The sequence below is a fragment of the Diorhabda sublineata genome, chromosome 9 (genome assembly GCF_026230105.1).
Source record: "Diorhabda sublineata isolate icDioSubl1.1 chromosome 9, icDioSubl1.1, whole genome shotgun sequence".
Classification (NCBI taxonomy): Eukaryota; Metazoa; Arthropoda; class Insecta; order Coleoptera; family Chrysomelidae; genus Diorhabda; species Diorhabda sublineata.
The window spans coordinates 1,117,906-1,262,084 of NC_079482.1; the positions used below are offsets into that span (position 1 = coordinate 1,117,906).

The window sequence follows — 144,179 nt, forward strand, 5'->3', positions numbered from 1 at the left end:
GAAATATTTTTGACATTAATTAATTGAGAAAATGTGTGTCTAAGTGTCTGTATATATTGAATTCTATCAATTTTTTATTTGTCTCAAATATACAGGGCTAAAGTTAGAGAAAATTATTTTTTGCAATATAAAAGTTTATAAATTTATATTTATATAATGGCAACGTTGTAATACATGAAAATTTGAGAAGTGGCGTTGTTAAGGGTGTGCACTTCGAGGATAAAGAAAATTTTCTACTTCTTGTATTGAATTTTTCGTGTATTTTCAACTATTATGTTTAAAAATCCAGAAATATTAAAAAAAAATTGACATCCCTGTATAAAAATTTCTATATTTTCCAAACCTTTTGAGACATCGAAATATTTTTGACATTAATTAATTGAGAAAATGTGTGTCTAAGTGTCTGTATATATTGAATTTCATCAATTTTTTATTTGTCTCAAATATACAGGGCTAAATTTAGAGAAAATTATTTTTTGCAATATAAAAGTTTATAAATTCATATTTATATAATGGCAACGTTGTAATACATGAAAATTTGAGAAGTGGCGTTGTTAAGGGTGTGCACTTCGAGGATAAAGAAAATTTTTTACTTCTTGTATTGAATTTTTCGTGTATTTTTAACTATTATGTTTAAAAATCCAGAAATATTAAAAAAAAATTGACATCCCTGTATAAAAATTTCTATATTTTCCAAACCTTTTGAGACATCGAAATATTTTTGACATAAATTAATTGAGAAAATGTGTGTCTAAGTGACTGTATATATTGAATTCTATCAATTTTTTATTTGTCACAAATATACAGGGTTAAAGTTAAAGTAAATTATTTTTTGCAAAATAACAGTTTATAAATTTATAGTTATATAATGGCAACGTTGTAATACATGAAAATTTGAGAAGTACCGTTGATGAGGGTGTGCACTTCGAGGAAAAATAAATTTTTCTATTTCTTGTATTGAATTTTTCGTGTATTTTTAACTATTATGTCTAAAAATCCAGAAATATTGAAAAAAAATTGACATCCCTGTATAAAAATTTCCATATTTTCCAAACCATTTGAGACATCGAAATATTTTTGACATTAATTAATTGAGAAAATGTGTGTCTAAGTGTCTGTATATATTGAATTCTATCAATTTTTTATTTGTCTCAAATATACAGGGGTAAAGTTAGAGAAAATTATTTTTTGCAATATAAAAGTTTACAAATTTATATTTATATAATGGCAACGTTGTAATACATGAAAATTTGAGAAGTGGCGTTGTTAAGGGTGTGCACTTCGAGGATAAAGAAAATTTTTTACTTCTTGTATTGAATTTTTCGTGTATTTTTAACTATTATGTTTAAAAATCCAGAAATATTAAAAAAAAATTGACATCCCTGTATAAAAATTTCTATATTTTCCAAACCTTTTGAGACATCGAAATATTTTTGACATTAATTAATTGAGAAAATGTGTGTCTAAGTGACTGTATATATTGAATTTCATCAATTTTTTATTTGTCACAAATATACAGGGTTAAAGTTACAGTAAATTATTTTTTGCAAAATAAAAGTTTATAAATTTATATTTATATAATGGCAACGTTGTAATACATGAAAATTTGAGAAGTGGCGTTGTTAAGGGTGTGCACTTCGAGGATAAAGAAAATTTTCTACTTCTTGTATTGAATTTTTCGTGTATTTTCAACTATTATGTTTAAAAATCCAGAAATATTAAAAAAAATTGACATCCCTGTATAAAAATTTCTATATTTTCCAAACCTTTTGAGACATCGAAATATTTTTGACATAAATTAATTGAGAAAATGTGTGTCTAAGTGACTGTATATATTGAATTCTATCAATTTTTTATTTGTCACAAATATACAGGGTTAAAGTTAAAGTAAATTATTTTTTGCAAAATAACAGTTTATAAATTTATAGTTATATAATGGCAACGTTGTAATACATGAAAATTTGAGAAGTACCGTTGATGAGGGTGTGCACTTCGAGGAAAAATAAATTTTTCTATTTCTTGTATTGAATTTTTCGTGTATTTTTAACTATTATGTCTAAAAATTCAAAAATATTAAAAAAAATTGACATCCCTGTATAAAAATTTCCATATTTTCCAAACCATTTGAGACATCGAAATATTTTTGACATTAATTAATTGAGAAAATGTGTGTCTAAGTGTCTGTATATATTGAATTCTATCAATTTTTTATTTGTCTCAAATATACAGGGGTAAAGTTAGAGAAAATTATTTTTTGCAATATAAAAGTTTACAAATTTATAGTTATATAATGGCAACGTTGTAATACATGAAAATTTGAGAAGTGGCGTTGTTAAGGGTGTGCACTTCGAGGATAAAGAAAATTTTCTACTTCTTGTATTGAATTTTTCGTGTATTTTCAACTATTATGTTTAAAAATCCAGAAATATTAAAAAAAAATTGACATCCCTGTATAAAAATTTCTATATTTTCCAAACCTTTTGAGACATCGAAATATTTTTGACATAAATTAATTGAGAAAATGTGTGTCTAAGTGTCTGTATATATTGAATTTCATCAATTTTTTATTTGTCTCAAATATACAGGGCTAAAGTTAGAGAAAATTATTTTTTGCAATATAAAAGTTTATAAATTTATATTTATATAATGGCAACGTTGTAATACATGAAAATTTGAGAAGTGGCGTTGTTAAGGGTGTGCACTTCGAGGATAAAGAAAATTTTTTACTTCTTGTATTGAATTTTTCGTGTATTTTTAACTATTATGTTTAAAAATCCAGAAATATTAAAAAAAATTGACATCCCTGTATAAAAATTTCTATATTTTCCAAACCTTTTGAGACATCGAAATATTTTTGACATTAATTAATTGAGAAAATGTGTGTCTAAGTGACTGTATATATTGAATTTCATCAATTTTTTATTTGTCACAAATATACAGGGTTAAAGTTACAGTAAATTATTTTTTGCAAAATAAAAGTTTATAAATTTATATTTATATAATGGCAACGTTGTAATACATGAAAATTTGAGAAGTGGCGTTGTTAAGGGTGTGCACTTCGAGGATAAAGAAAATTTTCTACTTCTTGTATTGAATTTTTCGTGTATTTTCAACTATTATGTTTAAAAATCCAGAAATATTAAAAAAAATTGACATCCCTGTATAAAAATTTCTATATTTTCCAAACCTTTTGAGACATCGAAATATTTTTGACATAAATTGATTGAGAAAATGTGTGTCTAAGTGACTGTATATATTGAATTCTATCAATTTTTTATTTGTCACAAATATACAGGGTTAAAGTTAAAGTAAATTATTTTTTGCAAAATAACAGTTTATAAATTTATAGTTATATAATGGCAACGTTGTAATACATGAAAATTTGAGAAGTACCGTTGATGAGGGTGTGCACTTCGAGGAGAAATAAATTTTTCTATTTCTTGTATTGAATTTTTCGTGTATTTTTAACTATTATGTCTAAAAATTCAAAAATATTAAAAAAAATTGACATCCCTGTATAAAAATTTCCATATTTTCCAAACCATTTGAGACATCGAAATATTTTTGACATTAATTAATTGAGAAAATGTGTGTCTAAGTGTCTGTATATATTGAATTCTATCAATTTTTTATTTGTCTCAAATATACAGGGGTAAAGTTAGAGAAAATTATTTTTTGCAATATAAAAGTTTACAAATTTATAGTTATATAATGGCAACGTTGTAATACATGAAAATTTGAGAAGTGGCGTTGTTAAGGGTGTGCACTTCGAGGATAAAGAAAATTTTCTACTTCTTGTATTGAATTTTTCGTGTATTTTCAACTATTATGTTTAAAAATCCAGAAATATTAAAAAAAAATTGACATCCCTGTATAAAAATTTCTATATTTTCCAAACCTTTTGAGACATCGAAATATTTTTGACATTAATTAATTGAGAAAATGTGCGTCTAAGTGACTGTATATATTGAATTCTATCAATTTTTTATTTGTCACAAATATACAGGGTTAAAGTTATAGTAAATTATTTTTTGCAAAATAACAGTTTATAAATTTATAATTATATAATGGCAACGTTGTAATACATGAAAATTTGAGAAGTACCGTTGATGAGGGTGTGCACTTCGAGGAAAAATAAATTTTTCTATTTCTTGTATTGAATTTTTCGTGTATTTTTAACTATTATGTCTAAAAATTCAAAAATATTAAAACAAAATTGACATCCCTTTATAAAAAATTCCATATTTTCCAAACCATTTGAGACATCGAAATATTTTTGACATAAATTAATTGAGAAAATGTGTGTCTAAGTGTCTGTATATATTGAATTTCATCAATTTTTTATTTGTCACAAATATACAGGGTTAAAGTTACAGTAAATTATTTTTTGCAAAATAAAAGTTTATAAATTTATATTTATATAATGGCAACGTTGTAATACATGAAAATTTGAGAAGTGGCGTTGTTAAGGGTGTGCACTTCGAGGATAAAGGAAATTTTCTACTTCTTGTATTGAATTTTTCGTGTATTTTCAACTATTATGTTTAAAAATCCAGAAATATTAAAAAAAATTGACATCCCTGTATAAAAATTTCTATATTTTCCAAACCTTTTGAGACATCGAAATATTTTTGACATTAATTAATTGAGAAAATGTGTGTCTAAGTGACTGTATATATTGAATTCTATCAATTTTTTATTTGTCACAAATATACAAGGTTAAAGTTAAAGTAAATTATTTTTTGCAAAATAACAGTTTATAAATTTATAGTTATATAATGGCAACGTTGTAATACATGAAAATTTGAGAAGTACCGTTGATGAGGGTGTGCACTTCGAGGAAAAATAAATTTTTCTATTTCTTGTATTGAATTTTTCGTGTATTTTTAACTATTATGTCTAAAAATTCAAAAATATTAAAAAAAAATTGACATCCCTGTATAAAAATTTCTATATTTTCCAAACCTTTTGAGAAATCGAAATATTTTTGACATTAATTAATTGAGAAAATGTGTGTCTAAGTGACTGTATATATTGAATTTCATCAATTTTTTATTTGTCACAAATATACAGGGCTAAAGTTAGAGAAAATTATTTTTTGCAATATAAAAGTTTATAAATTTATAGTTATATAATGGCAACGTTGTAATACATGAAAATTTGAGAAGTGGCGTTGTTAAGGGTGTGCACTTCGAGGATAAAGAAAATTTTCTACTTCTTGTATTGAATTTTTCGTGTATTTTTAACTATTATGTTTAAAAATCCAGAAATATTAAAAAAAAATTGACATCCCTGTATAAAAATTTCTATATTTTCCAAACCTTTTGAGACATCGAAATATTTTTGACATAAATCAATTGAGAAAATGTGTGTCTAAGTGACTGTATATATTGAATTCTATCAATTTTTCATTTGTCACAAATATACAGGGTTAAAGTTAAAGTAAATTATTTTTTGCAAAATAACAGTTTATAAATTTATAATTATATAATGGCAACGTTGTAATACCTGAAAATTTAAGAAGTACCGTTGATGAGGGTGTGCACTTCGAGGAAAAATAAATTTTTCTATTTCTTGTATTGAATTTTTCGTGTATTTTCAACTATTATGTTTAAAAATCCAGAAATATTAAAAAAAAATTGACATCCCTGTATAAAAATTTCTATATTTTCCAAACCTTTTGAGACATCGAAATATTTTTGACATTAATTAATTGAGAAAATGTGTGTCTAAGTGACTGTATATATTGAATTCTATCAATTTTTTATTTGTCACAAATATACAGGGTTAAAGTTAAAGTAAATTATTTTTTGCAAAATAACAGTTTATAAATTTATAATTATATAATGGCAACGTTGTAATACATGAAAATTTGAGAAGTGGCGTTGTTAAGGGTGTGCACTACGAGGAAAAATAAATTTTTCTATTTCTTGTATTGAATTTTTCGTGTATTTTCAACTATTATGTCTAAAAATCCAGAAATTTGAAAAAAAAATTGACATCCTTGTATAAAAATTTCCATATTTTCCAAACCATTTGAGACATCGAAATATTTTTCACATGAATTAATAGAGAAAATGTGTTTCTAAGTGACTATATACATCGAATTTCATCAATTTTTCATTTGTCACAAATATACAGGGTTTTTCGTAATCATACAAAGCGAGTTATATAACTTGGAGTTAAAAGTTACAGAACAAAGTTTTAGTTTTCTCCAATTCTACAAATTCTTTTTTTCTTGTAAACGTTTCATTTTTTTTGGCTATTTCATGGTTTTTAATGTAAAAACAAAATAAATACTATTATATATAGTACCTTATAATGATTATGACGCTTTTACGTGGGACAAACATCCCAGTATTTAGAAAATAGAATGAAAGATCATCAAAATAAAATAACATCTAATTTTCAATCGAAAGACACCTAAAATTAGGTCGATTCATCAAGTAAAATTGATATTTTATTATTAATATTTTGTACATGGTTTAACAATGAAAATAACGAAACTAACTTTTACGGAAGTCAATTGATCTACATGCTTTTGATTAAGAAATATTGCATCATGTCAAGCAACCTCTAAATTTTAAGAAATTCTTGGTAACTTCTACCTCGATGTATTTGGGTAACTTTTCTACTACATATACGATTCAATTGTGATTTTTTAGCATAGTTATCACAAAATTTTCCTTCGGGACGAGTTTTATGTACAAAAATATGCCAACAAGGTCCACTAAAGCATCATTTTGATGACCTGCAATTAGTGATTTAAGCTCGAGCTTGATTTTTTCTGTTTTAACTATACCATTCTCGAATGAAACACGTATGTAGCAGTCACAAAAAAAAACATCACAAAATTCGTACGGTAAAAACAGTGTAATTGTTTTTGCGGCTCTCGCACACATTCAAGCGTCAGTCGGCGTTGTGCTACAGCCACGTAAACATGTCCGCCATTATTGATATTCCCGCCAAGTTTGAATCGTTTTCTACAGGCTGAAGGCTGTAGAAATCCATCGGAGAAGGAGTCGTTTTGTCTATGGAATTTCCAGAAGTTGAAAGGTCTGTTTGGTACTAAACGGCAACTTTCTTTGAAAATCTGTCTTTTGGTAATGAAATTATCGTTTTATATGAACTAGTCTTTTATTTATAGTCTATCGGAGGTTGAAAAAGAAAAACGGCCCTCGTATAAGATTAAATATAAAACTGTTTAGCTTCAATTGAAAATTATGCACATTATCTTCTTTCTAATTGCAGTTTTCTTTCATAAATTCGATCCGGGTTGCGAAAAAGCCGTAAAACGTATATACACAAATAACGTAATTAAGTTCATCCTACTTTGATGTGATCAAAAGGTGCCGCGTCTGTCTTCTATGACCCCTCGTCCCACGGTAGTTTGATGAAACACAACTGTCAGCTTTAATAAACTTTTGAGGCATATGCAACGTATCAATCTTTGTTGGCGCTTTATTTTTCAACGTAATTTCTTCCATTTGTCAGACAACGTCACGTTATTCTTTTATTTTTTTCATCTATACAAATAAACTTTTATTTGTAGGTCATTAATTATGATTACACACATTTGGAAGTTAGTTTTAGGACGGCCAGTCATACAAAACGTACCAGGAAGTAAAAAAATTGTATATAAAGGAAATAACATCAATCGTATATTCTCCACTAAGATCAATAGAGTTTCGTTGAGCCTCAAGTACATCAAAAACGTCTCTCAATTTATTTTTGTTCTACGGTAATGATTCAGTGACAATTTCGATGTTTTGACTGTAGTTTTGGTAAGCAAACGCTGATGTACCAATTGCGAACAACTTTTCTTGGTTGTGGTTCGCTTCATCGCAGGATCTTTTGAAGCACGCGAATTTTTGTGGGCGATCTTTTTGACAGCTAAATTAACATGCAATATTGAATATATGCTAGTGGAATTAATGCCTTAAATCTCGTTGTATGTCATATGAGTAGTATCAGGATGTTTTCTGGCACAATAATCGATTTTAGAGGACCTTCACCAAATTTATCCTGTACTATAGAACTAATTTTGGGTACGTTTAACATTAAAAAGTCAAACTTTGAGGTAACTATGTCAAAATATCATAATGAAACATTTGCCAGACGTAGAATCAAGAATTATTCGATATTATTATGGAAATTCCTCAACTTGTTATTTCCTTTTGGTCCACATTTTTATATTCCTATAAAACAGAATGCGGGAAAGTATGATTCCGATTAGCAAGTGATTGTGCACTTTTTTTGGATTGTAACACATTGAGCCATTAACTAATTCCAAACGTCCAGTGTACTAGTAGGAGTCAGAATTTTTAATCTTTTAAAGAAATCCCTGCTGTTTAGTCCGAGTAAATAGCTAACAGTTCTTTTTTGTAGTTTGAAGATTCGATCAATTTGAGTCGTACTGTTGAGGAGGTGGATGAGCTCATGATCTCACAGCAAATCAATTTTTTAGACAAGGAATTGTCCACAACAAGATCTAAGAATTTTATTTAATAAAACTTTAGTTTTAGAAACGTTGAGACAAAGAATATGATTTAAGGGTCTAGTACTGATCCTTGTGGCACTCCACGTTCTATTGGCTTGCCAGAAGACATCAACTCTTACAAGCTAACTTGTAACCCAATTTTTTAATCAAAATATTATGATTAACACAATCGAAAGTTTTCTAAATCGATTTATGTCCATCAACTATATTTGACATCTAATTTCATGATTTTTTGCGTTAGGAATTATCCGAAATGACTCGTAGTTATACGTTTCGGTGATAAATTATACGAATCCGATTTGGCACATACTATTTAAATATAAAATATTAACAAATTGGTATGTTATTAAACGTTAAAGATAAATGGCGTGGCAGCTGTGTCGCTAAATTTATAACCTGTTACATTTTAGTGAACGTATTAATACGCTTCGTTATCAAGATCCAGTCTAGTACAATATAATTTTTACTATAAAAAAAATATACTCTAATCTCGAGTTTAGTTCGGTGGATATAAGCAGTTCATAAAACAAACAGAATATTAAATCAAATAAAAAAAAGATTTTTTCGTGTTTTTCTTGTCTATTTATAAGGTTTCAATTTCAACAGTCTGTTAATCAATTTGAAGCTTTCTAAAGTTAATTTTTGTTGCGCGAAACAGGGAAAGTCCAAGTTGATTTCGCAAACTTTCAACGACTAGCCTTGCGATCTATTTATGGTCATCGCAATGGCCAGACGTACCGGAAATTGTAAACGATTAAAATCGAATGGTGCAGTTCATTGAAAAAACTCTATAGTGGAAATAAATAAGAAGAAACTGGTCAATTATAGAGAGAAACAACTCTTTTTAAGGATTTTTATACTATACTAGCTTCGTACAGTCTCAAACTATAAGTAAAACACCTAAACTTTTGTAGAAAATAAACTTAAAACAAACAGAATATTGAATCAATTTAAAAAAAATTATTTTCTTGAAATACTAGTTATTTATAAGGTTTCAATTTGATGTCGACAGACACACACAGTTATAAAACAGTCTGTTAATGAATTTAACGCTTTCTAAAGTTAATTTTTGTTGCGCGAAACAGGGAAAGTCCAAGTTGATTTCGCAAACTTTCAACGACTAGCCTTGCGATCTATTTATGGTCATCGCAATGGCCAGACGTACCGGAAATTGTAAACGATTAAAATCGAATGGTGCAGTTCATTGAAAAAACTCTATAGTGGAAATAAATAAGAAGAAACTGGTCAATTATAGAGAGAAACAACTCTTTTTAAGGATTTTTATACTATACTAGCTTCGTACAGTCTCAAACTATAAGTAAAACACCTAAACTTTTGTAGAAAATAAACTTAAAACAAACAGAATATTGAATCAATTTAAAAAAAATTATTTTCTTGAAATACTAGTTATTTATAAGGTTTCAATTTGATGTCGACAGACACACACAGTTATAAAACAGTCTGTTAATGAATTTAACGCTTTCTAAAGTTAATTTTTGTTGCGCGAAACAGGGAAAGTCCAAGTTGATTTCGCAAACTTTCAACGACTAGCCTTGCGATCTATTTATGGTCATCGCAATGGCCAGACGTACCGGAAATTGTAAACGATTAAAATCGAATGGTGCAGTTCATTGAAAAAACTCTATAGTGGAAATAAATAAGAAGAAACTGGTCAATTATAGAGAGAAACAGCTCTTTTTAAGGATTTTTATACTATACTAGCTTCGTACAGTCTCAAACTATAAGTAAAACACCTAAACATTTGTAGAAAATAAACTTAAAACAAACAGAATATTAAATCAATTTAAAAAAAATTATTTTCTTGAAATACTAGTTATTTATAAGGTTTCAATTTGATGTCGACAGACACACACAGTTATAAAACAGTCTGTTAATGAATTTAACGCTTTCTAAAGTTAATTTTTGTTGCGCGAAACAGGGAAAGTCCAAGTTGATTTCGCAAACTTTCAACGACTAGCCTTGCGATCTATTTATGGTCATCGCAATGGCCAGACGTACCGGAAATTGTAAACGATTAAAATCGAATGGTGCAGTTCATTGATAAAACTCTATAGTGGAAATAAATAAGAAGAAACTGGTCAATTATAGAGAGAAACAACTCTTTTTAAGGATTTTTATACTATACTAGCTTCGTACAGTCTCAAACTATAAGTAAAACACCTAAACTTTTGTAGAAAATAAACTTAAAACAAACAGAATATTGAATCAATTTAAAAAAAATTATTTTCTTGAAATACTAGTTATTTATAAGGTTTCAATTTGATGTCGACAGACACACACAGTTATAAAACAGTCTGTTAATGAATTTAACGCTTTCTAAAGTTAATTTTTGTTGCGCGAAACAGGGAAAGTCCAAGTTGATTTCGCAAACTTTCAACGACTAGCCTTGCGATCTATTTATGGTCATCGCAATGGCCAGACGTACCGGAAATTGTAAACGATTAAAATCGAATGGTGCAGTTCATTGATAAAACTCTATAGTGGAAATAAATAAGAAGAAACTGGTCAATTATAGAGAGAAACAACTCTTTTTAAGGATTTTTATACTAAACTAGCTTCGTACAGTCTCAAACTATAAGTAAAACACCTAAACTTTTGTAGAAAATAAACTTAAAACAAACAGAATATTGAATCAATTTAAAAAAAATTATTTTCTTGAAATACTAGTTATTTATAAGGTTTCAATTTGATGTCGACAGACACACACAGTTATAAAACAGTCTGTTAATGAATTTAACGCTTTCTAAAGTTAATTTTTGTTGCGCGAAACAGGGAAAGTCCAAGTTGATTTCGCAAACTTTCAACGACTAGCCTTGCGATCTATTTATGGTCATCGCAATGGCCAGACGTACCGGAAATTGTAAACGATTAAAATCGAATGGTGCAGTTCATTGATAAAACTCTATAGTGGAAATAAATAAGAAGAAACTGGTCAATTATAGAGAGAAACAACTCTTTTTAAGGATTTTTATACTATACTAGCTTCGTACAGTCTCAAACTATAAGTAAAACACCTAAACTTTTGTAGAAAATAAACTTAAAACAAACAGAATATTGAATCAATTTAAAAAAAATTATTTTCTTGAAATACTAGTTATTTATAAGGTTTCAATTTGATGTCGACAGACACACACAGTTATAAAACAGTCTGTTAATGAATTTAACGCTTTCTAAAGTTAATTTTTGTTGCGCGAAACAGGGAAAGTCCAAGTTGATTTCGCAAACTTTCAACGACTAGCCTTGCGATCTATTTATGGTCATCGCAATGGCCAGACGTACCGGAAATTGTAAACGATTAAAATCGAATGGTGCAGTTCATTGAAAAAACTCTATAGTGGAAATAAATAAGAAGAAACTGGTCAATTATAGAGAGAAACAGCTCTTTTTAAGGATTTTTATACTATACTAGCTTCGTACAGTCTCAAACTATAAGTAAAACACCTAAACTTTTGTAGAAAATAAACTTAAAACAAACAGAATATTAAACGACTAGCCTTGCGATTTATTTATGGTTACCGCAATGGCCACACGTACCGGAAATTGTAAACGATTAAAATCGAATGGTAAATCCGTTTGAATCATCGGTATTTCATTCAAAACTATTCGGTGATTAGGAACGAGTTTTATGTGCAATAGTAGCAAAAAAATATCCTTAAAGGTCCACAAAAGGATCAGTTTGATGACCTGCAGTTAGTGATTTAAGCTTGAGCTTGATTTTTTCAGTTTCAACTATCCGAAACACGTATGTAGTTGATACAAAAGAAAACGTGCGGAAAAAACAGTGTAATTGTTTTTTTTTTCAACCACCGATAGCTCCGTGCAGACGCTACACGGGCAAAAAAGCGGAAATGAGCTTTAGAAGAATGCGAAGCTCTCGCACTACACATTCCGCCATTGTCAAAATTGAATCGTCAGTCGGCGTTATGCTACAACCGCGTAAACATATCCGCTATTATTGATATTCCCGCCAAGTGTGAATTACGAGGCGTGATTCGTTTTCTACAGGCTGAAAGCTGCAGAAATACATCGAAGAATGAGGGAAAACTTCATGAGAATCGGAAGTTTATGTTGAAAGAGGTCAAGGAAGCAAATCTGTCGTTTTAGATGACCTGGTTAATTAAGAAGACAGATTTATATTGTCCATAGATACGACAAATGTCTCAATCTTGTATATTAACAGACACACGCAGTTATGAAACAGTCTGTTAATCAATTTAAAGTCCAAGTTGATTTCGCAAACTTTCAACGACTAGCCTTGCGATTTATTTATGGTCATCGCAATGGCCAGACGTACTGGAAATTTTAAACATCTGCATATAACTTGAAATGTCATCGAATATAGAAGGATGCATCCTTTGTTTGAGTTATCGATCGATATTGAGGATGTAACGACTAATTAATTGCTTGTCAAATGTCAAATATTATAATTGCGTTAAGAAATTTAATAAATGACAGAAAATAATTGTTGTTTTTAGTTAATACCGAGCATTTTATTACTCTACACCTTCTCTGGTGTTCCACAAATAATTCAACACCAAAATCAACCAAATCGGTCCAGCCGTTTTCTCTATAAATCGTGTAACGATCTTCCCGACTAATATTCTTTAATAACGATTAAAATCGATACAGTAAAAGTAGTCCAATGGACATATTGATATTTCATTTAAAAAGTGACAAGAAAATATCGTATGTAATTAGATGTACACACAAACGAAACGAATGTTATTTCATCTGGGAAGTGACGTTGACAGAGCAGTTTACAATGCGCACCTTAACAAATGTCTCATTTGCATATCCTCGGAGAAATCTTTTCGAAACAGCTACAGGCTTTTAATTTACACATCATTAATTACATTTACCGACCCACAACGTCCATGGGCGGAGATGGATTTTATTACCAGTATTCGCTCCGTAGGTTTCGTGTCGATCGGACCGAAAAAATTTCTATTTGTAACAATTTTTTTAATCCCGAACTAAAGATAAAGTTATTTGTTCATTATTCACTATAATATTGTATCCAGAGGTGACGCCCTTAAAGGATACGAGGATGGTTCAACAAATACCTGGTCCAACAAAGATTTTCTTTCAGCTCCATACAGTTTTCCCAGTGTACGATGCACTTTTTATGATCAAAATCGTCAGAGTCCCGAAAAAACCGACGCCATGGACCTGGAAAGGTCTTTGCTTTACAAAATATCGTACAAGTAACATGGAAAAACATAATAAGAACGAAACAACATAAAACTATGATTATTGCAGATTGAAGTTGAAGGAAACGGATTGGATTGAAAATATTACAATAGAAGGAGTTTATTGAAACATGTAATGATAAAATTATCCATTCCACTCACGATTTAGTGTCAGAGGCTTTTCTAACCACACAAGTAGTAAGAAAAATTGGTGGTTTGCTTTACCAATGCTCAACCAACTCAAAGAAATTGCTCGGATATAAAAACGATGTGTAAAAAACGTTTAAATACCTTGCGACTGAAGCCTTTGAAGACGTAGACGTTATCGAAAGAATTAAAAATGCCTTGAACAGCATAAACAACTGCCTGATTAATAAAGCGACAAAATATGAAGGTTGTGTCACTTATGGACTTCATTTACTATGTTTGTGGGTCTTTTACATAGAATGGAATGCTCGAAATCAGTGAAGAAAGTTACGAAGTACAATTTAAGAGTATTTGTCCTTCATTTGAGTCCACTGATGTCTATCGTTGGTTAATCGGATCCGAGTTGTTTTTATTAGCTCCATATACCATAGTCCCATGTTAAGCTAGGTTGGGTTGGGTTTTATGATGTTTCTTGGGTACCAAGTTGGAATTCATCTCGTGATCCAACGATTATTCAATTGCCGTTGCGTTGAGTTCGTTTATTTGCAGCTCTTCGGGGCTATTAACAATTAGAACGATGCTATCAAAGACTTTTAATGTATTTTTCATCTTTATCAGATCTTTGTTGCCTTTTTCCAATATTTCTTTCGATATTGTTGTGAAGAGCTTCGAAGATTTTGAGACTTCTTGCCTTACTCCTCTATTGGTCGCGAATTCAGGACAAGTTTTCCTTCAAACATCGTTTTATTCATCGATGTAATCTTCTTCAAGATCAATACAATCATACCAACGCTTTTATAACTTCAAAATACCGTGTTTGTAGAAGTATTTGTCTTTAATCTCAAAATAAGCATCAATTTCATCATTTGTTTCTTCATTTGGGTTGAATTTGTTATCAGCGATCAATTTTTTGAGATCAACGAATAACCAGTAGTCATTGGGGGTCAGATCTGGACTATACGGTGGATTAGGAAGCAATATCTTCAATTTAACCATCGATTTGTGAATCGGTGCATTATTTTGGGAAACTGTGGTTTTATCTTCGAAGTATGGGATCGTTTCTCATTAATTTTCGTATCCAATAACTTTATGTAGTATTCGTTATTGATTGTTTCTCTATTTTGGAGATAGTCGATGAAGAATATTCCCAAAACACTGAAGCCATGACCTTTCCAGATGACTATTGTGCCTTTGGACGCTTCGAACGTGATTCACTGACTGCAAATGATGATTGATTTGATTCCGAGGTGAATTGAAAGATCCATATTCCATCGATTGTCATAAATCATGGCCAAATACTGCTCTGAATCATCAAAACGTTGTTGTTCATGATCGACTGTGAGTAAACGCGGGATTCAATTAGAAAAAGCTTTTTAATGATTAAATCTTCGTCCATAATTGTAAACACACTGCGTTCTGATATCTTTAGAGCCTCAGTTATCTCACGCAATTTTAATATACGATCAGTAATAACCTCAGTTTAACGACCAGAACGTTCACCATCATCGGGGCGTGTACGACCTCGTTTAAATTCAGCAAACCAATGAAAAATCGTTCGTTCTGATCAGGACAACACTTTTGAAACTATTCCTGAGCTTGTACAGTATTTTTTTTTTTATCAAAAAACAATGATAAATTAACCGACGAAATTGGTTTGTTGTGAAGTAGCTTCGTTTAAATAGTTGTCATTATTTTCTGACATATCGAAATGTCATGACATTTGACATATAGTTGAAAGTTGGTACTTCGTAAACGTCAAATGGAGTTGACAGTGACAGCGCTTTCTGTGTATCAACATTTTTTTATAAAATAAATAGTAAATTTGTAGAAATATTCTCACCTATTTTAAATAATGGTAGGGAAAAAAAAAATTGAACACTTGTGGATGTTGGTATATACATCATCACCTAAAATCTCGCTTCGAGGATAACATCAACCATAAATGTTTTTAATATTTCTCGTGAGATGATCGTACTATTTCAAAATGTGTCGGTATCTTTGAAAAACCGTATAATTTATTACGGCGTTTTTAACTTTAAAATAGACATATTTATACATGCCAAGAATAATTTAGTGGAGTCAGTAGGGCCGTTCGAAATTAGAAACGATAAGCCACACACCATAAATTTAAATAAATGAGTTGCTTTAGAAAAACACGGAGCTAACATATTGAGAAGGCGTGTATTAATGTGTTCCAGAGGCGATGTGCGATGACAGCTGAGACATACATTAGGCCAGTCACAACTTGTACAAGTACAACCGAAGAATTTATTGTATTACTTTATTTTGAGGTTAGAAAACGGTATATTCAGTTGAACAATCGTCGAAAAGGATGCTAAAAACATCGAAAATGTAAAACAACAATCGGCACAGTTGTACTTAATATAACAAGCGAAGAAAATGTCAGTAAAATCAAATACAAACATGAATTGGTTGCTTTGCACTCTTATTTTTGTTTCTAAAAGAATTTATGGCGACTAAGCTAGTGCCCTAGCATATAAAAATACCAACTACAGATACATACGACCCAGAAAATTCCAAATTCTTTTTATAATCTCTTTCTTGTTCAATATACCTGGTAGACATTCACACGACTCCAAGCAAGACGAAAAGAAGCTCGGGGACAACGAAGCGATCAGATCAGATCAGATCTCGAACGTCTAAATCTCAACGGAGCTACGCAGCTCCCCAGAGATTCGGCACGCGCGACTTAGATTAGTTTTTAGTAACTTCTTTGTATAATCCTCTTCGAATTATAAATCTTGAGACAGTAGAAACTCTAAAGTGTTTGTTTTTGAATAATATTTAGTAGAAATTTTACGAAATTGTATGTTATCGAACACTGTTTGTAAGTACAGTGCTTGCACCAGGTTATCTTTGAAGCAAGCCTCAAATATCCCAAAAAGAGATATCTTCAACGCGTTTACCTCTGGAATGTGACGTTTTTTGGAAATTTTTGGAAAAGTCCGTTAAATACCGACAGAATGTTACAATTTCTGAGTGCTGTCCTTGCCAGCTGCGTCTCAAAGTCCAGCAGAGTTTATTAGAGATCGTGGATCGATTAGAGACATTATATTAGGGTCAAATATACGGGAAAGTTTGTGAAAACCTCGTATTTATATAATTCAACCTAGATGGGTGTAGAGTTTGCTCACAATGGAACAAAACCAGCGTCCTGGAGGTGTTTTCATCGAGTGTTTGGTAATAGATGAAACGTGGATCCATTACTTCACATTTAAGTGAAAAAAACAATCAAAACAATGGATCGAAAAGGGAGAACCGGCTCCAAAGAAGGCGAAGACCGTTCCATCAGCAGGCAAGGTCATGGTGTAGGTTTTTCAACAAGACAATGCACCAACTCATCCATAATTGCAATGACTAATGAATTAATTGCTACCTCATGCACCATATTCACCAGATTTAGCCACTTGGGACTATTTTCCGTTCTCAAACTTGAAGGAATAGCTCGGTGGTGAAAGATTTTCCAATAATGAAGAAGTGACGTCGACGGTTAATAAAAAAATACATTTTTTTTCGAAAATTTTTGTGTTTTGTTTGTTCATCCTCGTATTTTTTACCATAAACTTAACTTTGAGGCTGATCCGAATTATTGAAAAAATATTCGATACATAATTTTTATATATTTAAATCTCCTGGCCTATAAACATGCTCCCGAGTCAAAAGATATGTTTGATGACAGCTGAAACATAGATGTCACATCGTAAAAACGGAATTCTCTCTGAACTGTAAACAAATATTTCAAAAACTTGCATCCAAGGACTATTCAATAACAGGAAAGATAATTTAGACCCCAATAAAGTGCTCTAAGTAATGGCCTCTTTCAACTTTTGTACACCGTTAATTAGTTAAGACTGAATCACCATCTTACTAGCTCCAGTGGCGTAGACATTTTCTCAATCTATATTTAGACCGGGCGCTGGATCGGTTCGAGTGCGCAAAATATTTATGCGCCCAATTTTCTTGTTGTTTAGCCCACTGCAAACTCTTAATTTCATATTGACGATAACATTTTTTTTTGGCCAATTTGACTGGGCTATTAACCAACTATTGTGCCGCAAGATGGCGGTTTCACTCACGAACAAAAAGTATGAAACAGTAGGTATGACGTCACATCCAGCCGCCATATTGTTTTGAGATACAAATATTGCGTATTTACATTAAAATTAAGGTTATATAAGTTTTTTATTTACTTGTTTTTTCGACGAAAGATCAGAAAAGCTATCGAAGTCATCAATTTTCTATACAGGAATAAAATAAAATCTTTTTTACCACGACAATATGGCCGACGTTTCAAACACTCTACGTGAAATGACGTATACGAATAACGTTTGTTTTTATAAGACTCTTTAATAATATATTGTAGGACATACCGTATATTTCGAATATTTTTTATCCAATACAACATTTGTTATTATATTTCTTTTACATAAAACGTTTCATAATATATTTAAGGGCTGTATATACATCTAGACAAAGGCCAAGTTACGGAAGAAAGAATTACACATTATTATATATTAAGTGACAGTTTATTTAATATTTAATAAAATATTTTTTGTGTAAATCAATTGGAAAATCTGGTGGCGTTATTAAACAATGTTAAATTGACAACTACGAGACATTCATAATAATTTATTAACAAGTATTTCTGTACCCTGTGGAGTGAACCTATTAGTTACTGTTGAGTTGTTCACACCTGGACGCAACAACTTTTACAAAGGTGAATATATGAATTATTCTTTTTATTAGGCCAGAACGTTATACTTATTTTTTTATAAAAAATAATGACAAATAATAATATCAATAGTTTCGGTTGTTGAACCGTCGTCCGTTTGTATTTTTGTTGGTACTTAAGTTTTTAGGTATGGCAACACTGATATGAATGCGTCAAATCTGACATTTACCGTCATAGAGTTCGATGGTGAACGTATTCAGAAACGATCATTTTCGTTCAATGATTTTTAATGATTTCCGTTGATTAATCATAATGAAACAGCATTTAGGGTAAATTCCGAATGGTAAATCAGCATTTGTTTACCAAAAGTGTTCCGAAAAATCAGGGAAACCAATCGTCAAAGTCAAATCAATCTCCAAAGCGACAATACGTCAAAACATCGAACCCGAAGAAGCGTTCAAATAACGTGCTTTGGAGGTACCTCAATCGGAAGTGTATAGATGGTTAGCAATTAATGACAGTAGCGTCTACGGGGGTTAAACAAAAAGTAAAAAAGTGTGTTTATGTTCTATGACACTAAATAAGATTGACAGGTGGATAGTAGATGGGGGTGTTGTCGATAAAAAGAAGAAGTTTCCAGAGGGATTATTAAAATTAGATAACGAACGATTGTAGCGTTTACGGGGGTTATATAAAAACTAGATGAGTGTGTATGTTTTCACGTGTAGAAAGTATCTGTCTCTCTCTTTTTCTAGGGGGGTTTAGAAGAAGCGAAAACGTGTAATATTGAATATTATAATTAAAAATGACAAAGATAGAACGATACACTCTTAGTTTGACGTATCGATCGACATATTAGTCGGTTGTCAAATGTCAAATATTATAGTTGCGTTCACCTAAGTCGAAAATCAGTCAAATCGGTCCAGCCGTTTTCCAGATTGACGAACTAGCAGCTCGGTTGGTGCATAACAAATACTAAAACGCATTATTAATGTCATAATTTATTAATAGAGGAAAGTTGGTTCTAATTACCGGCCTATCGTGCATACGTAGAGGTTAGTTCGTTTCATTATTCCCAGTTATTCATTACATCGAAGGAAAATGAAGAGATACGCGTAGCCTCATAAATTTTTCATGTTGATATATAAAATATGTGGGTTATTCGTTTAACTACCACTAGTTTATACACACGTTAAATGGAAATATTTGCATTTTGATGAAATGATTTTATCTAGATTAATACGAGCTTAGTAGCTTCTTGAACGTTTAAATTACTAAAAAATGTTGATGAATAAGAATTATAGTCGCGCGGAAAGATTTATTATCAACTTAAACACGGTTATTAAACGTAATCGTTAACTATATACGGGCATGAGGAAATGTGTAGAATTGTTAGAAATTATTTTATTGTTAATGTTAATAATGAACTAGCAACTTTATTCGACGCATATGACTATAAATTTAGAGAAAAGTTTTTCAATCGCAAACTACATATGTTGCTCTAAGAACATTTTTATATTGAACTGACTACTGAGGTGGCTAAAACGTTGCGATTTCTTGGTTGAAGAAACCCACGAGAAATTTTCTGTTCTGCACGGTATACTAGAAACGATTCTTTGCATAAAACATCAAACATTAACAATTCTTGGACAATATTGATTCATATAAATGGATATTCATAGATTAAGCAACAAAGAAAAATAGTTTTCATAAAAACAAACTTTCTGATTACCCTGGTATAGAATGACGCTGCTTAATCGCGAAATACGATATCAATAAGGGCGACGGGTTATTACCATGACCAAGGTTTTATTTCATCACCATTTAGGTCAGGTACCAGCCCATTTCCTCGAGAATTTTCATAAGCAAGATTTTTTGAAAATTGGTATGACGATAGTATTTATAAACTTTTTCAAAATCTACCCTGTGTTATTGGGCTGGGGGTGAAAATCCCTTCTCGGAGATAAAACTTTTACTCTACAAAGTTTTTTGTGAAGTTGGTGCTTTTAGAATTATTAACGATTGAAATTGCTAATTTTTCGCATATTTTTTTATCGTTTCTCCTGAATTACTCAGAAATTTCTGATTTTATCACCAAAATGATTATAAACAAAATTGTAGCTAATAAAAAAACAAACAGTTTCGTTTTTTACAGACTTCCATAGATTCGATAATAACTGAGTTATTGCTCGTTGAAGGATTACTAACCCCCCCCCCATAAATTGGAAACATTTAACCCCAAATAACTTGAAATTGATGAAATTTTTGGAAAAAAGTCAAGAGAGCTTTCCCAAAGCACAAAGAAAAGCCTTTAAAACGAGCTTTGTCAAAAGTCTTTTGCATGAGATTTCACTAATTTATAACGAAAATAAAGTTTTTTCTTCTTTGAAAAAATTATATATAATTATACCCTCGCCACAACTACCCTAATTGAAATTATTGATCGTAATCCATTCGCAATTAACTTTATTTATGTTCTATTGATACGATCCATGTGATTTGGCCAATTTCGAATTTTTATTTTAGACAAAATAATTGATTGAATTGAACACACTACATTTTCGTAATTTCTTAAATAAACCAAAAACTATGGAAGTTATGAGAAAATGTTTCAAATACCAATTGTAGGGTTTTTCTTGCCAAAAATTTCGAGTTTTTATAAATTTGTATGTCATAAAAATTGAAGGAGATCCATTAGTTCAAAGTTTACATTCGCGTACCAAATATTGGTACCCCTTTTAGCTGCACCCTTTTCGAAATCGGCGGTTGAAAAAAATTTTGATCGATACGAAATTGAAATACTCGAAATCCCCTACAAAATGCTTTTTCAAAAAAGTTCCCAACTTGAAAATTGAGCGAGTTATTTTCGAAAAACCAAATGCTGTTTATTTTCAAAATTTCGGAGCACGAAATTTGGAGCATTGGTAAAAGAGAAACGATTTCAAAAATTTAACTACAATTTTGAAATATTCAGTCATTGAAGGGGGGGTTTCATAAGGGTTAAAATATTATTCGGAATTCAATATAAATACACTTTTGAATAATTTTGAATCAAAAAAGAATCGTTGATATTCTTTTTTAGCTTTTCATATTATTAGGGGATGATTTGGAGGGGTTGCATGTATCTGAGAATGTCAATAGATTTACGAATAACACATTTAACATGCATAAAATCTTAGTTTTTAATTTTTTTTGTAATAAGGGTTAGTTTACAGCCCGCAAAATATGAAAATCCCGATTCGGCACAGGGAAAATTCCGTAGAAAAGGGTAAGTAAAGATTTAAATATCACTACCCTCAAAGAATGGTTTTTGGAGGGGTTGCATGAGTCAAATTAATCATAAACTTTTTCGAAATAATTCATTTAAACTGTATTTCACTCAAAAAAATGCTGAAATCGAAGATTTTTGAATTTTTTATAATAAGTGGTAGTTCTCGTTCATAAAAACTGAAAAAGCATTTTTCGGTAAGGGTTTGATTAAGGGGTAAGTACATTTTAAATCCAAATTTTCATAAAAATCGATGTTGGTTAACGAAATTCCACGTTTTTAGCCGCTGTTTCCCGGACTAATCATTTAGCAACGTGTTTTGTCCACTGCCTCTCTCAACCTTGACCTTTGTGGTTCAATCCTTATTCAGAGCACATATTTCGCGATGCTTTGTATAGCAATAGAGGAAATAATTATAAACAACGTAACAGACGCAGTTAATATTGAAACATCAAGAAAACTAATTGCGATCGACGAAGACACCAACATGGTCCAAATATTTTGGTTGAACAATGACATAGACGTGCGATCGAGATGGTATTCTGCGAATGGAAACCAGCTCTCACTTATAGAAACCATCGCTGGTACGTATCGAGCAGCTAAATCCCTTGGATCCAGCATACCAATAATACTCAGACCTCCAGGACACCATAAAAACAAGAAAGACCAATTATTTCGGACATCCTTCGCCTGGTAATTCATTAAGAAGTTAAGGGCAGGAAATGGATGGGAAAACTTTAAGAATTTTGCTCGATATTGGGTATTTTGGATCTATTTGGAAGATACCAAAATACCTACGTATTCGTCGCTTGGGAATTAATTAATTAAGACTGATACATTCCGAGATTCAATATTCCAATTGACGTTTAATAGAAATATTGATTCTTAAACCGGATTCACTTAATACGAATAAAAAGACAGGAATACGTATTTCAAATTTCCCGCCAAAGAATTATTCACCTGATGGCAACACCGATTGGCTTGTCGTATGACAGGCTGGTAAATGTCAAAATTCCCACTGTCAACGTTCTTGATAAGTGACATTTGACAATAAGAATTATTAAATGAAACGTCGTCATTTTGAATTTCTCCATTAAACCAAATGTACACTTTTGTTGTTTGTTTTGTTTTGACAGATAATTCGATTATTATTTGAAATTCAGAAAGCTGTCATTATTGTCAAATTGCAAAATGGAGACTGTCGATTCGTCTAGATCTTAAAGCAAGTACCGTTAAACAAAGGCAAGTAAATTTACACAGTTAAAAATTTTTTAAAAATCTGTATGGTGACTTGTACATAAACAGAAGTGTTTATTTCGTATTTTCACATAAATTTACTTTTAAAAACACGATATATTAAATATTGATATGTGTAATATACCCCTAAATACAGGCAACACTTTATACAATTTCTCATGACACAAGTTTTTCGTACTTGATAAACTTTGTTAACTAACATTGTGCCTCATGTTTCTGGGATTTGTAATGTACTCAATCACATTGTCTATAAGTTGTGTGTCGAGATTAAATCTTATCCTTCTTCAATTTAGTCGTATAGAGTCATAATGTATTACCACTTCAATTGCAGTGTACTGTCTTGTAGACCTGAACAGCTGTACAATTCAAACACGATTAAATAAGATAAATCTAATGGTGAAACCTTGTTAAGAACGGCGTAAATGGCAGCCGGGATTTAACACCGACTCGTAACACAACTGACTTATTGGACAATTCCCGTAAATTACGTCATATTTTTCAGTCGAAATTCGTTTCGGTTTCTTTTCAGAACGATTCGCGCTCGTCTAAAACCCCGAAAGTTTTCCATGATATGGGTGGATATTTAGACTTATTTATACCATTAAAAACTTTGTATAACCCACAAATATAATTTAAAATCGAATCTGTCTGCAATAAACGTTCTATTTGGACATAAACGTAAGTTGAATCGCGTATCGGTTCCATTGATATTCAACGGTAAAATTTCGGCGACATATTTTCATTCAACACACCGACTGTTTTTTAGTACCGTCAAATAGTCCGGGCAACGATAAAACTATTAAAACATGAAAAATTCTGGAACTAGACGGTCCTAGAACTACCTGGTCTGTCGTATAGATGGCGGTAGTTGCTTGAAAACTACCGCTACAAATATTGGGTAGTAGTTTGACCGATCTGCGAAGACCAGCGTCGTAGTGGTCGACTAAATGAGGAGAAAAGTCCAGAAATCGAGTGGAAATTTGGATGGAAGGGTCCATCACTTCATATCCAAGTCAAAACAATGGACTGACGACGAAGAAACGACTCCAAATAAGGTAAAGACCGTTTCAAGGTGATGGCGTCGATTTTTTGAGATGCGCGTGGGATAAAAAAGCATTTGACTAAGTGTTGTTTCATGCACCAGCTCACAAATCTCGAACTCATGCCGATTTAGCCCCCTGGGATCATTTTCTGCTCCCAGTTGTGAAAAAATAACTCGGTGGTAAAAGATTTACCAACAATGATGTAGCCAGTAAATGGCTACTTTGAGGACCTAGCAGATGGAGCTGAAATAACCATCCAACAATTTTTTTATGGCTAATACATTCGCCAACACTTTCTATTATCTCAAGTTCAGATATTTCATTTTGTAAGCACCCGATAGTCTTGGAACTTAACAAAAAACGTTTACCAAGCTAACTAAAAATATATTTTTATTTTTCCTTGTCAAGTTTGCTGTTATAATGACGAGAAGATTCCTGTTTTGTTTTTTGTAACCCACACCACCGCGTCATTTTTTTGCTTATAAATTGTTGAATCTGATTTTCTTTGAGGATATGATGAAGATGAAGAATGTAACAACATCGGTGGCCTTTAGTCTCCGGATTTGAACTTCTAGAAGGTTGTAGAACTCGATTCAATCCTGGATCTGGGTTACTACGAATCCAGTTCGTGTAGCATCCTAGAACTGAAAATCTTCTCAACGAATTTTCCATTTATTGGGATCGTAAGAAGTTTTCAGAGATTAAAGATGCTATAGAATCGTCAGCATCTAAAAAAACATCACTACAACAACTTATTTTTTCAAAAATTTTGTTTTCAACTTTGGATTTACTATTAACGCTAGTTTAGTGTGGTCTATATGATTTTTTGAGTCCCACGCGTTGATATACTCAATATTGACGAGTTTTTTTAAAGATTTAATATCTTTATCGACTGTAATAATATACTTGGACATATTTTCATTCATCAGACCAACCGACAACGTTTGTTTGTAGCCGGACGCTGTTTTGCCGTATCACATAAAAACACATGCTATGAAAAGAAGTCACGTATCAACTCGACTCCATTGTATGTAAAGCAAACGCTGCTATAGCATACGCTAGTAATCCGCCGTTGACCCCCCAACTAGATTCCGATAATTATTCAATCTGCTTCAATGTCCGTGACACAATACGTGAATACTTGTTAATTACTAATAAAATATTTGTTTAATTCTTTGTAAAACTCAATTTACTATCGAATATACGAAAAAAATTCATTAGCAAATTGTTATAAAACTATAACTATAACTATTATACACTCGTGAGTAAAAGTCTCAATTTATCTACTCAAAAATCCGGAGCATCCTTCTTCTGACTGTTCAGTAACTCACAGCTTCAATCCTCGAGTTTCTCTGAGCTCTGGTTGGACTTGGACACCAGAGGACATCACCGTGCTCAGTTTTGTTTCTTGTGATTGCAATCGGAGTCTTGCTGTGGAAGCAATCAAGACTGAAACTTCTAATCAATGAAAAAAAAAGTAGATTTGAACGATCAGCTTCCTTAAGATCTAAATTTAATCGCGAATCTTTCTCCAGGTCATCTGGAGATTCGTCCTCTTCTATTTTTACCCTGCAGGCACATTCTGCTTTAGTCCGAGGAGAAATCGGAGCCCCATTGATCTTCAGGTCAATCAATATCTTGTCTGGCAAATCGTAGTTTCCTTCTGACTCTCCAATCACTCACAGCTTCAATCCTCAAGTTGGTTTGAGCTCTGGTTGGACTTGGACACCAGAGGACATCACCGTGCTCAGTTTTGTTTCTTGTGATTGCAGTCGGAGTCTTGCAGTGGAAACAATCAGGACTGAAACTTCTAATCAATGAAAAAAAAGTAGATTTGAACGATCAGCTTCGTGAGGTTCTAGATTTGATTGACAGCAACAACAAATAAACAGTATCTTCAACAATAGTTTTAATAATTTATTCCAAATTACTTCTGGATCACTAGGATACAAATATTTTCCCTTATAATGAAAGTTTTTCAGCTAAAATCTTATCTTACTGATTCTTCTGTGTTAAATATGTTTCATATTCAGAAACGTTGGATCTAACTCGCGATTCTGCCCAAGAAAACTGTTAATTATGTTGAGATGTGTTCGTAATTTCGAAAAAAGTGTGTACGGAAATGATAACGTTAATTAACACGTTTATAAATTCCTCGTCGTCGTTTCGGAGGCGAGCATTCGAACGCCTAGCGGTTCTAAAATATATACAACATCGGAGTTTAAGATTTAACAAACCCCCGGAGATAAGTTCCTTCTGAAGTTGACGTTATCATCCGCAAGTCGTTTTTGAGTTATCTGTTCTCGTATAAATCACATTAACTATCTCGGTTTCGCTATGCCACAGGAAAAATATGGTCGTATCCAAACTACCCACTTCTTGAAAACGAAAAATAATGGGAGATTGCTGGAGGCCGGCACCGCGAGCCAACTTGGGGTTTGTAACAAGTCAGATATATGGCGCGCGTAAATCAACTCGAATAGAGATGCAAACGGGTTACAAAAATTAAGGAACTGTGATTTTTTTTCCCATCATCCAACTATTCACCGTCGATTTCAATCCAAGTGGCTTCAGTCTCTGAAGACGGTTATCGAAACGCGCGTCAGGTAAGTGGTGGTATCGTTATTTTGTTTTTAGAGCCTGTCTTAACGAAAAAAACTGTCATTTGTACTTGGCGAGGGTCTGGAAATGAAAAAACTAAATCATTTATGGTTGTGAGACCCATAAATCTCCACCGTTTTTGTATCTGTCGCCGCGGGTTAAACCAACGGCATATTTCGGTGGTAATACAAGACGAATTCCTCGAAGGTTTTCTGTAATAATCGGTTGTTGTACCAGAAATCATCGATGGTATTCCATTTCTGAACGGTACTCAATTAACAACCCTCGTATTTACTTAATTAATTTCGTTTTGGTAGCCGTGAAAAAATCACTGGTGTAAAAATAACAGCGCATCGCTATTTCCTTCCTAGTTTCTCGCCGTTGCTCTTTCGGATTTATGAGTCTGTCATATTTCGCAAGTTGCAAGCCGGTAATTCTTGGGCTGGTGGAATTTATTATCCTCCGCCGTCTCTCTAGGCCCATTAATCCTGGCTGTTACCCGCTTGACACGGCCACCGCTTCGCGCCGTTCGCCCGTCGCCATAACTACATTTATTGGTCTACTTATCGCGTTTTTTTTTTATTTACAGTCCACGCCGTTTCATCTTCTCTAATACATTTTTCACTTCGGTATCTTCTTTATTGTTATTTTATTCAATAAACTTATTCATTCGACCGTATATTGTAGAAAAGTTATTGACGAGATTAACCAATAAATATACTACGATTCTAAATATACGGAATGTCTCAAAAAAGGAGGTGACCAGACTAATGTCTGATACAAAGTAGTATTGGACATTTTTCTATCTATCCTAGAGACGACGTCACTTTTTTTTAAAACCCCCTGTATATACGACGTTTTTAGATACATCATACGTAGATATGGAAGGGCCAATCGTCGTGGACGTCTATTTTAAATCAATTAAAAAGTTTTACTGTTAAATAAGAAGAAATGTAACGATCCTGAACACGTTCGAAAGCTTGTTTTAGATCTACGAAATTAAGATAACGATTTACTTCGCGGGGTGTTCTAAATGCAAAATAAGAGAAAGCGACATCTATAAAATCAAGTATCAAACTGCGATTAATGAAAATTATTCGTTTTGAGGAAAAATTCCTTCGACATATTCGGAATTTTTGCTATTTAGTTGGAAACCTGCTGTCGGACGAGTAGCTGTCGAAAGCATCAGCTACTTGATTGAATAACGGCTGACAAGGGGACAATGCCGAAGAATAAGAAGAAGCGGATGTCCTCGAGGAATGTCAACTACGTGATATGGAGACCAAAACTTTGATTGTTCTGTAAGCGAGATGCCTCGGCGAACGGTAGCGAATATTTCGAATATCGCCGTCGCTAATCTTGGTCCGAGTTAAATTTCATCGACTCCAAATATGTCGTGTCGAAAAAATCTCGTAGGAAAATTAATTCATAACAACGCAGATTTTTTTTTAACACTTTTAATGAAAAAATTAAGTGATAATTGATGGATTTATCAATTGGATCAGATACTGATCACGAAATAAGTGATAATACTGAAATTAACGATGATAAAAGATTAATTTCGACTTGGAGTGAGTAGATGACGTCACAATAATACTGTGACGTGAAAAATTTCTCATAAAAACCCTTCGTTTATGAGTTATAGGACTTTAAAGTTGCGAAATCATCAATTTATATTTAAGTATGTTTTCTAAGTAATACATTCGATTTTTTAATGGATAATGAGGTATATTCTAGTAGTTTGTTTGAAGGATTAAATAATTCTACACTAACTCTTCGGAAACCAGGGGCGGCTCATGCCCAATGGTTAACAAATCCGTAACTTTTAAAGGTGCAAACAAAAACGAATTTTTTGACATATTCTCGATAATACTTATGGTTTAAGAGATATACGGAAGGTAATAAAACATAACATCGTTTTCCTTACACAAAAGCCAAAATAATACAGTTTTTAAAATTGTTATTTAATTTTACATGGTGTGCTTTGGTGGCACTTGGAATCGCAGAGTATTCTAACCTAACCTAACCTCATTGATAACACATTATGTTGAGAATACTTTTTACTCTCACTTTGTACAATTTCTGTCGAAATCTTTTCCCTCCAGTGCTTTTGATCTGCATTTCGGAAGTTTATTAATTTTTATTTGATAAGTTGTAGGCTAACCAACTAAATTATTTCCTTATGTATTTAACACGATGTTTGCCAGTTTGCAGTTCAATTAGAAATGTTTGATTGTGTAATTACAATTTATGGTAATTTTTTTCCGAATATTTCTTTATGGCGAACCTTTTTTTAAAAGAAATAAAGTGTATTCGAGTGTATGAAGAATATTAAACAGTATTTTAGAAAAATGGACAATATTTTATTAATTTATTGTTTTAAATACATATTTTTTCGCACAATTACTAATTTACAATCTTTTTTAAATCGTAATCTCAATTATAACTGAAATTAAAGTTGTCAAATTCTTCTGAAGTGTTTACTAATAAATGGATTCACTTTTGGCCAACACTCATTTCAAAAAAATCTTTACCTTCTGATATTTTTTGATAAATTACGTAGAAATTTTTAAATAAATCATCCATATAAATATTGAGTCTATACAAATTCAGATTAATTATTTATAATTTTCTCAAAATGATAAAATGTGACTGACGCGAAAAAAGTTTATGTTCTATGAATGTCTGTCAGTGAGTGACAGTTTTGACATTGACAGTTGACAGTTTCGTTCAGAAATTCTTCGTGATTAGTTTGTAGGTGCGTTGCACAGAACAGTGAGCGCCCTCTGACTAAATAAAAACAAATTTGTGTGATTGTCTGAGTAGAAAACAGTGTGATACTGTTTAAAACAGTATCGTTTATATTATTGTAAATAGAAATAATAAAAAAAAATAATAAAACAAAGACATTAAAGGACTAAACGACAAATAAATGTTTCACTCCTTGGTAGTTGTACACCTTGTACACTTTGACCATATTTAGCGTCAAGCTGCACCTTTATCTTAACGAATTTATGGTTGTTAGTGGCAAATCACTTTAAACCAGCTTTGTTCGTATAGGAATAAACGAGAAAAGCAAAAGCGAACTCGCTTGATAAATGACTAATAAACATGTTTTATGTTCAACGTTTGTCATATGAAGCAATTTACTAATAAATTCTTAAATGTCATTTATTAATGATGTTGAATGCTTAGCTTTTACTTAAATCGTTGTATTTATTAGTGTTATAAAACAAATTATAAATAATATTAACATAAGTTACAACATAATGACTACATTCGTTAATGTCTCGTACTTTTTATAGTACGGTGACATACGAAACATTTTCTATAAAATATTGAAAAGTATTAAAAAATATGCCGATACAGATGTACAGACAGTTATAGAATCTTCAAAAACACCCCACTCAATATTTATGGAAACTAGGCTTCCACCAGTTTTTCGAAAAACTTGGTACAATGATAGATCAAAGTCTTAATGGACGCGAAGCCCCAAATCGCTACCAATCCTTCAAAAACTATCCCTGAAGAGTCCAAGGGTACCAAACAGTTTCTCGAAAAACTTGGTACAATGATAGATCAAAGTCTTAACGGACGCGAAGCCCCGAATCGCTACCAATCCTTCAAAAACTATCCCTGAAGAGTCCAAGTGTACCGAACAGTTTTTCGAAAAACTTGGTACAATGATAGATCAAAGTCTTAATGGACTCGAAACCCCAAATCGCTACCAATCCTTCAAAAACTATCCCTGAAGAGTCCAAGGGTACCAAACAGTTTTTCGAAAAACTTGGTACAATGATAGTTGAAAGTCTTAATGGACGCGAAGCCCCAAATCGCTACCAATCCTTCAAAAACTATCCCTGAAGAGTCCAAGTGTACCGAACAGTTTTTCGAAAAACTTGGTACAATGATAGATCAAAGTCTTAATGGACTCGAAACCCCAAATCGCTACCAATCCTTCAAAAACTATCCCTGAAGAGTCCAAGGGTACCAAACAGTTTTTCGAAAAACTTGGTACAATGATAGTTGAAAGTCTTAACGGACGCGAAGCCCCGAATCGCTACCAATCCTTCAAAAACTATCCCTGAAGAGTCCAAGTGTACCGAACAGTTTTTCGAAAAACTTGGTACAATGATAGATCAAAGTCTTAATGGACTCGAAGCCCCGAATCGCTACCAATCCTTCAAAAACTATCCCTGAAGAGTCCAAGTGTACCGAACAGTTTTTCGAAAAACTTGGTACAATGATAGATCAAAGTCTTAATGGACTCGAAACCCCAAATCGCTACCAATCCTTCAAAAACTATCCCTGAAGAGTCCAAGGGTACCAAACAGTTTTTCGAAAAACTTGGTACAATGATAGTTGAAAGTCTTAATGGACGCGAAGCCCCGAATCGCTACCAATCCTTCAAAAACTATCCCTGAAAAGTCCAAGTGTACCGAACAGTTTTTCGAAAAACTTGGTACAATGATAGATCAAAGTCTTAATGGACTCGAAACCCCAAATCGCTACCAATCCTTCAAAAACTATCCCTGAAGAGTCCAAGGGTACCAAACAGTTTTTCGAAAAACTTGGTACAATGATAGTTGAAAGTCTTAATGGACGCGAAGCCCCAAATCGCTACCAATCCTTCAAAAACTATCCCTGAAGAGTCCAAGTGTACCGAACAGTTTTTCGAAAAACTTGGTACAATGATAGATCAAAGTCTTAATGGACTCGAAGCCCCGAATCGCTACCAATCCTTCAAAAACTATCCCTGAAGAGTCCAAGTGTACCGAACAGTTTTTCGAAAAACTTGGTACAATGATAGATCAAAGTCTTAATGGACTCGAAGCCCCGAATCGCTACCAATCCTTCAAAAACTATCCCTGAAGAGTCCAAGTGTACCGAACAGTTTTTCGAAAAACTTGGTACAATGATAGATCAAAGTCTTAATGGACTCGAAACCCCAAATCGCTACCAATCCTTCAAAAACTATCCCTGAAGAGTCCAAGGGTACCAAACAGTTTTTCGAAAAACTTGGTACAATGATAGATCAAAGTCTTAACGGACGCGAAACCCCGAATCGCTACCAATCCTTCAAAAACTATCCCTGAAGAGTCCAAGTGTACCGAACAGTTTTTCGAAAAACTTGGTACAATGATAGATCAAAGTCTTAATGGACTCGAAACCCCAAATCGCTACCAATCCTTCAAAAACTATCCCTGAAGAGTCCAAGGGTACCAAACAGTTTTTCGAAAAACTTGGTACAATGATAGATCAAAGTCTTAACGGACGCGAAACCCCGAATCGCTACCAATCCTTCAAAAACTATCCCTGAAGAGTCCAAGTGTACCGAACAGTTTTTCGAAAAACTTGGTACAATGATAGATCAAAGTCTTAATGGACTCGAAACCCCAAATCGCTACCAATCCTTCAAAAACTATCCCTGAAGAGTCCAAGGGTACCAAACAGTTTTTCGAAAAACTTGGTACAATGATAGATCAAAGTCTTAACGGACGCGAAACCCCGAATCGCTACCAATCCTTCAAAAACTATCCCTGAAGAGTCCAAGTGTACCGAACAGTTTTTCGAAAAACTTGGTACAATGATAGATCAAAGTCTTAATGGACTCGAAACCCCAAATCGCTACCAATCCTTCAAAAACTATCCCTGAAGAGTCCAAGGGTACCAAACAGTTTTTCGAAAAACTTGGTACAATGATAGATCAAAGTCTTAACGGACGCGAAACCCCGAATCGCTACCAATCCTTCAAAAACTATCCCTGAAGAGTCCAAGGGTACCAAACAGTTTTTCGAAAAACTTGGTACAATGATAGATCAAAGTCTTAATGGACTCGAAACCCCAAATCGCTACCAATCCTTCAAAAACTATCCCTGAAGAGTCCAAGGGTACCAAACAGTTTTTCGAAAAACTTGGTACAATGATAGTTGAAAGTCTTAATGGACGCGAAGCCCCGAATCGCTACCAATCCTTCAAAAACTATCCCTGAAGAGTCCAAGTGTACCGAACAGTTTTTCGAAAAACTTGGTACAATGATAGATCAAAGTCTTAATGGACTCGAAACCCCAAATCGCTACCAATCCTTCAAAAACTATCCCTGAAGAGTCCAAGGGTACCAAACAGTTTTTCGAAAAACTTGGTACAATGATAGATCAAAGTCTTAACGGACGCGAAACCCCGAATCGCTACCAATCCTTCAAAAACTATCCCTGAAGAGTCCAAGGGTACCAAACAGTTTTTCGAAAAACTTGGTACAATGATAGATCAAAGTCTTAATGGACTCGAAACCCCAAATCGCTACCAATCCTTCAAAAACTATCCCTGAAGAGTCCAAGGGTACCAAACAGTTTTTCGAAAAACTTGGTACAATGATAGATCAAAGTCTTAACGGACGCGAAACCCCGAATCGCTACCAATCCTTCAAAAACTATCCCTGAAGAGTCCAAGTGTACCGAACAGTTTTTCGAAAAACTTGGTACAATGATAGATCAAAGTCTTAATGGACTCGAAACCCCAAATCGCTACCAATCCTTCAAAAACTATCCCTGAAGAGTCCAAGGGTACCAAACAGTTTTTCGAAAAACTTGGTACAATGATAGATCAAAGTCTTAACGGACGCGAAACCCCGAATCGCTACCAATCCTTCAAAAACTATCCCTGAAGAGTCCAAGGGTACCAAACAGTTTTTCGAAAAACTTGGTACAATGATAGATCAAAGTCTTAATGGACTCGAAACCCCAAATCGCTACCAATCCTTCAAAAACTATCCCTGAAGAGTCCAAGGGTACCAAACAGTTTTTCGAAAAACTTGGTACAATGATAGTTGAAAGTCTTAATGGACGCGAAGCCCCGAATCGCTACCAATCCTTCAAAAACTATCCCTGAAGAGTCCAAGTGTACCGAACAGTTTTTCGAAAAACTTGGTACAATGATAGATCAAAGTCTTAATGGACTCGAAACCCCAAATCGCTACCAATCCTTCAAAAACTATCCCTGAAGAGTCCAAGGGTACCAAACAGTTTTTCGAAAAACTTGGTACAATGATAGATCAAAGTCTTAACGGACGCGAAACCCCGAATCGCTACCAATCCTTCAAAAACTATCCCTGAAGAGTCCAAGGGTACCAAACAGTTTTTCGAAAAACTTGGTACAATGATAGATCAAAGTCTTAACGGACGCGAAACCCCGAATCGCTACCAATCCTTCAAAAACTATCCCTGAAGAGTCCAAGGGTACCATAAAAGATTTCGAACAGTTTCCCTGGAACTAGGCACAAGTTTGAAGCAACCTAACTGTGTCGTCAATGAACTGCACTTCATGAAAATTCATCACTCCAGGTACCACAATGCTGCTGGTACGACAGCAAAACTTCCAAGAGCTCTTGCGCCAATTTTACATCTAAAGTAATTAATATTCTTTCATCATCAACATCTACCTCTTTATCTCCATCTTCTGCTGCATAAACCATCCACATCTGATGTTAAGTCCTGTAGGAAAATCTGGAATAGACTCTGATTCGTATCAAACCTGGTTTAAGTAGTCTTTGATCAAATTTGATCACTTTGAGGTGAGGAAAATTTGGAAACGCATCTCGATCTATCATTGAGCCAAGTTTTAGATCAATTGACCAAAATCAGCTACCTCCCAGGAGCCCTAGAAGGTGTCCAAGATTTTTGTACCAGGCTTCGGTAAATTTGGCCGAAATTCCTCCTATTAAGGTGCCTTTGGACTCTTCAGGAGTAGTTTTTGGAGAGTTTTGAGGTTTCCTGCTTATTGAGACTATCGACAAGCTTGCTTTGAACTATCATTGTGCCCAAGTTCAGGAACAAGTGGCCAGAACCAATTCCCTTTCTTTCATGCTGGTTTCGCACACTTAAGGGGTAGTTTTGATGGGGATCTCATGAATTTATCAGGCTTCAATCTGCAGGCGTCGAGATTTTTAAGATGGCGATCATTGCAACGAAAGAATCAAGGAAAAACGACCGCGTTTGCCTAAAAAGAAAGTGTTGTTGAATGAACCAGGTCACATACATCGATTCAACTTAACTAAACCAGAATATTTTATATAATAAACCACAAATCTGTCCACTATATACCTTGGAATTGATATCTCAACCGTCTGGAATAGATTTTAAGTACTCTACGAAAGGTTTTGGTGATTTCCTTTGATCTAATTGATTTTCCAAGTTCGGGTTATTTGTATGTGAAACTAGTTTGTTAAAAATTGACAGATATATAAAACTCCGTAGTTTACTTTGTCTAAATTAAAGTGGAAGGGTTGAAACGACATTCGGAAAGGGAGGAAGAGAAAGAGATGGAACGTGACCCGGTAATATTTGATGTCACCAGACTAATGCAGTCATTAAAGTCTTGCGAGATTGAAACAAATGGTCGACATGAAGTTACGAGCATCAAGGGAACTGTCTCTGGCATCCCTTCACACACATCAATATTAATATTTATACGTGCTACAACTCATACTTAATCTGACACATTGATTGTTGTCATAACATTCTTTTTGTTGCGTTTCGTTGTCGAGATTCGTAATAAAAATAATACAGGAGTTGATGAAACGATAATTTCATAGAAAAACAAGTTTTCTTTCTATTATTTTACATTTTTCTTTATGGTTTTTGCTTTAAAAAGTCGTTTCCCGAAAAAATAAAGGAATGTTATCCAAAAAGAACTCAGTACAAGTCCGGTACCCTGTTTAAACCAAACGCCAGGTACATTTTACTCGTCTATTTACGTTTTATAATTTAATATTCAGTTGTAGCAAGTCAAATTTATTAAATTAGGCATATAAGTATATGGTAGATCAAACAAAATCGTCGGTAAGGGTTTTAATAATCTGCAATTGATATTGGGGAACTTTGAGTCTTAGTTAATATAATTGTTTTAACGAATTTAGTTCTTTTCAAGCTCTAGCTGTAGTTGAACATTATTATATGACTCAATTGATATCATATTTGATACCATAGCTTTGTAACTACGAGGGTGGTTCAATTTTTTTAGTTCCTGTCACAGTACACACTTTTGCAGCCCCTCCGGAAGCTTTCGAAAGGATTTTTCATCCGAAAGATTGAACCTCTGCATTGCTTTAGAATCATGGTTAGTCAAGTGCCTTTTTTAATGCACTAATGGCGAAAAATAATGATTATAAGGAAGGTTTTTTGAATGTTTCCTAACTCAATTCGCGGAAACGCGAGCAAACTTCCTAGCGTGCGAATTTCTGCTCGAAATTTCTGTTATGGTAGAAATTTTCTGATAATTTATCAATTCCTCAACCATATCACGTACAGCACTAATGCAAACACTCGAATTTTGTAGAGTAATTCATCCTCGAAGTGCTGATTTGATTCTTCCTAACAGATCAGTCCAACATCCAGTACAGCCACTTTCCGATAAATATCCGAACCAGTTGCTACCCGCAGAGTTTATTGAGTCCTCTTTTCTTGCAGTTGTCCTGGGGTTGTTGAGTATCCACAGATGTAGTAATCCCAAACTAACCCAGTGTCTTCTGGTGTCCATTGAAGCTGCAATACTCCAACGAGACTTCTATCTTAGATTGATCTTTGAATAAATCTTCTTTCCTTCCACTCTTTGGCCAAAAAACTCTTCCTAACAGATCAGTGCAACATCCAGTACAGCCACTTTTCGATAAATATCCGAACCAGTTGCTACCCGCAGAGTTTATTGAGTCCTCTTTTCTTGCAGTTGCCCTGGGGTTGTTGAGTATTCACAGAAGTGGTAATCCCAAACTAACCCAGTGTCTTCTGGTGTCCATTGAAGCTGCAATACTCCAACGAGACTTCTATCTTAGATTGATCTTTGAATAAATCTTCTTTCCTTCCACTCTTTGACCAAAAAACTCTTCCTAACAGATCAGTTTAACATCCAGTACAGCCACTTTTCGATAAATATCCGAACCAGTTGCTACCCGCAGAGTTTATTGAGTCCTCTTTTCTTGCAGTTGTCCTGGGGTTGTTGAGTATTCACAGAAGTGGTAATCCCAAACTAACCCAGTGTCTTCTGGTGTCCATTGAAGCTGCAATACCCCAACGAGACTTCTATCTGAGATTGATCTTTGAATAAATCTTCTTTCCTTCCACTCTTTGGCCAAAAAACTCTTCCTAACAGATCAGTTTAACATCCAGTACAGCCACTTTCCGATAAATATCAGAACCAGTTGCTACCCGCAGAGTTTATTGAGTCCTCTTTTCTTGCAGTTGCCCTGGGGTTGTTGAGTATTCACAGAAGTGGTAATCCCAAACTAACCCAGTGTCTTCTGGTGTCCATTGAAGCTGCAATACTCCAACGAGACTTCTATCTTAGATTGATCTTTGAATAAATCTTCTTTCCTTCCACTCTTTGGCCAAAAAACTCTTCCTAACAGATCAGTGCAACATCCAGTACAGCCACTTTTCGATAAATATCCGAACCAGTTGCTACCCGCAGAGTTTATTGAGTCCTCTTTTCTTGCAGTTGCCCTGGGGTTGTTGAGTATACACAGAAGTGGTAATCCCAAACTAACCCAGTGTCTTCTGGTGTCCATTGAAGCTGCAATACCCCAACGAGACTTCTAATCTTAGATAGATCTTCTTTCCATCCACTTCAGTGCGTTCCAAAACCTATTAAAAGGTAATTTTCTTTTTCTTACTTATTTAGATTGAGTCCCGGATACTTTCCCTTCGTTTTCCACTCAAAGGTTTTCCAACCTAGATCGATGACCTTGAGGTTAAGTATATAAAAGACTTGACGCACCAGTTTCTTGTATAATTGTCACAAATGATCTTAATTGGTAAGTAATTTGATATTTGTGATGAACTTTCGATGGAACAAGTGATTTATAAAGATATAATACGTAATTTTTCATTGACAAAGATCAGCGAATATAAATTTATTGGTTTCATTTCTTACAACATATAAACACCTAATTGCATGCCTTTGTAATATGTAAATATTAATCATGATATTATGGAAATGCCCCCATGATTTATTGATACAATCAAAGTGATTTATTACCGCAAGATTATAAGGTGAAGGTGATTAACACACAAGAGAAATTAGAGTGGATTTGGAACGTCTTTTTTATCATCGGTGCTTATTACGATTTTCGAAATAATATTACTTCAATGGGATCGTTAGTAGTTGAATTGAAGTTCATGAACAAGCCATAATCAAGAGAAAAACGAAAAAAATCATTAAAACTCATGATAGATACGAGGGTGGTTCAAATATGATCGAGACAAAACCTCTGACATATTTTCGACACCTTTCCAGGACCTTTTTGATGCCGGTATCGAGGAATTCCTTGTCTGGATTGTACGGAGGATGTTTTGGTCTTTGGTCCTCGATCATTTTATCTTCAAACTTGAAACATATGCTGTATAGATTATTAACGTTCAAATAGAGCAATTTCTAGGTCGGTCCGGGTACTTTTGGAATCATCCTCGTAGATGCGGATAATTCTCGACGGTTTCGCGGCACACTTTGTATATTTCTTAAATTCGATTCGACTCGGAATGATATATATATACATCTATGGTAACAGCTCAGAGATTTACTTTTTTTATTTTATTCTGTTTCGGGTCATGTTGTTGAATGTCTAATCACGGGCTGTCAGACCAGAAGGGCGGAACCCGTCACGCAGATTGAATTTTCTTTTCATCCTTACATAATGAACTGCCTCGGGGTTTTATGATGACGACCGAGAACACCCCATTGTTTATAGAACGTCCGTTCGGTGCTATTTTTTCTTTTAAACTTTAATAGACATGTTCTAGCGAATTTTACTATTCAAATTTTTGACAGGAGGTTTAAGATCGAGTTAGATTTACTATTAGAGCCGTTTCCCAGTCCACATCTTCTGTTTTTTAACGTCATTTTTCCTTTTTATTTTCATAGTTTCTCAAATTATAATTTTCAAGTGTACATTCGTGGTCAAAAGTCTTCAGTAAAAAATCTGTAGCTTCCAACCTTTTTTCCGATTTAAAATCTATTAATCTATGTTGTTATTGAGTTATTTTCGTGATAAAAAAATATCAAATAAAGCTTCCAATCGTTTTTTCACTGGTACAAGATTTCTAGTCTAAAATTTTCTCTTTAGATCATCCCTTGATAGGATTTAAGTTCGCGCTGGCTAATCCATAGCAGCGACATCCTGTAAATACTTCCGAACGGAATCTGTAGTATGTGTATGGACATAGTTTTGCAGTTTTCGTCATTGGAACTGAATAGAGTACGGCGTATACACCTAAAGTATCTTCTATGATGATCTAAACCATCTAGAAACCTCTACCAAAAGCCACCAGTTTTCTTTTATGTTCAGATCTTCTGTAGATCATCAATACCACACAGGTTTTAGTCTGAGGATAGATCGGAATCGGCAGTTCAATTAAAGTCTGTTCTGGCAAATCGTAGTTTTCTTTTGACTCTCCAATCACTCACAGCTTCAATCCTCGAGTTGGTTTGAGCTCTGGTTGGACTTGGACACCAGAGGACATCACCGTGCTCAGTTTTGTTTCTTGTGATTGCAGTCGGAGTCTTGCAGTGGAAACAATCAGGACTGAAACTTCTAATCAATGGAGAAAAAGTAGATTTGAACGATCAGCTTCCTTAAGATTTAAATTTAATCGCGAATCTTTCTCCAGGTCATCTGGAGATTCGTCCTCTTCTATTTTTACCATCCAGGCACATTCTGCTTTAGTCTGAGGCTGAGATCGGAGCCCCATTGGTCTTCAGATCAATCAATATCTTGTCTGGCAAATCGTAGTTTCCTTCTGACTCTCCAATCACTCACAGCTTCAATCCTCGAGTTGGTTTGAGCTCTGGTTGGACTTGGACACCAGAGGACATCACCGTGCTCAGTTTTGTTTCTTGTGATTGCAGTCGGAGTCTTGCAGTGGAAACAATCAGGACTGAAACTTCTAATCAATGGAGAAAAAGTAGATTTGAACGATCAGCTTCCTTAAAATCTAAATTTAATCGCGAATCTTTCTCCAGGTCATCTGGAGATTCGTCCTCTTCTATTTTTACCCTGCAGGCACATTCTGCTTTAGTCTGAGGAGAGATCGGAGTCCCATTGGTCTTCAGGTCAATCAATATCTTGTCTGGCAAATCGTAGTTTTCTTTTGACTCTCCAATCACTCACAGCTTCAATCCTCGAGTTGGTTTGAGCTCTGGTTGGACTTGGACACCAGAGGACATCTCCGTGCTCAATTTTTTTTCTTGTGGTTGCAGGTGTTTGGTCTCAGTCGATTTTTTTTGCTCACGAATGTGGTAAATTGGTTTTGAGTTTGCGGACAGGACATTTTAGACAGTGGAGGCTCTCCAGTCACTTACAACTTCAATTATAGCGTTTTTCTGAGCTTTTGAGCAGCTTTATCACTTGTTGTGCCCATTTTCAGACAAAATTCTTGATTAAACAATAAAAAATTTCATATCATTTTGAAGATAAACCATCAGCTTTAAGATTTTACTAAAAAAATTGCAAGTCAGTGACTGTGGTCGATTTTTTTGCTTACAAATCTAGTTTTTTATCTGTTTCTATCGATAAATATTTGTTTTAATCCCTTAAAATATTCGATAGAGTCGAAACTACGACTTTTAAGCTCAATTGGTTTTTCTCTTCTTCTAGTTTTGTTTTAAATCGGTACTTAAATGATTAGATATTAAGTTATGGGGACTTCCCATAACAAAAGAAGTGATTTATTAAAGAATTTGAGTTTTTTCACATGATTTTTTCAGTTTATATCATTATACAACCACAAATAAGACTGATACTACTTTATTTGATTGTAAACTACTTTCGTTTTCACCTATTAGAAAGGTTTCAGTTCGTATTGTCACAAATATTGACAGTTGTCAAAATAAGGTTAAGCTACGTGTCATATTAAATAACCTCATTTATTTATGACGTATTGTCAATATAATTTGTAGTTTATTTATTGGTTTTTCTAATAATATTGGCCTAATTGATAGTTAATACGTTAAGACTAAATAAAACTGGTTAAAATTGGTATAATAGTCCGGGAAATTTAGGGCAAAACAATGAATCTGACATCAATTCTATAAGGAATATTATTTTCATATTTAGTATTCTGACATGGCGTTCCTACTCGTAAATATATACGAGATTAGTCCCTGGTTTGACCTAGAGATGGCGATAGTTTCAAGTTTGAAGACGCCACGTTGTAAAATTTTTGTGTTTTCTTTGTTGTGTCGGGTATTTTTGGGACCATCCTCGTATATTTCAACAGAAGATGACTACACTGAGTTTATTTTGTTAAAAAATTTCGCCAAAAAACTACTTCATCAAATTTAATAATTCCTGAGTTCAATTTTGTCGATAATATGCTTTTTTGGTTAAGACTATTTTTGACTATTTTGAAACAAATTCAATAAACAAGATGGTCGATAAAATCGTTATTTTGAATGTATATTGACAGTTGCTGATATAAACTACTTATAACCCCGATATTTTTCGTGATGCTTTCGCTTTATATTATTTATAGTACAGGCAAATTAGCCGATTTTGAGTTGAAATCTTAAATTGAATGGGGGCGGTTTTGAAACGAGAATAACTTCGAAACTATTAGAAATTCGAAAAAAATTGCTATTTAAAAAAATGTAGAATACAAAATTCTCTACAAAAAAGTATCCTGGGTATTTGTTCCTAACCTCAAAATTTTCACCGTAAAATGGGTTCATGTACTCAAAAACACTTTGAGGATTCCGACACCAACCCTCAAGACAAAAAATGTGGAGCACAACATTCTGTACAAAAAAGGTTTCAGTGTTTTTCTAACCTCAAATTTTTCATTATAAAATGGGTTTCAACGCTCAAAAATAATTTGAATCACGAATAACTTGAAAACTACGTAGAACTCGGTAAAAAGTGTCAGAATCAAAACTGTAGAGCACAAAATTCTCTATAAATTAGTTCATTTGACTTTTTTTCCCAACCTCAAAATTTTCATTATAAAATGGGTTTGAACGCTCAAAAATATTTTGAATCGCGAATAACTTGAAAACTACGTAGAATTCCGTAAAAAGTGTCAGAACCAAAACTGTAGAGCACAAAATTTTCTATAAATTAGTTCCTTCGACATTTTTTCCTAACCTCAAAATTTTCATTATAATATGGGATTCAATGCTCAAAAATATTTTGAATCGCGAATAACTTGAAAACTACTTGGAATTCGGAAAAAAGTGTCGGAACCAAAACTGTAGAGCCCAAAATTCTCTATAAATTAGTTTCTTTGGCTCATTTTCCTAACCTCAAACTTTTCTTTATAAAATGGGATTCAACGCTCAAAAATATTTTGAATCGCGAATAACTTGAAAACTACGTGGAATTCGGAAAAAAGTGTCGGAACCAAAACTGTAGAGCACAAAATTTTCTATAAATTAGTTCTTTAGACTTTTTTTCCTAACCTCAAAATTTTCATTATAAAATGGGTTTGAACGCTCAAAAATATTTTGAATCGCGAATAACTTGAAAACTACCTAGAATTCGGAAAAAAGTGCGAGAACCAAAACTGTAGAGCACAAAATTTTCTATAAATTAGTTCTTTTGACTTTTTTTCCTAACCTCAAACTTTTCTTTATAAAATGGGATTCAACGCTCAAAAATATTTTGAATCGCGAATAACTTGAAAACTACGTGGAATTCGGAAAAAAGTGTCGGAACCAAAACTGTAGAGCACAAAATTTTCTATAAATTAGTTCTTTTGACTTTTTTTCCTAACCTCAAAATTTTCATTATAAAATGGGTTTGAACACTCAAAAATATTTTGAATCGCGAATAACTTGAAAACTACCTAGAATTCGGAAAAAAGTGCCAGAATCAAAAATGTAGAGCACAAAATTCTCCATAAATTAGTTTCTTTGGCTCATTTTCCTAACCTCAAACTTTTCTTTATAAAATGGGATTCAACGCTCAAAAATATTTTGAATCGCGAATAACTTGAAAACTACTTGGAATTCGGAAAAAAGTGTCGGAACCAAAACTGTAGAGCACAAAATTTTCTATAAATTAGTTCTTTAGACTTTTTTTCCTAACCTCAAAATTTTCATTATAAAATGGGTTTGAACGCTCAAAAATATTTTGAATCGCGAATAACTTGAAAACTACCTAGAATTCGGAAAAAAGTGCCAGAATCAAAAATGTAGAGCACAAAATTCTCCATAAATTAGTTTCTTTGGCTCATTTTCCTAACCTCAAACTTTTCTTTATAAAATGGGATTCAACGCTCAAAAATATTTTGAATCGCGAATAACTTGAAAACTACGTGGAATTCGGATAAAAGTGTCGGAACCAAAACTGTAGAGCACAAAATTTTCTATAAATTAGTTCCTTTGACTTTTTTTCCTAACCTCAAACTTTTCTTTATAAAATGGGATTCAACGCTCAAAAATATTTTGAATCGCGAATAACTTGAAAACTACTTGGAATTCGGAAAAAAGTGTCGGAACCAAAACTGTAGAGCACAAAATTTTCTATAAATTAGTTCTTTAGACTTTTTTTCCTAACCTCAAAATTTTCATTATAAAATGGGTTTGAACGCTCAAAAATATTTTGAATCGCGAATAACTTGAAAACTACCTAGAATTCGGAAAAAAGTGCCAGAATCAAAAATGTAGAGCACAAAATTCTCCATAAATTAGTTTCTTTGGCTCATTTTCCTAACCTCAAACTTTTCTTTATAAAATGGGATTCAACGCTCAAAAATATTTTGAATCGCGAATAACTTGAAAACTACGTGGAATTCGGAAAAAAGTGTCGGAACCAAAACTGTAGAGCACAAAATTTTCTATAAATTAGTTCTTTAGACTTTTTTTCCTAACCTCAAAATTTTCATTATAAAATGGGTTTGAACGCTCAAAAATATTTTGAATCGCGAATAACTTGAAAACTACCTAGAATTCGGAAAAAAGTGCCAGAATCAAAAATGTAGAGCACAAAATTCTCCATAAATTAGTTTCTTTGGCTCATTTTCCTAACCTCAAACTTTTCTTTATAAAATGGGATTCAACGCTCAAAAATATTTTGAATCGCGAATAACTTGAAAACTACGTGGAATTCGGAAAAAACTGTCGGAACCAAAACTGTAGAGCACAAAATTTTCTATAAATTAGTTCCTTTGACTTTTTTTCCTAACCTCAAACTTTTCTTTATAAAATGGGATTCAACGCTCAAAAATATTTTGAATCGCGAATAACTTGAAAACTACTTGGAATTCGGAAAAAAGTGTCGGAACCAAAACTGTAGAGCACAAAATTTTCTATAAATTAGTTCTTTAGACTTTTTTTCCTAACCTCAAAATTTTCATTATAAAATGGGTTTGAACGCTCAAAAATATTTTGAATCGCGAATAACTTGAAAACTACCTAGAATTCGGAAAAAAGTGCCAGAATCAAAAATGTAGAGCACAAAATTCTCCATAAATTAGTTTCTTTGGCTCATTTTCCTAACCTCAAACTTTTCTTTATAAAATGGGATTCAACGCTCAAAAATATTTTGAATCGCGAATAACTTGAAAACTACGTGGAATTCGGAAAAAAGTGTCGGAACCAAAACTGTAGAGCACAAAATTTTCTATAAATTAGTTCCTTTGACTTTTTTTCCTAACCTCAAACTTTTCTTTATAAAATGGGATTCAACGCTCAAAAATATTTTGAATCGCGAATAACTTGAAAACTACGTGGAATTCGGAAAAAAGTGTCGGAACCAAAACTGTAGAGCACAAAATTTTCTATAAATTAGTTCTTTTGACTTTTTTTCCTAACCTCAAAATTTTCATTATAAAATGGGTTTGAACACTCAAAAATATTTTGAATCGCGAATAACTTGAAAACTACCTAGAATTCGGAAAAAAGTGCCAGAATCAAAAATGTAGAGCACAAAATTCTCCATAAATTAGTTTCTTTGGCTCATTTTCCTAACCTCAAACTTTTCTTTATAAAATGGGATTCAACGCTCAAAAATATTTTGAATCGCGATAACTTGAAAACTACGTAGAATTCGGAAAAAAGTGCGAGAACCAAAACTGTAGAGCACAAAATTTTCTATAAATTAGTTCCGTCGACTTTTTTTCCTAACCTCAAAATTTTCATTATAATATGGGATTCAACGCTCAAAAATATTTTGAATCGCGAATAACTTGAAAACTACGTAGAATTCGGAAAAAAGTGCGAGAACCAAAACTGTAGAGCACAAAATTTTCTATAAATTAGTTCCTTTGACTTTTTTTCCTAACCTCAAAATTTTCATTATAATATGGGATTCAACGCTCAAAAATATTTTGAATCGCGAATAACTTGAAAACTACGTAGAATTCGGAAAAAAGTGCGAGAACCAAAACTGTAGAGCACAAAATTCTCTATAAATTAGTTCCTGTAGTTCGTAACCTCAAACCATTTTCGAAAAGTTAGATCAGTTTCCATGTGCTCCTGGAATTCGCGAGCGGATGCTCCGGCTTTCGACGTTAAGGGAGATTTACTCAGAAATAGTGGCTCCAACGAAAAAATTACCAAGGACCTTTTTTGTAGAAAATTTCATGCTCTACATTTTTTATTCCAACAGTTTTTTTCGAATTCCTCTCAGATTTCGAGTAACTAGAGTTGCAAAATTTCGAAAAGAAAATCGGAATCGCCCAATTTAATTTCGGGTTTAATCTTGTTTTACCTGTACTATTATGGGTAGCTGACTGTCGATCTGATATTTTTCCAGTTGCTTTCTAGCGAGAAATATTTTAACGGTGTAATAAACATTGCGAAATGTTCCGTCGTTCATCTACCTTAACTCTTGTTTTGAGTGACAGGCTGCAGCTTATTTACGTTCTTCGAGATCAAAAGGCGACTGCTTTATGTATTTAATTTATGGCTAATTAGAATAGGAAATGAGCCGGTGTGGGATTATGTTTAGCAAGATGCGTATTGGCGACAGAAAAAATAATTAAATTTTGATATAGATACACTGGCTTTCCTAAAATCGCTAATATTTATATCCAGTGGCGTTGGTTTTATTCAATAAGTGTAAAAAGTTAAATATAAAGTTTACGAAAAATGTTTGTTCGACAAAAATGGTTTTTCTTATTCACTTTTGTCGAATAAATGGATTTTCTCAATCTAATTTGCACAAAAATAAACTTTCAAGTTTAATATTGTCACAAAATCAATTTTTTGAGTTTATTTTCTACAAAAATAGTCTTTTTTGAGTTGAATCACATTAAAAATTGTCTTTTACAAATCCATTCGTATGAAAACTTCAATTAATCGTGTTTTGTGCAGTTTAAGTTACAGAACAATGTCTTTTATAAAGTTTTTTTATCAAAAAATGATTCATAAGTGGCTTTCGGTGAGAAAAAATTGGTTTTTCTCAATTTAATTTGATCAATAACCATTTCAAATTAGATTCATGTGGAAAATAAATGTACCGAGTTTAATATTGTGAGAATCTAGCTGTATTGGAGTTAATTTGCCTAAAAAATTTCTGTTTTCACTTTAAATTGATCAACATATTGACTACCCTGAGCTTAATTCGATCGAAAAGACATTTTTCAAACAAAAATAAGATACAGTGTTTAATTTTATAAAATCTAGTTCTTTTAAAAAACATTTGCTTAGAATGGCACTTTAAAATCAAATTTTTTAAAAAAAAAATTGGCTACCCCAAGTTTAACTTGCCTAAAAATCGCTTTTTCCAATTCGAATTCAACCAAAACTTCATGTACAGAGTTTAATTGCGTACAAATCTAATTCCTTTAAATTCAATTTGCCTAAAAGTGGCATTTTTGAGTACAATTTGTGCAAAAAATTGTCTTCCCGAGATAAATTTTCCTGAAAATCATTTTTTCCTATTCAAATTCAACCGAAAATTGAAGCACTGAGTTCAATTACGTACGAATGTAATTTCTTTAAGTTCAATGTGCCTAAAAATGAAATTTTCGAGTCCAATTAGTTCAAAAAATTGTCCTCCCTTACATTAATTTGCCTGAAAATCGTTTTTTATAATTCAAATTCAACCAAAACTTCATGTACAGAGTTCAATTGAGCACAAATGTAATTCCTTTAAATTCAATGTGCCTAAAAATGGTATTTTTGAGTCCAGTTTGTTCAAAAAATTGTCTTCCCCGAGTTTAATTTTCTGAAAATCGTTTTTCCTTTTCAAATTCAACCAAAAATTCATGCTCTGAATTTAATTGCGTGCAAATCTGATTCCTTCAAGTTCTTTGTGCCTAAAAATGGCATTTTTGAGTCCAATTTTTTCAAAAATTGTCTTCCCGAGTTTAATTTGGCTAAAAATCGTTTTTTCCATTCCAAATTCAACCAAAAGTTCATGCACAGAGTTTAATTGCATACAAATCTAATTCCTTTGAGTTTAATGTGCCTAAAAATGAAATTTTCGAGTTCAATTAGTTCAAAAAATTGTCTTCCCTTACTTTAATTTGCCTAAAAATTGTTTTTTCTAATTCAAATTCAACCAAAAGTTCATGCACAGAGTTTTATTGCATACAAATCTAATTCCTTTGAGTTTAATGTGCCTAAAAATGAAATTTTCGAGTTCAATTAGTTCAAAAAATTGTCTTCCCTTACTTTAATTTGCCTAAAAATTGTTTTTTCTAATTCAAATTCAACCAAAACTTCATGTACAGAGTTCAATTGAGTACAAATGTAATACCTTTGAATTCAATGTGCCTAAAAATGGCATTTTTGAGTCCAGTTTGTTCAAAAAATTGTCTTCCCCGAGTTTAATTTTCTGAAAATCGTTTTTCCTTTTCAAATTCAACCAAAAATTCATGCTCTGAATTTAATTGCGTGCAAATCTGATTCCTTCAAGTTCTTTGTGCCTAAAAATGGCATTTTTGAGTCCAATTTGTTCAAAAATTGTCTTCCCGAGTTTAATTTGGCTAAAAATCGTTTTTTCCATTCCAAATTCAACCAAAAGTTCATGCACAGAGTTTAATTGCATACAAATCTAATTCCTTTGAGTTTAATGTGCCTAAAAATGAAATTTTCGAGTTCAATTAGTTCAAAAAATTGTCTTCCCTTACTTTAATTTGCCTAAAAATTGTTTTTTCTAATTCAAATTCAACCAAAAGTTCATGCACAGAGTTTTATTGCATACAAATCTAATTCCTTTGAGTTTAATGTGCCTAAAAATGAAATTTTCGAGTTCAATTAGTTCAAAAAATTGTCTTCCCTTACTTTAATTTGCCTAAAAATTGTTTTTTCTAATTCAAATTCAACCAAAACTTCATGTACAGAGTTCAATTGAGTACAAATGTAATACCTTTGAATTCAATGTGCCTAAAAATGGCATTTTTGAGTCCAGTTTGTTCAAAAATTTGTCTTCCCCGAGTTTAATTTTCTGAAAATCGTTTTTCCTTTTCAAATTCAACCAAAAATTCATGCTCTGAATTTAATTGCGTGCAAATCTGATTCCTTCAAGTTCTTTGTGTCTAAAAATGGCATTTTTGAGTCCAATTTGTTCAAAAATTGTCTTCCCGAGTTTAATTTGGCTAAAAATCGTTTTTTCCATTCCAAATTCAACCAAAAGTTCATGCACAGAGTTTAATTGCATACAAATCTAATTCCTTTGAGTTTAATGTGCCTAAAAATGAAATTTTCGAGTTCAATTAGTTCAAAAAATTGTCTTCCCTTACTTTAATTTGCCTAAAAATTGTTTTTTCTAATTCAAATTCAACCAAAACTTCATGTACAGAGTTCAATTGAGTACAAATGTAATACCTTTGAATTCAATGTGCCTAAAAATGGCATTTTTGAATCCAATTTGTTCAAAAAATTTTCTACCCGGTAGTTAATTTGCCTAAAAATTTTTTTCCAATTCAAATTCAACCAAAAATTCATGCACAGAGTTTAATTGCATACAAATCTAATTCCTTTGAGTTTAATGTGTTTAAAAATGAAATGTTCGAGTCCAATTTGTTCAAAAAATTGTTTTCCCTCACTTTAATGTGCCTAAAAATCGTTTTTTTCCCATTCAAATTCAACCAAAATTGATGCAATGAGTTTAATTACGTAAAAATCTGATTCCTTTGAATTCAATGTGCCTAAAAATGAAATTTTCGAGTCCAATTCGTTCAAAAAATTGTCTTCCCCGACTTTAATTTACCTAAAAATGGTTTTTAATGCACTTATTTCAATTTTGTTCGAATCTAATACCATTTTTTTTATTGAATTTCGTCATAAAATAGCTCCAGTTCAATATTGTCGAAAATAGATAATTCTAGGTTAAATTTTAACAAACAACTCCCTCTAAGTTTAATCACGTGACAAATAAATAACGTTTTTGACTAAGTTTATCAAAAAATTAGCTGTTCCTAGCTATAATTTGCTTAAAAAATGATTTTCCTCAATTCCGATATGAAATTATTTCGTACTCAGTCATGTTAAATACCGTGGACTTCATTAGAGTTATAAAAGACATAACCTTACTTCTTATGCAGTTAATTTATATATTTTCGTGTCTTGGTACCCACATAAACACGATTTTAATGACTTTGAAAACGGTTCTTTCATTTTTTCTTATTGAAGTAATAATTTTTTCATTTAGTTTCCAATAAATGACTCTGAAGTTAGTTGTTTCATTGAGGTTATGTTTGGAAAGTACCCAAAAACTACTGCACGCTTGAAACGCAACGTCCAGTATATAATAGAATCTAATAAAACGAGAAAATTTATGACGGCCACAAAAGGTTTTTGAATTATCATCATTTACAACTGAATTAAACTCATCTTAAATACCATTCTGAGGTGATTATGCCATAAAAATGATTGTATAAATAAAACATTAAATTACAAAGCAATAATTTAAACTTTTACTGCTTTTATAATTTATTAGTGAGGATTCTAAGAACAGGTTTCAGATTATGTAGAAATGCAGTTATAATTTGTTCTATTTGCGCGAGGATTTTCCTTAATTATATCATGATTTATGAAACACAGATAACCCATTTGTTCAAGTGATAATTTTATATAAAAAAGAAGATTTTTTCGTTTATTCCTTGAAGTACGTCACTCCATTGACATTAGGAAACGTCAAATAACATTCGTATATCAGTTATGGAAAGTACTTATGCAAAAATTTTACTCAACTGATCAAGTTTCAAACAATAATTTATTAATTATTTGGATTGGATTGTTTTTCGTTTTGTCTTGGTGATAATAATTATTTAAAAGTTTCTATGTTTGACCATCTCTAGTAATCGCTTCGGCAGATCAAATTTTTCTTGGAAGATCCTTGGAAGGATCATTCGAATTGTAGACAGGACAAATTGGACATGGAAGTCAGAACGCGGAGTCCTGTTTCTATCCTGAAAAACGAATGGAACCACCAAACAGACGACGATTATCAAATTTGAAAATACCAAAATCGATCGTATGGTTTTTATTTGTTGTTATTTACTTGGCGAAAGTGCTGTGTGAATCTGGCTGTAAAACTCGACACCCTCGCAGATTTTATTTCGTTGGATTCGAGTAGGTGGAAAAGAAAATGACATTATGCGTAATATGTAATCGAACAAAGGCGTAGATTTACATCGAGGAAATCGCTTCTTCTTAATGCGATTTAGATTGGAGTCTTAACGTCACGTGACATTCCGTCTTCTCACTTCAATAAATCCATCTCACTTTTTTCCGTTCAATATTTTCAAGGTAACTTTGTTTATTTAATTTAAAACGAAACTATTTGAACGTCAGTTTTTTTCCATGTATCCTGATCTAATTCCTTTAAATTCAATGGCATTTTTCGAGTCCAATTTGTTCAAAAAATTGTCTTCCCCAAGTTAAATTTTCTGAAAATCGTTTTTCCTTTTCAAATTCAACCAAAAATTCATGCTCTGAATTTAATTGCGTGCAAATCTAATTCCTTCAAGTTCTTTGTGCCTAAAAATGGCATTTTTGAGTCCAATTTGTTCAAAAAATTGTCTTCCCCGAGTTTAATTTGCCTAAAACTCATTTTTTCCTATTCAAATTCAACCAAAAATTGATGTACTGAACTTAATTGGATGCGAATTTGATTCCTTTAAGTTTAATGTGCCTAAAAATTAAATTTTTTAATCCAATTTGCTCAAAAAAGCTCTTACCCAAGTTTAATTTGCCTAAAACTCATTTTTTCCTTTTCAAATTCAAGCAATAATTGATGCACTGAATTTAATTGCGTGCAAATCTGATTCCTTTGAATTCAATGTGCCTAAAAATGGCATTTTTAGAGTCCCATTTGTTCAAAAAATTGTCTTCCCCGAGTTTAATTTGCCTAAAACTCATTTTTTCCTATTCAAATTCAACCAAAAATTGATGTACTGAACTTAATTGGATGCGAATTTGATTCCTTTAAGTTTAATGTGCCTAAAAATTAAATTTTTTAATCCAATTTGCTCAAAAAAGCTCTTACCCAAGTTTAATTTGCCTAAAACTCATTTTTTCCTTTTCAAATTCAAGCAATAATTGATGCACTGAATTTAATTGCGTGCAAATCTGATTCCTTTGAATTCAATGTGCCTAAAAATGGCATTTTTGAGTCCAATTTGTTCAAAAAATTGTCTTCCCCGAGTTTAATTTGCCTAAAACTCATTTTTTCCTATTCAAATTCAACCAAAAATTGATGTACTGAACTTAATTGGATGCGAATTTGATTCCTTTAAGTTTAATGTGCCTAAAAATTAAATTTTTTAATCCAATTTGCTCAAAAAAGCTCTTACCCAAGTTTAATTTGCCTAAAACTCATTTTTTCCTTTTCAAATTCAAGCAATAATTGATGCACTGAATTTAATTGCGTGCAAATCTGATTCCTTTGAATTCAATGTGCCTAAAAATGGCATTTTTAGAGTCCCATTTGTTCAAAAAATTGTCTTTCCCGACTTTAATTGGCCCAAAAATCGTTTTTTCCTATTCAAATTCAACCGAAATTGATGCACTGAGTTTAATTACGTAAAAATCTGATTCCTTTGAATTCAATGTGCCTAAAAACGGCATTTTTGAGTCCAATTTGTTAAAAAAATTGTCTTCACCGAGTTTAATTTGCCTAAAAATCGTTTTTCCTTTTCAAATTCATGCACAGAGTTTAATTAGGTGTAAATCTAATTATTTTGAGTTCAATGTGCCTAAAAATGAAATTTTAGAGTCCAATTTGTTCAAAAAATTGTCTTCCCCGAGTTTAATTTGCCTAAAACTCATTTTTTCCTATTCAAATTCAACCAAAAATTGATTTACTGAACTTAATTGGATGCGAATTTGATTCCTTTAAGTTTATGTGCCTAAAAATGAAATTTTTGAGTCCAATTTGTTTAAAAAATTGTCTTCCTCGAGTTTAATTTGCCTAAAAATCGCTTTCTCCAATTAAAATTCAACCAAAATCAATGCACTGAGTTTAATTACGTAAAAATCTAACTTCTTTGAATTTAATGTGCCTAAAAATGAAGTTTTCGAGTCCAATTTGTTTAAAAAATTGACTTCCCTGAGTTTAATTCGCCTAAAAATCGTTTTTTTCCTTCCCAAATTCAATCAAAAATTCATGCACAGAGTTTAATTAGGTATAAATCTAATTATTTTGAGTTCAATGTGCCTAAAAATGAAATATTCGAGTCCAATTTGTTCAAACATTGTCTTCGACAACTTTAATTTGCCTAAAAATGACACTCCAATAAATTCATCACACTTTTTTCCGTCAATAATTTCAAGGCTAAACTTTATTTACTTAAACTTAAAACGAAACTATTTGAAAGTCATATTTTTTTACAACCAGATCACAGCGGGTCGTTTTTGAAGATGAACTTCTGTTGTAAGGTGCAGAAACTCGAATCCTCGCCATTTGCGAACGAATACTAGAAGCCTGATCAATGTAAAAGTTCTGAGAATAAGTAAAAAACACGCAGATGTACTTCATGAAGTAAAAGAAGAAAATTCCATTTAACTACATCATGAGAGGTCCTACAACTCATAATTTAGAGAAAAACTGTCGGAAAAAGATGTGAAAAAATAATTCAACATCACATCATCTGATGTATTTATTACCGTAGATTCCAAAGTTTAAACTGCTACGATGTTAGCTAACCTCCCAAATATCTATAAGGATTAATTCCATACGATCGGACGAGATTTGTCCTGCCAATATCCTTTCGCTGGAAATGATAGAATAATTGATCAAAAAATAATATCATTCTGTATTGAACACGTTTCTTTGATTTTTCTTCCACGCTGTACGTGGAAGTTAGCGCCTTAAATACAATGAACAGAATCGAAAAAATAATTATTAGTCTATAGGTTATAATAGGGAGAGGATGGATATCGCCGCGGGGAAAATAACCATAACATTATCGATCAAGAGCCATCAGTTGCCAGTATCGGCCGTCAAAGAACACTCCAGCGTTGTAAAGAAATAATGATGGCCAATCATCCAATTATCTCCTATCATCAATTGTTGCAGAACCGGTCGAATAAATGGATGTTCAGTCTTCATGACGTATGCCATTTATCATCCGCCGCTGCCGATTTATTTGCGATTATACTCAAAATAATATACGGGGTTTGCGCCATTATTTTATCAATAACTTTACACGGATTAGAGACGGAATTTAATATGGAAAAAACAACCCGAAAGATTTGATTCGACACTGACAACTAGGAAGAGGAAACAACGTGGAAGTTCAGAGTACAGTTCATCTGATTCCGACCATAAATCTCCTTCGAGATCAATACAATCATTCCAACGCTTCTCCAACTTCTCCATGTCGTGCTAGTTGAAGGGATTTGTCTTTTGCCTCAATGTACACTTCAATTTCAGCAATTGCTTCTTCATTTAAACTGAATTTTTTAATCGACAAGCATTTTTTTAAGATCAGCGAATAGCCAGTAGATACTGGGAACGAGATCTGGATTATACGGTGGATGAAAAAACTCAATTCATACAATTTAATCATCGTTGCCATCGACTTGTGTTTCTGTGTATTGTCTTGGTGAAATAGTGGATACCTGAGGTTGTTTTACCTTGATTTTTTTACATCCAAAAGATCCAACAACTCTAAATACTATTCGCTATTGATTTTGAAGATAATCTATGGGCTAACCAAAATACTGAACCTTGACCTTCCCAGCTGACTGTTGCGCCTTTGGACGTGGATCACCAGCTGCAGTTAACTCAGATTAGAATCTTTTTGGTTCTGGAGTGGAGTAATTCATCGATTGTTATAAATCGACGCAAAAAATTTGATTTATTAAGTTTAAACATGGTCAAATACTGCTCTGAATCATCTACATGTTGTTGTTTTTGATCGATTATGAGTAAACTTTGAAACAAACTTTTTTATGATCAAATCTTCATGCATTATTGTAAACACGCTGCCTTTTGATATCTTTAGGGTCTCAGTTATCTCACGCAATCTCAATTTACGATTAGATTTAACCAATTTGTGGATTTTTTTGATATTTTCTGGAGTAACTACTTCAATTGTAAGATCAGAACGTCCACCATTATTGATTTCTCTACTACTACGTTTAAATTCAATAAACCAATAAAAAATGATTCTTTTTGATGAAGCAGGGTCCTAAAAATAGTTTTCAAGCTATTGTTGAGCTTTTACACTATTTTTTTTCATCAGGAACCAATCATAAATTAACACACGAAATGTTTTTGAAAATAAAAAAATAACTTCACTTAAATGACTGTTATTTTTATCTGACTAATCAAAAAGTCATAAAATTTGACACGTGGCTTTCTGAAGGTTGGTACTTCATAAACGTCAAATGGAATTGACAATGGCAGCGCTATCTGTGTGTCATTCACACGAATTATTGAGTGATGTAATAATATTTGATAACAAAAGTAGATTCACTTAAATGACTGTCATTTTTTCCTCACTAATCGAAATGTCATAAAATTTGACACCTAGTCTTTTGAAAGTTGGTACTTCGTAAACGTCAAATGGAATTGACAAATGGCAGCGCCATCTGTGTGTCATTCACACGAATTATTGAGTGATGTAATAATATTTGTTCCGAATTTATTGCCTTTGATACATATGTATTGTCTATTTCGAAAATAAAGTAGATACAGATAATATTTAATCTTATTTTGTCATGGTTATAGATACTTTAAAAGTAAATAGTAACTTTTGAAACTTTTTTCCAATACAACTTTTCGTATTTTTCTAAATAAATTTCAATATCTTTGTATAAACATTTCAATTTTTCAAACAGGGTCTATAAAATATTTATTTATAACCCCATATAATTTTATTACTAGACCGTTCTATGCAAACTTAGTGACGATTAGCCACATTGGGTGTTCCGTGAATGGTTTCACAATGTCTTGTTATTGTGAATAGAAACGATTGATCTTCGCCGACTGAAGCTTTACTTTATGGTCAAAAAAAGTCGTAAATATAATGTTTGTTGACAAAAGACGCAGATATTGACAAATTTTCGGTTCTACTACACAATTTTCTATCACGAAAACGTTAATCATATGAATCAAATCGAAATTTCTGTCAAATCAGTAGAAAAAAATCGTTATGACTAATATTCCAAAGGTCTGAATACGAATTAGTAATTAAAAAAAGAAAAATTTAAATATTTAACAAAACTCTTCTGATAAAAATATTTATATACCGGGTGAATAAGTTACAAAATCCAATATTAATATTGGCTTATTCTATACTCGGAAAAAACTAATCAATTAATGGTTTTCCATGCATTTTCTTTGTAAAATTCCGTTTTTTTTGGAAGGAAAATCTATCTATTGAAGCATTTGCGAAACTATGTGTAATATGGGTTTCAAAATAGGGTCCACCCCAAACTTACCTCGTAAATTTTTTGCTGCACTTCCTTCCAAGGGTTAAAATAAGTTATGTTCATGCGGAGGAAATATTTTTTAAGGGGTAATCTTTTCCATTTTTAACATAATTTTAGTTTGACATCAATTTTATTTCTTATTATGAATTATCAACAATGAAAATCGCGAATAAGCCAACGCAATCAAGGGATCAGTGTGGTTAGCATAATCATCATCATCATTATCATCATCATCATCAAGCCTTTCAATCCTTTGGATTATGAATATCGCTTATAGATGTTCAAAATCCTTTTTTGAGGTGGATTACTCATCAAGAAGCTTTTCAATCCTTTGGATTTTCGCTTTGAGCGCTTTAAAATCCTTTTTTGAGGTGGATTACTCATCGAAAAGCTTTTCAATCCTTTAGATTATCGTTTTTAGCGCTTTGAAATCCTTTTTTGAGGTGGATTACTCATCGAAAAGCTTTTCAATCCTTTAGATTATCGTTTTTAGCGCTTTGAAATCCTTTTTTGAGGTGGATTACTCATCGAAAAGCTTTTCAATCCTTTAGATTATCGTTTTTAGCGCTTTGAAATCCTTTTTTGAGGTGGATTACTCATCGAAAAGCTTTTCAATCCTTTAGATTATCGTTTTTAGCGCTTTGAAATCCTTTTTTGAGGTGGATTACTCATCGAAAAGCTTTTCAATCCTTTAGATTATCGTTTTTAGCGCTTTGAAATCCTTTTTTGAGGTGGATTACTCATCGAAAAGCTTTTCAATCCTTTAGATTATCGTTTTTAGCGCTTTGAAATCCTTTTTTGAGGTGGATTACTCATCGAAAAGCTTTTCAATCCTTTAGATTATCGTTTTTAGCGCTTTAAAATCCTTTTTTGAGGTGGATTACTCATCAACAAACTTTTCAATCCCTTAGATTATCGTTTTTAGCGCTTTAAAATCCTTTTTTGAGGTGGATTACTCATCGAAAAGCTTTTCAATCCTTTAGATTATCGTTTTTAGCGCTTTGAAATCCTTTTTTGAGGTGGATTACTTATCAACAAGCTTTTTAATCCTTTAGATTATCGTTTTTAGCGCTTTGAAATCCTTTTTTGAGGTGGATTACTTATCAACAAGCTTTTTAATCCTTTAGATTATCGTTTTTAGCGCTTTGAAATCCTTTTTTGAGGTGGATTACTTATCAACAAGTTTTTTAATCCTTTAGATTATCGTTTTTAGCGCTTTAAAATCCTTTTTTGAGGTGGATTACTCATCAACAAACTTTTCAATCCTTTAGATTATCGTTTTTAGCGCTTTGAAATCCTTTTTTGAGGTGGATTACTCATCAACAAACTTTTCAATCCTTTAGATTATCGTTTTTAGCGCTTTAAAATCCTTTTTTGAGGTGGATTACTCATCGAAAAGCTTTTCAATCCTTTAGATTATCGTTTTTAGCGCTTTGAAATCCTTTTTTGAGGTGGATTACTCATCGAAAAGCTTTTCAATCCTTTAGATTATCGTTTTTAGCGCTTTGAAATCCTTTTTTGAGGTGGATTACTCATCGAAAAGCTTTTCAATCCTTTAGATTATCGTTTTTAGCGCTTTGAAATCCTTTTTTGAGGTGGATTACTCATCGAAAAGCTTTTCAATCCTTTAGATTATCGTTTTTAGCGCTTTGAAATCCTTTTTTGAGGTGGATTACTTATCAACAAGTTTTTTAATCCTTTAGATTATCGTTTTTAGCGCTTTAAAATCCTTTTTTGAGGTGGATTACTCATCGAAAAGCTTTTCAATCCTTTAGATTATCGTTTTTAGCGCTTTGAAATCCTTTTTTGAGGTGGATTACTCATCGAAAAGCTTTTCAATCCTTTAGATTATCGTTTTTAGCGCTTTGAAATCCTTTTTTGAGGTGGATTACTTATCAACAAGCTTTTTAATCCTTTAGATTATCGTTTTTAGCGCTTTAAAATCCTTTTTTGAGGTGGATTACTCATCAACAAACTTTTCAATCCTTTAGATTATCGTTTTTAGCGCTTTGAAATCCTTTTTTGAGTTGGATTACTTATCAACAAGCTTTTCAATCCTTTAGATTATCGTTTTTAGCGCTTTAAAATCCTTTTTTGAGGTGGATTACACCTCGTTTTCTTCCTAGTTTGTTGTTTGCTTTGCTATTATTTTCTATTCCTTCCGATTCCAGTATTTTGTCCTCCAGTTCTCCATATTAAGTCGTCTTATGTCTTCTTCTATTTCATCTTTATCGGCCTGCGTCTTCTCGTTTGCCACAACGGGGTCCATTGCGTTATTCTTTTGATAATTCCTGTTGGTTTTTGTTGCAAATGATCAGTGTGATTAACATCATCATCATCTTCATCATCTTCATCATCTTCATCATCTTCATCATCATCATCATCATCATGAAGCCTTTCAATCCTTTAGATTATGGCTATCGCTTATAGAGCTTCAAACTCCTTTTTTGACGTGGATTTATTCTAGTTTTCTATTTTTGTTTTCTCTATAGTTTATCGTTTGTCTTGTTATGTCTTCTTCTATTTTGGAAATATCATGGTTACCGTTTCGAAAAAAGCGTTTGAAAGTTCGCGCTTATGATTTATACAAAAAAAATTCATCTCGATATCAATCGGCCATGCCTGGAACATACAGTAGACCTTCCTCTTCTTCTTGGAAGTCACGTAGAGCTGCTACGTTTTCCCTTTTCGCGGTACGGGAATTGTTTACATCACTAGTGCGGTTTTCTAACCGGTCGATCCCAGATCTCGCACGATGTTGAATATCCTTTAGCTTGTGGGTCAATGTTAACTCCCATGGTTTCCAAGGTCTTTAGAGCAGATTTAGAGCTCCCCTTAACGAATCTTCTCTGGATAAATCCCCATAAATTGGTTTTATAACTATAATTAAGCCTAATTCACACACGTGTGATTAAATTAGAAACCCTCGTATTTGTTTTAACCCTCGTATTTGTTTTTTTCCACTTTCCACGTTGTTTAAAGACAAATAACAAACATCAATACTATTAATTTGAAAATACCACACTATTACTTACACTAATTTATCGTGAACTTTACATGAATTCCAGCTTCCTGTATGTCGGGGAATCGTTGAAAATGTGACGGATGCTTGGACGTAATTTGTTTCCCAAAACTGTATATGTCAGTTTTCAAACTCGACACTGTATATTTATCATTGAGGAAACGTATGTTACTACTTTTGAGTCGGTGAGTTCAATCGCGGGGTACCGTTTAAAATAAAATGCCGCCATAAATCTCCGGTATGGTCGAAGTAATCACTCATTCACAGATCAATGCTTGAAACAATTTATTTCATACAAAGGGCATTAATATATGAAAATAGATGATATTTGTGCGATTAATTTCACTAATTTGTTCTTTTTAAAACGACTATTTATTTAAAACTAACTTACTGAAGTACGTAAACTTATTTATATACCACAAATAAAATTCTAAAAAGTTCTAGAACAAAAAGAAACATAACAAATGAATAAATAGACTTTCCTGGTAATTATTTAGAAGAAATACTATAAATAAACCGTCCGCTATAACAAAAAGTTCTCAAAAGATACATCAAAGGCGTTTAAAAATGTTTTAGACGCCGCGCGAATTCGCCGAATTTCGAAATTCCTTTATAGTCGTACAGGGAGGACCTAAAGGCACATTTCGCGAGATTGTTCGTAATAGTATATTAAATTTTTGAATTAACAAATTTTGATGAAATATGGAGGAAAAAATTGGGTGTAGGACTTTTTATAGACGGGTTAATCAAGGCTTAGGACAGATGATTGAAGTTAGCTACTACTAATGGGTTTGAGATGCTAAAATAGAAAACGAAATAAAAGAAATAAAAGTGAGAGCCAATTATATGCAAGAAAAACAATTTTTGAGGAAAAAAATTTGGAAAAACTAGTTTCTAAACCAATAAATACTATTCGTCAGGAAATTAGACTTGGAAAAACTATTTTCTGAATCGATAAGAGCCATTCGTCACGAAAATAAATTTTGCAAATTCTATTTTTCAAAATTTTTTTGTCATAAAAAACTGAAAGACACGATTTGAGAACAAAACTGAAGTTAGAAAAGCCAAACAAACTAAGAAAACTTATTTTTTCACAAAATTGAACTTTTTCAATGAATTTTTGAACAAACTATATCAAGAAAAACAATTTTTGACAAAAAAATTTGGAAAAACTAGTTTCTAAACCAATAAATACTATTTTTCTGGAAAATAGATTTGGAAAAAGCATTTTCTAAATCTATAAAAAATTAGGGATAGTGAAAAGCCTTTTTTGACAAAAAAACTGAGAGACGCCGTTTGTAAACAAAAATAAACTCAGAAAAACCAAATAAACTAAGAAAACTCTTTTTTCCACAAAATTGAACTTTTCCAACGAACTATATCAAGAAAAACAATTTTTTTCATAAAAAAATTTTAGAAAAACCAATTTCTAAACCATTCGTCAGGAAAACAGACTTGGAAAAGCCATTTTTCAAAATTAGGGATAGTGAAAAACCTTTTTTTGACAAAAAAACTGAGAGACGCCGTTTGTAAACAAAAATAAACTCAGAAAAACCAAATAAACTAGTAAAACTCTTTTTTCTTCAAAATTGAACTTTTCCAACGAACTATATCAAGAAAAACAATTTTTTTCATAAAAAAATTTTAGAAAAACCAATTTCTAAACCAATCGTCAGGAAAATAGACTTGGAAAAGCCATTTTTCAAAATTAGGGATAGTGAAAAGCCTTTTTTGACAAAAAAAACTGAGAGACGCCGTTTGTAAACAAAAATAAACTCAGAAAAACCAAATAAACTGAGAAAACTCTTTTTTCCTCAAAATTGAACTTTTCCAACGAACTATATCAAGAAAAACAATTTTTTTGATAAAAAAATTTTAGAAAAACCAATTTATAAACCATTCGTCAGGAAAATAGACTTGGAAAAGCCATTTTTCAAAATTAGGGATAGTGAAAAGCCTTTTTTGACAAAAAAAACTGAGAGACGCCGTTTGTAAACAAAAATAAACTCAGAAAAACCAAATAAACTAAGAAAACTCTTTTTTCCTCAAAATTGAACTTTTCCAACGAACTATATCAAGAAAAACAATTTTTTTGATAAAAAAATTTTAGAAAAACCAATTTCTAAACCATTCGTCAGGAAAATAGACTTGGAAAAGCCATTTTTCAAAATTAGGGATAGTGAAAAGCCTTTTTTGACAAAAAAAACTGAGAGACGCCGTTTGTAAACAAAAATAAACTCAGAAAAACCAAATAAACTGAGAAAACTCTTTTTTCCTCAAAATTGAACTTTTCCAACGAACTATATCAAGAAAAACAATTTTTTTGATAAAAAAATTTTAGAAAAACCAATTTCTAAACCATTCGTCAGGAAAATAGACTTGGAAAAGCCATTTTTCAAAATTAGGGATAGTGAAAAGCCTTTTTTGACAAAAAAAACTGAGAGACGCCGTTTGTAAACAAAAATAAACTCAGAAAAACCAAATAAACTAAGAAAACTCTTTTTTCCACAAAATTGATCTTTTCCAACGAACTATATCAAGAAAAACAATTTTTTTCATAAAAAAATTTTAGAAAAACCAATTTATAAACCATTCGTCAGGAAAATAGACTTGGAAAAGTCATTTTTCAAAATTAGGGATAGTGAAAAGCCTTTTTTGACAAAAAAAACTGAGAGACGCCGTTTGTAAACAAAAATAAACTCAGAAAAACCAAATAAACTAAGAAAACTCTTTTTTCCACAAAATTGATCTTTTCCAACGAACTATATCAAGAAAAACAATTTTTTCGACAAAAAAATTTTAGAAAAACCAGTTTCTAAGCTATTTGTGAGGAAATTAGACCTGGAAAATCCATTTTCTAATACAATAAGAACCATTCGTCAGGAAAATAGACTTGGAAAAGCCATTTTTCAAAAATTACAACAATAAACGATTTTTTTAACCTAAACAGTAGCTATTGGTAAAAAAAGTAAATTCAGAAGGGTCGAGTTTTTTTAAAAACAAACTCCAATCAGCCCAGATAATAATCACAACTTTTTCTTTAACATAAATTGAACATTTTCTTGCTTTTTGAAGAAGTATTCGTAAAAACTAGAATTTCACAATGTTACTAATGGAATAGTATGAAAATAAGGTGTATTGAATATAAATCTTCACTCTCCGAAGATGATTTATTCCTTAAAAATAATAAATAACCTTCATTCTATACATAAAATTGTATTATTACAATTTTTGATCAACAAATAACAATTATTTCAAATATCACTACGACAAAACACCCCTAATGATTTTATAAATCGATTTTTCTCCAAACAAAGTCTTCGTTCACGTCTTTTCTCACCGAACCGTCAATTCCAAGACACTATCTCATATATTTAATCGTCAGGTAACAATTACTATCCCCCCGTATTGACTCGATGATGGAAACGAAGGCAGTTTACGAGTTGGGTGTGAAAGCGGCGTCGTCGGCCGATGATGGATTGCCAGTTAGTGACCTTTCCTTGGCATCTCCAATCTCTTGTCTATGATGGATCACCTGAACACGTCAAATGCCCATTTATCATTTTCTCTTCTCTCATATTTCTCATTCCGCCGTCGTCTGCCTACTCGGATTCACCGTTTCCATCTCTAACAACAGGAATGTGTGTCACTGCAACGCGATAATTAAGCATACGATTCGTTATTTTTCGTTTATTTATTATTTTTAAACAGTTATTGGATAGAAAATGGGAATTGCCGAATCGTTACTGAAAAAGAGATTAACGACAATGTTAAAACTACAAAAGAATCACGTTTACAATATAATAGAGAGACCTCTGGCGAGTAAAGCGAAATAAAATAGAAAATTGAACCAGATAAAGTTCATGGAAAGTGAAGATTTCGATTCGAAGGAAAATCTGATCAATTTAAAAGCGGACATCGAATATTTGGTAGATTTGTTCAAAAACTTCAATAACATCAACATAAAATGACCCAATTTAACAAAACCCAACCCCGTGTAATTTTAGTTTTATTTTGTAAATTGAAATTTATGATGTAACAATTTGATCTGCGCGAATTTTCATAGTTTTCCAACTTGCTATACGTTCAGTATTCGATTTCCCGGCATGGTGATTTCAAAATCAAATATGAAGATATTCTGTAGATGGAAATACCACCAAGGATCATAAATCCTTTTGTTAAAATGGAAAATGTGATATTGCTCGAGGAGCTGCTCGAGGTTAGGACTAATAAGGAGTTGAAGATGACTGGTAGAAATATCCAAAAAATATCGAAAATATCGAAAAATTTCGTTGGCGTTTCCCCTCGTTATATCTTGTAGAAAAAAAGTTTTACTGCGGTTATGAACTTATTAATAAAAAAAAGAAGTAGATTTAATAACACAGTGCAGGGAGATTTGCGATTGTTCGTTACGAAAATCAAGTCAAATATTGATTTAATTTGTTGAATTTGGAAATATTTGACTTTCAGGAAATTACAGTGATTTGGCAATGTTTGATTTTTGGGCCCAATTAAGAAAAACAATTTTTGACATAAAAAATTTTGGAAAAACTGGTTTCTAAACTAATAAATAGCATTCGTCTGGGAATTAAAGTTGAAAAAACCATTTTCTAAATTGATAAGACCGTTCGTTACGAAAATAGATTTGGAAAAGACATTTTTCAAAATTGGGGATAGAGAAACCTTTTTTGTGTAACAAAAAACAGAAAATTTATATAGAAAAACAATTTTTTTTCAAAAATCATTTAAAAAACCCAGTTTCTAAACCAATAAATATCATTCTTCAGGAAATTAAACTTGGAAAACCCATTTTCTAAATCAATAAGAACCGTTCATTACGAAAATAGATTTGAAAAAGCCATTTTTCAAAATTGGGGATAGAGAAAAGTTTTTTTGTCATAAAAAACTGAAAGACACGATTTGAAAACAAAACTAAAGTTAGGAAAGCCAAACAAACTAAGAAAACCAATTTTTTTACACAATTGAACTTTTTCAATGAATTTTTGAACAAATTATTTCAAGAAAAACAATTTTTGACAAAAAAATTGGAAAAACCAGTTTCTAAACCAATAAATACCATTCGTCAGGAAATTAGACTTGGAAAAACCATTTTCTAAATCGATAAGAGCCATTCGTCACGAAAATAAATTTTGGAAATTCTATTTTTCAAAATTGGAAATAGCGAAAAGCCTTTTTTGACAAAAAAAAACTGAAAGACACGATTTGAAAACAAAACTAAAGTTAGGAAAGCCAAACAAACTAAGAAAACCAATTTTTTTACACAATTGAACTTTTTCAATGAATTTTTGAACAAATTATATCAAGAAAAACAATTTTTGACAAAAAAATTGGAAAAACCAGTTTCTAAACCAATAAATACAATTCGTCAGGAAATTAGACTTGGAAAAACCATTTTCTAAATCGATAAGAGCCATTCGTCACGAAAATAAATTTTGGAAATTCTATTTTTCAAAATTGGAATTAGCGAAAAGCCTTTTTTGACAAAAAAAAACTGAAAGACACGATTTGAAAACAAAACTAAAGTTAGGAAAGCCAAACAAACTAAGAAAACCAATTTTTTTACACAATTGAACTTTTTCAATGAATTTTTGAACAAATTATTTCAAGAAAAACAATTTTTGACAAAAAAATTGGAAAAACCAGTTTCTAAACCAATAAATACCATTCGTCAGGAAATTAGACTTGGAAAAACCATTTTCTAAATCGATAAGAGCCATTCGTCACGAAAATAAATTTTGGAAATTCTATTTTTCAAAATTGGAAATAGCGAAAAGCCTTTTTTGACAAAAAAAAACTGAAAGACACGATTTGAAAACAAAACTAAAGTTAGGAAAGCCAAACAAACTAAGAAAACCAATTTTTTTACACAATTGAACTTTTTCAATGAATTTTTGAACAAATTATATCAAGAAAAACAATTTTTGACAAAAAAAATTAAAAAAATTAGTTTCTAAACCAATAAATACCATTCGTCAGGAAATTAGACTTGGAAAAACCATTTTCTAAATCGATAAGAGCCATTCGTCACGAAAATAAATTTTGGAAATTCTATTTTTCAAAATTGGAAATAGCGAAAAGCCTTTTTTGACAAAAAAAAACTGAAAGACACGATTTGAAAACAAAACTAAAGTTAGGAAAGCCAAACAAACTAAGAAAACCAATTTTTTTACACAATTGAACTTTTTCAATGAATTTTTGAACAAATTATTTCAAGAAAAACAATTTTTGACAAAAAAATTAGAAAAACTAGTTTCTAAACCAATAAATACCATTCGTCAGGAAATTAGACTTGGAAAAACCATTTTCTAAATCGATAAGAGCCATTCGTGACGAAAATAAATTTTGGAAATTCTATTTTTCAAAATTGGAAATAGCGAAAAGCCTTTTTTGACAAAAAAAACTGAAAGACACGATTTGAAAACAAAACTAAAGTTAGGAAAGCCAAACAAACTAAGAAAACCAATTTTTTTACACAATTGAACTTTTTCAATGAATTTTTGAACAAATTATTTCAAGAAAAACAATTTTTGACAAAAAAATTGGAAAAACCAGTTTCTAAACCAATAAATACCATTCGTCAGGAAATTAGACTTGGAAAAACCATTTTCTAAATCGATAAGAACCATTCGTCACGAAAATAAATTTTGGAAATTCTATTTTTCAAAATTGGAAATAGCGAAAAGCCTTTTTTGACAAAAAAAACTGAAAGACGCGTTTTGAAAACAAAAACAAAGTCAGAAAAGCCAAATAAACTAAGAAAACTTATTTTTACACAAAATTGAACTTTTTCAACAAATTTCGAACAAATTATATCAAGAAAAACAATTTTTTGACATAAACATTTTAGAAAAACCAGTTGCTAAGCCAATAAATACCGTTCGCCAGAAAATTAGAATTGGAAAAACTATTTTTTATATCGATAAGACTGTTCGTCAGGAAAATAGATTTGAAAAAGCCATTTTTCAAAATATGGGATAGTGAAAAGTCTTTTTTGATAGAAAAAACTGGAAGACGCGATTTGTAAGCAATACTCACGTCAGAAGAGAAAAATAAACTAAGAAAATTCATTTCCTTTTAAAGTTAAACTCTTTCAACGAAGTTTCAACAAATTATATATAGAAAAACAATGTTTTGACAAAAAACTTTCACAAAAACCAGTTTCTAAACCAAAAACTATCATTCTTCGGGAAATTAAACTTGGAAAAACAATTTTCTGAATCGATAAGAGCCATTCGTCACGAAAATAAATTTTGGAAATTCTATTTTTCAAAATTGGAAATAGCGAAAAGCCCTTTTTGACAAAAAAAAACTGAAAGACGCGTTTTGAAAACAAAAACAAAGTCAGAAAAGCCAAATAAAATAAGAAAACCCATTTTTTCACAAAATTGAACTTTTTCAATGAATTTTTGAACAAACTATATCAAGAAAAACAATTTTTTCGACAAAAAAATTTTAGAAAAACCAATTTCTAAGCCATTCTTCAGGAAATTAGACCTGGAAAATCCATTTTCTAATACAATAATAACCATTCATCACGAAAATAGATTTGGAAAAGCCATTTTTGAAATTGGGGATAGTGAAAAGTCTTTTTTACAAAAAAACTAAGAGACGCCGTTTGTAAACAAAAGTAAACTCAGAAGAACCATTGGAAAAGCGACTACTCTCTGAAGGCAGTCCGAAATCACGAAGTTCAGCTGTATCCGTACATTCTGAATTCGTTTTTGAATCTGAATCGAAAATACTGCACCTCATCAACTCCTCCAAGATCTCAATGACTTAAATCTTCCAAAAAGTAAAGACAAGATACTAGTATCGTTGTTAAAATCTGTTAAACAAAACGCCATGAAGAATTTTCTTGTTTCCTCAGTGAGGAAGATGGTTTTGGCCATAACGTGAAAAGTCTATTCGAAAAAATCTGCATTTCATATCATACTTTTTTTATTGACAATTCAACTAAAATCTGTTCTTCTACACAGTGAAAACAAATTTCCATCGATTCCACTAGCAAATTCCGTACAAATTCAATTGAAAATTTGTTTAGTCGATTTTATTATCGAATAATTAACCCCATCAATTCGAAAACTGTTAATTCCTCATTGAAACCCAACCAAAACGCAAGTTTCCATAGATCTAATCTTCACTTTTTTGCGAGATCCAAACAACATTTTGAAAGTGGTCAATGAAACAATTAGTTTAGGAACCAATGGTTTAATAAAATACATTTGTTGATCAAAAAAATCTTATAAATAATGCAAAATGTCGTCCCCGCGTTTTATATTTGTACAGAAATTATTAGGAACAGTTAATATTTACCAAATAATGTCGGAAGTAACTTAACAAATGATATAAATTATGGATGACATTTATTTTACAGTAACTGATACTGAATGTTATCTAAATCTCATTCAACATATTTGTTTTTGAAATATTTATATTAATATGATAATATTAATATTTATTACAATAATAGTTTGGTTTTGGGAACGTTGCTGGGCCCCCTACTGCACCCCCAGCCCCCCTTTTCAAATATTTCATATGTAAATTGAAACTCGACCCAACTAAATTAATTCCACATCATTTTATTTCTTTACAAGTTATGATGTACTTTTTCACCTACAATTCGTTGTATAATCGACGCAATTTTTCTTGTTTTTATTTAAAATTTTGAAACTGGAAAAACTTCTTGACGTGACGAAAATCGATTTTGCTGAAATCGGATGAATATGGACGTTAATTCGATGTTATTTTCCTTCAAATATTCAGTTGTTTAACGTGTTTTAATGGATGAAGAATCGATTCTATTACAGATCTATGATATCCTACAACAATTATAATCGATTTTGGTCAATCTTCTCGATTTTCATCACTGAAGGGCGTTCGTTCGTAACGAAAGTCCGCTAAACAGTCTTCTCTGATGTTGTTTTTTACCAAAATTTGCACGAAACTATTCCATACGTTGTTGTTGAATTAAGTCTTTTTAAAAATCATAAAAAATCGTCCAACGTAAAAATTCATGGGTGATATCCATTTTTTGAACTATCGATAACTGCAGGAACGTCTTATGTTGGTTTAGAATGTCAAACTAGGTCACGTGGTATGAATTCTACTGGAGCTCTACGTCAAATTAATATAAAAACTTTGAAATACACCACATCTGTCAATAGTATGTTGATTGCCACTAAGTTGAATACCCGCTTTAAAAAGCTGAAGAATGTTTGGATTTGGACGCTGCATCAATTTGAGATGACGCTTCAATCAAAAGTGTCCCACGTGACCTCATTTGACATTTGACAATATGAAAATAGCAGTTTATAATCGATTTTATATGACATCTGTCAGATAAAATGAAAGTAACTCTGAAAGAGATCTGGAAATAATCGATTTTATGGAATATCTATGAATCCAATCGTTAAAATCATTTGCGAAACTCTCGATTACTGGAAATGATAGTATGAAGGTTTGTCAAATAGACAGCTGTCATATTAAATGAAAGCAACTCTGAAAGAGATCTGGAAATAATCGATTTTATGGAATATCTATGAATCCAATCGTTAAAATCATTTGCGAAACTCTCGATTACTGGAAATGACAGTATGAAGGTTTGTCAAATAGACAGCTGTCATATTAAATGAAAGCAACTCTGAAAGAGATCTGGAAATAATCGATTTTATGGAATATCTATGAATCCAATCGTTAAAATCATTTGCGAAACTCTCGATTACTGGAAATGACAGTATGAAGGTTTGTCAAATAGACAGCTGTCATATTAAATGAAAGCAACTCTGAAAGAGATCTGGAAATAATCGATTTTATGGAATATCTATGAATCCAATCGTTAAAATCATTTGCGAAACTCTCGATTACTGGAAATGACAGTATGAAGGTTTGTCAAATAGACAGCTGTCATATTAAATGAAAGCAACTCTGAAAGAGATCTGGAAATAATCGATTTTATGGAATATCTATGAATCCAATCGTTAAAATCATTTGCGAAACTCTCGATTACTGGAAATGACAGTATGAAGGTTTGTCAAATAGACAGCTGTCATATTAAATGAAAGCAACTCTGAAAGAGATCTGGAAATAATCCATTTTATGGAATATCTATGAATCCAATCGTTAAAATCATTTGCGAAACTCTCGATTACTGGAAATGATAGTATGAAGGTTTGTCAAATAGACAGCTGTCATATTAAATGAAAGCAACTCTGAAAGAGATCTGGAAATAATCGATTTTATGGAATATCTATGAATCCAATCGTTAAAATCATTTGCGAAACTCTCGATTACTGGAAATGACAGTATGAAGGTTTGTCAAATAGACAGCTGTCATATTAAATGAAAGCAACTCTGAAAGAGATCTGGAAATAATCGATTTTATGGAATATCTATGAATCCAATCGTTAAAATCATTTGCGAAACTCTCGATTACTGGAAATGACAGTATGAAGGTTTGTCAAATAGACAGCTGTCATATTAAATGAAAGCAACACTGAAAGAGATCTGGAAATAATCGATTTTATGGAATATCTATGAATCCAATCGTTAAAATCATTTGCGAAACTCTCGATTACTGGAAATGACAGTATGAAGGTTTGTCAAATAGACAGCTGTCATATTAAATGAAAGCAACTCTGAAAGAGATCTGGAAATAATCGATTTTATGGAATATCTATGAATCCAATCGTTAAAATCATTTGCGAAACTCTCGATTACTGGAAATGACAGTATGAAGGTTTGTCAAATAGACAGCTGTCATATTAAATGAAAGCAACTCTGAAAGAGATCTGGAAATAATCGATTTTATGGAATATCTATGAATCCAATCGTTAAAATCATTTGCGAAACTCTCGATTACTGGAAATGACAGTATGAAGGTTTGTCAAATAGACAGCTGTCATATTAAATGAAAATAATTCTGAAAGAGATCTGGAAATAATCGATTTTATGGAATATCTATGAATCCAATCGTTAAAATCATTTGCGAAACTCTCGATTACTGGAAATGACAGTATGAAGGTTTTTCAAATAGACAGCTGTCATATTAAATGAAAGTAACTCTAAAAGAGATCTGGAAATAATCGATTTTATGGAATATCTATGAATCCAATCGTTAAAATCATTTGCGAAACTCTCGATTACTGGAAATGACAGTATGAAGGTTTGTCAAATAGACAGCTGTATTATTAAATGAAAGCAACACTGAAAGAGATCTGGAAATAATCGATTTTATGGAATATCTATGAATCCAATCGTTAAAATCATTTGCGAAACTCTCGATTACTGGAAATGACAGTATGAAGGTTTGTCAAATAGACAGCTGTCATATTAAATGAAAGCAACACTGAAAGAGATCTGGAAATAATCGATTTTATGGAATATCTATGAATCCAATCGTTAAAATCATTTGCGAAACTCTCGATTACTGGAAATGACAGTATGAAGGTTTGTCAAATAGACAGCTGTCATATTAAATGAAAGCAACTCTGAAAGAGATCTGGAAATAATCGATTTTATGGAATATCTATGAATCCAATCGTTAAAATCATTTGCGAAACTCTCGATTACTGGAAATGACAGTATGAAGGTTTGTCAAATAGACAGCTGTCATATTAAATGAAAGCAACTCTGAAAGAGATCTGGAAATAATCGATTTTATGGAATATCTATGAATCCAATCGTTAAAATCATTTGCGAAACTCTCGATTACTGGAAATGACAGTATGAAGGTTTGTCAAATAGACAGCTGTCATATTAAATGAAAGTAACTCTGAAAGAGATCTGGAAATAATCGATTTTATGGAATATCTATGAATCCAATCGTTAAAATCATTTGCGAAACTCTCGATTACTGGAAATGACAGTATGAAGGTTTGTCAAATAGACAGCTGTCATATTAAATGAAAGCAACACTGAAAGAGATCTGGAAATAATCGACTTTATGGAATATCTATGAATCCAATCGTTAAAATCATTTGCGAAACTCTCGATTACTGGAAATGACAGTATGAAGGTTTGTCAAATAGACAGCTGTCATATTAAATGAAAGCAACACTGAAAGAGATCTGGAAATAATCGATTTTATGGAATATCTATGAATCCAATCGTTAAAATCATTTGCGAAACTCTCGATTACTGGAAATGACAGTATGAAGGTTTGTCAAATAGACAGCTGTCATATTAAATGAAAGCAACTCTGAAAGAGATCTGGAAATAATCGATTTTATGGAATATCTATGAATCCAATCGTTAAAATCATTTGCGAAACTCTCGATTACTGGAAATGACAGTATGAAGGTTTGTCAAATAGACAGCTGTCATATTAAATGAAAGCAACTCTGAAAGAGATCTGGAAATAATCGATTTTATGGAATATCTATGAATCCAATCGTTAAAATCATTTGCGAAACTCTCGATTACTGGAAATGACAGTATGAAGGTTTGTCAAATAGACAGCTGTCATATTAAATGAAAGCAACTCTGAAAGAGATCTGGAAATAATCGATTTTATGGAATATCTATGAATCCAATCGTTAAAATCATTTGCGAAACTCTCGATTACTGGAAATGACAGTATGAAGGTTTGTCAAATAGACAGCTGTCATATTAAATGAAAGTAACTCTGAAAGAGATCTGGAAATAATCGATTTTATGGAATATCTATGAATCCAATCGTTAAAATCATTTGCGAAACTCTCGATTACTGGAAATGACAGTATGAAGGTTTGTCAAATAGACAGCTGTCATATTAAATGAAAGTAACTCTGAAAGAGATCTGGAAATAATCGATTTTATGGAATATCTATGAATCCAATCGTTAAAATCATTTGCGAAACTCTCGATTACTGGAAATGACAGTATGAAGGTTTGTCAAATAGACAGCTGTCATATTAAATGAAAGCAACACTGAAAGAGATCTGGAAATAATCGATTTTATGGAATATCTATGAATCCAATCGTTAAAATCATTTGCGAAACTCTCGATTACTGGAAATGACAGTATGAAGGTTTGTCAAATAGACAGCTGTCATATTAAATGAAAGTAACTCTGAAAGAGATCTGGAAATAATCGATTTCATGGAATATCTATGAATCCAATCGTTAAAATCATTTGCGAAACTCTCGATTACTGGAAATGACAGTATGAAGGTTTGTCAAATAGACAGCTGTCATATTAAATGAAAGTAACTCTGAAAGAGATCTGGAAATAATCGATTTTATGGAATATCTATGAATCCAATCGTTAAAATCATTTGCGAAACTCTCGATTACTGGAAATGACAGTATGAAGGTTTGTCAAATAGACAGCTGTCATATTAAATGAAAGCAACACTGAAAGAGATCTGGAAATAATCGATTTTATGGAATATCTATGAATCCAATCGTTAAAATCATTTGCGAAACTCTCGATTACTGGAAATGACAGTATGAAGGTTTGTCAAATAGACAGCTGTCATATTAAATGAAAGCAACTCTGAAAGAGATCTGGAAATAATCGATTTTATGGAATATCTATGAATCCAATCGTTAAAATCATTTGCGAAACTCTCGATTACTGGAAATGACAGTATGAAGGTTTGTCAAATAGACAGCTGTCATATTAAATGAAAGCAACTCTGAAAGAGATCTGGAAATAATCGATTTTATGGAATATCTATGAATCCAATCGTTAAAATCATTTGCGAAACTCTCGATTACTGGAAATGACAGTATGAAGGTTTGTCAAATAGACAGCTGTCATATTAAATGAAAGTAACTCTGAAAGAGATCTGGAAATAATCGATTTTATGGAATATCTATGAATCCAATCGTTAAAATCATTTGCGAAACTCTCGATTACTGGAAATGACAGTATGAAGGTTTGTCAAATAGACAGCTGTCATATTAAATGAAAGCAACACTGAAAGAGATCTGGAAATAATCGATTTTATGGAATATCTATGAATCCAATCGTTAAAATCATTTGCGAAACTCTCGATTACTGGAAATGACAGTATGAAGGTTTGTCAAATAGACAGCTGTCATATTAAATGAAAGCAACACTGAAAGAGATCTGGAAATAATCGATTTTATGGAATATCTATGAATCCAATCGTTAAAATCATTTGCGAAACTCTCGATTACTGGAAATGACAGTATGAAGGTTTGTCAAATAGACAGCTGTCATATTAAATGAAAGCAACACTGAAAGAGATCTGGAAATAATCGATTTTATGGAATATCTATGAATCCAATCGTTAAAATCATTTGCGAAACTCTCGATTACTGGAAATGACAGTATGAAGGTTTGTCAAATAGACAGCTGTCATATTAAATGAAAGCAACTCTGAAAGAGATCTGGAAATAATCGATTTTATGGAATATCTATGAATCCAATCGTTAAAATCATTTGCGAAACTCTCGATTACTGGAAATGACAGTATGAAGGTTTGTCAAATAGACAGCTGTCATATTAAATGAAAGCAACTCTGAAAGAGATCTGGAAATAATCGATTTTATGGAATATCTATGAATCCAATCGTTAAAATCATTTGCGAAACTCTCGATTACTGGAAATGACAGTATGAAGGTTTGTCAAATAGACAGCTGTCATATTAAATGAAAGTAACTCTGAAAGAGATCTGGAAATAATCGATTTTATGGAATATCTATGAATCCAATCGTTAAAATCATTTGCGAAACTCTCGATTACTGGAAATGACAGTATGAAGGTTTGTCAAATAGACAGCTGTCATATTAAATGAAAGCAACACTGAAAGAGATCTGGAAATAATCGATTTTATGGAATATCTATGAATCCAATCGTTAAAATCATTTGCGAAACTCTCGATTACTGGAAATGACAGTATGAAGGTTTGTCAAATAGACAGCTGTCATATTAAATGAAAGCAACTCTGAAAGAGATCTGGAAATAATCGATTTTATGGAATATCTATGAATCCAATCGTTAAAATCATTTGCGAAACTCTCGATTACTGGAAATGACAGTATGAAGGTTTGTCAAATAGACAGCTGTCATATTAAATGAAAGTAACTCTGAAAGAGATCTGGAAATAATCGATTTTATGGAATATCTATGAATCCAATCGTTAAAATCATTTGCGAAACTCTCGATTACTGGAAATGACAGTATGAAGGTTTGTCAAATAGACAGCTGTCATATTAAATGAAAGTAACTCTGAAAGAGATCTGGAAATAATCGATTTTATGGAATATCTATGAATCCAATCGTTAAAATCATTTGCGAAACTCTCGATTACTGGAAATGACAGTATGAAGGTTTGTCAAATAGACAGCTGTCATATTAAATGAAAGCAACTCTGAAAGAGATCTGGAAATAATCCATTTTATGGAATATCTATGAATCCAATCGTTAAAATCATTTGCGAAACTCTCGATTACTGGAAATGATAGTATGAAGGTTTGTCAAATAGACAGCTGTCATATTAAATGAAAGCAACTCTGAAAGAGATCTGGAAATAATCGATTTTATGGAATATCTATGAATCCAATCGTTAAAATCATTTGCGAAACTCTCGATTACTGGAAATGACAGTATGAAGGTTTGTCAAATAGACAGCTGTCATATTAAATGAAAGTAACTCTGAAAGAGATCTGGAAATAATCGATTTTATGGAATATCTATGAATCCAATCGTTAAAATCATTTGCGAAACTCTCGATTACTGGAAATGACAGTATGAAGGTTTGTCAAATAGACAGCTGTATTATTAAATGAAAGCAACACTGAAAGAGATCTGGAAATAATCGATTTTATGGAATATCTATGAATCCAATCGTTAAAATCATTTGCGAAACTCTCGATTACTGGAAATGACAGTATGAAGGTTTGTCAAATAGACAGCTGTCATATTAAATGAAAGCAACTCTGAAAGAGATCTGGAAATAATCGATTTTATGGAATATCTATGAATCCAATCGTTAAAATCATTTGCGAAACTCTCGATTACTGGAAATGACAGTATGAAGGTTTGTCAAATAGACAGCTGTCATATTAAATGAAAGCAACTCTGAAAGAGATCTGGAAATAATCGATTTTATGGAATATCTATGAATCCAATCGTTAAAATCATTTGCGAAACTCTCGATTACTGGAAATGACAGTATGAAGGTTTGTCAAATAGACAGCTGTCATATTAAATGAAAGCAACTCTGAAAGAGATCTGGAAATAATCGATTTTATGGAATATCTATGAATCCAATCGTTAAAATCATTTGCGAAACTCTCGATTACTGGAAATGATAGTATGAAGGTTTGTCAAATAGACAGCTGTCATATTAAATGAAAGCAACTCTGAAAGAGATCTGGAAATAATCGATTTTATGGAATATCTATGAATCCAATCGTTAAAATCATTTGCGAAACTCTCGATTACTGGAAATGACAGTATGAAGGTTTGTCAAATAGACAGCTGTCATATTAAATGAAAGCAACTCTGAAAGAGATCTGGAAATAATCGATTTTATGGAATATCTATGAATCCAATCGTTAAAATCATTTGCGAAACTCTCGATTACTGGAAATGACAGTATGAAGGTTTGTCAAATAGACAGCTGTATTATTAAATGAAAGCAACACTGAAAGAGATCTGGAAATAATCGATTTTATGGAATATCTATGAATCCAATCGTTAAAATCATTTGCGAAACTCTCGATTACTGGAAATGACAGTATGAAGGTTTGTCAAATAGACAGCTGTCATATTAAATGAAAGTAACTCTGAAAGAGATCTGGAAATAATCGATTTTATGGAATATCTATGAATCCAATCGTTAAAATCATTTGCGAAACTCTCGATTACTGGAAATGACAGTATGAAGGTTTGTCAAATAGACAGCTGTATTATTAAATGAAAGCAACACTGAAAGAGATCTGGAAATAATCGATTTTATGGAATATCTATGAATCCAATCGTTAAAATCATTTGCGAAACTCTCGATTACTGGAAATGACAGTATGAAGGTTTGTCAAATAGACAGCTGTCATATTAAATGAAAGCAACTCTGAAAGAGATCTGGAAATAATCGATTTTATGGAATATCTATGAATCCAATCGTTAAAATCATTTGCGAAACTCTCGATTACTGGAAATGACAGTATGAAGGTTTGTCAAATAGACAGCTGTCATATTAAATGAAAGCAACTCTGAAAGAGATCTGGAAATAATCGATTTTATGGAATATCTATGAATCCAATCGTTAAAATCATTTGCGAAACTCTCGATTACTGGAAATGACAGTATGAAGGTTTGTCAAATAGACAGCTGTCATATTAAATGAAAGCAACTCTGAAAGAGATCTGGAAATAATCGATTTTATGGAATATCTATGAATCCAATCGTTAAAATCATTTGCGAAACTCTCGATTACTGGAAATGATAGTATGAAGGTTTGTCAAATAGACAGCTGTCATATTAAATGAAAGCAACTCTGAAAGAGATCTGGAAATAATCGATTTTATGGAATATCTATGAATCCAATCGTTAAAATCATTTGCGAAACTCTCGATTACTGGAAATGACAGTATGAAGGTTTGTCAAATAGACAGCTGTCATATTAAATGAAAGCAACTTTGAAAGAGATCTGGAAATAATCGATTTTATGGAATATCTATGAATCCAATCGTTAAAATCATTTGCGAAACTCTCGATTACTGGAAATGACAGTATGAAGGTTTGTCAAATAGACAGCTGTCATATTAAATGAAAGCAACTCTGAAAGAGATCTGGAAATAATCGATTTTATGGAATATCTATGAATCCAATCGTTAAAATCATTTGCGAAACTCTCGATTACTGGAAATGATAGTATGAAGGTTTGTCAAATAGACAGCTGTCATATTAAATGAAAGCAACTCTGAAAGAGATCTGGAAATAATCGATTTTATGGAATATCTATGAATCCAATCGTTAAAATCATTTGCGAAACTCTCGATTACTGGAAATGACAGTATGAAGGTTTGTCAAATAGACAGCTGTCATATTAAATGAAAATAATTCTGAAAGAGATCTGGAAATAATCGATTTTATGGAATATCTATGAATCCAATCGTTAAAATCATTTGCGAAACTCTCGATTACTGGAAATGACAGTATGAAGGTTTTTCAAATAGACAGCTGTCATATTAAATGAAAATAATTCTGAAAGAGATCTGGAAATAATCGATTTTATGGAATATCTATGAATCCAATCGTTAAAATCATTTGCGAAACTCTCGATTACTGGAAATGACAGTATGAAGGTTTTTCAAATAGACAGCTGTCATATTAAATGAAAATAATTCTGAAAGAGATCTGGAAATAATCGATTTTATGGAATATCTATGAATCCAATCGTTAAAATCATTTGCGAAACTCTCGATTACTGGAAATGACAGTATGAAGGTTCGTCAAATAGACAGCTGTCATATTAAATGAAAGCAACTCTGAAAGAGATCTGGAAATAATCGATTTTATGGAATATCTATGAATCCAATCGTTAAAATCATTTGCGAAACTCTCGATTACTGGAAATGACAGTATGAAGGTTTGTCAAATAGACAGCTGTCATATTAAATGAAAGCAACTCTGAAAGAGATCTGGAAATAATCGATTTTATGGAATATCTATGAATCCAATCGTTAAAATCATTTGCGAAACTCTCGATTACTGGAAATGACAGTATGAAGGTTTGTCAAATAGACAGCTGTCATATTAAATGAAAGCAACTCTGAAAGAGATCTGGAAATAATCGATTTTATGGAATATCTATGAATCCAATCGTTAAAATCATTTGCGAAACTCTCGATTACTGGAAATGACAGTATGAAGGTTTGTCAAATAGACAGCTGTCATATTAAATGAAAGTAACTCTGAAAGAGATCTGGAAATAATCGATTTTATGGAATATCTATGAATCCAATCGTTAAAATCATTTGCGAAACTCTCGATTACTGGAAATGACAGTATGAAGGTTTGTCAAATAGACAGCTGTCATATTAAATGAAAGTAACTCTGAAAGAGATCTGGAAATAATCGATTTTATGGAATATCTATGAATCCAATCGTTAAAATTATTTGCGAAACTCTCGATTACTGGAAATGACAGTATGAAGGTTTGTCAAATAGACAGCTGTCATATTAAATGAAAGTAACTCTGAAAGAGATCTGGAAATAATCGATTTTATGGAATATCTATGAATCCAATCGTTAAAATTATTTGCGAAACTCTCGATTACTGGAAATGACAGTATGAAGGTTTGTCAAATAGACAGCTGTCATATTAAATGAAAGTAACTCTGAAAGAGATCTGGAAATAATCGATTTTATGGAATATCTATGAATCCAATCGTTAAAATTATTTGCGAAACTCTCGATTACTGGAAATGACAGTATGAAGGTTTGTCAAATAGACAGCTGTCATATTAAATGAAAGTAACTCTGAAAGAGATCTGGAAATAATCGATTTTATGGAATATCTATGAATCCAATCGTTAAAATCATTTGCGAAACTCTCGATTACTGGAAATGACAGTATGAAGGTTTGTCAAATAGACAGCTGTCATATTAAATGAAAGCAACTCTGAAAGAGATCTGGAAAGAATCGATTTTATGGAATATCTATGAATCCAATCGTTAAAATCATTTGCGAAACTCTCGATTACTGGAAATGACAGTATGAAGGTTTGTCAAATAGACAGCTGTCATATTAAATGAAAGCAACTCTGAAAGAGATCTGGAAATAATCGATTTTATGGAATATCTATGAATCCAATCGTTAAAATCATTTGCGAAACTCTCGATTACTGGAAATGACAGTATGAAGGTTTGTCAAATAGACAGCTGTCATATTAAATGAAAGTAACTCTGAAAGAGATCTGGAAAGAATCGATTTTATGGAATATCTATGAATCCAATCGTTAAAATCATTTGCGAAACTCTCGATTACTGGAAATGACAGTATGAAGGTTTGTCAAATAGACAGCTGTCATATTAAATGAAAGCAACTCTGAAAGAGATCTGGAAATAATCGATTTTATGGAATATCTATGAATCCAATCGTTAAAATCATTTGCGAAACTCTCGATTACTGGAAATGACAGTATGAAGGTTTGTCAAATAGACAGCTGTCATATTAAATGAAAGTAACTCTGAAAGAGATCTGGAAAGAATCGATTTTATGGAATATCTATGAATCCAATCGTTAAAATCATTTGCGAAACTCTCGATTACTGGAAATGACAGTATGAAGGTTTGTCAAATAGACAGCTGTCATATTAAATGAAAGCAACTCTGAAAGAGATCTGGAAAGAATCGATTTTATGGAATATCTATGAATCCAATCGTTAAAATCATTTGCGAAACTCTCGATTACTGGAAATGACAGTATGAAGGTTTGTCAAATAGACAGCTGTCATATTAAATGAAAGCAACTCTGAAAGAGATCTGGAAATAATCGATTTTATGGAATATCTATGAATCCAATCGTTAAAATCATTTGCGAAACTCTCGATTACTGGAAATGACAGTATGAAGGTTTGTCAAATAGACAGCTGTCATATTAAATGAAAGTAACTCTGAAAGAGATCTGGAAAGAATCGATTTTATGGAATATCTATGAATCCAATCGTTAAAATCATTTGCGAAACTCTCGATTACTGGAAATGACAGTATGAAGGTTTGTCAAATAGACAGCTGTCATATTAAATGAAAGCAACTCTGAAAGAGATCTGGAAATAATCGATTTTATGGAATATCTATGAATCCAATCGTTAAAATCATTTGCGAAACTCTCGATTACTGGAAATGACAGTATGAAGGTTTGTCAAATAGACAGCTGTCATATTAAATGAAAGCAACTCTGAAAGAGATCTGGAAATAATCGATTTTATGGAATATCTATGAATCCAATCGTTAAAATCATTTGCGAAACTCTCGATTACTGGAAATGATAGTATGAAGGTTTGTCAAATAGACAGCTGTCATATTAAATGAAAGCAACTCTGAAAGAGATCTGGAAATAATCGATTTTATGGAATATCTATGAATCCAATCGTTAAAATCATTTGCGAAACTCTCGATTACTGGAAATGACAGTATGAAGGTTTGTCAAATAGACAGCTGTCATATTAAATGAAAGCAACTCTGAAAGAGATCTGGAAATAATCGATTTTATGGAATATCTATGAATCCAATCGTTAAAATCATTTGCGAAACTCTCGATTACTGGAAATGACAGTATGAAGGTTTGTCAAATAGACAGCTGTATTATTAAATGAAAGTAACTCTGAAAGAGATCTGGAAATAATCGATTTTATGGAATATCTATGAATCCAATCGTTAAAATCATTTGCGAAACTCTCGATTACTGGAAATGACAGTATGAAGGTTTGTCAAATAGACAGCTGTATTATTAAATGAAAGCAACACTGAAAGAGATCTGGAAATAATCGATTTTATGGAATATCTATGAATCCAATCGTTAAAATCATTTGCGAAACTCTCGATTACTGGAAATGACAGTATGAAGGTTTGTCAAATAGACAGCTGTCATATTAAATGAAAGCAACTCTGAAAGAGATCTGGAAATAATCGATTTTATGGAATATCTATGAATCCAATCGTTAAAATCATTTGCGAAACTCTCGATTACTGGAAATGACAGTATGAAGGTTTGTCAAATAGACAGCTGTCATATTAAATGAAAGCAACTCTGAAAGAGATCTGGAAATAATCGATTTTATGGAATATCTATGAATCCAATCGTTAAAATCATTTGCGAAACTCTCGATTACTGGAAATGACAGTATGAAGGTTTGTCAAATAGACAGCTGTCATATTAAATGAAAGCAACTCTGAAAGAGATCTGGAAATAATCGATTTTATGGAATATCTATGAATCCAATCGTTAAAATCATTTGCGAAACTCTCGATTACTGGAAATGATAGTATGAAGGTTTGTCAAATAGACAGCTGTCATATTAAATGAAAGCAACTCTGAAAGAGATCTGGAAATAATCGATTTTATGGAATATCTATGAATCCAATCGTTAAAATCATTTGCGAAACTCTCGATTACTGGAAATGACAGTATGAAGGTTTGTCAAATAGACAGCTGTCATATTAAATGAAAGCAACTTTGAAAGAGATCTGGAAATAATCGATTTTATGGAATATCTATGAATCCAATCGTTAAAATCATTTGCGAAACTCTCGATTACTGGAAATGACAGTATGAAGGTTTGTCAAATAGACAGCTGTCATATTAAATGAAAGCAACTCTGAAAGAGATCTGGAAATAATCGATTTTATGGAATATCTATGAATCCAATCGTTAAAATCATTTGCGAAACTCTCGATTACTGGAAATGATAGTATGAAGGTTTGTCAAATAGACAGCTGTCATATTAAATGAAAGCAACTCTGAAAGAGATCTGGAAATAATCGATTTTATGGAATATCTATGAATCCAATCGTTAAAATCATTTGCGAAACTCTCGATTACTGGAAATGACAGTATGAAGGTTTGTCAAATAGACAGCTGTCATATTAAATGAAAATAATTCTGAAAGAGATCTGGAAATAATCGATTTTATGGAATATCTATGAATCCAATCGTTAAAATCATTTGCGAAACTCTCGATTACTGGAAATGACAGTATGAAGGTTTTTCAAATAGACAGCTGTCATATTAAATGAAAATAATTCTGAAAGAGATCTGGAAATAATCGATTTTATGGAATATCTATGAATCCAATCGTTAAAATCATTTGCGAAACTCTCGATTACTGGAAATGACAGTATGAAGGTTTTTCAAATAGACAGCTGTCATATTAAATGAAAATAATTCTGAAAGAGATCTGGAAATAATCGATTTTATGGAATATCTATGAATCCAATCGTTAAAATCATTTGCGAAACTCTCGATTACTGGAAATGACAGTATGAAGGTTCGTCAAATAGACAGCTGTCATATTAAATGAAAGCAACTCTGAAAGAGATCTGGAAATAATCGATTTTATGGAATATCTATGAATCCAATCGTTAAAATCATTTGCGAAACTCTCGATTACTGGAAATGACAGTATGAAGGTTTGTCAAATAGACAGCTGTCATATTAAATGAAAGCAACTCTGAAAGAGATCTGGAAATAATCGATTTTATGGAATATCTATGAATCCAATCGTTAAAATCATTTGCGAAACTCTCGATTACTGGAAATGACAGTATGAAGGTTTGTCAAATAGACAGCTGTCATATTAAATGAAAGCAACTCTGAAAGAGATCTGGAAATAATCGATTTTATGGAATATCTATGAATCCAATCGTTAAAATCATTTGCGAAACTCTCGATTACTGGAAATGACAGTATGAAGGTTTGTCAAATAGACAGCTGTCATATTAAATGAAAGTAACTCTGAAAGAGATCTGGAAAGAATCGATTTTATGGAATATCTATGAATCCAATCGTTAAAATCATTTGCGAAACTCTCGATTACTGGAAATGACAGTATGAAGGTTTGTCAAATAGACAGCTGTCATATTAAATGAAAGCAACTCTGAAAGAGATCTGGAAAGAATCGATTTTATGGAATATCTATGAATCCAATCGTTAAAATCATTTGCGAAACTCTCGATTACTGGAAATGACAGTATGAAGGTTTGTCAAATAGACAGCTGTCATATTAAATGAAAGCAACTCTGAAAGAGATCTGGAAATAATCGATTTTATGGAATATCTATGAATCCAATCGTTAAAATCATTTGCGAAACTCTCGATTACTGGAAATGACAGTATGAAGGTTTGTCAAATAGACAGCTGTCATATTAAATGAAAGTAACTCTGAAAGAGATCTGGAAAGAATCGATTTTATGGAATATCTATGAATCCAATCGTTAAAATCATTTGCGAAACTCTCGATTACTGGAAATGACAGTATGAAGGTTTGTCAAATAGACAGCTGTCATATTAAATGAAAGCAACTCTGAAAGAGATCTGGAAATAATCGATTTTATGGAATATCTATGAATCCAATCGTTAAAATCATTTGCGAAACTCTCGATTACTGGAAATGACAGTATGAAGGTTTGTCAAATAGACAGCTGTCATATTAAATGAAAGTAACTCTGAAAGAGATCTGGAAATAATCGATTTTATGGAATATCTATGAATCCAATCGTTAAAATCATTTGCGAAACTCTCGATTACTGGAAATGACAGTATGAAGGTTTGTCAAATAGACAGCTGTCATATTAAATGAAAGCAACTCTGAAAGAGATCTGGAAATAATCGATTTTATGGAATATCTATGAATCCAATCGTTAAAATCATTTGCGAAACTCTCGATTACTGGAAATGACAGTATGAAGGTTTGTCAAATAGACAGCTGTCATATTAAATGAAAGTAACTCTGAAAGAGATCTGGAAATAATCGATTTTATGGAATATCTATGAATCCAATCGTTAAAATCATTTGCGAAACTCTCGATTACTGGAAATGACAGTATGAAGGTTTGTCAAATAGACAGCTGTCATATTAAATGAAAGTAACTCTGAAAGAGATCTGGAAAGAATCGATTTTATGGAATATCTATGAATCCAATCGTTAAAATCATTTGCGAAACTCTCGATTACTGGAAATGACAGTATGAAGGTTTGTCAAATAGACAGCTGTCATATTAAATGAAAGCAACTCTGAAAGAGATCTGGAAATAATCCATTTTATGGAATATCTATGAATCCAATCGTTAAAATCATTTGCGAAACTCTCGATTACTGGAAATGACAGTATGAAGGTTTGTCAAATAGACAGCTGTCATATTAAATGAAAGTAACTCTAAAAGAGATCTGGAAATAATCGATTTTATGATATATGTATGAATCCAATCGTTAAAATCATTTGTAAAATAGTAGATAGTTGAAAATGACAATGTCAAGATTTTTGAAATTTTTGAATTGAGGAAAAGAAAATTTTTGTTAGGTTAGGTACCATAAAACCAACAAACATGGTGCTCAATCTTTAATACAAACATTTTCCGTAGACTAACAAGCAAAGGCAAGAGAGAGGCATTCACTTGTTTTAACACGCGTTACTTCTGAGAATTTTGAATCGTTTCATTTGGAATGGCGTGGCGTGGCGTGTGGTGGTTTGAGTGTGTACGCAGGCAATTGGAGTTTCTTTCGTTTTTCTTAAGGTTCTAGAAATCATATGTATGTCGAATATAGTTTTAAATATTCTTTGTAAATGATGTTTTGAAACTTAAAAGACAACCCTCGTATTATTTTGCATATACTTTTCATATAAATAAAGATAAATGTTCGAACCTCATATCCACTTATTTAATTTATTGCGTCAAAGTAATTAAAATTGATTTATAGATATTTCTGTTCATAATTATTATTTCACAAATAAATTCACGACTTGATATTATTAATTAGTATTAATTAAAGAAATGTTGACAGATTGTTTGTAATTATTATATTAAGAAATACTTTATAGTTTATGTGGAATTTCTAGTTGCAGAATAACCTTCGATCTTTAGAAAAAAAAACCTTTCATTTTATAATACATATATATTAAGTTTACTACATCATTTTAATAACAAATATCTATCAAATTGTTTCTATTTTCAGTGTTAATGTTTATACTGTTGTCTTATCTCCAATAAATTAGAATTTACAAATTAATTATTACTAATTTGAATAAAATAATCGCTACGAAATATGATACTAAAAAATTTTCAAAAACCACAATGAAAAACCATAGAATTAGAAATGGAAATGTATAGAAAGAGACAGAAACTTCATTGTCATGGCAAACCAATCATAATATAGTAGAGAAAGATAAACAATAGGTACAAATGTTCTTTCTTCCTCTAAAAGCAGTTCAGGTCTACTTGAACAACTTTACACCATCTTTATTATAACCTCTATTGGGAAAATCGAATTAAAAACCAATCAGTGACAGATCAATGTAAAAGTGTCATTTCATGTTGGTTTAGAACGTCAAATTAGTTCACGTGATATAAATTTTATTGGAGCTCTATGTCAAATTAATATAAAAACGTTTCAATTGACAGCGTTGACAATATGAAATTAAAATTTTATAATCGATTTTATTTGACAGCTGTCAGATAAAATGGAAATAACAGTTTACATAATTTTAAAGTCATCGATTTTAAAGCTAATATATAAATCCAATTGATGACACGATTTGGAAACTACTCAAAAGCTGAAGGAGGCAATATCAATATTTTAGAATTGATCGCTGTCAAATAAAATAATAATTCTTAAAGAGATCTAAAAACAATCATTTGTGAACCACTCGATTTCTGGAAATGACAATGTCAAGGGTTTTGAAATTGACAGATGACACAAAATATGTAAATAGCTGTTTAGGGGATTCAATAATAATCGATTCTATGAATTGTGTTGAACCGAATTATTGAAATGATTTCGAAACTGCTCGATTACTGAAAATGAGATTTTCTGGATTTTTGAAATTGAGAATTGCAAAAATAATAGTTTCTAGCATTTTAAAATAATCGATTTTATAAAAAATATATAGATTCAATTTTCAAAACAACTTGTACACTAATCAATGGCTTAAAGTAATAGTACCAAGGTTTTTAAAATTGACAACAGCTATCGAATAATATGACAGTAGCTGGAAAAAGCTGTTTCATAGGTGCAAATGGTAGTTGTTAGACAGTTGTCAAAAAAATGTAAGAATTCAGTTGGTAGAAGAATTTTCAAACAATTCTATGGTCGAAAATAACTGTTTGCAAAATTGACACCTGTCAGATAAAATAATCGATTTTATAGCATATCTTTGAATTCAGTTTGTAGAAGGATTTTCAAACAATTCCATGGTCGAAAATAACTTTGCAAAATTGACACCTGTCAGATAAAATAATCGATTTTATAGCATATCTTTGAATTCAGTTTGTAGAAGGATTTTCAAACAATTCCATGGTCGAAAATAACTTTGCAAAATTGACACCTGTCAGATAAAATAATCGATTTTATAGCATATCTTTGAATTCAGTTTGTAGAAGGATTTTCAAACTATTCCATGGTCGAAAATAACTTTGCAAAATTGACACCTGTCAGATAAAATAATCGATTTTATAGCATATCTTTGCATTCAGTTTGTAGAAGGATTTTCAAACAATTCCATGGTCGAAAATAACTTTGCAAAATTGACACCTGTCAGATAAAATAATCGATTTTATAGTATAAATCTAAGGATCCAATTAATAAAACAAATTTGTGATGATTTTAAAACTATTTTAGTATCAAGGTTTTAAATTTTGACAGCTGTCACCGTATGAGAACTAATAAATGTAATATCATATCTATGAATTCAATTGATAAAACGCTTCGTAAACTATTCTATGATTCAAAATGTCAAAATGAATTCTATTTGATATTATTTATCGCAATCTCTGTTGAACGCCATACGTATTGTATTTGCCTATCCTGTCAGTAGAAAAGGATAGAGTATATAAAACGCGTTGGGATGAATTTTTGATCAAATAATACAAGACAAAATGGCTACGATAACAAATGGAAGATAAAATATGAGAAGAAGCTGGAAATCACTGGATTTGATATACCGCGAACAATATTGGTTAAAAAAACAAATAAATAAAACACAAATTACATTTATAAACGTTTTATTAAAGCATCATATGAACTCAACATTTTTTTAAGTAACTTGAATATCCGAAATCGGAAAAAAATCTCAAATGTCTATGAAAAGACGTTTTTTTTTTCAGATTGCACTTCATTCACCTCCGAATCGCAACAAACTATATACAAATTATCACAGTCTTGAGTTACGGACAAAACCCCAGTAATAAATATATACAGGACGTCCAAAACGCATTGCTAAACTAAATGGAACAACCCGTAACAAAAATATATAAAAATAAAGGACGTTCTGTATATACGCACTGTCGACGACTTAATTATCACTATTGGAGTACAGCGGCCGCCCCCATTCTCTGTCCGTACATTGAATACGCGGAATAATAACTCCCCAAGGCAGTGGGATTGAACGCACTATACGGAGAAGCAGCCAACGAGGAAGGCAGAGTCGGAGGTTTACCATACGGATGGTACCTACCCGCCGACAAAGGACTCAAAGGAGGATTCGGATACCCGGACCTATGAAGGGACGCCGAAAACAGCGAATGGTGATTGAGCAAAGACGACGTAGCCGAAGCAGCCGGATCCGATCCGCCGCTGGTGTGCGTCCGGAGATGTTGCAACAGCTCGTCGGAAGTAACGAATCTTTTGCCGCAGTAAGTATCCCCGGCTATCCAGTTACACACGTAAGGTCGCCCCAACTGCGGCGGATAACCCAGGGAAGACTGCGGCACCGGCCCGGGGGACACCAAAGACATAGCCATGGCTAAATTGTACTTTTGATGATCGCATTGCGTGCAACCCGACGGACAAGGACCGTTTATCAACATTTGTTGGTTTTGCAAGCTGAATTGGCAGCCGGTGCAGTAGGGATCTTTGCAGACGGGCACCAGGGCTTCTCCGCCGGAGGGTGTTTTGACGCGAGCGTAACTCAAATAAGGGTTGGGTGATGCACTCGGGTGGTAACCGGCGGCGAACATAGCGGCGTGTTGAGCACTGAACGGACCGCCGGGAAACGGGGGTCTGAACGCCGGATTAGTCGGTTCCAGACCAGGAGGACAACACAACGAACTTAAATGATTGTTCAAACTCGAAGGTAAAGCACTAGTTTTATACGCGGCAAGATGGGTTTCCTTTGAATGTCCTTGTAATATTTCCAAACCGGATCTGATAATCGGACTCGCACCCCTGGGGGTCGAACTTTTTCGTTCCGGCGACGATTTTCCCCCGTCGGTATTCGGGGTATGAGGGGAAATCCTCGAGGGGGAAACCGTTTTTCTACCCGCACTTTGTTCGGATTTTTTATCGTCTTGTACACTACTATGAGAACTCGGGCGGATTTCGTCGGTTTTTTTTGACACCACGTTAGTTTCGTACGGTTTGAACGCTAGTTTTTGTTCATTCGGTGTTATACGCGGAGATTTTTCTTTAGCGGAACTCGGGGACGTACGGGCGCTTTCACTGCTTTTCTTTCCTTTATCCAAAGGCGATATGAGGTTTTTCGTCGAAGGAGAATCCGCTCCGATCTGGCTGCAAGTTTGCGCTAACAAAGCCAGTGGACTCTTCTTGGCGTCAAGCTGAAACAAAAAAAAATATTATAGGAAATACGAAAACTGCAATAAAAATAAACTTACAAACATAAAATTTCATAGATTTCATCGAAATTAATGGAATATATAGAATTCTGACAACATCGCTTTTATTTATAATCGATTTTATAAAAAATATAGAATCGATCGATAAAACGTTTTGTAAAATATTCTATTGATCAAAATGACAGTTTCAAGGTTCTTAAAATTGACATTGACAGTTTGCATGATTTTAAAATCATCGATTTTATTGCAAATATATAAATCCAATTGATGATACGATTTGTAAAGTGCAAAATGGATGAAGGAGGCAGTATCAAGATTTTAAAATTGATAACTATCGGATGAAATAATAATAATTCTTAAAGAGATCTAAAAACAATCGATTTTATAGAATATCTATAAACTCAATTAATAAATTCATTTGTAAACCATTCGATTGCTGAAAATGACAGTTTTGAGGTTTTTATAATTGACAGCTGTCAGATTAAATAAAAATAACCCTTGAAGATATATAAAAATAATCGTTTTTATTCCTTAAAGTAACGGTAAATTAGTTTTTTTCTAATTTCAGACGTTTCTCATTATAATTCTAATAAGAATTTCATTCGTTTATTATAAAAATACGAATTTATTCCCCTAGAAATAACTTATTCCAAAATTTTAGAAGATTAGAAGAATTTTAGAAGCACTAAATTTCAAAATGTCCTAAGTATATAAAAAAAATTGATGAAAATATTAAAAAAACACGTTATTCTGATCCTCTTTATAAACTTGAGACGATACTAATAGAAAAAAAAAAGATTTATTTCGAAATAACAAACGAAAAAACGTCCTAATAAACTTGGATGCCATCCGACGGGTAACGTGAAGACATCTTTCTCCCGTGTACATTAAATACATGTAATTCATAATAAAACCGTAATAAAAAAGTTATAAATAAGAAATAAGAAGTAGAAAGACACATTGAAATAAAAAAGAAAACAGTTAATACTTAAAAAAATGAGATAAACAAACTAATTTATATCCGATACTCGGATGCTGCTTTTTCACATTTATTTTAATACAGAAACACTATTTACGTTATCAAATATACTAATAATACATTTGTGAAAATATTTATTAAAATTATATAGAAAAACTTACCGTTGTAGGTAAAGGTGAAAGGTAATCTAATTGTAAATACTGATTGCCCGTTGAGGACAACATATTCCCACCTTCCAACACAACCATTTGCAACGAATTTATCACTATAATCGATAATTTCAAATATTAATAATAAAAAAAATCACTATTTTAAAAAACTATGTATAACTAACGGAGATATAACTTTCGAACGTTGTACAACGACTCAATTGGAAGTGAATGCAGGTTGGAAACAGAGGCTGCTGTGTCAGACGGTGGTGGTAACGCATGCGTGATACGTTTCCTTTCGTCTTTTTGTTTGTGGGAACTTTGTAGGCCATGAATTGAGTGTTGAAAAAAAAATTATGTCTACTTTTATACACATTTTAATTTATTTATATTATATATGAAAATAATATATTTTTTTGAATCTGATATGCTTGTTTCATATATCTACTACAAGTACAAATTTCGTTGTTGTCTAAAACGACCTAAATTTTGTTTTGACTTAGAAATTCAAGAATTTTAATTGATTCAGATAAATTACCCAAATATTTTTTTATAAACGTCTATTTTATCATTCAAATACCAAAATGTGGGCACGAGTACGATTTCCAGCGTGGTTATGCTATATTCTAAAATCGATTCAAAATAAATCGATAATAGGAAATCAAATTTTTCGCTATCTCGCTTCGTTTTCGAGATATCGATATTTGAAGTTAAAAAACCGAAGCTAACTTAACCTAACATATCCTAACCTAACTTAACCCCACTTTTGAAAGCATTCAAAGCGTATTTTTTACGATTAAATGTTCAAATTATTGCTAAATATTCTTCTTATTTTATACACAACACACAATTCTTTCTGTATTTACCGTATGTTATGGAATATTTATCATATTATGTTGAAAGTCTTATATATAACTCAGCAATTCGTTCATTGGAATAGAAAGATACATTATGTAAAAATTTAATAAAAAACCTTTTGTTTATTAAGTTACAAGATTCATGTCGATTTTAAAGCGATAAAATCTTTATTTTAGACAAAGTATTATTAAACGCCATCTGTTCTTTAAATCGAATATGGAACTAAAGTTTGGTTGTGATTTCAAGTATCGATATTTCGAAAACGAAGCGAGATATCGAAAACTTCTATTCTTCTTTTTCGTTTTATTCTAACCTAATAAAGCTAAATTGTCGGATTGCAGCGCCACGGAAATCGTTCTCTCGTCAAAATGCTTAAACCTAACCCAACTTTTGGAAATAAGTTTCGATATAATTATCTCGAAAACGAGACACGATATCCAGTGAAAAAAATAGGAATTGTAATGATTTTTGATCCAAAAAAGTCGAATTTTGGGTTAGCCAAGTAAAATTCATTCAGGAAAGTTGTTAATTTCTCGCGTTTATTTGAAAAAAATCAAAATTACACAGTATTTTCGCAAAATAGTCACAGTTTTCCTCAATTTTCAAACTTTCTCTGAATATTTTCGCCTAGCTAACCCAAAATTCGACTTTATAGAGACGATTTTCCGATTTTTGACTCGTATTATTTGTGCAAACGAGATGTAGTTACATAACCTTCAAATTAAGGTATAAGTTAATCGCGTTTGTCAATACAAACAATACTTCGAACTTTTTTAGAGCGGTACATTTTTAAATTGTCAATTTATTAATAAAAGTGACCTAAATAATTGTTTATATTTATATATAACCGAGTTGCTGGCCTATTTTCGTGTCTTTAGCCGTGAAGCCGTGGCGTAAAGCGCTAACTCCACGCCACGTTTCTCTACTGTCGGCTCCTACCACCCATGAAGCTGGTGACGATGACAGACCCTCTGGACACTTTGAAGTTTACCGACATTTCTGTACCCAAGAAGTCTTCAACTAATCAGTAGCATACAAAATATGAAATAGAATAACAAATACCGATGGAACAACACGCCGATGGAGAGATAAAGAAAGCGGCAAGGAATTATTACAACGGTCGATCATAAAATTGGTCTACGTTATTGCTGGCCTTTTATTTATTTTATTTTATAGATAGATATGTCTGTTATTCCTGTCATAACTTATATAAACGTGTCACTATAATTTATTTACTTTTTATGAGCCTCTCTTTTTCCACATTTTTATTCCGTTCACTTGAAATGTTATTTAGTTAGTTATTTCTAATAATATTTAAAAATCGCTACAGAAAATGCATTCCAAAAGTTTATCCTTTGGAAAAAATATCGTTTTAACTACGATTTTGTAAAGGTTGTTGTCACACGACTGAGTGTGACGTAGAAAGTAAGTAAACAGACTTAAGTGAGCTTAGAAATAAATACAGTTTATGCAGAGTTGTTGGCACGGATGTGAGTATGTACAAACACAAACACAAGCGACGAAAACAAGGTTTCAACCTTCAAAGTTATCATCTAAATAGTCTAATTATTAGTAATTACGTATCTGCTTTTACTGCACGTATTTCACCCGAAGTAAATAATTGATTATTAGCAAATAACGTAGCAACTATGAATGCATCTACCTTAGGTAGATAAATCCTATTTCGGCCATCATTTCAATTAGAATAGTCTTTGAAACCCTTTCAAAAATACAAATCGCACTAAACAACCAATTAACTTCACTCACGACAACATAATGACGTTTCAAAGGCGACTACGTTCCAGTATTTACATACTTTCTACGTCACAACCGCAGTAACCAATAGAAACATGTTTTCTGTCACGTGTTATTATTCAAATTATCATTTCGTTAGCGAATATCTACTTATAAAGTATCTTTTGTGTATTTATATGAATAAATATATATATAGTTGTTTGTTACAGTGAAAATGAAAAAGAAATTGTTGTGGTTAAATTTCGCGCGCTTCCTTGAATGACAGAAACAATATGGCCGCTGCTTACCAATCAAAAGTATATATATGGCGGCCATTGTGATTTTTAAATGTTTCAAGTATGGCTGCCATAAGATCTCACGTTAAAGAAACTAATTTTTAACTAAAATTTCTTCAGATTTTGATCGATAACACATAGAAAGAATGGTACCGTTAAATTCGTCATACTATACACTATCAAAAAATATATATCAAGCCTCTGATCAGCATTCTGAGGCTTCAATTTTTGCACCAAGTAAATTTTGTACAGCCACGAATATTTGCAGGCTACCAAATAGACAAGTCGGGCTCGTCTCGAATACAAAATTGAGTTTTTTTTATTCAACACTTTGTATTAAACGTATTTTACTTATATTTCCATATTGGCGTGACACTAAAAAGTCATTTTGTAAGAAAGAAAAGTTGCAGGCTGTCGTTTGAAGTAGTGCAAAAGAAAAAGTTGCTTTAGAGTGAAAAAAAAACGTCTTGTAATGTGTGCGATAAGGTCCGAATGAAACCAGAAAGTGTGTTAAGCTGAATCGTACGGGTACTTTTGATTGCAGATGTCGATATTATCGATAAGTCTTGTATCAGCCGAGCCTCATTATGATACAGTCCGCGAACTAAGATGGAGTCGGCATCGGCATCATCCCTTTGATTCTTTATTCGCCGCGACTTCCATCACTGTCTGAGTACGTCTAATAAATCAGACTGTCGGTGACACTAACCGGGAATTATTTATATTATTCCGACTAGTTTTTTGCGAAAACTGAATCTTGTTCTAGCCAATTATTGGCGGTCGCTTTGACCGCGTAGTCGAATTCTCCGGAAAGAATGAAATTCGATTATGCGATGCATAAATTTCAGTAGTTCAGATTCGTCCGAAGGGATGAATGAAATGCTTCGGACCTACCGCTTTTGTCTGGGAACGAACGCCGAAAAATTGCCAGGAAAAGATCGTAAAATAATAAAATTCTATTCTATTCATTCCATTATAAAAATTTACTACGAAAAAAACTATTAACTTCAGTAATATTGACCAATTTCCACATTTTCTCTTGGATTATACAGTTCTGGAGGAGTAAGATCTATTAAGTTGGCATTTCTGGTAATATTTATAGTAAATACCTACACTATTTACACCAACACTCACTATTACACCGTCCGAGGTGCGTTTCGATAACCAAGTTATCGATTTTAGTGACTAAAGGTACAATAAAACCTAATAATTCGATTTACCTGTTTTACAATAAATTTTCCCACCAATAAACCTTCTCCCATTGTCATGAAGATACTCGATTTTGTTTTAAATGAGCTATGTGCTCTTAAAACCGTACAATCCTTTTCCAAATTTGGTATTTCATCCTTAGGATTGTACGTCAAACAGTGAAATTGTAAATGTTGGTGTAGTGGCGGTGTATTCAGAGATCTATGACCTTTAACGAAAACGTCAAACGTCATTGACGATTCTGTACAATAGAAATTACGTCTAACGAACGTTTCTGTTTTGTACTCCAGCACAACTTTGGTATCGTTCTTGAACAGTTTTCGGAACGCTCTTATCGATATTTTGTTGACAGAAAGAACCGTTACCGGAACCGTGAATAGCCGGATATTGCGTAGAAAATATCATTTAAACGCTTCCGATAACCGTTCCATGAATAGTACAGATTAGCAGGATGGAACAAACCTATTTATCTATGTTTACAAAAGTTTGAAACATTGTTGATAGATGGCGGCGGTACAACAACAACATAATTAGTAAATTATGAAACATTTATTATTATATAATTTGTATAATTGCATTTTTTAAGTACATTTGTTTAAAAATAGTATAAATACAATGAAATATTACCTTTCATAAAAACAGTTATGAGTTAGTTTTTATCAAGTTGGCCGAAATCATTTTCGTATCATTTATAAACGTTGATAGACAGCTGTCAAGAGCGTAGCAGATGTCATTTGTCATACGGAGCCGGAGCCGTACGGTCGCGGTAGCCATGCCACGACGTTTCACATAGAAAAGATTGATGATGCTCCCTCGCATAATAGAAAACTGACGGTTCCACAATACCCCATCGATGGTTATTAATGGCGTTCGCCCCTAATTTCCATCTAGTCTGACTGGCAACAAATCTCTCGTATTTATATTATTTTGTTTTATGATCGAATTATTGAATTATTACGTTCAGTAAGATAAAAAGTAAATAACAAATTAATACGTGAGGAAATTGAAATGTTTTTATATCAAACACCCGGTAAATATAACGAAAAATTCCACTAAAAATTTTATGGTATATTCTATCCGATTTGTAACCTTATATAGATCTTAAACAAACATAACCTGAAATTCTTACGACAGGTAAACCGTTTGGTTTTTATGTCGGATTAGTCACCGTACTTTATTTATAGTAGTACCCATTTGCTTAATCTACTTAAAGTATTTTGAAATTTTACGACTTACATCCTAATTTACGGAAAGTCATTTCAAACTTCTGGTCTCGAATAACACAAAATTTACGATAAAATTTTTTTCGCCTCCTTGTTTGTTATGACACACAGTTATGACACTGGTACATCTCGTACCAAACAGTTTATTTTGATAAAAAATAGTTAACATTAACACAAACATTATAATTTCCATATACCCTGCAAGTCAAAAAGTCTTACAAACTCAAAATAATAGTTTCAGTTATTTGTTTAGATTTTGTCGGTGACAGCGACAAGTTACAACTTGCATTGACAATCTGATCTATTTACTAACATTAAACTATGTTTATAATTGTAGTTTAGTCCTAATCAAGGCGTATTATTGCGAAATTCGTTTCAAATAGTGGGTTAAAACTAGAAATTATCGGTTGAAAAACGTGCAATAATCGCAAATAAAAAATACCCGCACTATATATGTGTTAAATTTAAGATATTTCGACGTATTTTGGACTACAAGAATGCGTGCATCGAACGCACATTTTCAGGTTTAAAGACGGTATCTTCGATCCCTGTATTTAGCTCGAAATGTTTATTACATAGTCTCCTAACCTAACATAACCTAACATAACCTAACATAACCTAACTTAACCTAACCTAATCATTCTTAAATTAAAAGGCTTTTATGTGGAAAATTCCAATTTTTAATTAATTTGAACTTAATACCAAAAATGCGTATCAATTTTTGTTAAATATTTTATATAATATCGAATATTTGCTCATTTTGGAAAATCTGCACGAAACTTTTTCTAAATGTGCCTGGGAGTTCGCGAAACGTGAATCGTGAAAAAATATGCATCCCCCTGAAGGTTTGGCGGTGAAAAACTGTCAATTTATTTTTGAAAAACCACAAGAAGTTCGTCGATTAATTTTTGCAAAATACGAGTAAGTAAACTGTTTGAACTTTTCAATAAAAGCTGGAAAACCTTCTCGGGAATCGATGTTTTCGAAATATCGTAGATAAATTGAAAAGTAACCACGAAGAAACGGCATTATCAACAATTTTGTTATTAACAACTAAATTTTGATGTTCAACACACCTCCCGCTGTTAGTTATCTAATTTCCAGGAAGTTCTTAAGAATATTTACCTGAGTTTTATTCAAATTCGATGGAATTGCGATCGATTGACATGAAAAATATTTGTAAAATGATAATTTTGTTTTATAGCGGCAATAAAATGTCAACCATTGTCGTATACGACCTTATTTATCACCCCTACATACAGGGGGATGTTTTAGTATATAAATAAGTCCTGAAAAAGTTTCAGGAGATGTCAAACCCAACATACGTTTCTTTAAACATCCCGTATATTCATTTATATATACAGAGTAAACCGAAAAGTAAACTTATTATTTTCCGAATTTGTTAAAATTGTATTTGGCTGGTTCCTTTCAACTGAATTTATTATTTTTGCTAAAATTTGACTTATATCCTTGATAAATGACAGTTGTTGTTATCAACTAATTCAATTCAACATTCAATTTATTTATTTATACGATAATGAACAAATGGTCGACCAAATGAGGAGGAAAAACCACTGGAAAATCGTTTTCGTTTCAAATAAAAGACGCTTTAAACAAAAAATAGTTTTTCTGACACAATTTTCGGTGATACTCGATTTTCGAAAACTTAATTTATAATAGCAGATTTATATTAACAAAATGCGCAACTCCTAAATTTTGTTTCTAAAACGAAACGATTTGGAATGACTCCAAAATGTCCATAGAAATTTGTGATCGCTATAATTCTTAATGACATTCCGAATTAACGTTACATCTATTCAATATATAGGCCAAATAACGTACAGGGTGGCGCAATAAAATGTATTGACGAATTGTGAATCCTCTATAGTCTATTTTTGTGAATGGGAGAGTAATAAAACGACGAATCATTCGTTATTTCGTCAGGTAAAAACCTTTTTCTATTACTCTTTACAAACTTATAGTTTTAAAAGACTTAAAACTTGTATTAACTCGGGTACGTTCATTTTAATTTTGGATCAGTTGGTGCGTAAACTTTCTTCAGTAAATCTGCTGCCAATTGCTGCTATTTCTTCACGAAACTGATTGATATATCACGTGTTTGAGATATTCCTAGTCAAATCTGAACTACGAGAGGGCCATCGCCAAGGAATATCTGTTCCACAACCACCAGGAAGTCATTTTGAACTTCCAGGTGCTGGAATCGAAAAACTAACGCATTTACGAACCCACTGATATGGAACAGACCGTCTCTCCATTCCTAGATTTTCCAGACAATGTTTGGAAACCCATAGAATATCTAAATTAGCACTCAAAACTTCATTAAATCGCCATAGTTCAGTCCAACGTTAAATTGGGGTTTTAGGGAGATAAATTTTTAAGAGTTGGTAATTTATAAGAGTTGGGAATCGACAAATACGCGATTCGAATGCTTAAACCGCTTTTTCTGGTATAAAAAACGAAATAAAAAGAAATCACTTGGTGTCAAACAAGGTTTGTACGGTGGATGATCCTTAAGTTCGATGTTTTTTTGAACCGTATGTAAAAACTTGAGTAGCGCCCCTCGTATATATAAACGAATGAAGTAAAAAGACACTAAACCTCTTATCAGACGATATAAATACAGTAGACACCGTAAAAAAACGTTTCGTAGCACACACGTTCCAACATGGCTATCTTCACAACTTCCACCGAACTATCAATTAAAAGCAGTCACTTGCTTCAGTGACCGTTTGGCTAATCTCATTAGTGCTTTTATCGTGGCCTGCTCGCTTTCCCTTAACTATTCGTAGTATATCTAATTAATTATTGTTTAATCAGTGTACATATATTTTGGACCATGTTTGCTTAATCCGAAAGATAGCGCGGGTTACGTGGAACAAGACTTGGAACTAATTAAATCGAAGGTAAATCGCTAATTTAGTGTTTTTCGTTGCCGTGCGTTGGTAGGAGTTACAATTTTTACCTCAAGACGTATACTTTCAGACCAACAATAACCGAAAAGACATAGAAAACGTCGGATTAGAAATAGTGTCAACAAATATACAAAATCTGATTGTCTTGATTAAATCTGATTCCGCTCAAGTTGTAGCACTCATTTAGGATGGTTACGTCAGCCATCTTGTGATAATCGATCGGTATTAAAATGGAGTACACCGGAACTTCAATTTACGGACGGAAATCGTTGGATTTCAGAATGATTTGTACTATTTTGTGGTAACAACATTGAATGCTGCTTAGGTGCAACAAAAACTTCATGGTAAGACTGTAATTAAGTAACTGTACGTCTTCTAATGGTAAATATCCATGAAAAACGATTTATACAAGCTTTTGGATGAGGTTAGCGAACTATTTGTGGTATTGGAGACTCGATTTAGTATTCTAATCAATCTTAATGGAGGAAATTCCATTCTCTGGCTTTATTTTGGGTGAGCTTGATTAAATATGATTCTGCTCAAGTTGTAGCACTCATTTAGGATGGTTACGTCAGCCATCTTATGATAATAGATCGGTCTTAAAATGGAGTATACCGGAACTTCAATTTAGGGACGGAAATCGTTGGATTTCAGAATGATTTGTACTATTTTGTGGTAACAACATTGAATGCTGCTTAGGTGCAACAAAAACTTCATGGTAAGACTGTAATTAAGTAACTGTACGTCTTCTAATGGTAAATATCCATGAAAAACGATTTATACAAGCTTTTGGATGAGGTTAGCGAACTATTTGTGGTGTTGGAGACTCGATTTAGTATTCTAATCAATCTTAATGGGCGAGCTTGATTAAATCTGATTCCGCTCAAGTCGTAGCACTCATTTAGGATGGTTACGTCAGCCATCTTGTGATAATAGATCGGTCTTAAAATGGAGTGCACCGGAACTTCAATTTAGGGACGGAAATCGTTGGATTTCAGAATGATTTGTACTATTTTGTGGTAACAACATTGAATGCTGCTTAGGTGCAACAAAAACTTCATGGTAAGACTGTAATTAAGTAACTGTACGTCTTCTAATGGTAAATATCCATGAAATAGGATTTATACAAGCTTTTGGAGGAAGTTAGCGAACTATTTGTGGTGTTGGAGACTCGATTTAGTATTCTAATCAATCTTAATGGGCGAGCTTGATTAAATCTGATTCCGCTCAAGTCGTAGCACTCATTTCGGATGGTTAAGTCAGCCATCTTGTGATAATCGATCGGTATTAAAATGGAGTGCACCGGAACTTCAATTTAGGGACGGAAATCGTTGGATTTCAGAATGATTTGTACTATTTTGTGATAACAACATTGAATGCTGCTTAGGTGCAACAAAAACTTCATGTTAAGACTGTAATTAAGTAACTGTACGTCTTCTAATGGTAAATATCCATGAAAAACGATTTATACAAGCTTTTGGAGGAAGTTAGCGAACTATTTGTGGTGTTGGAGACTCGATTTAGTATTCTAATCAATCTTAATGGAGGAAATTCCATTCTCTGGCTTTATTTTGGGTGAGCTTGATTAAATCTGATTCTGCTCAAGTTGTAGCACTCATTTAGGATGGTTACGTCAGCCATCTTGTGATAATTTATTGCGGTTTGACGAATAACCAGAAACGAAGATTGTTTTTGAGCATATTGAGGATTGTTATGATATGGATACGTAAGAAGATAGACAGAGAGAGATTCGTTGGATGGAATTTGGTAGGATTGGGCCCTGATATAGGAATTCCTCCTCTGCAGGGTACATAAGATCAAAAAATACCAGATGGATTACAAGAGATACCAAAAAAGTTCACTAAATGGTACTGAATGACTATTGGGTAGCGTGTTTGAACATTCTGGACCTAAAGCGCATTCCATTTAACATATTGATGCAGTTCACGTAAACTGATTCGGGTTTTTCACATCGATTAATCACTGTATTAACCTGAGATAGAAAAGTGTTCAAGATAGTGGATTGTAAATGACTTTTGGGACAGTCATTGAATACATGTATTAGTATTTCATTGATACAGAGTTAATGCTTCGAAAATTGTAGTTATATTGGTATAAACTTGTGTCTAGAGGTTAATTCTGGTCACCAAATCGGGAAATGACACGATTAAGAACAAAATTCACGGACGGTACGACATGTGGCACCGTCTCGTGTCGATAAGATTCACAGCTTCCGAATGAGGCATAGGAAACTACCTCCAGACCATAACGCCCATCAATCAGTAACCCGTTGTGGATGTATTGCTTTCTGATGAATCGTTCGTGGATATCATCATTGAAAATGATTTCGTTTGCAAAATTATCTTCGCTGTTCAAGGTCTAATGGTTGAAGTTGTCCATTTAGTTGGATTTTTTAGCTCTAAATTTGGAATTATTGGAATTTCTGTACTGTACTGTACTTTCGAGACACTTTAAGAATAGTGGCAATTCAACTTTTCCTATTTTTACAAATAGAAAGTGTAAAGCTTCATATTTACTAACTGTCAACTGTCAATTGTCGATCGTTTACGTAATAGTCATGTGACTTTATGACAGTTAAATATTTCGAGCTCGGTAAGAAATTACAAGATGAAAGTTAATGTGAAAATTAAACTTCTGTAAATCAAATTCTTGAAAAGTTTCCTAGCACACACAACCTGCATACGAGTCGTAATTTATTATTTATACTCGTAGAATAAATTTCAAAACGTGTTTATCTTCATATTTACTAACTGTCAACTGTCAATTGTCGATCGTTCACGTCATAATCATGTGACATTATGACAGTTAAATATTTCGAGCTCGGTAAAAAATTACAAGATGAAAGTTAACTTAAAATTGATCTTCTGTAAATCAAATCGTTAATAACCATTTACTTCGTAGTTTAATCAATAATCTTGAAAAGTTTCCCATCCCTCTAACACTCGCAACCTGCATACGAGTCGTAATTTATTATTTATACTCGTAAAATAAATTTCAAAACGTGTTTATCGTTTGTTCGATGAAGGCGTATCTTTTTTTTTCGGCGATTTTACAGAGCCGGATTGTTTAAAATATTTACAAATCCAAAACAAAATCTTTAAAGCATTGATTAGTGATTTAAAATCTACAAACAACTTTTTTTGAATGATATGTCATTAATATTGATATTTATTTCGTTTAGACTTGTTAAGTTAGGACTTGCGGTGAATAAAACGAAATATAATTCTATTTGAATGTTAGTTTAAGACGATAAGTTCAAACCCACAAATCGACCACAGAAAGAACATCTAAAAAACAAAATAATACGACGACTTGGGCTTCCCTTCTATGTCTCAGGTACTACAACTTTTTCTCTTTGATGGTCGTGAGACCCATTTGCAGTAGGACCTCTATGTTTGTCCAATATTAAGTCCAAGATATCCTCAGCAGAACAGGGAAGATGTAACAGCGAAGCATTTCGGTCCGGAGTTCCAGACTAAGGTTGCGGTTACCCAGAAGTGTCTTTGCTCTTTGACGAGGTATCTTAGAGATGACACTTGTTCAATGATACCTCCATGGTGTCTCAGATCTTTTGAGTATATCAATAGTTTGGTCTTGGACTCTTCTGGACCTTTCGATTTTGACTGTTAGCAATCGAAGACGACAAACCGTAAGATCTTTATTTAGAAAGTTGACTCTATCGAAAGCTTTCGATATATCCGATGCTATTGGTGCGAATTCTTGCAACAACTGCTTCAATCTTAATTATGAATTCCCATAAATCTGTAGTGGAGGTACATACATACGTACGATCCTTGATGGAAATAAAAAAGTTTAATTTACTACTAGATGAAAATATTTCAAAGGAAAAGTTGAATAGTCGAAGAAATATTTTAAATTCCATCCCTAAGAAATAATTCATCTATTCTCGCTAACAATTTATCTGGTTGTAGAGTATCAGTCATTTCTTGTTTGCCCAATGGTGCCAGCTTGGCAATCACCACGCCTTATAATTACAACTTGCCGACTAAATGAGCCTGCTGTCAACTAGCACCTTCATTTGTCTTAGAGGAAAAGACCTGGCAGGCGCGATCCTTATCATTAATGATGACATATCTACATTTCTTTTTCTCTACACGAACATCAACTAAACAGTTTGGTTATGTGGAAATAATTTAACGTCTTCGATGCTTATTTATGTTCAAAAAAGGAACTAGATTATAAAATTTGTATTTATGATTTGTTGACAGTACTCTATTACAATTAGAGCTGTGAAAGTATTTCAAAAATCGCAGTGACAATTGAAAACTATCGATACTTCCATCGCTTCCAAGCATAATCTCACCTAGAACTGTATTTACAACATCTACTCCACTGGCAGACGTGGATCATAAACGTCAAGTTCGACTGCAGAAAATCACAAAGAACAGGTGGCACGGCTACGTTTACGTCTTCAGTTCGGGTCTGAAGTTCGAACGAGAGCTGTTATACCACTCTGATAATACGTAATACCGTCGAAACTAGTCAGTGGTTACAAACCTCTCCTTGCAATCATGGGTTATTGGGGATGATTAGCGACAAAAAGGTAGATTGACATCACGCTCTTCGGAGGAGATGTAATTCAATATTCGTCGACGTATTAGTCCGGAAAGTAGTTGTTTTATCCTGCGAAAAACGCCAGGTGAATTATTTCAGAGGTGAATACTAGTAAACCATTTGCGCTTTGTTTAGTTTTACGTATTGTTTTTTATATTTATGTTTGTATGAATTCCTAAGTGTACAATAACTACCTTTCAGATGTTTAACAATATTAACAACGAAATTTTGATTTCTAACAACCTTGTCCTTTGCGTAGGTTCAATTTACTTCATATTGGCTGTTTATGACCTTCGGGGCTAATAACCACCACATTTCGAGTGAAAACAGGACGGAAAATGAACGAAATGTTCTCGATAACTAGGTTTATAATTACACTAAATACTTAGTGTTTAACTGAAAGGACCAAATAGCAAATCTTTGTGACGTTGTCTTCAGTCTTCGAGAGTTGTTATACCACTCTGATTATACGCAATACCGTCGAAACTGGTCAGTGGTTACAAACCTCTCCTTGCAATCGTGGGTTATTGGGGATGATTAGCGACAAAAAGGTCGATTGACATCACGCTCTTCGGAGGAGATGTAATTCAATATTCGTCGACGTATTAGTCCGGAAAGTAGTTGTTTTATCCTGCGAAAAACGCCAGGTGAATTATTTCAGAGGTGAATACTAGTAAACCATTCGCGCTTTGTTTAGTTTTACGTATTGTTTTTTATATTTATGTTTGTATGAATTCATAAGTGTACAATAACTACCTTTCAGATGTTTAACAATATTAACAACGAAATTTTGATTTCTAACAACCTTATCCTTTGCGTAGGTTCAATTTACTTCATATTGGCTGTTTATGACCTTCGGGGCTAATAACCACCACATTTCGAGTGAAAACAGGACGGAAAATGAACGAAATGTTCTCGATAATTAGGTTTATAATTACACTAAATACAATTACATATAATGTTTAACTGCAAGAACCAAATTGCAAATCTCTTTGACGTTGTCTTCATTCTTCGAGAGTTGTTATACCACTCTGATTATACGCAATACCGTCGAAACTAGTCAGTGGTTACAAACCTCTCCTTGCAATCATGGGTTATTGGGGATGATTAGCGACAAAAAGGTCGATTGACATCACGCTCTTCGGAGGAGATGTAATTCAATATTCGTCGACGTATTAGTCCGGAAAGTAGTTGTTTTATCCTGCGAAAAACGCCAGAATATATTATTTCAGAGGTGAATACTAGTAAACCATTTGCGCTTTGTTTAGTTGTACGTATTGTTTTTTATATTTATGTTTGTATGAATTCCTAAGTGTACAATAACTACCTTTCAGATGTTTAACAATATTAACAACGAAATTTTGATTTCTAACAACCTTGTCCTTTGCGTAGGTTCAATTTAGTTCATATTGGCTGTTTATGACCTTCGGGGCTAATAACCACCACATTTCGAGTGAAAACAGGACGGAAAATGAACGAAATGTTCTCGATAACTAGGTTTATAATTACACTAAATACTTAGTGTTTAACTGCAAGGACCAAATAGCAAATCTTTGTGACGTTGTCTTCAGTCTTCGAGAGTTGTTATACCACTCTGAATATACGCAATACCGTCGAAACTGGTCAGTGGTTACAAACCTCCCTTTGCAATCGTGGGTTATTGGGGATTAATTAAGTCCCTTGAGTAGGTTCAAATTAGTTCATATGCAGTTACTTCTAATAGTTCAAGAAATGGTAGACTATAAATTTCAACGTAGTTATATTAAAGGAAACGGTATCCAATTCTATCAACTGTTATAATTATATGACACCAATTATCTCGATTAATAGTAATTCGATTATACTTAATGTCAAATGTCAAAAATTTTGTATGACGTCAACGTTTACTCGCCAGAAATTGTATAAATCCAGCCGATATGTGACGAGTTATATTGTTTAATTTTCTCGTAGCAATAATAGACGTAACCTCAAATAAAACTAAAGAGAAGAAAATATTATAAGCAGCACTGTATAACACCAATGAGATTGGACGATAACGGTTAAGGCAGCAAGACATAACGATTAGTTGCATAGTGTCATCCGAGTAGGCATCGACCGTGTCAACATGGCTACTTGTCTTTATAGCCGGCCAACTCTATTGATATCGACCACGTTCTGTGCCATTATCGAAGTCAATTAAGGGATATTGGCGTTGTAGTGGTAGCATTGTAAATTGCATGGCTTTCTAAGATTATATCATACAGACAATATTAACCGTTATGTTTTGTTCTGATGGCCTCGTTTCACTTTTATTAAATATTGTATTACAACATAGTATTTTCATTTATTTGAAATATAAAAATTGTTATATACAAGGTGAATTGTTTTTACAATGAAAATAGTATCAAACCGAGATCTGTAAACTACGTGATATAATTCAAAATATCCTTGAACTCCTGGATACTCTTAATTGAAAATCCTAATATTATTTCCGTAATGGAAGTCATCAAACACTTCTTTTTGAAAAGTTTACCAGGTTTTCTTGTTTTCAAATACTTTAAAATTGGGTTTTATTTCGTTTCAGTTTATCTCGTTCGTTTTCTAATTAATCATTTCCTTCCTTATTTATTTCCATAGCTTATTTGTTTTCTGTTACTTATTATTTCTAATTACCAATTGACAGGTGACAATTGGAATTACGTGAATTACGTCATCGTGCGCAGTAATTTACTTTCCTGATTTGTCGATGGTTTAACTTCTTTATCCATTTTACCGTTTTTTATTACGTTTTTCATTCTTTATCATTATTTTCGTCGAATCTGATTTTCCAATTCTCTTCGATAATTCCACTAGTGAAATTATAGTTGATTTTAGACTCGTCATAAATTGCCTTTCTTCAAAACCATTTCGACATTTGTCTTTAGAGACTGTCATCTTCAAAAACAAGCCGATATTTGTCTTTAGAGACTGTAACAACTGTAATTTGTATTTAGAGACAGTTTTTTCAAAAAACAACTGTCATTTGTCATTAGAGACAGTTTTTACTAAAAAAACAACTGTCATTTGTCTTTAGAGTCGGACTTTTCTAAAAAACAACTGTCATTTGTTTTTAGAGATAGACGTTTCCAAAAAACAACTGTGATTTGTGTTTAGAGACAGTCGTTCCAAAAAAACAACTGTCATTTGTCTTTAGAGACAGCCTTTGCCAAAAAACAACTGTCTTTTGTCTTTAGAGACAGCCTTTGCCAAAAAACAACTGTCATTTGTTTTTAGAGATAGACGTTTCCAAAAAACAACTGTGATTTGTGTTTAGAGACAGTCGTTCCAAAAAAACAACTGTCATTTGTCTTTAGAGACAGCCTTTGCCAAAAAACAACTGTCTTTTGTCTTTAGAGACAGCCTTTGCCAAAAAACAACTGTCATTTGTCTTTAGAGACAGCCTTTGCCAAAAAACAACTGTCATTTGTCTTTAAAGACAGCCTTTGCCAAAAAACAACTGTCATTTGTGTTTAGAGACAGTCGTTCCAAAAAAACAACTGTCATTTGTCTTTAGAGACAGCCTTTGCCAAAAAACAACTGTCTTTTGTCTTTAGAGACAGCCTTTGCCAAAAAACAACTGTCATTTGTCTTTAAAGACAGCCTTTGCCAAAAAACAACTGTCATTTGTGTTTAGAGACAGTCGTTCCAAAAAAACAACTGTCATTTGTCTTTAGAGACAGCCTTTGCCAAAAAACAACTGTCTTTTGTCTTTAGAGACAGCCTTTGCCAAAAAACAACTGTCATTTGTGTTTAGAGACAGCCTTTGCCAAAAAACAACTGTCATTTATCTTTAGAGACAGCCTTTGCTAAAATACAACTCTCATTTGTGTTTAGAGGCAGCCTTTGCCAAAAAACAACTGTCTTTTGTCTTTAGAGACAGTCGTTCCAAAAAAACAACTGTCTTTTGTCTTTAGAGACAGCCTTTGCCAAAAAACAACTGTCTTTTGTCTTTAGAGACAGCCTTTGCCAAAAAACAGCTGTCATTTGTGTTTAGAGACAGCCTTTGCCAAAAAACAACTGTCATTTGTCTTTAGAGACAGCCTTTGCCAAAAAACAACTGTCATTTGTGTTTAGAGGCAGCCTTTGCCAAAAAACAACTGTCATTTATCTTTAGAGACAGCCTTTGCTAAAATACAACTGTCATTTGTGTTTAGAGGCAGCCTTTGCCAAAAAACAACTGTCTTTTGTCTTTAGAGACAGTCGTTCCAAAAAAAACAACTGTCTTTTGTCTTTAGAGACAGCCTTTGCCAAAAAACAACTGTCTTTTGTCTTTAGAGACAGCCTTTGCCAAAAAACAGCTGTCATTTGTGTTTAGAGACAGCCTTTGCCAAAAAACAACTGTCTTTTGTCTTTAGAGACAGCCTTTGCCAAAAAACAACTGTCATTTGTCTTTAAAGACAGCCTTTGCCAAAAAACAACTGTCATTTGTGTTTAGAGACAGTCGTTCCAAAAAAACAACTGTCATTTGTCTTTAGAGACAGCCTTTGCCAAAAAACAACTGTCTTTTGTCTTTAGAGACAGCCTTTGCCAAAAAACAACTGTCATTTGTGTTTAGAGACAGCCTTTGCCAAAAAACAACTGTCATTTATCTTTAGAGACAGCCTTTGCTAAAATACAACTCTCATTTGTGTTTAGAGGCAGCCTTTGCCAAAAAACAACTGTCTTTTGTCTTTAGAGACAGTCGTTCCAAAAAAACAACTGTCTTTTGTCTTTAGAGACAGCCTTTGCCAAAAAACAACTGTCTTTTGTCTTTAGAGACAGCCTTTGCCAAAAAACAGCTGTCATTTGTGTTTAGAGACAGCCTTTGCCAAAAAACAGCTGTCATTCGTCTTTAGAGACAGCCTTTGCTAAAAAACAACTGTCATTTGTGTTTAGAGGCAGCCTTTGCCAAAAAACAACTGTCATTTGTGTTTAGAGGCAGCCTTTGCCAAAAAACAGCTGTCATTTGTCTTTAGAGACAGCCTTTGCTAAAAAACAACTGTCATTTGTGTTTAGAGGCAGCCTTTGCCAAAAAACAACTGTCATTTGTGTTTAGAGGCAGCCTTTGCCAAAAAACAACTGTCATTTGTGTTTAGAGACAGCCTTTGCCAAAAAACAACTGTCATTTGTCTTTAGAGACAGTCTTTTTTAAAAAAACAACTGTCATTTGTTTTTAGAGCCTCCGTTTCAAAGATAAAATCGTTATTTTGACTCTAGAGGCTGCCTTTCTCCAAAACAAGCCGATATTTGTCTTTAGAGATTGTCTTTTCCAAAAACAAACTGTCGTTTGATTTTAGAGATCGTCTTACTTTAAAAACAAACCGACATTATTCTTTAAAGATTTTTTTCTTGGAAATCATTTGTTTTTAGAGACTGTTGAATATAACATACCAATTTTCTTTTGTCTGTAAATTTTTTAATATACAAGAACGATCTCATAATCTTGGATAAAGTACATGTTCCATTCGTAGATTTGTTTCAATTGGACAAAGAGGAAAAGCTGCATTGAAGCACCTGATGGTTCTAAAGTGTGTACTAGAAAAAAGGAAGATGACTTCGAAGATAATAAAATATTTTTTCAACACATATAAAATAAGAATTAGCTGTCACTTTTCGCTTTATTTCATATAGTTTGAAATGTCAATTGTCTTTTATTATTTGTAGCACGTGATTTAACGTCAAATATCATTATAAAAGCTGTCGCCATAAATTTAATCCGGTAGAAGGGTTCACGATTGCAATAAATATCTTGATAAACGATCTTTTAAATTATAACTGTTATAGATATTTGCCCACTCAACTCCAGGGAGGAGTCATAGATGATTTATAGATCCATTTATCAATGTTCCACACCCTCTGTTAACTGCGATCCAATTCTAGATCTCTGTTAGTGATACTACTTCTATTAGCGATGGGAACGGCAACCAACACTCGTATTCGTCACGTGTATTTTATAAAAAATAACGTTTCTTCTCTTATTTTAATCATTAATAAACATATTCATCATCAGGTTACAAAGAAATTTTCTTCCAAGTCCACACGAGATGTCGTCTAATAGTAATTCACAGGTAATTAAATGAATAATTAGATGTTTCTATGGGCGCTAGTCCAAGTCTAAAAATATTGATATTGCGCGTGCCTAATCTCCATGAGCAGCGTAGCTCCGCTTGAGAGAGCTGCTTCGATCCAAAACGTTCCGCCCGAATACTCATTTTCTTTGCTAAATCCTTCGAGGTACACGCCAACAAAGAAAAAGTTGTTATCACGTCGTCGTCACCATTTATTAAGTGATTAAAAGTATCGATGTGCCGTACGGATTAATTATATATAATAGAGGATAATTTAGAGCCTCGCGGGACGCCAGGACTTACCAGACAACTATTCAGAAGCTTCATAATTCTGCAAGACTTTTCGCTGAATCCATTTTCCATCGCAATTAACCACGATTCTAGTGAAACCATAATTTTTCGGCAGACACACACACCTCTACTTGACGTTTCAATGGCGATGTATTTTTAGAAGGTTCAAATGGTTGGTTTGTACCTCAATATTCCACGTAGATGTACGTAATGGAAAATAAGTTAATGTTTGAGAGTTTTCACATATGAAAACCGCCATTACGTAATAAACGCTGTTTGTATAACTGTTATTTTGTATCCGCCATTACGTGTAACTGTTACTTTATGTGAAATAACAGTTACTAAATAACTTATCCTAACCTTACATTTTATCCGTCATGAGGATATTGTTTCAGCTTGATTTGACCCCTTTAACCGATTCAACTTGATCGAATTGTGGATAAAACCACCGCCTTCATGCTCACCATTTCAGATATAATCTATACGAATCCCGGTGTTGCTTCGAAAGCATATTATTTCGTAGTTTTATTTGTGTTATTTGAAACAATCGTTTACGCATAATAGAAATATATTTTTGGTGGAATGAATTAATTCGATATGGATTCATATATAAAGGAAATGTGTTAATTATATAGAAAATATAAAAAGTGGACGGATATCGAGACAGTCATAGAGATAATCGACATTTATTCGACGCTATTACCGAAATGATAAAATGCATGTTGGCGTGTCAACTGCCACCGAAATTAAATGGACGTGAAAATATTTTTCGAGTCACGTCAACCGACCTAATTTACGCAGTGATTAGTGGAGTTGTTAATGAGCAGGATACCGTTGGATACGAGGCTCTGATTGATTACCAGACACGAACCACGCTGTCAAGTGATCGATCACAGTGACGGTGTCTACCGATACAAACGGACGGATACTTCACGTATATATAGAATGGATCGTGCGACATTTTGCGGTTGTAATAAAAGATATACGGATTGTCCTAAAAATAAAACAAAGGCATTAAGCACTTGAGTCATTCAGAGCAAATGGAGCTCAAAAGGAGACGTTTATTTTGTGTTTCGGTAACAAATTTTGAAGCAACGACAAAGAAAAGTGGTAGGTCCTGAACAAATAATTTCAAAATGGTAAAAACTAGGATGTTGATGAAGTTTACTTCAGCAAGAGGGTGGTGCTAGCTACTAATAACTAATATTTTAATGAACTTTGGCATTTCCTGATCGTACAATTGGCAGGATATTATTTGAATTACCTGTTGACCAAACTTGACTTTGTTCTGTTATGTTTTATTGAAGAAACTTTCGTAGAACGATTAAATTCAATCAGAAATCAACAAGATTCTGTTGGATATACTACTCAGAGTCACTGTATAGAAAAAAATGTTTATTTATTATTGAATGTATTGATATATCGGATGAACAATAGTCGAATACTCAAAGACAAATTATTGAAGTATCTTTAGAAACTGCCTTTTCCAAAAATCTAACCAATGTTAGTTATCAAGGAGACTTTTCCGAAGAAAAACCGTGATTTGTCCTTTGAGACTGACTTTTTTCTTAAAAAGACGGACATTTGATTTTAGAAACTCTCTTCAAAAACTGTCTTATTTCAAAAATAACTCGACGTTTGTTTTTAGAGACTGCATTTGTTCAAAAACAAGTCGACGTTTGTTTTTAGAGACTGTATTTGTTCAAAAACAAGTCGACGTTTGTTTTTAGGGACTGTATTTGTTCAAAAACAGGTCGACTTTTGTTTTTAGAGACTGTATTTGTTCAAAAACAAGTCGACATTTGTTTTTAGGGACTGTGTTTGTTTAAAAACAAGTCGACGTTTGTTTTTAGGGACTGTGTTTGTTTAAAAACAAGTCGACGTTTGTTTTTAGAGACTGTATTTGTTCAAAAACAAGTCGACGTTTGTTTTTAGGGACTGTGTTTGCTTAAAAACAAGTCGACGTTTGTTTTTAGGGACTGTATTTGTTCAAAAACAAGTCGACGTTTGTTTTTAGAGACTGTATTTGTTCAAAAACAAGTCGACGTTTGTTTTTAGGGACTGTGTTTGTTTAAAAACAAGTCGACGTTTGTTTTTAGGGACTGTGTTTGTTTAAAAACAAGTCGACGTTTGTTTTTAGAGACTGTATTTGTTCAAAAACAAGTCGACGTTTGTTTTTAGGGACTGTGTTTGTTTAAAAACAAGTCGACGTTTGTTTTTAGGGACTGTGTTTTGTTTCAAAACAAGTCGACGTTTGTTTTTAGAGACTGTATTTGTTCAAAAACAAGTCGACGTTTGTTTTTAGGGACTGTGTTTGTTTAAAAACAAGTCGACGTTTGTTTTTAGGGACTGTATTTGTTCAAAAACAAGTCGACGTTTGTTTTTAGAGACTGTATTTGTTCAAAAACAAGTCGACGTTTGTTTTTAGGGACTGTGTTTGTTTAAAAACAAGTCGACGTTTGTTTTTAGGGACTGTGTTTGTTTAAAAACAAGTCGACGTTTGTTTTTAGGGACTGTGTTTGCTTAAAAACAAGTCGACGTTTGTTTTTAGGGACTGTATTTGTTCAAAAACAAGTCGACGTTTGTTTTTAGAGACTGTATTTGTTCAAAAACAAGTCGACGTTTGTTTTTAGGGACTGTGTTTGTTTAAAAACAAGTCGACGTTTGTTTTTAGGGACTGTGTTTGTTTAAAAACAAGTCGACGTTTGTTTTTAGAGACTGTATTTGTTCAAAAACAAGTCGACGTTTGTTTTTAGGGACTGTGTTTTGTTTCAAAACAAGTCGACATTTGTTTTTAGGGACTGTGTTTGTTTAAAAACAAGTCGACGTTTGTTTTTAGGGACTGTGTTTGTTTAAAAACAAGTCGACGTTTGTTTTTAGAGACTGTATTTGTTCAAAAACAAGTCGACGTTTGTTTTTAGGGACTGTGTTTGCTTAAAAACAAGTCGACGTTTGTTTTTAGGGACTGTATTTGTTCAAAAACAAGTCGACGTTTGTTTTTAGAGACTGTATTTGTTCAAAAACAAGTCGACGTTTGTTTTTAGGGACTGTGTTTGTTTAAAAACAAGTCGACGTTTGTTTTTAGGGACTGTGTTTGTTTAAAAACAAGTCGACGTTTGTTTTTAGAGACTGTATTTGTTCAAAAACAAGTCGACGTTTGTTTTTAGGGACTGTGTTTGTTTAAAAACAAGTCGACGTTTGTTTTTAGGGACTGTGTTTGTTTCAAAACAAGTCGACGTTTGTTTTTAGAGACTGTATTTGTTCAAAAACAAGTCGACGTTTGTTTTTAGGGACTGTGTTTGTTTAAAAACAAGTCGACGTTTGTTTTTAGGGACTGTATTTGTTCAAAAACAAGTCGACGTTTGTTTTTAGAGACTGTATTTGTTCAAAAACAAGTCGACGTTTGTTTTTAGGGACTGTGTTTGTTTAAAAACAAGTCGACGTTTGTTTTTAGGGACTGTGTTTGTTTAAAAACAAGTCGACGTTTGTTTTTAGAGACTGTATTTGTTCAAAAACAAGTCGACGTTTGTTTTTAGGGACTGTGTTTGTTTAAAAACAAGTCGACGTTTGTTTTTAGGGACTGTGTTTTGTTTCAAAACAAGTCGACGTTTGTTTTTAGAGACTGTATTTGTTCAAAAACAAGTCAACGTTTGTTTTTAGGGACTGTGTTTTGTTTCAAAACAAGTCGACGTTTGTTTTTAGAGACTGTATTTGTTCAAAAACAAGTCGACGTTTGTTTTTAGGGACTGTGTTTTGTTTCAAAACAAGTCGACGTTTGTTTTTAGGGACTGTGTTTTGTTTCAAAACAAGTCGACGTTTGTTTTTAGAGACTGTATTTGTTCAAAAACAAGTCGACGTTTGTTTTTAGGGACTGTGTTTTGTTTCAAAACAAGTCGACGTTTGTTTTTAGAGACTGTATTTGTTCAAACACAAGTCGACGTTTGTTTTTAGGGACTGTGTTTGCTTAAAAACAAGTCGACGTTTGTTTTTAGGGACTGTATTTGTTCAAAAACAAGTCGACGTTTGTTTTTAGAGACTGTATTTGTTCAAAAACAAGTCGACGTTTGTTTTTAGGGACTGTGTTTGTTTAAAAACAAGTCGACGTTTGTTTTTAGGGACTGTGTTTGTTTAAAAACAAGTCGACGTTTGTTTTTAGAGACTGTATTTGTTCAAAAACAAGTCGACGTTTGTTTTTAGGGACTGTGTTTTGTTTCAAAACAAGTCGACGTTTGTTTTTAGAGACTGTATTTGTTCAAAAACAAGTCGACGTTTGTTTTTAGGGACTGTGTTTTGTTTCAAAACAAGTCGACGTTTGTTTTTAGGGACTGTGTTTTGTTTCAAAACAAGTCGACGTTTGTTTTTAGAGACTGTATTTGTTCAAAAACAAGTCGACGTTTGTTTTTAGGGACTGTGTTTTGTTTCAAAACAAGTCGACGTTTGTTTTTAGACACTGTATTTGTTCAAAAACAAGTCGACGTTTGTTTTTAGGGACTGTGTTTGCTTAAAAACAAGTCGACGTTTGTTTTTAGGGACTGTATTTGTTCAAAAACAAGTCGACGTTTGTTTTTAGAGACTGTATTTGTTCAAAAACAAGTCGACGTTTGTTTTTAGGGACTGTGTTTGTTTAAAAACAAGTCGACGTTTGTTTTTAGGGACTGTGTTTGTTTAAAAACAAGTCGACGTTTGTTTTTAGAGACTGTATTTGTTCAAAAACAAGTCGACGTTTGTTTTTAGGGACTGTGTTTGTTTAAAAACAAGTCGACGTTTGTTTTTAGGGACTGTGTTTTGTTTCAAAACAAGTCGACGTTTGTTTTTAGAGACTGTATTTGTTCAAAAATAAGTCGACGTTTGTTTTTAGGGACTGTGTTTGTTTAAAAACAAGTCGACGTTTGTTTTTAGGGACTGTATTTGTTCAAAAACAAGTCGACGTTTGTTTTTAGAGACTGTATTTGTTCAAAAACAAGTCGACGTTTGTTTTTAGGGACTGTGCTTGTTTAAAAACAAGTCGACGTTTGTTTTTAGGGACTGTGTTTGTTTAAAAACAAGTCGACGTTTGTTTTTAGAGACTGTATTTGTTCAAAAACAAGTCGACGTTTGTTTTTAGGGACTGTGTTTGTTTAAAAACAAGTCGACGTTTGTTTTTAGGGACTGTGTTTTGTTTCAAAACAAGTCGACGTTTGTTTTTAGAGACTGTATTTGTTCAAAAACAAGTCGACGTTTGTTTTTAGGGACTGTGTTTTGTTTCAAAACAAGTCGACGTTTGTTTTTAGAGACTGTATTTGTTCAAAAACAAGTCGACGTTTGTTTTTAGGGACTGTGTTTTGTTTCAAAACAAGTCGACGTTTGTTTTTAGGGACTGTGTTTTGTTTCAAAACAAGTCGACGTTTGTTTTTAGAGACTGTATTTGTTCAAAAACAAGTCGACGTTTGTTTTTAGGGACTGTGTTTTGTTTCAAAACAAGTCGACGTTTGTTTTTAGAGACTGTATTTGTTCAAACACAAGTCGACGTTTGTTTTTAGGGACTGTGTTTGCTTAAAAACAAGTCGACGTTTGTTTTTAGGGACTGTATTTGTTCAAAAACAAGTCGACGTTTGTTTTTAGAGACTGTATTTGTTCAAAAACAAGTCGACGTTTGTTTTTAGGGACTGTGTTTGTTTAAAAACAAGTCGACGTTTGTTTTTAGGGACTGTGTTTGTTTAAAAACAAGTCGACGTTTGTTTTTAGAGACTGTATTTGTTCAAAAACAAGTCGACGTTTGTTTTTAGGGACTGTGTTTGTTTAAAAACAAGTCGACGTTTGTTTTTAGGGACTGTGTTTTGTTTCAAAACAAGTCGACGTTTGTTTTTAGAGACTGTATTTGTTCAAAAACAAGTCGACGTTTGTTTTTAGGGACTGTGTTTGCTTAAAAACAAGTCGACGTTTGTTTTTAGAGACTGTATTTGTTCAAAAACAAGTTGACGTTTGTTTTTAGGGACTGTGTTTGTTTAAAAACAAGTCGACGTTTGTTTTTAGGGACTGTGTTTTGTTTAAAAACAAGTCGACGTTTGTTTTTAGAGACTGTATTTGTTTACAAACAAACCGACGTTTGTTTTTAGAGAATGTATTTGTTTAAAAACAAGACAACGTTTGTTTTTATAGACTTTTTTCTTGGAAACCAGTGTTGATTCGAAAAACAATCTGTCATTTGTCTTCAGGGACTATTGGAGATAAAATCGAATTTATATTTGTTTTTAGAGACTGTCTCTTTCGAAAATAAGCACAAATTTCTCTTCAAAAATTGTCTTTATTCAAAATCAATCTGACATTTATCTTTATAGACTGCCTTTTTCCAAATCTAGTCAACATATGTCTTTAGAAACTGTCTTCCTTCAAAATCACTTATCTTTAGAGAACGTTGATTTCAAAAACAATCCGTAACTGATCTTTAGAACAATTTTTCTTCAAAAACAAATCTATATTTGACTCTAGAGTCTGTCTTTCTTCAAAACAAGCCGATATTTGTCTTTAGAGACAGTCTTTTCCAGAAAACAACTGTCATTTGTCTTTAGAGAGAGTTTTTTCTAAAAAAACAACTGTCATTTGTCTTTAGAGACGGTCTTTTCCAAAAAACAACTGTCATTTGTCTTTAGAGAGAGTTTTTTCTAAAAAAACAACTGTCATTTGTCTTTAGAGACGGTCTTTTCCAGAAAACAACTGTCATTTGTCTTCAGAGAGAGTTTTTTCTAAAAAAACAACTGTCATTTGTCTTTAGAGAGAGTTTTTTCTAAAAAAACAACTGTCATTTGTCTTTAGAGACGGTCTTTTCCAAAAAACAACTGTCATTTGTCTTTAGAGAGAGTTTTTTCTAAAAAAACAACTGTCATTTGTCTTTAGAGACGGTCTTTTCCAGAAAACAACTGTCATTTGTCTTTAGAGAGAGTTTTTTCTAAAAAAACAACTGTCATTTGTCTTTAGAGACGGTCTTTTCCAAAAAACAACTGTCATTTGTCTTTAGAAATAGATGTTTTCAAAAAACTACTGTCATTTGTCTTTAGAGATAGATGTTTCCAAAAAACAACTGTCATTTGTCTTCAGAGATAGATGTTCCCAAAAAACAACTGTCATTTGTCTTTAGAAATAGATGTTTTCAAAAAACAACTGTCATTTGTCTTTAGAGACGGTCTTTTCCAAAAAACAACTGTCATTTGTCTTTAGAGAGAGTTTTTTCCAAAAAACAACTGTCATTTGTCTTTAGAGATAGATGTTTCCAAAAAACAACTATCATTTGTCTTTAGAAATAGATGTTTCCAAAAAACAACTGTCATTTGTCTTTAGAGTCAGTTTTTTCTAAAAAAACAAGTGTCATTTGTGTTTAGAGACGGTCTTTTCCAAAAAACAACTGTCATTTGTCTTTACAGACAGCCTTTGCCAAAAAACAATTGTCATTTGTCTTTAGAAACAGACCTTTCTAAAAAAATAACTGTCTTTTGTATTTATTCATAAAAAAAATCGTTATATCCTTTTAGAAACTATGTTTTTCGAAACTTTAATTCTAAGTACATAAAAAAGCATTTTCTAAACATATCTCTTTTTATATTCAATTCAAAATGTAAGTATACATTAAACAAAAATGTTTATGTGTATTTGGAAGCGGACACTGTACAAAGTAAGTATCATTTCAAAAGTTCGCTTTGAGTTTCGCCGACATGATGCGAGATTGCCTACACTCTTCCGCGATACGATCTTGAAACAAATCATTTCGTTATCAAGGTACGTTGAAAAGAAGAAATCGCGTAGAGAAGTCGTCGGAGTCCATTATATTATGAACGTAATCATCAATGTTAATCTACTTTTAATAATGATCATCGAACGCTGGTACGACAAGTCATTCCTTCCAATTGACAGTTGTATTAATGTCAACTTGTTATCTGCGCGGGTCTTTCATTCTAATAACTTATTATTATAAAAGATGATTCTACTGTTTTTATCGATACGTAAAATTAATTAACAAACATTGTTTATTACGACATATAAACAGTAAATAAATTTAAAATAGACCCCTTCCTAAATAGGAGGTTTCTTCCACCATATTTACCAGATTTAGTTACCTGATATTGAAAAAATTGTACTGGAAAAACAACGTTTCTCATAATGACAAATCCTGCAGAATATACTGGATTTTAAACATTGAAATAAATGAATTATTTCACTTTGATATATTTGATATATAAATAATAATATTTTTTCAACGAACCTCGTATATAATATACAACAAGTCCCCGCCATTGAGTACTGGATAATTCACATAATATAACGAGGATAAATTAATAAGTGGGATCCTTCCAGCATCGATTACGTAATTGGAAAGTTGGCAGACTCAAAGATAACTTGATTATGAGCGAGCACGTGATATATAGAGCGTTCCATTAAATCTGTTATCAGAGGCTTAATCTGTAATGCGGGTTGTCGTGTACAGCATTAACGTCAGACTTGATTTGCAGGCTTGTCAGCAGCCCGCAAATCAACTATATATACTTATACCCTACTACTACACTATTAAAAAGTTTGTTATTTTTTTCATTTTCTTTTTATTTTTTGTAAATATACTAAAATGGTTTTTTTGAAATATGTAAATCGTTATTTTTGGGGTAAACTATGCTCAGAAGTTACGGGCTAGATTTTGACAGAATTAATCTCTGTGTGACAACTTTTGGTGCAAATTGAACATGGAAAAGCCTTTTTTGACAAACTTTACTCGAAAGGGCTAGATTTTGACAGAGTTAAACTCAGTGTGACAATTTTTAGTTCAAATCGAACATGGAAAAGCATTTTTTGACAAACTTCACTCGAAAGGGCTAGATTTTGACAGAATTAATCTCTGTGTGACAACTTTTGGTTCAAATTGAACATGGAAAAGCTTTTTTTGACAAACTTTACTCGAAAGGGCTAGATTTTGACAGAGTTAAACCCAGTGTGACAATTTTTAGTTCAAATCGAACATGGAAAAGCATTTTTTGACAAACTTCACTCGAAAGGGCTAGATTTTGACAGAGTTAAACTCAGTGTGACAATTTTTAGTTCAAATCGAACATGGAAAAGCATTTTTTGACAAACTTCACTCGAAAGGGCTAGATTTTGACAGAATTAATCTCTGTGTGACAACTTTTGGTTCAAATTGAACATGGAAAAGCTTTTTTTGACAAACTTCACTCGAAAGGGCTAGATTTTGACAGAGTTAAACTCAGTGTGACAATTTTTAGTTCAAATCGAACATGGAAAAGCATTTTTTGACAAACTTCACTCGAAAGGGCTAGATTTTGACAGAGTTAAACTCAGTGTGACAATTTTTAGTTCAAATCGAACATGGAAAAGCATTTTTTGACAAACTTCACTCGAAAGGGCTAGATTTTGACAGAATTAATCTCTGTGTGACAACTTTTGGTTCAAATTGAACATGGAAAAGCTTTTTTTGACAAACTTTACTCGAAAGGGCTAGATTTTGACAGAGTTAAACTCAGTAGGACAATTTTTAGTTCAAATCGAACATGGAAAAGCATTTTTTGACAAACTTTACTCGAAAGGGCTAGATTTTGACAGAATTAATCTCTGTGTGACAACTTTTGGTTCAAATCGAACATGGAAAAGCCTTTTTTTGACAAACTTTACTCGAAAGGGCTAGATTTTGACAGAGTTAAACCCAGTGTGACAATTTTTAGTTCAAATCGAACATGGAAAAGCATTTTTTGACAAACTTCACTCGAAAGGGCTAGATTTTGACAGAGTTAAACTCAGTGTGACAATTTTTAGTTCAAATCGAACATGGAAAGGCATTTTTTGACAAACTTCACTCGAAAGGGCTAGATTTTGACAGAGTTAAACTCAGTGTGACAATTTTTAGTTCAAATCGAACATGGAAAAGCATTTTTTGACAAACTTCACTCGAAAGGGCTAGATTTTGACAGAATTAATCTCTGTGTGACAACTTTTGGTTCAAATTGAACATGGAAAAGCCTTTTTTGACAAACTTCACTCGAAAGGGCTAGATTTTGACAGAGTTAAACTCAGTGTGACAATTTTTAGTTCAAATCGAACATGGAAAAGCATTTTTTGACAAACTTCACTCGAAAGGGCTAGATTTTGACAGAGTTAAACTCAGTGTGACAATTTTTAGTTCAAATCGAACATGGAAAAGCATTTTTTGACAAACTTCACTCGAAAGGGCTAGATTTTGACAGAATTAATCTCTGTGTGACAACTTTTGGTTCAAATTGAACATGGAAAAGCTTTTTTTGACAAACTTTACTCGAAAGGGCTAGATTTTGACAGAGTTAAACTCAGTAGGACAATTTTTAGTTCAAATCGAACATGGAAAAGCATTTTTTGACAAACTTTACTCGAAAGGGCTAGATTTTGACAGAATTAATCTCTGTGTGACAACTTTTGGTTCAAATCGAACATGGAAAAGCCTTTTTTGACAAACTTTACACGAAAGGGCTAGATTTTAACAGAATTAAACTCAGTGTGACAATTTTTGAGTTCAAATTGAACATGGAAAAGCCTTTTTTGACAAACTTCACTCGAAAGGGCTAGATTTTGACAGAATTAAACTTAGTGTGAGAATTTTTGAGTTCAAATTGAACATGGAAAAGCCTTTTTTGACAAACTTTACTCGAAAGGGCTAGATTTTGACAGAATTAAACTCAGTGTGACAATTTTTAGTTCAAATCGAACATGGAAAAGCCTTTTTTGACAAACTTTACTCGAAAGGGCTAGATTTTGACAGAATTAATCTCTGTGTGACAATTTTTAGTTCAAATCGAACATGGAAAAGCATTTTTTTGACAAACTTCACTCGAAAGGGCTAGATTTTGACAGAATTAATCTCAGTGAGACAATTTTTGGTTCAAATTGAATATCGATTAGCCATTTCTGAAAAAATTAAACACAAAAAAGTCATTTTTGAAATTGGAGTCCGAGAAGCTTTTTATTACAAAAAAAACTTTGAGAGCTGCAATTTTTCGATAGAAATGAATTCAAAATTGCCAGGTATTGACGAAATGAAACTCAGGTAGTTAATTTAATAACCATAAGAGTAAGTTTTCGAAAAAATTAATCCCAAAGAACATGTTTTTTGACCAAATAAACTCACAATAACAATTTTCGAACCAACTTGCCTCAATTAAATCCCAATTAAAAATGTTTTTCGAACTAAAAAAATTCAAATTAAACTTTCCAATAATTTTTTTGAAGAAACCTATTTTGTAAATAACATTTTTTGAACAAAATCAACACCGTTTTTTCATAAAATCAAACTCGAAGTAACCATTTTCGATCTAAATTAATTTATAAAATATTTTTTCAAGAAAATTCCTTTAAAGAAACTGTTTTTGATGAACCCCAAAGCCATGATTTGATTATTTTTCACGAAATCAAATGGGGAAAAGCTTTATGGCCACCAAAAAGAAAGCCGGAGAAACAATTTAACGTATATATTGGTTGAAATCTCTAATTCAATCAATTTTTCCTTCAAATATGTTATTCGAATCGTTATACGCAGGTTTACCCCCTAATTATAACAGTTTTTTCCAAAATATTTTTTGCAAAAGCTTTTCTGACGTTCCTAACCTAATTTTTTCCTCTTATGAATATCTCTCGGAATTTATTAACTTGCACACAATTCCAAATACTAAATAACTCGTTTATTTACTTTCTATATGGAATTCAACGGAAAAAAACGTATTTCTAGCCCCTTTTTTTCAGTTTTCTACCCCCATACTACAACTTTTTAAAAACTGACTAGTGTGTAGTGAATATCTGTGTACCTAAATGAAAATTATTTAGGCGACTATCGCAAGTAAACGCGTATAAATGTACACTTATATATACGCGCGAGGCGGCAATTTTCAAAGCCGTCTCCGTTGATGGTTGCGAATGGTTTCGATAATAAATCGCTTGGAATCAGCACCGCTGTTCATAAAAAGTCGCCGCTATCGCATTAATTATGATCCCGCTGTTCACTGGCCTGATCTCAAACAGTTTGCATATGGACATCATAAATAACTGTCAGTTATATCTGCAAACTTGCCGGCATTCTACAACATTCTCGGCAAATTTAAATCAGTTCTTCTTAAACGAAGACATTTTAATAGCTTAGACTCTCGTGTATATCATTAGTTCGTTATTTTTCGTTTCTTCTAATTTCAATTTCAACAAATAATTTCAATACATTCGTTTAAAATAAGTAATTATAAACTCGATTAAGTATAATCGATGAAGATGACTTCCGTTTCTTGCAAGTGACGCAAATGTCTTAGAACGAAATAATCATGGCGGAAAGAAAATGGGCGGAGCCTTAAACTAACCTAACCTAATCTAACCCAACCTAACTACAATTCATACAAGCCTACATCTTATATAAAAAATCTTGAAACTTATTTCATTTTTCGTAACCAAAGTCGCGATTGCTACTAAATTGTATTACAGAAACTTCAGTATTTACTTCTTTCTGAGATTATTTATCATGACACACCGTATTCTGTCAAATGTCAAATGTCAAAGGGTCTATTTGACCTATTTGGACGTATCTTTGTACCTTTCTCCACATGTTTTAGGATGGGACAAACTTCTAACGAAGCTGAAATCTCTAAATCATCCTAAAACGACCAGTGTTTCAAGCAACTCGGCCTTTATGTACCCGTAAGCCTCATCTATCTGCACCAAAGCATCTGGTCATCTACAGTAACTCTACCAATCAACCCCTGTTCGTTTAATGCAGTTCCACGACTCCCCATTCGCGAAACTGTACATGCTACTTAGGGGTTAGTGTATGTCCTTCGAACAAGGAAGAATACGCTGCAGTAATTTCAACTCTTCTTGAATATTTGTCGATGATCCTCCATTTTGTCGACATGCGCCTTCCATTCTAGTCTTTTCCTTCGACTACATTCGTTATCTGGTCGTAGGCCTTTCTAATATCTGCAATAACCTAGAAACTGGTTTTTTAGCTCATATTGCATGATTCTAATTCCAATTTTCAGATATTTTTCTGCTTAGAACACTTTTAAATATTGTATTTGCAGGTTCAGTACATTAAAATCAGTTAGAGCCAGAGTTAGTAGAACTTAAGTCGATGTCTAGTCTCGAAGAAATCAACAAATTGCACTTTGAAACCCTGAAACACTCTACCTACAGTCTAGATTTTGCTTCTTCACATTTTCATCTCTTCAGATGGTACAAGAGATGTTAGATATGCTTAAGACATGGACGTTTACGGAACGATTCAAAGGGCTTCGTAACCAACTGAAAACTTTATACTAGGAAGTTATGTGTAAGTTTTTAGCTCTCAGGATGCAAATTCAATCACGTAGAAAAGTTTCTTCACGTCTAATTAGTTCTAAAAACGCAATAAATTCATCTAAGATAATTTTTCGTATATTGAAACTGTATTTTTATTGTTTTCGCTGTAAATTTGTCTCTATATCTTGGTGGTTTTTCTTTGTAATGTTCGATTTCACGTAAACCGATGTTTAGTTGCCACAACGGCAATCGATCACGAGATCCAGTGATTAATGAGACGAAACAGAGCAACGCAAACATGTGCAAGAAACAATGGATGATAAATCTGTAACATCAATCATATTTGGAACTGTTGATATAAAATTTGACCACGTTTACTTTAGGCGACATTAATGACTTAACGAAGGCCTCGGGTTTGGCGCGGACCGGAATTTGCAAAGATTTACGAATTCTTTTGTACTATCCCATCTCTTACGTACATACATACATATGTATTGATATTTCAAATTTCCCGCTGTCAGTATATAAATTTTTTTTATTAAAAACCATCTTTAATTTTGTCATGTAGATAATGTAGGAAACTACCTCGCGCTGAGCTTGATAAAGATGGTCCATCGAGTCGGCGAAAGGCGTGGTTTCATCCTGCAGAGGCAGGACTAATAAACGTGACGTCGCTACGCAAGATGGCTGCTACAAATAGTACACAACTGGTATTTCTTTTCGATTTTCTTTTTTATCTTTTAGTCCTTATTAAGATATTTTATTATTATTTCCTCGACAACAACGCGATATTTTATGGAAGAATTATTATTACAGTAAAGTAAATCAGATGGATAATTATTTTTAAACGTAAATTACTCATAAACACCTGTTGAAATTGCGCACACTTGTTACGCATATATTGAGAAAAATTTGAAAAAAAAATGATTGAAACAAATAACTTATCTCGATTTAACAGAAAAATTAATTATATTTGGAAAGTTTGTTAATTATTTAAAAATATTTCACGATAAAAATGTACTTACGTCATAGAAAAAAGTGAGGTTAGATGTTGTCAGATTTTGAAAGTATTAAGGAGATTGGGGAAATATAGAACTGAATTTTTTATACAAACAAGCTGATTTTCAACACCAATTGCTTTTATTTCTCGTATTTTCTATTCACGTATGAATCTTTTCGAATCACATATCACTGAATTGAATGTAAAATTTTGATAATCGGTAGCTATAACGACTACAGCCAAAACGTAGACATCTGGATAATGAAGAAACCATTATTTTACCCATGGTAGCTTCCTTAAAGTTTCTTCTAGAATCTGTGTATAAACAGAGACTTCAAAATGCGGAATTTCTTCAAATATTACTCAAAACTATTCCAAAGTTTGATAAACTACATTAGAAACTTGATTTTGTATACATGGAAAAGTTGTAAATCCAAAAATTACTTTCCAAGATGTTATACACTTACTTGGAATATTAAGGCTTTATATTTGTTTAATTATTTAATAAACAGACACCCTCGATACTATGTATATAAATAGTTACCTCCTGGATACACATAATCACGATGATTCATTAATTTGTTGATTTCATCTCCTTTCGCAGTGACTAAGATAGATGTCCTTCCATTTGTACGTCGCTCAAAAAGCAGAAAAGATTAATGATACTATTTATACCCTCGCCGTCGAAACGGGTGTAAATTTACCCCCGTCATTCAACACAGTTAAAACACGCGACGAAAGACCCACCACCGCCATATTCGAAACATATTTTTACCTACTTAATTCGAAATAATTCTTTGTACCGTTTGTCGATTGTAAACGTCGATCGGATTTTCCAATCGCCCTGTATACATACGCATTGTGATGATTATCGGCTGACGGACAGCTGATGGCCGGGTCCGGCGCATGATTCCTAATAAAGAAAAGCCAGTTCACCGACATTCTTTTGTCGATCGATGCCAACGATAACTTATCAAAGAATTTAAAAATAATTACATCCGATACAAGAGATCGAAGAGTGAATCGCGTCTGTCCATCAATGTTTCAGAATAACGAGAGGTAAAATCAGGAGCTCAGATCTCGCAGATATATTTATAAAAGTATATAAACCGAACGAACGAGAACACCATCTCGGTTACCTACCCGAAGAATTTAAAATTTAAGAATTCACTTCTTGTTTTGCATCTACAGTCGTTTTTATTCTCAAATGATTTACCATAGAGTCAGAAGTCATCAGCTTCATGAATTCTTATGTTAAGATGATGCGACAGTTGACATACGACACATGACAGACGACAGGCAAACGGAAATATACTTTGACTTTTGTGTCATAGATATTGCGGTTTTGCGGTTGGAAATCTTCGATATTTTGTACAATCTTTCATGTTGAGATCAATTACAGTATAATTTGGATCAGAAACCGAATTCTTTCAGTGTTTTACTGATTAAAAGTATGTTAAGATGCCATTATAAAGCGTTTGATAGCCAAAACGGAAGGAAATGGTTATGGAAAAGTAGATGACGAGTATAAGAACTAAATTAGACCAAATAAGGTCACGGGATGACTTCAGAAACTACACACATCTAAAACAAGAAATAAATTGCACGAATTTACAAAGCGAGAATCATAACTATACATAAAAAATGAAACAACTCTTGGAAATCACAGAAATGACAGACGACACTCGACAGGTGACACACGACAGACAAACGGAAATTTACTTTGACTTTTGTGTCAGAGATATTGCAGTTTTGCGGTTGGAAATCTTCGATATTTTGTACAATCTTTCATGTTGAGATCAATTACAGTATAATTTGGATCAGAAACCGAATTCTTTCAGTGTTTTACTGATTAAAAGTATGTTAAGATGCCATTATAAAGCGTTTGATAGCCAAAACGGAAGGAAATGGTTATGGAAAAGTAGATGACGAGTATAAGAACTAAATTAGACCAAATAAGGTCACGGGATGACTTCAGAAACTACACACATCTAAAACAAGAAATAAATTGCACGAATTTACAAAGCGAGAATCATAACTATACATAAAAAATGAAACAACTCTTGGAAATCACAGAAATGACAGACGACACTCGACAGGTGACACACGACAGACAAACGGAAATTTACTTTGACTTTTGTGTCAGAGATATTGCAGTTTTGCGGTTGGAAATCTTCGATATTTTGTACAATCTTTCATGTTGAGATCAATTACAGTATAATTTGGATCAGAAATCGAATTCTTTCAGTGTTGTATTAACTAAAAGTATTTTCTTACAATCCAAAACCGACAACTCATAACACAGCTCTTAATAGAAAAATCAACTATGTCACAACCAGATTTCGATCATTCAATTTAATCACCACTCGACGACATGTCTTCTTTAGTTCAAATGAAAAACGTCTCAGCAGATGGTTTCCTTTTGTCTGCCGTTATATCGGAAACACAAAATTTTAACTTACCGTTAAAATGCGCCAACGATTAGACGAAATGAAAAACGAAAATAAAATATATAGTTACAGAGTAATTCACTTAACCTAACCTAACATTTTTTGGTGTGGGTGGGAAAATCTTCGAAAGACGCCTGGAAAGGTGTCCCAGGTGTGGTGGATTCGCCCGTTAACCGGACGTCTGCCAGCTAAACACCCACCCAACCGTTCTTAGCGAACGTCGCGTCACATGCGCCGGCATAAAACTAAACCTAACCTAACCTAACCTAACTTAACTACACCAATTTCCCCGCCGATTTAGCGTTATATCTACTACTAATGTCATTTTTAACTTCTTCTGTTTGAAGAATGAAGAATTGAGCGTTGAATTTATTATTTTAACGTAACAAAAGTTGATAACAATATTGGGGGTAGAGCTTAAACCAATTACAAGCGTGCAGATTTCGATATTTGGAATTTATAGTGGTATATAAAGTGGTTTAGATACTAAATTCCCTTAAATGAATCCTCCAGGAATTGTATTACGTAGTTGGACTACCTTTTCGTTTACCTGAACGCGTACCTACCTGTTTATTCTATTGTCCGAAACCGGCACTTAATAACGAGTTTTTGAGCGCGTATCGCCGCCACTGGTTTCGTGTGTCAAGTTCAGAAAGACCGTAGCAAAGAGTAAATTAACATTGAAAAAAGATATTGTTTGCTACCTCTCCGAGCCGTCATCATTTATCTAACGTCAACAATACCTGTCCGGGATTTGACAGTCCTATCAAAGCATAAATAATAGAGAAACACTGAAGGGGATCGAATGTTAAGGTAAAAACATCTATAAAGCCATTACCGCGTAACGGAAATAGAGATGGGCGATATAACATACGTTATTTTTTATTATTTATATAGTCGAACGCATTCTGGGGTGTAATTTACAGTTAAACACACGCTAAAACTGCCCCTGTCTCGTTCGTGTTCGTGTAAATAACAAATAGAAGCACTACCATCGAGGTAGAGTAATGTAGTAGTGTAGGTTTGCCCTAAAACGGGTATATCTGAGAAGATTCGATGAATAGGACTTTAATAAGGTTATAAAATCAACGTAACTTGTGATTCGAGGGGTCGTAGGATAATTATTAGACTAAATGTGTATTTGTATTATGTATTTTTAAATGTATACTGCTTAATGGAGTCGAGGATGACCTCGTTGAGGTGTTCTTCATCTTGGATTTTCTTACGATTAGTCTAGACATTAAACGTGGTGTTTGAATGACAGTCCAGGTATTCGGTCTTGGTTAGTTCTTCCTTCGGCATGTTCTTTTTGACTTCTGGTGTGATTTCCATCATGTAAATGTTCTAATTTAACTGTTTTATTCTCAGTTTTCTTATTATTAGTTGTCGTTTCATTATTTTTGTCTGTCTACATACATTTATTTTTCTTATTAGTTTCCTTTCCACTCTTTGCTTTCAATTTCTTTTGTTATTGGATCTTATTGCTTAGAATTTGTGGTCATCGCTGTTTAGTTTTGTCTTTCATTCGTCTCTTTTTTTAATTTTGTTTCTTTTATCTTTATTATTATCATTATTTCCTGTTTCGGATCGGTAAAAATCTTCTTTCAGTTCTAGTTTTCTTAGTATTGATTCATCTGGTTCAAACTCTGCTTTCCTGTACCAGATTTTTGATCCTTTTTATCTCATTTTCTTGCTTTTACGTCACTTGCTTTTTCTACGTCTTGGTTGTTATTTTATGTCGACATTTTCCTTCGTTTTCCTTGATTTCTGGCCTTCCATTCCACCAGTTTATCACAGTTATTTTATTAATATCTTCTCTATTGATGTTAATACTGTTCCTATTCTTTTTATATCTTTATTAATTCTTGTAATAAATTCTTCAGTTCCAATTTTTGATCTTTTCCATCTCTAAAGTTGTATGGTAGCGATTTTCATTACAGATACAGTGAAATCTCTCTCGGTAAAATATTATATTACTTTGATGCCGGCATATAGACGAAAATCAATCAAGTGACGCGTGATACAAAGGTTGTAATTTATTATTTGTCGCTTCTCATAGGTAATCAAAAAGAATACCTGTCAGTACCTGTAGTTCACGGTTCGACTATTAAAGTACAAAAGACTAACCTCAAGTTTTTTTTTTCTTTTTCTAAATGCGTTTCTAATACGTACAATGGTAAGTAGTTGGCTGTTGAAATGAATAACATGACTGTGCCGTTTTCAAAATTATCTGCAGCGTATTTAATAACGTGGAGCTTATCTTCTAGTCGATAAAATAAACAACGGTTATTATAAATAAAACTACGAACATCTTTACGAAATCCTTTACATATTTTCGTTGCATTCACCATAATAACGCAGTTTGAATCCGTGATGTCTTCGAAAAAACTTCTTGTCCTTTTTTTTTTTCGTATCTTCTTTGGTAAAGAACGTAGACGGTGTCTCATGCCAATTTCATTAATGACTTCGTCTTCATCTTCTTCAGAATGCGTCTATAGAGCCACATCTCAAGTTTTTTGATAATTTGACTTATCCAAGTCCAGGTTTCCACTCCATCCAGAAGTTTTAACCAAACATGATGTTCCATGAATCTTATTCCGACGTGGAGGTCTAGATTTCTGTTTAATAATTGTCAACAGCTTTCTAGTACTTCGTCGTTGGTGATTCTGTAAGTCCAATGTATCTTCAGGATGCGTCTATAGAGCCACATCTCAAGCTTTTTGATAATTTGACTTATCCAAGTCCAGGTTTCCACTCCATCCAGAAGTTTTAACCAAACATGATGTTCCATGAATCTTATTCCGACGTGGAGGTTTAGATTTCTGTTTAATAATTGTCAACAGCTTTCTAGTACTTCGTCGTTGGTGATTCTGTAAGTCCAATGTATCTTCAGGATGAGTCTATAGAGCCACATCTCAAGCTTTTTGATAATTTGACTTATCCAAGTCCAGGTTTCCACTCCATCCAGAAGTTTTAACCAAACATGATGTTCCATGAATCTTATTCCGACGTGGAGGTTTAGATTTCTGTTTAATAATTGTCAACAGCTTTCTAGTACTTCGTCGTTGGTGATTCTGTAAGTCCAATGTATCTTCAGGATGCGTTTATAGAGCCACATCTCAAGCTTTTTGATAATTTGACGTATCCAAGTCCAGGTTTCCACTCCATCCAGAAGTTTTAACCAAACATGATGTTCCATGAATCCTATTCCGACGTGGAGGTCTAGATTTCTGTTTAATAATTGTCAACAGCTTTCTAGTACTTCGTCGTTGGTGATTCTGTAAGTCCAATGTATCTTCAGGATGCGTCTATAGAGCCACATCTCAAGCTTTTTGATAATTTGACTTATCCAAGTCCAGGTTTCCACTCCATCCAGAAGTTTTAACCAAACATGATGTTCCATGAATCTTATTCCGACGTGGAGGTTTAGATTTCTGTTTAATAATTGTCAACAGCTTTCTAGTACTTCGTCGTTGGTGATTCTGTAAGTCCAATGTATCTTCAGGATGCGTTTATAGAGCCACATCTCAAGCTTTTTGATAATTTGACTTATCCAAGTCCAGGTTTCCACTCCATCCAGAAGTTTTAACCAAACATGATGTTCCATGAATCTTATTCCGACGTGGAGGTCTAGATTTCTGTTTAATAATTGTTAACAGCTTTCTAGTACTTCGTCGTTGGTGATTCTGTAAGTCCAATGTATCTTCAGGATGCGTTTATAGAGCCACATCTCAAGCTTTTTGATAATTTGACTTATCCAAGTCCAGGTTTCCACTCCATCCAGAAGTTTTAACCAAACATGATGTTCCATGAATCTTATTCCGACGTGGAGGTCTAGATTTCTGTTTAATAATTGTTAACAGCTTTCTAGTACTTCGTCGTTGGTGATTCTGTAAGTCCAATGTATCTTCAGGATGCGTTTATAGAGCCACATCTCAAGCTTTTTGATAATTTGACTTATCCAAGTCCAGGTTTCCACTCCATCCAGAAGTTTTAACCAAACATGATGTTCCATGAATCTTATTCCGACGTGGAGGTCTAGATTTCTGTTTAATAATTGTCAACAGCTTTCTAGTACTTCGTCGTTGGTGATTCTGTAAGTCCAATGTATCTTCAGGATGAGTGTATAGAGCCACATCTCAAGCTTTTTGATAATTTGACTTATCCAAGTCCAGGTTTCCACTCCATCCAGAAGTTTTAACCAAACATGATGTTCCATGAATCTTATTCCGACGTGGAGGTCTAGATTTCTGTTTAATAATTGTCAACAGCTTTCTAGTACTTCGTCGTTGGTGATTCTGTAAGTCCAATGTATCTTCAGGATGCGTTTATAGAGCCACATCTCAAGCTTTTTGATAATTTGACTTATCCAAGTCCAGGTTTCCACTCCATCCAGAAGTTTTAACCAAACATGATGTTCCATGAATCTTATTCCGACGTGGAGGTCTAGATTTCTGTTTAATAATTGTCAACAGCTTTCTAGTACTTCGTCGTTGGTGATTCTGTAAGTCCAATGTATCTTCAGGATGCGTCTATAGAGCCACATCTCAAGCTTTTTGATAATTTGACTTATCCAAGTCCAGGTTTCCACTCCATCCAGAAGTTTTAACCAAACATGATGTTCCATGAATCTTATTCCGACGTGGAGGTTTAGATTTCTGTTTAATAATTGTCAACAGCTTTCTAGTACTTCGTCGTTGGTGATTCTGTAAGTCCAATGTATCTTCAGGATGCGTTTATAGAGCCACATCTCAAGCTTTTTGATAATTTGACTTATCCAAGTCCAGGTTTCCACTCCATCCAGAAGTTTTAACCAAACATGATGTTCCATGAATCTTATTCCGACGTGGAGGTCTAGATTTCTGTTTAATAATTGTTAACAGCTTTCTAGTACTTCGTCGTTGGTGATTCTGTAAGTCCAATGTATCTTCAGGATGCGTTTATAGAGCCACATCTCAAGCTTTTTGATAATTTGACTTATCCAAGTCCAGGTTTCCACTCCATCCAGAAGTTTTAACCAAACATGATGTTCCATGAATCTTATTCCGACGTGGAGGTCTAGATTTCTGTTTAATAATTGTCAACAGCTTTCTAGTACTTCGTCGTTGGTGATTCTGTAAGTCCAATGTATCTTCAGGATGAGTGTATAGAGCCACATCTCAAGCTTTTTGATAATTTGACTTATCCAAGTCCAGGTTTCCACTCCATCCAGAAGTTTTAACCAAACATGATGTTCCATGAATCTTATTCCGACGTGGAGGTCTAGATTTCTGTTTAATAATTGTCAACAGCTTTCTAGTACTTCGTCGTTGGTGATTCTGTAAGTCCAATGTATCTTCAGGATGCGTTTATAGAGCCACATCTCAAGCTTTTTGATAATTTGACTTATCCAAGTCCAGGTTTCCACTCCATCCAGAAGTTTTAACCAAACATGATGTTCCATGAATCTTATTCCGACGTGGAGGTCTAGATTTCTGTTTAATAATTGTCAACAGCTTTCTAGTACTTCGTCGTTGGTGATTCTGTAAGTCCAATGTATCTTCAGGATGAGTGTATAGAGCCACATCTCAAGCTTTTTGATAATTTGACTTATCCAAGTCCAGGTTTCCACTCCATCCAGAAGTTTTAACCAAACATGATGTTCCATGAATCTTATTCCGACGTGGAGGTCTAGATTTCTGTTTAATAATTGTCAACAGCTTTCTAGTACTTCGTCGTTGGTGATTCTGTAAGTCCAATGTATCTTCAGGATGCGTCTATAGAGCCACATCTCAAGCTTTTTGATAATTTGACTTATCCAAGTCCAGGTTTCCACTCCATCCAGAAGTTTTAACCAAACATGATGTTCCATGAATCTTATTCCGACGTGGAGGTTTAGATTTCTGTTTGGAAACATTCAGGAATTCTGCCTTTCGAGCTGTTTCAATTCTGATCTTGATTTCTACGTCTGGATCCATTTGATCAATATCAATATTTTAGTATTGATAAGCAAAATTCAATGCTCAGAAACCCAAAAGCTCTATTTTAGTCTTAAGCAAATGTCAAATCTCTTATTGATACATTGAAGTCTTCTAAGGCGAAAAATGAGGCTTTGGATGTATCTATAAACGAAGTAATCTCAGGGTATTTGATGGGTTTTGCATTTTTGCCTCTTGGTACTGCAAATTTGATCATCTACCTTCTAAATACCTTTTGCAATCATTCCAAGCAGCAAGTGGAGCCCTCGATTTATTTAAATCACGAAAATAAACTCTGTAGGCTTCACAAAGTTTTCCATGGACATTTGAATGAAATTTTATATCTTGTACTTTATTAAATGTACCAAATTTGTAACAAAACGTATCAGCATCGTATTTATACTTTCTAGATGACATCATAACCTCTTTGTTTGTTTTGACATCAGTTTGACAGTTACGTCATCTCAATTCCTGGCGGTATTTTCAAAAACAATATAATTATCGAATTCTCTTTATTAATAAAACTTTCAGAGGTATCCGAGTGATTAAGTTAAATGAATGATCCTAATTATGAAATTTTGAACTATCATCCTTTTAATTTATACCACTAGAAAAATAAATTCTTTTCCAGTTTTTTTTTTTTTTTAGTTTAAGAACCAACATCGCCACGAATCGATTTTTCTTTGATATCCGAAAGAAGAAAATACTATGAGCAATTACACAAAAAATTCTCAAGCTAAATATATGGATTTTTATGGCAAAACCGCCAGACATTCCGCGTGATTGCTTTCTACAAAAATGGTCAATCAATCTCTTTTAAATCAGAACTAAAAGAATCGATTGTCTTCCATCAACAAGATGGTAAGAAAAAAAAAGAAAATAGCCGACAATTACCTTTCCTTATATACGAATGCAATCGAAGTAAAAAAATTTGGTGTAGCCGCTTTTCTCACCAGTAGCTTCCCGTTTCGAATTCTTCGTATTAAAGAGAGGAAGTTGTGCCAAAAAAACAGGAAATACAAAATTGGGGGGCCGGTTAAACCAGTTATCGGCGTTCAGTGTGGTCGATCTTCTACGTTTTTTCAGCTAACATTCCAATGAGCAGCATTCCTGCTATTTTCCCACGTGATTCCTGCTTTTGGAATACGTCCGTTCAGATGGCAATACCTTATAAGAAATTTTCCTTCGTTTTAGACCTCCTATAACCGGTAAAAGTCGAAATAAGATGTTCCTTGCTCCAAAAGCCTTTACTAGATTGTCTCCACGTGTTTCCCTGCTGGTAATTAACCTTCCGTTTTGTGCTCTGCTAGTATATAGTTAAGTTATACAGATCTTCTGGATCTTCAGTTTCAATCCTCTCCGCTACCTTCGCTACTTCTTTCCACTCAATCCCTCCTACTACATCTTTAGCCCGCTTGACTTCTTGTACCAACATATTTTTCCTTTTGATTCCTCCGGCGCTATTCCTTTTGCTGTGGCTGTTTTTAAACCCATGAAACTTGAACACTTGATTTCTCAGTAATGGATTTGACTTTTTCTTGTTCTAATTACATTCCTCGAACGATTAGGAATAGATCTAATCAAGTTTAGATCAGGACTGTATGGTGACCGCTCCATAACTCGAAAACCGACGATATTGGCTGTGATTATCCAGAAACCACCACCACCATAAGTCAAATTCAGGCTCCAAAACGCAGGCGGGCTTGGTGATGAGCTGGAGCTGGAAATTTGGATCGATTGTCTTAGGGGTCGGATTATTTTCCTGCAGGCTTGGTCCTGGTAAGTTTAGGCGCTGATAGGAAAGGCCAGAGTTTGCTGGGGTTATCGCCAAACTTTGTTAGAAGAGGGGGCATCTAACGAAGAAGAGGTCGTCACTAGAGGTTATAAATCGCCTTCTGCTAGTTCCAGGTCGTCTATTAAATCCGTTTTCGATTGAAGCAATAACATGGACTAATCAAAGATCGTATTATCCTTTAATAAGAGTTTATTACAGCTACCACTGTTCGTGGGGATTTCAACTATGTCGTCGTGAATACGGTGAAGACATAAAAAGTTTGTGTGAAGCGAAATGTTTTAAATTCCAATTTGCTGCTCGGTTATTTGTGTAACAGTAGTCATGTTATTCAACTACATTAACATTGTTTAACGACGTTTTACTTTTTAAAATTTGTCACATACTTTTTACTGGAAGAATTACTATTTTACTAGATTGAGATCGTACCTTATTCAGTTTTATTTCTTGTAGTCGTTTTCTTTTCCTTTTACGATTATTTAATCTTATTATTCTACTTAGTATTAAGTGGTTTCAATTAATTTGTAGTTAGATAAAGATGCAAGAATTGTATGAGTTGTGGCAACACTGTATTTCAATCAACATTGACGTCTGTCATTGCAACGCCATTAGCATATAACGAATTGTCAAAATATCTATGCGAAAATGGCCGCCGTTGGTTTTGTCGTTGTTGATTTTTTAGATTTTATTATAAATAGTTTATTTAAGTATTGCTTTTCAAATAATTTTAAATAAAAACGTGATTATGTTGGTTTTTCTTTTCGACTATATAATAACGTGATTAATGTAGATGATTGGTTGTTCAAACTTGCTGCGACATCTATTGCGAACATTACGAACTAACCACCGATTTACAACTATAAACGAAATTAGAAAAACCGATTCCTCCTGATGGAAACGCATTTAAAGAATATGTTTTTGTGACAGAAATGCAATAATTAATTAACGAAGAAACAGTAGATACAGTGGATGGAGAAAAAGTGAAGGAAAATATAGTAGACAGATGACAGACAAGTGACAGCTCTTTTTAACTTTACCTAGAGGTTAGAAAACAAAAAACGTCGTAGGATGAATTGAATCGGGTGGTCAACCATTTGGTAATCCCGAATGATCGTCATTAGTCAAATGCAGTTGCATAAATAGCTTAATGAAGAATATAACAGCCCTTGTCACCAGCAATTATCCTTTCGTTTCCTTATAATAGAGCTGGAATCACCACTCAGTTTAGATGTGTTGAAAAATGTCTAAATTCACTAAAAACGTCTCTATATCTTGAGCAAGAATTAATTCCAGCGTGTGAACCTCCTTGGTGGGAATTTACAAGTTTATGGCTTAAAAACTAAACTATAGAATGGGCTGGAAGGAATTGGCCCTTTGCTCAACGGTTCCAAGTTATCTCACAGTTGGATGTTGGGGAAAAGCTTCTTCAAAGGTTTTTATCTGTTTTCTGTTGATTAAAAATTTAGTCTAGACGTTGATTCATTAGAAGATGACCCACGTGAAGAAGGTTACTACTCCAGAAGATATTAAATTACTAGAGGATTAGAGGGAACGTGGACTGAAGAAAAAAAAACTGAAGGAGTTTTGTAAAACAACACCATGTGGTGTCGCTGAGATTGAACACCCACCATATAGCCCTAATTTGGTCCAGTTCGACTATTTTTGTTCACAAAGCTAAAGACGTTGATAAAATTAACGATAACGATGAAATTAAACAGAAACAGTGCGAAATTTCGACTCTGGCGTTAGGCTAAGAACTCGTGGGCCGAACTACGTTTTTAATGGGTTCGTATTAGGTTAGGAGACTTAATGACACCTCAACTATTGAATCATCGGAGCGTTAAGAAAGTTAATGATGGTTCAGTGAGCGTGTTTTGGATGCTTGTCACTTTAATTGTCAGTACACGGTGTATTTGCGAAGTAAATGACGAGGCGAAAAAAAAGTTTTTTTTGTGGGAAACATTATTTTTATTAGTTCTACAACGATGACTTTGCTCGTTGTCTAGTGGACCAGTGATTATGTATTCTATAGAATATTTTTTATTGTTTAGTAGACAGCTGTGTGGTTTTTTATTAATTTTTTGAATGGATTTTTCGATTTTAGTTAACATCCTATCCTCTACCGAAAACTTATGCGACAATTACACACTTTTGACAATTTTTTTTTCAAAATAACCTCGGATATCGATAGAAGGCTTAATTTTGAGAAAAAAATGTTCTATAAAGTTTTTCAAAAAACCCCATACTTTTCAAGTTATTGGTAATTTGGAAATTCGGAATTTTCTCATAGGTTTTTTGAAAATATCTCCAAAAATATGGATTTTAACGAAAATTTTATAATAAAAAAATTGTAGCAGATGAAAAACTGAACAAATCGGTTTTTTATAAAGTTTTCTAAGTGCAATATTGACACTTAATTTTCAAAAAAATCACGATTTTAAGAAAAAAAATTTGTAAATTTTTAAAAAAACCACCTTCTTTTCATGATATCTCAAAAATGATGAGAGATACGAATAAAAGTATAATTATAAAAAATATAGTTCTTTTTCTGACAAAAATTTTGGTTATTTTTTTGTTTTTGTCACACCAAAATTGACGGAGATATGATTGTTTAAAAAGCGCGCTGCAGCGCAATCGCAGTCACTCTCGAACCCTTTGACTCTTTACCGTTTCAAAATAAAAAGTTTTTCACTATATATTGTAATGAAAAAAGTTGTAGCCCTTTTAATTACCTTTAAAATGGTTTTTTATAAAGTGTTCTAAGTGCAATATTGAGCGAGATATTGAAGATCGAAGCCGATTTTTATTTTGTCTGAAATTTAATCGGTGTATTCAATGCCATCTAGCGGCGAGCAGATACATTTTATGTATTCTAATGAAATGGGGTTTTTGTAGTGCTTGAAATAAGCTTTAAAATAAGCACTATTAAAAGTCTTTTGCACATAAAATAAATGAGCTGTAATATAAATAAGAGGAACATCTAATGGTTTTTCCTTTTAAATCAATGGGTTCATAAGTGCCATTTCCACCAAAATTAAAATTAATCGTATTCCGTCTAGAATTAACTTATATAAAAAGTTTGATGTATTATAACAGTTTGGCTGTTTTAGGAAACTTAATTTTCAAAAAAATCACAATTTTAAGAAAAAAATTTTGTAAATTTTTAAAAAAACCACCTTCTTTTCATGATATCTCAAAAATGATGAAGGATACGTATAAAAGTATAATTATAAAAAATATAGTTCTTTTTCTGACAAAAATTTTGGTTATTTTTTTGTTTTTGTCACACCAAAATTGACGGAGATATAATTGTTTAAAAAGCGCGCTGCAGCGCAATCGCAGTCACTCTCGAACCCTTTGACCCTTTACCGTTTCAAAATAAAAAGTTTTTCACTATATATTGTAATGAAAAAAGTTGTAGCCCTTTTAATTACCTTTAAAATGGTTTTTTATAAAATGTAGTAGCATCAAAATTGAAGAAGTTATGAATAGATGTCTTTTGGAGTTATTTTGAGTACACTTCGATTTTTTGGTTTGGAAATAAATTTTTTCAATTTAGGGGTTGTTTGCAAGGGTTGTAAGGTTTTTAAGGGATTAAAAATGATACTATTATAAGGTAGTTGTGTTAAAAAATACTTTATATATTGACCCCTTAATATTAAATATGTTTTCTAGCTCTAAAATGGTTTAATGTCAATTTTCCCATTAAGGGGTTGTTTACACCCCTTAAAAATAATATGCGGAGCTCAAATAATTTCCACTTTTGAAGTTAAAGATAAGATGAGCCTAATTTCGAAATTTCATGCATATTTTTCGGTTTTTTCGAAATACAAAGTGTCTCAAAACGAAGATCACAGTTAAAAATACAATTTCGATAAAAAAATGACAGATAGTTTCTTTTAATTGTGTCAAAGAGGTCGATTTGTTAGCGTAAACTTTATATTTGACATAACCTCACAGTAAAAAGTTCGTAGGTGTTAAATCGGTACTGTATGGAGGCCAATTTCTTTGGTTATAGTGCTGCAGTTCAAGCACTGCACATAATGTTCTGAATTCCCTGTAAGTACGCATCCCATTTCAATTTAAAAAAAGTGAAGGCCTATAATTTCTCCCCTTTTTTACACAAACTGAATTTGGTAAGGGCGCAGTCCCGTATCTTTATGTATCCACGTTTAAATCGACAGCATGCTTCTGAATAGTCAATCCTGCTCGTCACGAGCACCGAGAACATTTTCGAGCGTTCTAGACGATCTTCAGCGCCCGGATTTTGTTCTCTACAAATTTCTCGATGCCTGGAGCATCATTTAAATGAAAAATTTCCAAGACACAAGCTACTGATTGACATATCATTGAACTTGCTTTTTACACACATTGTAAATTAACTAAAGTCCTGGGTTCCAAACAATTACGTTACGAATCGACTAAGAAAAACTATGAAAGATTTTCGGGAAAGAAATCTACAAAAATTGACCCCATTTCGACCCCAAATTGTTCCCAGAAAATATTTAATTGATTTATATAGTTTTGAAATAGCTTTTAATCAGCATTAATAAGCAATCTCGAGGTATCTACACTCATTCAACAATTTCTAGTTATATAAAAGATAAATTTGAAGGAAACAATATTTAATTGAATCATTAATTAAACTTCGAATCTAATTTTTATGGTTTAATTCTAATCGATTATGTCGCAGAGCCGCGTCGTTTTTATATTTACGACTTATGATTTGTAATCGGCATAATCGTAATTCATAACCTCACAAAAGGCAACCATTAACGAAATGAAATATAATTTTAGGTGTTTTTTTTTTCCTTTCTTGGAGTAGTAAATCTGTTGAATAATACCGACCGTGACATTCGCTTTTGTGAGCGCCCTCTCGTAACCCGCTGGTAGTGAATTACACGCAAAATTGCACACAGAGATCTATTTTCGAATGACATCATGAAAATATGAGGAAGGTCTTAGCGGGGGGCGACCGTCCGATAGATTTGACATAAATTAATGTGACAGCTCGGTTCGTCCTCTCGAACAGCTGTTCCGTGTACTCCTCGCGATTGTCCGACTTGTCAATTTTACCTTTCTCGAATATACATCGGGAAAAAAACTAAAATACTTCACTTACTTTACAAGAGACGAATTTAAAACGTCCAAAACAAAAAATTTTACTACAAATTGCATTTGCGAGGGATTTTCCTTCTCGATGCCACCATGTACGGCCAGACTAACCTAACCTAACCTAACCTAACCTAACCTAACCTAACCTAACAATTCGCAGAAAGTGTCAGTATCATCACAGCTCTCTAACCTTAATCGTCGAAGGAAAAATAAGCACAGCAGTTGTTTAGGTTGCTTAAAATCTGTTCTGAAGAGAAATCAATCGATTCAACGGTATGCAACGTGTTAGTTTGGGTCTAGTGGGTCCTAAACCATAATCTAGAACACCACAAAGAACTACGAATCTAGTTCTACATCCCAAATAGACTTTAGAAGTGCTAAAACCTCCTGATACCATTCGGTTGTTTTAACTGACGTACTATTTGGTCGAAGCAGTAATTTAAAACACATAGAAATACAGTTTATTTGGGCCACATTATACAGAAATCCAAAGTACTGAATTCTTTATATCGTAGTTGAGGTTAAGACAGATGGTAAAGTGATAATAAAGTGGACGGAGCTCAGAAATAACTACCGCCATCTCTAGGTCGTGCCAGGTACTTTTGGAACCGTCCTCGTAGTAGTTGGATAAGTAGCAGAAGAAGAACTGTGATTGTTATTGAACAAAACATGTTGAAACATGAAAAATTTGTATTTGAGCTTGTTAATTAATCGTATTTGGAAAAAATCGTTGCACAAGTTTTTATTTCATTTTTTTTTATCTTTTTTCTCAGTGTAATATTGTTTTCAATGTGTCATTCTTTTCGAAATCTTATCGGGAGTATTAATGGATAAAATATATCAGTGTTAGTTATGGTTTTGGCTTTTGTACAGTTGATTTATTGGGTACCGGACTTTTTATATATACCATGACAATCGTAATGGTGACACTTTATACAAATGGTCGCAAGGCGACTGTTGAAATTAGATTTATAGAGACGGATTCTTAGTATAATCGCTTGTTTGGGATACCTTCCAGCTTACCTGAACGTGTTATTATCTAAACAGGATGTAAGTTGTCGTTTTGAGGTTATGTAATGAAAACTAAGTATTTCCAATGACATTTTGAGGTTAAATTTCTCAATTTTGAGCACAACAGCACAACCATCAATTTGTTGATCGACTTTACAACAACATTACGACATTACAAATTTGAAGTACGAATCCAATTTTTCACACTCGGACGTATTAAATTGTGATATTTTTGACTGGTAGGTTTTCTATTCGATCCCACCTGGTATATTCAATTGATAAAATGTTGTGACACGTTTCCTTTTATTTATACGAGGTTCTAAATCATCGGCGATGCAAAACCAAATGAACAATAATCTGATATACGCGATTTTGTCATAAATAAAAAGGGATCAGCGTTTACTATATGCTACATATCTTAGGATTAGAATCGTCTGAAAATTTTTTCATTTTATCTGTAATGATTTGTGGATATATTGGGGTCTGTTGACTAACGGGCCGTATAACTTGATATAGGGCTCGATAAATTAAAAAATGTACACTCGAATCCCTCGTCGTTCTGTCGAGTTACGAAATCGAAACAATGTCATAAACATTGAAAAACAATAATTCGACGTCCCTTGGAACATTCTTTCTTCCGCCTACTAGTCGTAAAAATTATTTATTACGGCATTATATCGGACCATAATTTGCAATTCCGCACATGCCGCGTCTATAAAACTCAAATGAAATTCTAATTTTTATTCGGTTTATTTATAACATTTTTAAAGATTATCGCCGACTTAAACTCTCTATTAATACGATAATAATCAAATTAATGCACTATCCGTCAAACTAGATTTTATAAAACATTCGCTTCACTCAATAAATCCTGTGACTGACACATAGATGACGCTGTCATTGTCAAATCCATATGACATTTACGAAGTACCAACTTTCAACTATATGTCAAATTTCGTGACATTTCGATAAGTCAGAAATAAATGACAGTTATTTAAGTGAAGCTACTTCAAAATAATGGATACACAATAATTTCGTGTGTTAATGATGAATAGAAATAATGTATAATCTCAGTAATAGCTTCGAAATTGTTATTAGGACTGCTTTATCGAAAATATTCATTTTTTATCGCTGATGGTGAACGTCCAATCGGGGTGGTTATTCCAAAAAACATCAAAATAATTTACAAATTGGTTATACTTAATCGTAAATTAATTTTTTTTGAAATAGCTCGAATTGTAAAACATATCAGAAGGCAGAAGTGGATAATAGTCGAAAAATATTCAAGAAAGAAAACTTTGGGCAGGGTTTTCAATATTAAAAACAAATTTTTCGAAAAAATAGTCAGTATTTAGTGATAACTATGGATTTGCTTTTTCAAATAAATTTTAAATCATGAAAAAATATGAATTTTTACACGAGTTATTGAACAATTCGTCCGCCTGCTTCTACGTGGTGCGTTTGGGGTTTTATATCTCTAAAATGATCAAATTTTTCGAAAAAATAGTCAGTATTTAGTGATAACTAGGGATTTGCTTTTTCAAATAAATTTTAAATCATGAAAAAATATGAATTTTTACACGAATTATTGAACAATTCTTCCGCCTGCTTCTACGAGGTGCGTTTGGGGTTTTATATCTCGAAAATTATCAAATTTTTCGAAAAATAGTCAGTATTTAGTGATAACTATGAATTTGCTTTTTCAAATAAATTTTAAATCATAAAAAAATATGAATTTTTACACGAATTATTGAACAATTCGTCCGCCTGCTTCTACGAGGTGCGTTTGGGGTTTTATATCTCGAAAATTATCAAATTTTTCGAAAAATAGTCAGTATTTAGTGATAACTATGAATTTGCTTTTTCAAATAAATTTTAAATCATAAAAAAATATGAATTTTTACACGAATTATTGAACAATTCGTCCGCCTGCTTCTACGAGGTGCGTTTGGGGTTTTATATCTCGAAAATTATCAAATTTTTCGAAAAAATAGTCAGTATTTAGTGATAACTAGGGATTTGCTTTTTCAAATAAATTTTAAATCATGAAAAAATATGAATTTTTACACGAATTATTGAACAATTCTTCCGCCTGCTTCTACGAGGTGCGTTTGGGGTTTTATATCTCGAAAATTATCAAATTTTTCGAAAAATAGTCAGTATTTAGTGATAACTATGAATTTGCTTTTTCAAATAAATTTTAAATCATAAAAAAATATGAATTTTTACACGAATTATTGAACAATTCGTCCGCCTGCTTCTACGAGGTGCGTTTGGGGTTTTATATCTCAAAAATTATCAAATTTTTCGAAAAATAGTCAGTATTTAGTGATAACTATGGATTTGCTTTTTCAAATAAATTTTAAATCATGAAAAAATATGAATTTTTACACGAATTATTGAACAATTCGTCCGCCTGCTTCTACGAGGTGCGTTTGGGGTTTTATATCTCGAAAATTATCAAATTTCTCCAAAAAATAGTCAGTATTTAGTGATAACTATGAATTTGCTTTTTCAAATAAATTTTAAATCATAAAAAAATATGAATTTTTACACGAATTATTGAACAATTCGTCCGCCTGCTTCTACGAGGTGCGTTTGGGGTTTTATATCTCGAAAATTATCAAATTTTTCGAAAAAATAGTCAGTATTTAGTGATAACTAGGGATTTGCTTTTTCAAATAAATTTTAAATCATGAAAAAATATGAATTTTTACACGAATTATTGAACAATTCTTCCGCCTGCTTCTACGAGGTGCGTTTGGGGTTTTATATCTCGAAAATTATCAAATTTTTCGAAAAATAGTCAGTATTTAGTGATAACTATGAATTTGCTTTTTCAAATAAATTTTAAATCATAAAAAAATATGAATTTTTACACGAATTATTGAACAATTCGTCCGCCTGCTTCTACGAGGTGCGTTTGGGGTTTTATATCTCGAAAATTATCAAATTTTTCGAAAAATAGTCAGTATTTAGTGATAACTATGAATTTGCTTTTTCAAATAAATTTTAAATCATAAAAAAATATGAATTTTTACACGAATTATTGAACAATTCGTCCGCCTGCTTCTACGAGGTGCGTTTGGGGTTTTATATCTCGAAAATTATCAAATTTTTCGAAAAAATAGTCAGTATTTAGTGATAACTAGGGATTTGCTTTTTCAAATAAATTTTAAATCATGAAAAAATATGAATTTTTACACGAATTATTGAACAATTCTTCCGCCTGCTTCTACGAGGTGCGTTTGGGGTTTTATATCTCGAAAATTATCAAATTTTTCGAAAAATAGTCAGTATTTAGTGATAACTATGAATTTGCTTTTTCAAATAAATTTTAAATCATAAAAAAATATGAATTTTTACACGAATTATTGAACAATTCGTCCGCCTGCTTCTACGAGGTGCGTTTGGGGTTTTATATCTCAAAAATTATCAAATTTTTCGAAAAATAGTCAGTATTTAGTGATAACTATGGATTTGCTTTTTCAAATAAATTTTAAATCATGAAAAAATATGAATTTTTACACGAATTATTGAACAATTCGTCCGCCTGCTTCTACGAGGTGCGTTTGGGGTTTTATATCTCGAAAATTATCAAATTTCTCCAAAAAATAGTCAGTATTTAGTGATAACTATGGATTTGCTTTTTCAAATAAATTTTAAATCATGAAAAAATATGAATTTTTACACGAATTATTGAACAATTCGTCCGCCTGCTTCTACGAGGTGCGTTTGGGGTTTTATATCTCGAAAATTATCAAATTTTTCGAAAAAATAGTCAGTATTTAGTGATAACTATGAATTTGCTTTTTCAAATAAATTTTAAATCATGAAAAATATGAATTTTTACACGAGTTATTGAACAATTCGTCCGCCTGCTTCTACGTGGTGCGTTTGGGGTTTTATATCTCGAAAATGATCAAATTTTTCGAAAAAATAGTCAGTATTTAGTGATAACTAGGGATTTGCTTTTTCAAATAAATTTTAAATCATAAAAAAATATGAATTTTTACACGAATTATTGAACAATTCGTCCGCCTGCTTCTACGAGGTGCGTTTGGGGTTTTATATCTCGAAAATTATCAAATTTTTTGAAAAAATAGTCAGTATTTAGTGATAACTATGAATTTGCTTTTTCAAATAAATTTTAAATCATGAAAAATATGAATTTTTACACGAGTTATTGAACAATTCGTCCGCCTGCTTCTACGTGGTGCGTTTGGGGTTTTATATCTCGAAAATGATCAAATTTTTCGAAAAAATAGTCAGTATTTAGTGATAACTATGGATTTGCTTTTTCAAATAAATTTTAAATCATGAAAAAATATGAATTTTTACACGAATTATTGAACAATTCGTCCGCCTGCTTCTACGAGGTGCGTTTGGGGTTTTATATCTCGAAAATAATCAAATTTTCGAGAAAAGTTGTCAGGACAATTTCTGTACATAATGAATTGACCTCGATTTTAAGCCCAAACAGAACTCTCTAACTGCCAGGTTTTTGGAACTTTGGGCCATTTTCCCGGTGACTGTTTTTTCAGGTAAAAAATTTGAGTGTTGAAAATATCCATCAATACCTGCTAATTAAAAAAAAATGAATCACCTGCAGAATATATCGCGATCTTTATTTACTGTACTAATAAAAATGTTTGTTTCAACTCACTTTATAATTATTTTCATAATTTCGAAAAGCATTTTACTAAATATTGAAATATTTGAAATGACTCTATGAATTTCACGCTAGAATTTGAGTGGTACAAAAACTTTGATTACAGAAAAACGGGAAAATGGTGAATTTGGAAATTTTCGACATCCCGTACGAGTAAATTAAGTCCCGAATGATTTGGTGCAGCTGTTCTTTGGCGGCTTAAATGTTTGTTCTGAAAAAAAAAAAAAAATGCGTGACTGAAAGTAGTTTTCGTTAAACTACGATCTATTTGAAACAGTTTATGTTGATCTTAAGTTGAAAATACCACGTGGACTTCCGAGAACTATATATCATCACCGCGGGGCCGTAAAGATACGGGCTCCGGGCTGTTCCACATAAATTATTCTCGCCTCATTTGATAGCTAGCGCACTAAGTGCATTTCTAAATTCTCCCAAATGCCATTTACACTCTTAACTACGCACTAAAAATGGAATACGACTACAATATCTGTTTATTTATAGCCCAACTGTCAAATAAACAAAAGATTTTATTACACATTGTTTTCTTTTCTAGATGAGAAACATTCGACATTTTATGGATTTTCGCGGAAAATTTAATGGTCGATTCAAGATGTCTTTAACTACATTTTTATTATTTCTTAATATTTCTTTACAATTTTGTTACAAAAAGTATCAGTAAATTCTAGCGCACGCGTCTTCAATTCCTATATTTATCTCGGAATCTTCATTACCATCTTCGATAATCGTTA

The 144,179-nt window shown here is 32.7% G+C and overlaps 1 protein-coding gene across 1 annotated transcript; it reads right to left on the minus strand.

Moving 5' to 3' along the window:
• Positions 1-86,239: 86,239 nt before the first annotated feature.
• On the minus strand, positions 86,240-89,206 carry LOC130448619 (zinc finger protein Noc). Its single transcript, XM_056786051.1, has 2 exons — positions 88,966-89,206; positions 86,240-87,807 (listed from the first exon to the last, which is right to left on the minus strand). Exons 1-2 carry the CDS (start codon positions 89,050-89,052, stop codon positions 86,557-86,559), a joined length of 1,338 nt encoding a protein of 445 aa, XP_056642029.1. The 5' UTR covers positions 89,053-89,206; the 3' UTR covers positions 86,240-86,556.
• Positions 89,207-144,179: the final 54,973 nt, after the last annotated feature.

Excerpts from the sequence above, each read along its gene's own strand:
- LOC130448619 (XM_056786051.1), bottom strand. The coding sequence starts at position 89,052 with ATGGTTGTGTTGGAAGGTGGGAATATGTTGTCCTCAACGGGCAATCAG. Across the intron at positions 87,808-88,965 it reads TTTCACCTTTACCTACAACG|CTTGACGCCAAGAAGAGTCC; the intron begins GTAAGTTTTTCT and ends TTTTTGTTTCAG.